Raw genomic sequence first — 113672 nt, 5'->3', positions numbered from 1 at the left:
AAAGTTCAGCTTGACAGACATATTAGTTTAATTGATTCCTAATGGCATTTTTATTGACCACTGTAGGCCAGGCTTTTTCCCCACTACTTCACTGCACTTTGTTCATTTATAATACAAGAACAGATAAAGAGGCAATCAGCAGCGCTGCTAGGAAACTAATGAGAGCAACAACCAGCAGCGACGGGAATTTTAGATGAAATCGTAACATTTTTATATGAAAGTACCTGCAATCCCCGGCAAAAGTAACCTACCACTTTGAACTTTCAAATGTGGTGTTGTGGTGACGTTTTTATGTGAAAACCAGGGTTTCCCCCCAGTGTATGATAAGCCTGGCGGGCCACCAGATTTTACTTGCTCCCCCCAACAGGCCTGCCTGTGCAGCACCAAATTTTTGTAACTTGTACAGTTTAACAGAGAAACACATGTGGAGTGCCTTGAGCTTCTACCACCAGGCTTAGCAGGTTTTCTGGGGGGAAACTCAAACGATGAATGGCGTGAAAAATGACGTTTCTACTAGGGGTGGGCATTTATTGCAAGAATTTAATTTATTCTTTTATTAAGACAATTTTTTGTTGTCTTGATACATTTCAATTAATGGTGTTAAAAAAAATAGCAAAAAAGTGACAGTATTATCTGAAATTTTATTTTTACCATTTTCTCTGCTCATGGTTCCACAAGAGCATCAATAAATATGAGTAAATTTGAAAATGTGGTTAAATACAGTTACTACATGCAGTTTAATTCACACTGCGTCTTAAGGAAAACTAACTAAAATGGGAATGTTTTTCTAAGAACAGTGGTGCTGAGTGCTGCTGTACCATGCAGTCCCACCCATAAAGTTAACTAAAAAAGTGGTAATATATGGAGTGTTGTGGTGGCGCAGGCGCTAAACACGACCCACATATGGAGGCGTTAGTCCTCGTGGTGCTAATTGCAGGTTCAATTCCCGGCCTGGTGACATTTTCCACGTCTTCCCCCTCTTCCCTGAAAAGTTTGTTATGCATTACTGTCCAGGAACCTTTACTTTGGCCTCCTTAAATAAAATTCTGTACAACTGACTGCTTTTAGAAGTAACCTAATTAGTAAATGGAGTACAGCTGTGTGTCATTTAATCTCAGTATGAATCCAGCTGTTCCGTGAAGGCCTCAGTGGTTTGCCAGAGAACGTTAGGAAACAAACGAGGAACACAGAAAACCAGTCAGGGATAATGGATGGAGACGTTTAAAAGCATCATTAGTTTATGGAACAGTTTCCCAAGCTTTGAAAAGTTTTCTAATTAAACGCGCAACTGCATCCAAGGTATTTACGTCCATAAAAGATATTAACACCTCCAGGTGTTAAATTGCTTATTTTGCTATAAATGAAAGCTAAATTTTTTAATTATTTACAGTTTTCAAAATGGGTGCCAAATTGCTTTACAGTTTATTGATCTTACTGGTTTTACCTTACCAAGACAGCGAACATATTTTCTTTTTAAATGAATGCTAAAAGAACCCTATGCTTTCAAAGAAAGTCCAGACATATTGAATATGTTCCTTAGTATCAGATTCGAATTTGAAACTTTAGTATGGTGACAAACAGCTTGGACAAGTATTAGTCATGCTCTTGTCATATTAGTCATTTCATGCTACATTAGAAACGCAATTAAAAAGAGGTGGAAATGAGAAAATTGTTTTAGACATAAAACCAAAATTAGTCAGCCCTTCTTGGTTTTTGTTTCTTGTTACCACAAGAAACAAAAACCACAAGGAGAAATGAGACCAAAACGGAATGTTTTTGCCAACATGCACAACACTGTGTGTGGAAGGAAACCAACACTGCTAATCATCATTCCTGCATCAAGGCATGATGGTGCCAGTGTCATGCAGCAGGGAAGCCGGTAAGAGTTGACGGGACGATGGATGGAGCAAAATACAGGGCAATTGAAGATGACCTGCTCAAGGATGCCAAAGACTTGAACAGGTCTTTGGCATCCAGGGTATTTACGCTATTTATGCTTGCCTTAAGCTGTTCGAAAGGCAAGATAAGCATTTCAAACAGCTTACCTTAGGACAAAGACCCTAAACATACAGAAATGGCCACAATGGAATGGCTTAATCATTTGTTACAATATCCTAGTTAAAGTCTAGCTTTAAATCCAGTGGACAAAGTGTGCAGAACATGTTGTTTACGGATACTCTATGATTCAGTGACTGGCTGGTAGAGACCAACACTAAATGACTTGAAGCTGTAAATACAGTGAAAAGTGGGACTTAAGACTCCCACATACTTGGGTGTACTTCACTCTGCGGGGTTCTGCGCGTACTCAATGCGGACGTCCGCGCAAAGGTCAAGTTTTACAACTGTGTGAGCATACAGGGTGTTGCACAGTAAACTGAAACAGCGTTCAAACCATTTTTGTATGAAACGCCGAGCCAACACCCATCAGTACGGCACAGAGAGTAGCAGTCAGGTCGCGCATCACAGCGACTGGTTGGTCGAAGCGGAGTGTCGCTGCCAGCTATCACCTGGGAACATTAAGTGTATCACAAATAACCTTGGAAGAGAGACCTGGACAAATTAATTAATATTTTTGGTCTAATTTGTATTGATGCCAGTTTTAGGGTAGGCAGTGGTAGGGGAACTTCTTAATCCTGGTCTGATTTAATGACCAGGGATTACAAAATCCCTGGTCATTAAAATGCAGTTAGAGTATATGGAGAGTATGCCCGAAAATGTGGTTGATCACGTGCAAGCCAGAAAGAAAGTTACCATTTTCATTCTACTTCACAATTATTCACAACTTTGTCAATAATAGTTGTTGTAAACTCGTCTTAATGGGACAATAACTGCAAAGGTTCAGCATTCCCAATACTGTATTTTTTTTGTGTTTTTTACAAACATGTTTTGTAGCATACAATTGGTATAAATAGCACATTTGGTAACATTTTGGTTACAATAAATTGCTTTCTCAGTGCTGTTTCCTGATGAGACGTCTCTTAGTACTCACTATCAGTCTAATCTGAATTAAGATGGCTGTATTATATGGTGAGCACAAAAATATCACAGCGTGAAAAAAATAAAAAGACATTGTTTCAAAAGAAAGTTGACAAAAAGTTCAAGTAGGGCATGTGGAACTTTCTCAAACTAATATAAAGTAAAGTGCTGGATGAGTCCTCGACACGGTACAATGTAATGACGCCGCTTCATCATCTAGAGCTGCCGTCTACTCCTCAGCATGAGACAATAGAAAAACTTCCATCTGCAGGTTTCTATGGAAACTCCACGCAGGAGCTATTTTCCCCTATTTTTGGGTCTCTTGACAGTGAAGTGAATCTTACAAAGGAGACTCTTGAACATCTCATTGGTGTCTCAGTATGGAATTGTAAGGATGACGTTACCGGGTTATTGGATCAGGAAAACTACCTCGTTTTTCAGAGAAATTTGTGCAGCGTGAAAACATTTAGATCAGCTAAAAGTCTCTGTTGTGTCGCTGTGACAAAAATCAGAATGCAAGACTTGAGAGACTGAAAAACCAGCCACGTGAAACATAAAATGAAATCCTAGGGTTGAACAATAAAAGAGAGAAATTGAAACTTTTTGTGAATGATTGCCTAATTCAGCTTCAGACAGGCGGAGAGCAGAAGAGATTAAAGAGTGAAACATCTCAGCGAGCAACAGCAGCATTTGTACATCAGATTCCTGGATCGGCTACAACAAAAATGTTTAAATGTCTGGCATAAAAACGTGGGGAAAACGGCCTTTACTCAAGCAATACGGTGTCAAACGTTGTGGGGATGTTTACCGACTTTATTTACATCCAAGATGTCGAGGAGGCAATAAAACATTCAGGCCTAACTAAACTAAACCTTTATGTGACAAAACTCCATGCTTGTTTGTTTCCCCTCGCTACATACCAAATGAGGTCCCACACATTAGTCCACAGACATGAAAACACTCAGTGCAGTCTGGACGCCAGATGGAGGCTTGGATCGCATGTGCGAAGGAACAGGAAGCTTTCAAAAGTCTTGGAAACTCTCCCCGTGTTCATCGATGTTGCTCGAGCCGCGAAGGCATCTGTCAGTTAGCCTGACACTTATTTAACGCGAAGGGGGAAAATATGCAGTCTACTCCTGTAAATGCAAGAGGTAAAGCACATCTTCAGAGTACCCACGCTATGACCCCAGCAGTCTGTTTTACTGCTGGTTCTTGACTCTTCAGCTGTCCCCCCGGGGGGTGAGTGTAAATCTGGATGCTTAGACAAGAATAGGAGGTCTGAAAAATCAGGAGCTCCATGAACCGACGGTGGCGAGGTTTTATGAAAACATTCGACACATGGACATACAATCAGGACGTTTTACAGCACTTTGTTAGCTGCAGAGGGAAAGCGTTTTAAGAGGAAGGGAAAAGGATTTATGGGAGAGCATGTGCACACATTGTAGAGGTGTCACGCATGTGGTTTTCATGAAGCTCTAGTGCGTCTGGCCATCAGTGTGGGTTCTACTGTGAAAATGCAATTAGACAAAACCACTCGCACGTGAACTGGCCCATTTTTTGCGTAACCTTTCGGTTTATGGGCCTGCTTTTCGTCCGCGGGCTGGCCTTCCAACGCGGGGGTAAACGCTGGCTCTGGGTGGCCTCAAAATCACCTGGTCGGTTGGTCTGACTCGAAATCCGAAAGGACAGAACCCTTTAACTCGGTGCCAGTTCATACGCTGGGCTCACCGGTTTCTCTCACAGGAACCCACTCACATTTCACGGCAGATGGAGCGTGTGAGGAGGCAAAACACGGAAAGCCAGAAAGACATGAGCGGAGAAACAGTCGGAGATCAAAGGGGGAAAAGAACATGAGGCAGAGAGAGGAAGCTGGGCTTGAGTTTCTGAACCTTTCAAACAGCGGAGAGGCAAACACAATTGGTCAGAAGGCCTGACTAATTTGGTACAGGCAAAAAGACTTTGACTAGAAAGAACAGAGAGATGTGAATTAGAAAGTAGAAACGCATTGGGAAATCGGCTGGAGACTGGCACTGAATGATTTAATGCTTGACCGACTGATCTAAGAAGGAAACTAAAAATGGGATCTCTTTTGATGAGTGAACACATAAGTAAAGCGCTACCAAGTTGGGTATTTCAACACTGTTCAGTGTGGAAGCCGTTCCTCAATAAAGAAGCAATTGGAGGAATCACAAAGTTGCCAGAAGCTTCAAGAAAAAGGCATTTTCTATGAGGATATAGTGGCTGTTAATAAAAAAATTTAACATTTCTGGGATTTGTTTGTATTTCTTGGGGACAGATTTGTGCTTCTCACACTCCATATGTGAGAAGCACAAATATGGCTCACATATGTATGCACAAGGCCCTCTATAGCCTTAACCCCTGTAGTGCAGAGCTTTTATGCACATAATGTGCATAAAATTGTATGGGTTGGCAACAGAAGTGAGCCAGACGCAAAGAAAAACATTGTCCTGGCAATTGACAACACATTTGCACTTACCCATGATAGTTGTAAAAAAAGCTAGTTAGCTAGCTAGAATGTATTACCAGCTTGTTACTGGTAGCTTCAAACACCTCAAGTCACAAAACATAATTAAAATGTCTGTGGGCGACTCAAACTGTTGCCTGGGAGAAAAGTACCACAAAAAAAAGAAAAAAATCTACATAGAATATGAGATTAAATAGTCCGGACATGACAAAATTTAACACCTGTGGTTAAAGTAATTAAGAACAAATTACATGTTTTAATGAATCTAAGACATTGTAAGGTCTTAACTTTATATACATTAATCTTAATACTTTTTAAGGATACACAGACACCCCGGACAAAGAAATGCCATTAGCTAACATTTTTGTAATGTACTAAAAACACATAATTTCTCATGCTTTTAATTACAAATTGTTAGATACTTCCATCAAATCACAGATTTTTTGTTTATATGTTTTCAATCTTGTATAAAATGTTCCAGATACTGACACATCTTGGTCCTTGAGGTGGCACCAGGTTATTTCTGATTCTAGGTGGACAGGAGACAACACAAAGCCTTACCCAAAGTTGACGTTGCGCTGCAGTCTGGACGCCGCTCAGAGCAGCCCCACTGTGCCACGAAGCAATAATCTCTACATTATACATAATAATTCAATCTGTAATGAGACGGTAAACCCAGAGAGGCCTTCAGTAATAACCAGGATTAGGACTGTGAAAGGAGTCTCACGTAGGAAGCTAACTTGTATCCAAGCTACGGAGGGATTAGTTCACAAATGTCACAGTATCTGTGTATTGAGTACTAGTCAATATGAGCTGAATACTAAGCATTTCCTCACATTACTCTCCACTGTGCTTGTGAAAGCTCACAGTGTCTGTAGGCTTTTGTCCCTCTCAGTCATTCAGCCTGAGCCACCTGCTCTGCTTGGCTGACGCTGATTTACACACGCTGCAAATTAAGGGAAAAACTGATGAAGTGGACAACTAGCTTGTAAGAAATTTTATATTAGCCGTGGTTTGTACAGACAGAACATCACATTGCACGCACGGGTCCTAAGATACTTCTAAAGTAAGCAAACAAGGGAAGGAAATCGACTTGGTCCTGGCAGAGATCCAAGAGACAAACACTGCATCTTTTCACCGACTCAAGAGGCAGCATTATTTTTTCCACTCTCTCAAGAAACTGTTTGTCCATTTCACTCTTGACTCAGTGCAGATGTAACATGTAACTGCAAGTTTCACCCATTTCTCTGCTGTAGAGACTGAGCATGTGAGGCACCGTGCGAAAAAGCCCTCAGTCGTTCCGTATATATTGCAGGAGGACAAAATGACCTCGTTCTTGCAAATGTTTGCTTCGGGAAAGAAAAAGTGGTGAAAGGGATTGGACAGTTTCTGCTGCAGTAAGAATTGAGTGACTTGTGCCAACTTACAAAGGCCTGGTTTCATTCGTCGCTTGAACCAAGATATTAAATTTTAAGTGTTGAGAACTGAGCAAGGGCTGCAAAATCCAAACAGCAGTTTGGATTTTGCATGTCACCAGTCCTTTAAACATCCTCTCTCTGTCATGGAAATATGCTATTTTATTAACTTTTTATTGCATTTATAGAAAACGCAGTTTGGTGGATTACAAAGAAGTGAATCACCAAAACCACTGTGTAATCCAGGCAGCAGTAACAATACCAACCAGGTTTTCTTCAAGTTTCACTCTAATTTAATGACCTTTTAAGACCATTATGAATTACATTTCAGACCTGTATCTCCACAGAAATACTAACATACTATTGCTAAATACTAACATACTCTTACTGGCATTTTAAGTTGTTGTCTGAATATGTTGCAACTCCCCACTTGTATCTTTTTTTTGTGGTTGTACATAGTTTAATGGGTTCTTGCAAACATAAAGCCAGTCTGAGTCATTTAAACAAACATAACCCTCATTAAGTGAGGCCAAAGTAATGGGGGATAAGGTGTGTGCATATGTGAGAAACAAGCAGGTTGCAGCTGAATGTGTTGCCAGAAGTTATGATGAGATACTGGCGTACATGTAAGCCTCTGGCCGGCGCTTGTGCCAAGACGTGAGCACACTGACAAAATCCATCCTGCTCTTTTTCAAGTTCCTGTTAATAATTAATCACGGGTTGTCAGTAGGAAAGACCCCACAAGTGAGAAGTAACAGAGAACCAAGGCTTCTGGTAGAAATGTACATTTCCTGAGTGACAAAAATGAAAACTGATTAAAACCAAAAACTTACGTTTTACGAAGACTAACCTACATCAGTCTTCCTATAAGTGATTTATAAATGAGTAAAAACTACAAAACTGTAAACAATGCGTACAAAATGCCCGTTTGCTGACAACAGTGTTTGCTGCTACTTTCTCAGACTAGCTTAAAACAAAAAAGTCAGAGAAAGCACAAAAGAAGTAGTTAAAAAGAAAGCCATATTTTTTCGGTCAGGTTAGCTTCTTCATCATCTCGTACTTATTAACTTCCTACTGTTTTGCACCCAATCATCTTTGGGTACATAAAGGAGTCGTCTGCACCGTTCTGTAGCCACCTTGGAGACAATTCTTAGAATAAAAATTGACTTTGGTTCTTAACAGGAAAAGCTGAATGAAGCACGGTAAAGTTGACCCGTTTTATTTTTTTCAAGCTTTTAACCTTTTTCTCATCACAGAAGCAGCTGGAGTTGGAAAGACTGGCAGCATTTTAGAAACTTTAGCATCTTAGCAAGCTGTGCTAATTACTAATATGCTAAGTTTAAAATGTCAACTCTGCTCTCAAAAAAAAAGTTTGACATCGTCTCTGCTCTTAAAACAAATAAGTGCTTGCAGAATGTAAGATGCAGAAATGTTTTTTGAATGCTATAAATTAGATTGTTCAGAATTAGAAGCTTGAAGCTGCTAAAATTTATCACCAGGTCAAAAAATGAACAAAAGGCCAAAAATCAATGAGAACCTTAGTCCACGAAACCCTAACCACTCTGGGTTGAAAAACAGAAAGTGCTCCTTACGGCCAGTTGGCTGCGACTGAAACAATGTGGGACCACATATTATTTGAATGAAAGTTGGACTCTTCATAGAGCGAACCAGACTAGCAACTCACACTTTGTCTCAAGTCTGCATCAACTGTGCACAAATTTTGAACAAAATTAATCAATTTATAATCTCTGAAAGGGAGGTAAGGATCAAACACCAAGGTGAGCCAGAGGGTAAAGATGCATCAAGAGGAGTAATAGCTACAGGGTCAGAGGTCAAGCAACTAAAACGAAACTCGCAGCAAAACATGATTACGCCTTAGGGATCAGAAATGAACACTTAAGATGCCAGCAGTCAAACGGTCCATGGATGACCAGTTCAGGCTAACCAATCACTGTGAGGGGTGAGAGGTCAAACTACTCAGTTAAGTCCAGAGTGGCGGAAAAGCTACCTCGGGAGTAATGAATGAGGGTCACCATGTGACACACGCTGGAAAACAGCTAGCAAAACGTTTTACCAATAAACCGACATTTGGAAAACATTTTGGTGCCAACAGACTGGACCACACATACACACCACACTGGCTCCAAAGAAAGGCTTTATCAGCCCACACAGGTGTGACGGGGCTGTGGATAAGAAGGTCATGGATGTTTCTTTCACTGCTCTACGCTGAGAGATGCGACATGAATGGACACAGCACAGGAGGGTGAGGGGGGGCGGCGTTAGCAAATGTGGCATTTTGGTTTGGGGACCACCTAGAGAGCAGAGCTAAAAACAAACAAGTAAACTCAAGACATCTTTGTTCACAGGTTTATTGACACAGAGCAAGGCCGACTTTCCATAAAAACACAGCCAGGTGGCCGGCACTTGGTACAGCAGTACCTTAAAACAGGATGAAAAAGCTGCAGCCAAGTTGGCCCGGAGGCTTTCAGGTGCAGAGGAACATCACAGCTTGGATTACTATAAACAAAACTTGCAAGACCCTTATTCATCTACTTGACAAACCAAAAATCAAAGACCTAACCTGTGGTCAGGGAAGCAGATTAAAACATCTAAGAAGGTACACACCCAGCGTCTGCTAAGAGGGGAAGGTGAGTGTTAGCCGGCGGGCTGGACGAGACCTGACAGGCCCGCTGTTTGGAAAAGAAACAGTGACCTGCAACTGTTCACGGCATTCCTCCAAGACACTAACACAAAACATCCCCCTCCGTCTGGGGGAAAAAAAAAAAAAAACCTCACAGAACAAAAGTGTTTCCTCCATATGTCTGGCCTGGAAAATCTTAAAGAGTCTGAAAAGACAAAGACAGGCACAGAACTCTCATCAGAGGAGCAGCAAAACCCAACAAAGAGACGACCATGACGGCCCATTAATCACAACTGGGCTTTTTGAACTTCTCTTCCTTGGAGATTTGGTAAACATGTACTGTATTTGGAGGGACCGTTATCTCCCAGAGTATAAGTAACCCTGTTCCTGTTCACTGTATCCGTTCCGAGACGTGTCCAAATGGTGACGCATTTAAAAGCTTTGATTGTTATTATGCCGCTAAGTTTTCCCATGACACCAGCAAGGCGACAGACCGGGAATGTATCCAGGTACATGTTTTTAATTTTAGTACAAGTCACAGTTCGGCCAACTGGGAACTTGGACAACATAATGAAAATAAAGTGACAGCTTACATGCATTGAGGATGGATGATGTGGTAAATACGAATAACAATTTACTTTTGAATAAAATCAAGTATTTTCCCAACAATTTCCCCAAGTTTCAATCGTCGTTGCGACTTCCAACAGTTGATATTCAATTCAATACTTAGTTTTTGAGTTTACCATTTCTGTCTCAGTATTTGTTTAAGTATTCAATAAAGTATTTTATTTAATATCTATGCATACATATAGTTTAAAGTTTTTCATAGTCTTAAAATTTGTTATTTTGAAGGAAAAAAACTAATACAGCAGCATTAGTTTTATAAGAAAAAAAATCTTTCTGTAAAAACTATTGAATTTTAAGCTTAAACAATTTAGCTAAGTAGGTGAGTTTATCATTTATTTTTTAAAAATTCAGCCCATAGGACCAAAAATAAAAAAAATGTTCAGTAAACGGACATCTCACTTCCACTAAGGATCTCTGTAGAGGGGTGGAGTTTGCTAGGTTAAAGTTAGAATGCACCCTCTTTGTTTTGATAAAACTTTTTGATTTAAAGTTAAACTCAAAGAGATGTTTCCCTGTTTCACAAGCTAAATGCTTTACTTTATGTTCTTGGCTCTAAATGAGTAATGCTTCAGCAGCGGTCTGACACAGAGCCAGGCTGATAACATATCAGAAACGGATGCTGTAACTCTTATTACTCCACTTTGACACTGCACATCAGCATAAAAGGTAAAAAAAAAAACAATTGGAAACATCAACAAATCCTGCAATGATCAAAGTTTTACACAAGAGGTAAACCACTGGACCCTACTTACAAGGCAGCATTGCAAAAGTATCTTCATCATTCATGATCTAATATGATTACATTGACAACCCTGAGTTAACGCTGAGATTTTCCAGAACAAATCATGTTCTATTTCCTTCTTGGAAGGCTCAAAATACTTTAACAATCATCTTTGTGTCCCAGATATGCATCTGAAAATACAGAAATGTAAGCAGAGATGGAGACGCCCGGTTTGCTGCGCCACACAGCGAGTGTTTTGTTTCCTCTAAATGAAAAGTAAGGAGTAAGAGGAGAACAGGGAGCAGCACTGACTCTGTATCTAATAAACTCTAATCCTGATTAGACCCTTAACGAGCTCCAGTCTGGATTTAGATGGTGAGGAGAGAAGGTGGAAGGCAGAAAATTACAGGAAAAGCAGAGTTCGCGTCAGCGTAGGATATGCGTTCAAAGCCGGTAATATTTTTTTAAAATATAATTTTAAATCGCTTTCTATGCTTTAAAGTTGTTACAGAGTACAAGAGTTGTCTCCAGCTGTATGAAGCGTAGAGAAATTAGTGATGATTTATCCTCAATGTGTTGCTGCTCATTGCCAGACAGCTGGCTGAAAGACGGCAATTGTTTTCCTTTATGACAAAAATAAATCTATCAGTTAAAAAAATATTCCTGGAGGCAAAAAGCATATAGTCAATAAAGAAATAAATATGTAAAATTACTTACCACGAGAATAAAGTAAGTGAAGCTTTTCTGTATAAAATTAAACCAACTTGAATATTTTGCTATTTTACATTTTTTGGGTATTTTTATTTCCCGGGATTGCACTATTAAAAACGGCATATTAGCTCTCCAAGACCACAGTGTTCTTGGAGGGAACATTTAGGTCACTCCGAGATGTCTTGCATTCACTGTCCAGAAGGTCGTTGCCGCTTCGTAAACCTCTGTGGGAAATAGAGGAAGCAAGAGGAAGGCGTGAACATGCTGAGAAGAGTGGGAACGAACAGAATGAAGCACTGTAAAAAAAAAAAAAAAGAAAAATAAAAGAAAATTCCCAGTGGAAAAGCAGTGAGCATGTTTGCCAGCTTGCGGGCAGTGTGAGGGTGTAATGACGGGGTTCTGTCATGCAGGCTGAGGTCAGGCGACCAGGCAGAAGTTAAGACTTCGACAACAATATGATGTAATCAAAGAGAGCGAGCATTACTCATCGACCTCAGACACAGGAGGTGCTCAGGAATTTTATTGTGAGCACTTCACACAGGGAGGCACGCAAAAGCTTTTTTTTTTCCTTCCCTCTCGCTCCCTTTCTCTCTCATAATATAAACGCAGAGAGAACCCTCTGTGATGTTCATCCAAGAATAACCAGAGGACCAAGAAACATCTGTAGCGTCTTACAAAACAACAGAACTTCCTTTTAATCAGTAGGAAGTTGCACCAAATTATAGCGCTGGATTTAGAGAAAACATGCCAGGAAGAAGTCTTTAAATAGTAAGAGGTAAAGCTACACAAATCACAAATCAGTGCTTGGACGTGATATCTGGTGGGCTGCGATTGCTGAAGTACCATCCAGTAGGGATGAAAAACTATAGTACTGTAAAATGATTTACCATGATAAACAAACTCAAGGGAATTTGGTTATCACTGTTTAGTGGTTCAATTGGACTCCTGAATGTAACTGATAGTTACACTTTGATCTGATAATGGCTAAGTTGTGTTTTTCAAAGCAGCATTTGGGACTCTGTATGCAGCGACATACTGTGAGTGTGTTTTCACACCTGTCCGGTAGACTCTGTACCATTGAGAACCAAAATTGCAACATTTATTACATTTCCAGCTGGCGTGGTTCACTTTCACACTGCACGGTGTCAAACAAACCAAACCCGCTTCCCCCCTTCGCCTGTGGTGTCGCTGCACCAAGAACCACCAAAGGAAACAACACAAAAACCTCTGGAGACGACGAGCGCAACTTCATCCTGTGTGAAATGTAAACAAAAACAGAGCAGCGTCAGATTTTAGCGGTTGCAGGATTCCTCTTATGCTTTTGGCAAATGTCCATGAGCCATTTCTCCTGCTTGTTCTAGACTCGTTTGTTTTGGTTATATTTACCCAGAATGACCGGTGCTATAGTCCTACTTTTGCAGTGATCTCCCATCCGCTTAGCATTCACATCTGTGTTAGAGTTCACGTCAACCAAGGCAGACCAGAGTTCGCTTTTTTTTATCCACATCGGAGTTCAATTGCGCGTTCACACCTCCCCAAATGAACCAGACTTTCTAGGCAAACAAACTGGAGTTGGATTAAAGTGAACTACGCAGGGCAGGAGTGAATGCACCCTTAGTCACCTTGCCACTTTTACGCTTATCAAAACAAATATGACAAAATATGATGATAAAACCTCAATTCCATATAACCCACTCCCTAGCATGACAACAATATATTCAGCTGGTTAAACAGACTTTTACTGTCCTTAATGCCAAAACCTGATGTAAACATTAGTGACCAACATGCTAAGACTCACTAGACAATGCAATAATGGAAAAAAAATTAGTGAGGAAAATATTGAACCAATATATTTACCGTATTTTCCGCACTATAAGGCGCACCGGATTATAAGGCGCACCTTCAATGAATGGCCTATTTTAAAACTTTTTTCATTTATAAGGCGCACAGAATAGACGCTACAGTTAGAGTTGCCACCCGTCCCGTACAAATGTGTATGTGTAATAATAAAGAAGTGGTCCATGAGTACTTTATATAGTAGGCTGCCCCAGTCACTGTTTCACTCACGGTGTTGGTGTTGAGATATTGTGCCCAACTGCTTTCTGGGTAACACAGACCAACCGACACGCTGCCGCCGCAGTCTCTGTCTCTCTTCCCCGCCTCCCATCCCTCCTCAGTCAGCGAGGAGAGCCTTCCGCGACTGGGCCGGGGCGTGGCCGGACGATGGTCACCCTTCTCCGTTCGCGCACAGCATGTTCGTGGAGAACGTGGTGCTAAATRAYCTGCAGACGACCTGATTATCAGGTAGATAGGTCAGTCAAACTTTATTAACAAACCAGCGTTTTGACAACTATCCCAGCATGCACCGCACGCTTCTTCTTCTACGGGCAAAATGAAATCGGCGGCTGCTTACCGTAGTTGCTAGACCTGTTGTGGCTCAGTACTGGTCCATATGTAAGGCGCACCGGATTATAAGGCGCACTGTCGGCTTTTGAGGAAATTGAAGGTTTTTAGGTGCGCCTTATAGTGCGGAAAATATGGTAGTTCAATACTCCAAATAAATATCCTGGCAGCAACTTTTCCTATCTTTGTACCGCCCTAGAAAGAGTCAAATTGAAAAGAGAGACAATGACCTGAATACATCGAAGGAAGGTTAGAGAGAAGCCAGCGTCTCATTACTTATCAGCTAAGCATGAGCTGACAGACATGAAACAAAAGTTCTGAACCTAAACTTCAAACTCCAAACTGTGGCTGACTGAGAGCATCATTAAAAATTAACACAAAAGACTCATGAAAAACCCCAGAAATGCTATTTTGGTGCAAAGGATTATGAGTTCAACTCTCTGGGGAGCCACAATGAAACTGAAGACATCCACTTGGATCTCAAATTCCCTTCCCATTTCCCCAGTTGCCGATGACCCTTGTCAACCGTGACTCGCGAACTCCGACCTTTTGACTCCCCAACGGCTCAAAAGGCCTCCCTCACTCTTGCGGAGAAATACCACCAAGTGTGTGCTTCCAATCTCTGCCCAAACAAATCCTGTGTTTTATGAGTCAACACGAGGCCGAGGGAAGACAAAACATCCCCGTAACGGAGCTCCACTGGAGGCGAGTCACACACGCAGACACTCTGCTACAGTGAGGACGAGCCTTTTGATGTCTCTCGTGAAGCAAATGCCACGGCGCTGCGTCAAAGACAAGCCGCAGCCTTGGAGATAAAGAGAGGTTGCTCTCTGAACATTTGTCCCTTTTGGTCCCGACGCGTTCGCTTAACACCATTACCGGTGGCCTTCCACACACATAAAAATCACTCTGTGGGCCACTCTACGCGTGTCGGCCGGTCAGGAGGATCAGAGGGAACCCAGAACAAAACCCTGTTGTGCATCTGTCAGCCAGTCCCCACCGTTCTGCCCTCCAAGCCATTATTTAGTCACATAAGAATCGGAGGTGGAGCCCTGCTTTAACAGAAGAACAGTACCAGAGGAGCAGCCTCAAGCTTTAAAAGACGACCCCTCCCACCCCCACCAAACCTCCTTCCCCCAAAACCTCCAACCCTTCCCGAAAGGGACAGATGACGAACAAGAAAGAAATGGGACTGAGGGTGTCACCCGGGAGCAATGAAGCGTTCAATGCCCATGGAGTGCTGGCCAGAGATCAGACTGGACGATGTGTAGGAGCTTTGATCTCCGTCTTTTATGTTCCCAAAATGATACACCTGCACGGCCGCATCTTTTCTTGATTCTTTGGAGTTGACAGAATGCATTCAGTCAGTAGGACAGACTCAGAAGATGCAGACAGCGGCTCAACAGACAACAAAAACGTTAAATAACGCGTGGAGATAGTTTGATCTCTTTGAAAGACTTACCTGTACATTATATGAATAAAGGTATGAATCTTGTATGTCTATTAAACTTTGCCGCTTTTATTACGGTACAACTAAGTCTGTCACAATAACAAATTTTGCTGTAATATTATTGTTTATTGCAATAAACAATGATGTTGTTTTGAGATCGTTTTCATGTTGATAATGGCACCCTCTTAAAGACCTAGAAGTTTGAATTTTGTAAAGACCACCACATAGGACATGGAGAGTTTTAAAATATCCAAAATAAAACACAACTGAAAACAAGACATAAAATGGAAAGAAAACAGCAAAACTGTGAAAAAAGTGGATTATGTTTGTGTAAAAAATATTAGCTAGTGCTATAACCACTTCTTGTATTCAAGTGTTGTATCTTCTATGTAACTTTATTACATTTTTTTTCCCATAAAAACATTTTCTTATATTTTTTTTTACAGTTTTGCCTTGGTTATTGATCTGAATATATTAAGCAAATATATATTATATATAGCAAATGAACATTTTTTTGAGTCTGTATGTGCCAGTTAGCAATTAATCAATTACTAAATTAGTTTACTTTTATTTTAATAAATCAATTCATGATCATTAATCCGATAAATAGCTTCAGCCCTACAATGAGAATGAAATTTACCAAGCTAATTTTTATTCATCAGTAAGAAATTAACTCCTTAATTGCTTACTGAGAAGAGCTTAAGTACAGCATCACACTTTGATGGATTTCATCTGGATTTTATGAGACAGACCAACACAAAGTAACAGAGAAGAGTTTAAGGGAAATAATTGGATAGTTTCAAATGACGCCTGCTCAATTTCCAACAATCGGCCTCCTTAGTATCTGCAGGGGGGAGATTCCAAAAGGCACAAACAGCTTTGAAAAAGAGAACAAATCTTCTGAAGTGATACTTTGGCGAATGAGGCAGGTCCCCCAGTAGCAATTCACAGAAGGTTCTCTGATCTTCATACCTGCATGGCTGGGCAGATACATTATCTGACATTCCAGTGATTCTACACAGAACCTTGACATCTTTTCATCTACCCAATCCTCCCTTCGTGGGGACCAGCGCAGTCCAAAGAGGGGCCCACAGGTAATTTTCCTGCACATGTCAGGAGGTACCTGAGAAGAATTACAGCCCAAAATTTTGAAGAAATCTGATAGAGTCAAACTAGTTTGTGTAAATTTTAAAAAGTAAGGGACTTGAGGTCTGATGATTGTGTTTCATACAAAACAGTCTGGACAAGTACGTTAAAATAGCATTTCCTAACAAGATTTCTTTTGAATTTTTGACCTTTTGCACAGTGCTGATATAAAGTTTCATGTCATATCACTTAAAGACCATTCAGTTATTCTTCTTTCTACATGAAAAAGGAAATTCAATACCTTATAAATTTCTAATGTACAGTGCACTCAGATTTTATTTACAGATACACTAGTTAAACTTTTGTGGCCAATTTCCTGTTTTTACAAAGCTTCTGATCTGCTAACCTAACAATTTTAAATAATTTATACTAATAATAATAACTTTATAAATGCTTTCAAAGTGTTGAACAATTACCAGGAGGTAAAAACAACAAAAACACAATAAAAATGGGAAGTCAAGGCGTCGTCGCACTGTAAAACAGGTCTATCATTTCAAACCAACTACTACAAACTAATTTACCATCTTGTACTAGCAGTTAGCATGTGAGGTGCAGCTAGCATAACAAAAACTATTTCATTTTGCGTTCCTTAGACAATTTATGTCCTTAAAACAACTCCATGATTTCCAGAAGGTTGCAAATATTTCCAACATCAGCATGTTCAGCAACAGACAGGTAGACAGCCTCAAAAGATAAAACCGAACTTTGCTGTTCTCCGTTTAGCCTTCCTGTCTGCTGAAAGTATTAATGAACTCAAAACATCTCATGTTGCTGAATATAATTGAAAAAGCTTATGACTTTATTCTAAATATTTCACCAAACCATACAAACAGCTACTTTGGGTCTTTCTCACTCATTTGCAGCTTCCACCCCAGAAAATGTTTTTAACCTGAAAGCACTTATGTATTGTGCATCCGCTGATTGAAATATATAGGACTTTTGTCAACTGGCCGGTCATAATCCAGGGCAAACAGGTCGAAAATCGATCAATAGAAGATATGAGGCAATTGCTCTGAGCATCTCTAGTTTTAACCCAATCATCCGTCTATTCGTACCGGCAAATCTGTAGACCTACCTGTTAATGTTCTGTAATTTGTATGCGTGAATTTTATTTGTCCTGGAATAGGACACTAAAACCGGCTACAGACGGTATTCTTCTAATTCCGGTCTTGACTAAAAGGACACTAATGACTGAATCCACAAAAAAAATCTGTGTGCCATCAACAGGGTAAGTGGAATTATTAGCGGCTAAACTACTGACTGCTCTAAATCTCTGCCTGTGGTGGTGATGGGCTGCTGGTCAACTGGCTGGCTTAAAGATCCCCCATGATAACCAGTAATCCGGACCACAGATTAGAGACCCAACATGCTGCTGTTAATCCACGCAGATTTTCCCTGTTTTGTCTCAATTTGGCTCCAACAATGGGAAGGACAAGCTCACTTAAGGCATGTCCGGTCAGGTGGCGTACTCACCCGGACGGCAGTGCTCTTCGCCTGGGTGCGTTGGGGCTGCACACCAGGAGCGCCCGGGTCCCTGGTTCCGCACCCGTGCGCCCGCGCCACGGCTCCGGACGTGCCGTTGGCGCAGACGCCTCCGGCGGACGCAGAGGCCCGAGGTCTCTGCTTGATGCCATCCAAAAGGCGCACGAGGAGGATGTTGCTCGGCAGTTCGTCCACAGCACACTCCACCAGCGTCCGGCACTCGGGGCAGCGCAGCTCCCCGCGCGAGCCCAGGATGCCCTGGAGACATCGACGGCAGAAGGTGTGCTGACAGGGAAGGACTTTCGCCGAGGCATCCAGGCGCTCCAGACACACGGGGCACTCGAGCAGATCCAGTAAAATGGACTCATCCATACTCTGTGCGATGCGCCTTCACTTCAGAAGGACATGATAGCTAATGAGGTTTCTGTTCGGAAGCAGCTCAGGGGCCGTCACGTCACTGCCATGCCTCGGCTGTGGCCATGGCATTCACATCAGCTGTGACCAAAAAAAAAAAAAAGGTCAAATGAATTGGCTGTGCAGCCAAGAAATAGGTCATAGCATCTATATAACAGACAGGACATATGGCTGTGTGTTGTGCCATCAGCTGAGAAGTGGAACAATGTCAGGCGCAAACAGGCAACTTTTACAGTCTGTGGGTGAAAATTTAACAGATACAAAATCTTTACCGATCTGTAGTCTGGTCACCATATGAAAATACTTAGTAGTACACCTGTTAGCGTTTGCAAGGTGCATTTGTCGCATTTTGATTTATTCTTGCCCCACTAAATTACAAAAAAAAATTTTTATAAACGACAGAATTATCAGAGATGTTACTTTTATTTTCTCAATTTCAAATGTTGAAATGTTTAAGAACAGTATTTGTGTTACCATACAGTCACAGTCATACAGTTACCTGTAAAAGTAGTAATAGTTTTTTATCGTCATTTTTACCGTTATCTCAGTACCACAATATATCGCGGTAAAATTGAAAGTCCGTATCGCCCACGTCTAAATACATTTGATAGTTTTTGTCTTAGATCCTTTCACATCACAATATTGTGTTATGTCAATATTCAATATAATTCCAGATATACAATATCCCGCCGGGTGAATGGTTGATAAAATATTTAGCCAACAACACAGGAAATAAAGACTGGAAATACATTTGTAATGCGTATCCACAGTTGAAAAATACATAAAACGCTTAAAAACCAAAACTCTGACTGTGAACACTGCATCATAAAAAAGGAGCGCAGGAGTGAAACACTGTGATTTATCATTCAGGAGGACAAACATCAGACTATCAAGCATGCGATCAACACACTCCGTCTGGTAAATGATTTAAAAGAGCGCAAATAACTCACTCATCTAACAATAAGTAGATTTCTGCCAGAAAAATAATCTCTCAAGCTGCTACAGAAATATTCTTGCAATAATCGTGAAGAACACCAATATTACGCAACAACCTTACGAGTTAAAGCTGTCAAGTTTTAAAGAGATACTCAAATATACGAGAAAAGAGGAGAAATTAAAGCGGAAATGCTGGGATATATTACATGTGACGTTAATATTGCCACGTTATAAATACATTATACTTTTACGAGTTTTTCTACCAATTCGCACTTTGAAATAACAGTTTCAACAACTTACGGGACGGAAGTCAAATTACATAAAACACTTTAAAACAGTTGAGGGGGGGGAAGTAAATGCGGCTCACCTCTTCCAGAACAGGACTCCTCCTCGGTTTGTTCCGTTTTTCCCAGTTTCTGCCTCCTTGCTAGCGGTAAGTTAGCAGCCGAGCCCCGGAATATTTTTACCCACTTAGAGTGTTACGCCGACAAACACGGTCGTCTAAATAACATGTGTTTTGAGTCACGGGGGCGCAGCGGGAGGAATAAACAAACCTCTGTTAGATACTAAAGTAAAACCAAGCGAGAGAGAAAAGGCGGAGAAGACAACGGAACTCCAGCCGCACAGAGCGCCATGCTAGTAGTTGAGCTGCTCGGCTGGAGTGTTGCTGCTGGAGCAGCAGGAGGAGAGGACAGGAGCGGAGAGGGGGAGGGCGGAGGAGGACCGCTTCAAGGATGCCTGGGAAATTAGAGAACTGAAGCGAACTGTTCTTTCACATCACTCAAAGATAGGACACCGTGTCAGTTTTTTTTTAAATTATTTGTCATGATTTTTTTTTCCCAAATTGCTACTTTTCTATAAACTGTACTCTGTAAAAGCAACATTCCACATTTCGCAGTGGCAAAAGGATCAGAGAACAGTATATAGTTCTTTTGATAACTTCCAGTTGTATTTTTCTAAATTCTCTTTATTTACTGACCCTGACTCTTTCTAAAATCAGGGTTGTTCAGACTAGGATTCTTAACAATTCTCACACAAAACTCAGGTCTCACTCCAAGGCCTTGCTACCAATATGCTCTACTCCCACTCAACTGTACAATAATCTCTTCTTGTCTGTATTCTTCTATTTTTGCACTCAAATTTCCTTTGCACAGTTGAAATCTTTGCACTCTGCTCTTCTTTTAGCTTTTAGAGAAGCGCCAAAAAGAAAACCCCAATCAGGATCTAAGAAGGAATGGGAAAAAAAAATAGATCCTGAAACATTAAATATGAGCACAGAAGCAATCTTTTCAGAGAAGGCAGAGCATTTTCAACATTGAGAAAGAGTTACTTCTTTCTTTTTTGGAATGTGTTTTGAGCAAGAGCAGTGCAATCTCTAAAAGTGAAAGAATGCTCTTAAACTGAAGATGTACTCTCTTTGATTTTTAAAAGAAAAACATTCCACATAGGGTTTGATTGAAATAGGGTTTGAATAAAGAGTGAAACCAAAGCATGAAAAGCACAGATGAAGGCACTTCAGGCTTTATGCCTTAAATGAAGATTGTCACAAGAGAGAAAGACATGGACCTATTGAAGGTCATCTGCAGAGTCATCACCTTTATTCTAGTCATCAATAGAAATAAGAAGTGAGATCCAATAGATTATACTCAAGTTGTTTGGGTAAGATAAAGCAATTTTCATTCACTCCTTGGCAAATGAAAATAACCCAGATGCTTCATAATTTCTGTCAAAAGACACTCATCTGGCATAAAAAAGAACAAAATGCGTTATAAGTTACTATCAACAGATACACAATTAGAAGAAAAGCTACTAAAAACGGCTAACAGGCCAAAAAAGTGATGAAACACAACCTGAATCCGCAAAATACATGAGCACGAAATGCAAAACAAGGAAACTTTGATGAAACTATAATTTCCTAGGTGCACCTGAAGGCGTTATATAGTGTTGTAAAAAGGGCGTAAACTACGCTGTCAAAGAACGACGTCCCCTTCCAGACACAATGGAAAATTCCTTGTTTTTCATTTTTTAAATTAAAATCTGTACATGTTCCCATCTGTCAACCTGTTAAATATGCGATGTGCTCATCTGTTTTTTCATTCAGTTCGCTTAATGTCTCTATCGTAAATATATCCGACTTTAATTCTGTGACCAAACATTCTGTTAACCCGATGTGTCGTCTTTCGTTTCTCAAGACATTGGCTCGTCTCATTTAAATAATTTAGATCTGTTCGATATTTTGTACCCCTCTTTTATTGTATTTGTCACAAAAAGCAAAATTTAGCCTGAGCTGTAAAAGTAAAACGATTATTATTTAGGGTCTTTTCTTTTGTGTGTATGAAGCGTTTGAAATGTTTCATTTCCAGTCAGAGTTTACGTGCAGAAACCAGTGAAAATGTTATCTGCTTTAAATGCTATCTGGTAAAACTGGGACAACAGAATCAGATTACAGCTTTTCGTAAATTATTCATGTAAATATAACGTAGCATTAAAATCTATACCCGAAGCACATGCAGATTCCCTTTTGTGTCTTTTTTTGTCTCATTTAAATGTTTCTGATCATTAAAAAAAAAAAAAACGTAAAACATTTAATTAGGCTAAGTAAATACAAAATGCAGCTTTCAAATTCTGATTTTGTTTATTAAGGACAATGAATTTCTACACAGTCGTGACTCGTGAAGGAATCTGACCTGCTCTTCACTGCTTAACGGTTTTTAATTTTGCCGCACTGCAGCGGTTTTAAACATGAATTGACACTTGTAGGTCACAGAATCTCGTATTTAAGTCCAGACTTTGACTAGGCCACTCCCAAAACCTTCATTTTTCTCTCTCTCTTTTGCAGTTGAAGCTGAGCTCGGGATTTTCTGAACTCCAAAAAGTTGCAACAAAAATTGTCCTAAAGCATCAAAACAGCCCCACATCATCACGCTACCACTACCGTGCCAGACAGTTGATATAATAGTCTTCTTCTTTTTCTTCTTCTGACATGCAGCGTTTGAAAAGCAAAAACAGGAGGAAAAAAAATATGCGAGTACTTTTTCCACAAAGGCGTCATTTACAATGGAGTGAAATATCTTGTATTATTTGACGTGAAAATAACTATCCAGTGAGAGACGGAGGACATGTTGCTGCCAGTGCCTGCAGGCGAGCAGAGAGGTGAAGAGGGACATCTGGTGGTCACATACTCAGCGGGACTACGGACATTTCTGCACGTTTCACACGTTGTTTTTTGCGACTTTCTCTTTTGCCGAATATGAATCATCCGCCGTACAGTCAGTCACCACTTCAAGTCTTTGACTTGTCTCTGGATTTGGAAAAAAAAATTAAATAAAAATAGACCAAAGTCCATCAGGAGGCTTAAAAAAATACTTTATTTTATTATTATTAAATACAAATTTGTAATAAAACTTAACTCCCAAGTAACCTTCGCAGCAGAGGCAAAAGCTGCTATAAAAAAAGACAGAAGATCCGATGAGACAGAGCCAGACAGTAAACGTGATTTATTTTTGATCCCGTCCAGAGGACGGCGCGTATTGAGCAAGAGGGAGAGAGGAGGAAGAGAGCAATAAAGAGGGAGATTTATTTTTGGGGGGGCGGCTCTCCTCTGCCTCCTGCGGTCCCGGTGGGTTCCAGCAGAAGAGCCCTCCCCCCCCCCCAAATTATTTTTTAACCAGGAAGGAGGCAGCGCCCCACCTTCCTCCTCCACCTTCACTTTCACACATACTCCAGGCCTTCTGGAAAGGCTTGACCACCCCAACACTCATGAGGAACAAAATAATAATAATAAAAAAAAGGCCCTGGCAGACATTATTTCTGATGTTATTGTAAAAGGCAACAGGAATGATTTGTTCACTCTGAAAGCCAGTAATCCTCATAAGAACTGCACCTGAGGGTGTAAAGAAAAGATCACGGGGAACACACACACACACACACACACACACACACACACACACACACACACACACACACACACACACACACACACANACACACACACACACACACACACACACACACACACACACACACACACACACACACACACACACACACACACACACACACACACACACACACACATAGAGAGATGATGATGGAAGTGACAGCTGTGCCTCCACATGAGGCCCGGGAAGACCTGACGAGACGTACGCCCTCGTTTCCACTAAAGGATAAATCCTGACAAAAATATGTATAAATATACATAGCCTATATATTACACTCTCTTCCGCTTCATAGATATTCAACATGCACAGACTGAATGCTAATAAGTGCAGATATCCACAAGTCGACGTTTGGCGAGTTAAAGCGGTGCAAAATCTTTGGCTTTTACGCAATCCATACATCAGGATCCTGACATCACCCCCCTCCCTGACTGATCCTCTCTTTGATAAGGCTTTCAGACTCACTCACTCAGCCTCAAGGCTTTTTCTTTTCTTTTTTTCTTTCTCTTTTTTCTTCTTCTTCGCTTTCGAATTAGATTAGGAAGTAGAACTGAACTCTAAATAACGCCGTCTGATTGTATTTTTCTATGCGGGCCATTTTGCACTCGCTTCCACTGGCGGACGACCAAGTCGGAATAGAAGCAGGTTGAGGGAAATCCCAAACAAAGTTACATTTATTAGTCGTCAAGCGGAGATACGATCGCCAGGGTCTGCGAGAGACTGAAATGCGTCTTTGTTTCAGTTGCAGACGGGCCTCGTTGGGATGTTTGATTCTTTTATAGGCGATGACCCGATGAGATCGGTTTAATACGGTTGATAGAGGGGGAATCCCAGCCAACACTGACGTGACTTCCGACTGTACCGAGTGCATGTTCTCAACCAACAATGTCGCCGTTGTTCCGTCATGGCGCTCTCTTAGCTGATATCATTTTTATCGTTAAGGGAAGACAGACCTCCAGGCAGCCATGTTTACCACACACACAGGACCAAACTGGTCTGGAGCAAATACTTCAAAAGAGTGAGAGCCTCCTGCGAGAAAAGACAAAACAACCAAAGTGTTCAGCCTGTAAAGTTCTGTTCATTTTAAAGGTGATTTATTTCCCAGAGCAGACATCCTGTCGTACTTAGTGGCGTCTAATAGGAACATAAATTCAATACCTTACACAAGTGATCGCACCACTTGGGCTTGCCCATGTTTTGCCATGCTACAATAACAAACGTCAGGGTGATTTATTAGGATTTCGTGTGAAAGTTGTGCAGAATTGTAAAGTATTAATATTTTTCTTTTCCCCTAAAATGTCTTGCAAATGAAAGTTTAAAGGGGCAGTACTGCACGTTTTCCACATAGTACTGCCCCTTTATATAGATAAAATCACAATCACTTGATTGTGATTTAATAGCACAATCGAGTAACTATATTGACTAAAGTTGAAAAGAATGCTATACCAAATACGACAAAAGAAATTTCACATTGTGATTTAATACCTTGAAATTGGGCCTCTGTCTCTTTGAAAACTCCTGCTCTTTCTGAAACTTCAATGAAGGCTCCCCTATTAACAGGATTTTCTTTCTTTTTAATCGCTTAATTTTTTTTTTAACATTTCACTGAGAAGTAGCTCCTATAATGACCTCAGCAGATACACAGGTCCACCAGGTGTTTGCTAATTGCTACTGGCTAGTCTGAAGGAGCTGAGTGGGGGAGCCTCAAAGGCGGAGCTAGGTCCACATGCGTTTTGCACAGCTGAATGGTTGCCATGGAGATTAAAGGATTTCTCAAACATGCATGAAAGAAACAAAGCAACACTCAAACTCAAAACTCCATATGTTGTTGAGGGGAAAACATTTTAACATGACAAAGCTCATAAAAGTTGATTTTACACGACACTGCCCCTTTAAAAATATGGCACACATTTGTCTTCACTCTGATACCCCTAAATAAACTGCAAATAGGCTCCAGAAGATTAATCAGACTGATTATCACTGAACTACTTTGGGCTCTAAATACAGGAAGTGCAGGCTCAGTATGAACTCTGAACTACCAGAAGAGGAATAAACATTTTATAACTGCTGCTATTAAATTATCGTTTAGTTCCTAATTAAATGCATCAAAATAAAAAATATATAAAAACTCCCACTATTTCCAGTCTACAAGTGCATCAGTTAACATGTCATTTTATCTGATTAAAGCTTAGAGACAAACGTGTCGTTGCCTAGATGGGAACGATCTTATGAGTCCTTGTTTTTCTGCAGACATCAGAGCTACTGCTGCACTCAAAGAACCTGCAGCACATCTTTTATTTCCTTTTTTTTTTATTGTCCTCAGGGAAATCAGTTGAAGCTGGAATCGGCAGGTCAGACCTCTGAGAAAACTGCAAATCAATTCGGACACGGAGAAGCTTCAACCATGAATTTGATGTTGCACACAGAACGGGGCTGCACATTGTGTGTTCTTCAATGTGTGTGTTTGTGTGTGTGCTAAATTATTAGTATGTTGGAAAATTGAAGGGCCGGAGTGCACGGTCCATATCGGACATGATCACTCCTCAACATTTTATTGTTGTCACTTTTAAAATAGCATCGACAGCAAATTTTTTCCCCTACATCTAGGAATATAATTCATATAAGGAATAGAAACGACAGACAGCTGTAAACATTTTTTTATCAAGGCCAGAATTGCTCTCATTTCAGTGGATTCACCTTCTGAAAAATCCTCATGACAACCAAAATGCAAATTACAAAGCTGGAACTAACACCCATGCATAATGCAAGGAACACAAGAAGGCTTCAAACAGATGAACAAGACGAGACACGGATCAAACAAATAAGTCTGTCCTGCATCGGATATGTTTAATGAGGGCTTGTGACGGGAGTAAGAGCTCTCGCTTCCAACGCTCCCACAACCCACTCAAATACCTGGAATAAATTGCAGTTTTATTCCTTGTTCAAGTTGTACTCGAAACTGGGAAATTACAACTTGGAATTTGGGGGAAAAAAATTTAATAAAATCTACTGGAATGCCGCCCAAAGTTGAATTAACCATTGGGAAACTGGGAGCAACTCTGACTTGTAAGGCCGACTTTGTGTTTCAATATGGCCGCTCCTCGCATCAGCAGTTATAAAATGAGGTGAAAGCTAAACATGTTAACGTTACAAGACAAGTGTAGGACATTCTTAAAGAGACAGTCCGATTTCAACTACAATGCTAGTCAAACGAATTTCAAGTTATTTTCAGTGTATACACCATTTTCAATGCAACAGTTGATTGTGCTATAAAATGGCACTATGTGCCTGGAAAGTACATAAAACCAACCTGTTTACATAAAAGGAAGCTCATGAAGTAAAATTAAAGGAGCAGTGTTATGTTTTCCAGACACAAAGTGTCATTTTACAGCACAATCAAATAACTATGTTAACTTCAGTTGTTATAAAAATGGTGGATATTAAATATGACCTTGTAATTTAACAGCTTGAAATTGGGCGTGTCTCTTTAAAAAAATCGTTTGTTGCAACATCCATCATGTCAGTATGCAAGTCTGACGCAGAAAGTAATACAGATTCAGGTTATTAGAAAGTTTATTAAATAAAAAAAAAAAAAACAGATTTACAATATTTAATCGAAAATGAATTATCTTCACAAGTTACATCTTGAAGACAACAGTCGCTTAATCTTACCAAGCAAGTCTCGCAAGCCAGTGCTGCTACAGTACCTTGGTGGCAACGCTTTGCTTTGATCTGCATTAAACCAGATAGTAAAAATAATACGGAAAATTAAGTCAGCGTTTGTAACTTGGTATATGGTAGAAATTCTGTTAAGAAAGGGAGGTATAACTGGTCTTTTGAGTACATTATATAGTCCTTTATGTTGACGATAACCTGGTTTATAAATTGAAGTTGAATGTGGCAAAGAAAGACAGCACCTGAGAGAAACAGATCTAAAGCCCCCCTAACATGTACCGCCTCCAGAGGTCAAGAAAACTAAATACGTACATGTGTCGTTCATCTGAGGATGCAGGCAGCAATAAATATTTACAGAATTGTGAAATGAACTTTGATTACCAAAAAACAAAACAAAAAAAACCAACAGATTTAACAATGCACTTCTGAAAAAACACTGGTTAGAAAAAGGGAATGTCTGATGCTGACGAGTGCTCTATTTAGAACATCATGCAAGTGAGTCACTAACATGTGAGGGGCAGCCAGATGTCATGCATAGATCCTTCTGTCAGTAGAGGGAAGACGGTCAGACAGCCGCCAGCAGCTCCACTGCTCTGAACGTTACTCATCGTTGTCTAAACGAGACAGAAAATGAAAACTGATTAGAATGAGGTGTGATGGGGTGCTGTGGTGGCGCAGGGGCAAGACACAATCCACATATGGACCTTTGCCACATGTCTTCCTCCCTCTCTCATTACCCACTTTTCTGTCAATTCACTATCAATTAAAGGCCACTAGAGCCAATAAAACCTTTAAAAAAAATAACATCAGGTGTGACCCAGGGGCCATCTGTGGTCCTGTGAGGGATTTTGTGTGGCTACTGGGGAAATGATGGGGAATCGAACAAAGTTTGGTAGGTTGTTTAGTTTATGCAGACACTTTCTGCAAAAAAAGGGGGAAAAAAAGTCTTTCACTAAGGCACCTTTCAATAAAAATTTTTTAGAAAAAAGAAGGAAAGGTTTTTGTCCTCAAGAAGAAAAAAAACAGTGTTTGTATATTTCAGATCTGAAATAGTTTGCACACTTTATTTTTTCAGAATTCAAACTTAAGAAAAGATATTGTACATTTAGTTCATTGAGCAGAGGAAATGTAAAAATGTTTTAAGTGTAGCATTGGTGGCCACAGTTTTAGTCCACACAGCAAAAATGTATGGACATTTATAATGAGGAAAGCAAAGACTTGCAGTGTAAATGCAAAAAAAGGGGGGGGGGAGGGAGGATCTTAAAAGTTATTGTTTTAATAGTATAAAAATCTGCTCATGAGTTAATTGACTTGAATTTCTAACCTAAAGCAACGCAGACTGGATGCCACGTGTCTGTCGAGAAAAACGTCAGCGATAATGACGTGTGAACATCGGCGACCACTCTGGAAAAACGCCAAATGACTGTCATTCATCATGACCCATCACAGTTTAAACAAAAATCAGTTGTTTTAAGTCTGGCTAATGTTAGCATTAAGCTAAAGCTCTTCTGTATAGTTCTGTAATGGAACAAGCTGATAATCGGTTCATATTCTGACTGAGGCGAACTCTCTATCCCGTTGTTAGAATTTAACGTTCTTTATTTGGAAACCAAAAAAACAGAAAAAAAAGTTCAAATTGATTTTATGGTTTTAGACAAAATTCATTTCATAAGAGCCAGGTTTAAAATGTCGAGGTTAGAGATCCCCAACCTAGACCAACATTCTCCTAAATCTGGGTGTGAATAATAATAATAATTAGGGCAACAGACTACAGTTCATTAACACAGAACGCTCTCAGAGAACTGCTCCACACATCTTTTCAGAGATACAGCCCCTGCTCTTTGCGTGGAGGTGATAAAACATCTGCCAACGATCCCGAGACGAGTCCTCAGGGAAAATATCCGACATGTGCAGCTTCTCCTTCAACGCAGTAAAAATAGAAATCAAAGAGTTGTCAAACAGAGATGAAAAAAAAAAAAACATATCTGAAGACTATTTGGATCCTGAGGGGAAACCTTTAAAGCCTCTCCACCCTCCAACATCTATTTCTGGTGTGGCCACAGTGTGACATCAGATCAGGCATAGAGAATGACAAATCAGGGAAAGCAAAGGGAGCAAAGGGAGCAAAGAGAGCAAAGGGAGCGTTTCTCCATCAATCAATCAATCAATCAAATTTTATTTGTATAGCACATTTCAGCAGCAAGGCATTTCAAAGTGCTTTACATAATTAAAATAAAAACAGAAATAAACAGTGAGAAAGAGAGAAATTTTAAAAAATAAAAATAAAAAAAACAAACTCCCGTTGTCCTTTGCGGAATTTAACTAACTATAGAGGACTCCGCCGTCCTTTGCGGAATTTAACTATTTCATAGAGGACTCCGCCGTCCTTTAGCAGGGGACGCCGCCGTCCCACACAGAATTTAACTAACTTAGAGTTAGGGGAGTCTGCCCTCCCGCGGACTTTAACTGCTTTTATTGTACCTGACAGTGCCTAGGATTCTCAGGGTTTAACTTCTTACCAGAGGACGCCGCCGTCCCACAACTGGTTTTCCTTTGCGGCCTTTGCGGAATTTAACTAACTATAGAGGACTCCGCCGTCCTTTGCGGAATTTAACTATTTCATAGAGGACTCCGCCGTCCTTTAGCAGGGGACGCCGCCGTCCCACACAGAATTTAACTAACTTAGAGTTAGGGGAGTCTGCCCTCCCGCGGACTTTAACTGCTCAGTCCCTTGACATCTACTCAGTCCCTTGACAAGTTGGTGCAGTGACACTTGAGAAGTTGGTATGTTGGAGACTTAAATCTGGAAATAATGAAGAAAGGTGATCCAGATGCAGTCTGTATAAACCACTGAATATTCACAGGGAAATAGAGGTGCTGAAAACATTAAAATACACAAACCTTTCATGGTGGTTGGATTAAACAACCAGGAACTTGTTGTTTAATTCACCATTCCTGGAAATATCATAGCCTTCCTAGGAAATTTCCACACTTGTTTTTCGCCAAATTTAGAAAACAAATTTTTTTTTTCTAGATTTGGGGGGAAGGAAGAAAAGTACAAAAACTAAAAAAAAAAGAAAGAAAAAAAAAGTATCAACTTTTTCCAAGTTGAATTTGCTGATTTGTAGTTTTATTTCCTGAAAATCATGAATCATCAGGGTTCATTCTGGCTTCTGATTCAGAAGTGACGTCAAGGGCAAGTTAAAAATTACCATAACGGATCATAATTGTTATAATAATAAAATCTGTGTGGCATAGGGGAAAAGAAAGGTTAAGCACCTCGAGTTCAGTTTTAAAAACACAAAAAACTAGAGGCCAAGATAAACAGTGTAGTTTCCCTTTAAAATGAAAAAAAAAAAGGTGTTTTTATTGGTTTTTAAGTGGACAACCACAATGATCACAGAATGGGACAAATCTAAAAGGTGTATTTTTATTACAAAAAAAAAAACTATAATAATAATCCAGTGTAAAACCTACTTATTTTCCCAGCAGAGTCAACTTTTAAGTCCGGAAAGAAAAAACATTTTCCACACAGTTTTAATCTTTTTATGTTTGTCCAGACGTGGAAACTGAGAAAAACTCTTTAAAACCCCCCCCCAAAAAACCTACTTTATAAAACAAAACCCACCAACCTTCTTGGTAGGCTCCGTCAGCCATCACTAGATGAAGGATGTTTGGGTACAGATGCTGGTGCTCAGTTCCCAGAATGTTTGACACCAAACTGGAACCCAGTTCAATATTCTCATCTTCATCTTCATGTATAGCCTTCGGGGGGGGGGGAGAAAAAAAAAGGGTATTTATTGCGAGGTCAGAAGAATGAATGGGCTGATTTTAGAGACGGCTAATGACTAAATCTGTACCTTTATCTTGTTATAAGCTTCGATGAACTTCTCGAATCCCATCTGCTGCTCCAGGTTGAAGCGCAGCTCCTCCAGGCGACTGAAGATGCTGTCGTGATGGTCAGCCTCCACGCACTGATCGTCTCCACTGCCATCTATGATGGAGAAGAATAAGGCATTTGTCTTCTTAGGATGGTTTGGTGTTCATGAAAATGTCTCCAACTATCGTAGAAAAGGCTAAACGGGTAGAGACGGGTGCTGCGGCTGGGCGATGTGGCTTCAAAATAAAACCTCCGATTTTAATAGATTTTTTTCCCCTTGCTACGAATATGTTTAATTATGAGTAATAATATATAATTAATAGCAATAGTAGTAATAATATTGGAATCAAGACAATTTTACCGGAAGACAGTCTTAAAATTACAAGAAAAATTTTGTTTTAGTGAGAAAAAAAAAGTTTCAAGAGTTACTGATATCTGAGGTGAACAGTCTGTGTCAGACTCAGTCGTTTTCTCGATCGTTTCAAAGTCCTGCTCTTGATAATAATTTGATGCTGATGTGTTAAAAAAAATGAAGAAATTTCTTTACCCATAACACCAATACTAAACAAGACGCTCAGTAGCGCTCAGTTTAAGTTTATTTTTCATGTTTGAGTTTTCATGAAATTATTACTTAGTCGTGTTAATATTACGACTTTATTATGGTAATGACGCTTCTTGTAATACACTGACTTTGTCCTACTACTCTGTTATTTTATTTTGACTGTATTCTTGCAATATTGTGACTTTATCCTTGTAATAAATAATAATAATAAAAGTTGACCTGAATTCAAATTCCAAACAAATGGACGCTGCAGAACACGCTTCTCAAAAAAGAGAAATAAAATTTTAGGCGTGCTGATATCAATGGAAACACAAAGTACTTTATTATTTTTATTCTCCCCCCCAATTTTACAAAAATTACATCTTCACAAACCAAAAATGTAATTAAATCGACCACGTGTGGCGCTCCCTCCCTCCTACCTGACTGCCATTCTTCGTTGAGCTGCTTGCCGTCACTTTGCCGCTCCTCTCCGTCTCCATTAGCCAGCAGCTCCCTGGCCTCGTCGTCTGCCGGACTCCCGTTAGAGCACTCCTCGTCCTCATCCTCGTCTTCCTCTTCGTCCTCATCCTCCTCGTCGTCCTCTTCATCGTCGTCCACAGCCATCTGGTTGTTGTCCTGATCAAGCTCGGCTATTGTGTTGAACAGCTCGCTGTCGCCCTCCGGTGGAGGGTTCCCGTTAAAATCTCCGGCTCCGTTAACATCTACAGGGTTTCTGTCGCCTTCTTCCTGCAGCAGTCTCTCCATCGAGGCCCGGATGTCCCGCAGATCTTCGTCTTCGTACGCACTAAGAAACAGAGCAGAGTCTCACAGTTTGCACTTACCCTGCAGTAATAATTCTCCATCTTGGTTCTTAAATTTAATTCTTAAACATTTTACAATACAAATATTTTGTTTGCAGGAAATCCTGAACACAAAGCTTTAACTCGAAGTATTCACATGCCTTAAGCCTTCCACATTGTCATTTCATTTATGACAGATCAGCATGAAGTAGTGCATAATTGTGACGTTACAAGAAAAAAAAAAAAGACGTGGTTTTACAAGTTTACAAACCAAAGTCTGAGAAGTGTGGAGTGCTAGCCCTGTCCCGATAACACATTTTTCTGGATGATAAATTGTCCCAGAAATGATTTCCATAAATGATAATATTTTGAGGCCATTTTCAAATAGTATATCAATAACGGCGTAATAATGCAAATTCACCCTCTCAAAGACCGATAAACTTTAACTTTGTACAGAACACTTAGCAGAGGACCTGGAATATATTTTAAATATCCACAATAAAAGCACAACATTTGGATGACGAATGATAGAAAATATTTTCAAAAACTGACTTATTTCAGTTATTTACTTTTTTTTAAAGAAAGTGATGAAAAAATTTAATCCAGAAACTGAATTTGGTGTGGGGAAAATTTTTTTTATCAAAGTACAACTTAAATCCCATCTGAGCAGAGCTCCTTCTTCCATGGGTTTGCTGTGATTTTAGAAACGGTTCAATTTGTGGGACTGAATACAAATGCACGCCACACTTTCCAGATTTTTATTTGTGAAAAGTTTGAAAAACCATGCTTCATGTTCCTGCTACTTCACAACTGAGCACGACTGGTGGAGGTCATGAAAAAAATCTCAGGAAAAATCGATTGAGGTTTGTGTTTCTAACAAGACAAAACGTGGAAAAGCTCAAGGACATTACTTTTAGCACGGCGTAGAGTAAAACGAGTTGGAATGACTTACTCCTCAGCATCTGATTGGTCGTCATCTTTAACAGCCTCCTCCAGATCCTCAATTTCCAGGTCTTTGTCCGGGGAAACGTTAGCCTTGCTAGCTTCTGTGGAGTCCTGCTGAGGGCTGAACAGTCGACTGAGGTCGGGTAAAGAACACGTCCGCAGCATCTAACGGAGCAATTGGAGCAGAAAGGCCTGTGAAGAAACTCCATAAAACATATTTATTAGAAAATTCATGGAGTAAAATATCGGATTTAGCACTGAATGCCCCTAAACAACTAATCTCTTTGAGAGCCCAACTGTTTGATGCTTCCAGTCCAACTCCAGAGAAGAACAGAAGGATGTCCGTCACCTTTGGGTTGTTGGCATCAAACATGCCAGCAGAGAGACCGATGAGAAGGGCGTCCTGGTTCTTGGTGCGCAAAGGTGAGACGGATCGTGAGCGGGAGGCCAGAGAAGAGGATGACTCGTCCATGGAGGAATTGGCGGACATCACTGAGAGGGCGGCGGCTCGGCGGTGGGCCGGTGAGCATTTCAGAAACAGCGGCTCTTCGTTCTGAGCCGAGCCTGGTGAGAGCCGAACAGGCGAGGGTGGATTTAATCAGAGTCATGATCACAGGGGAAACCGGCGGCCATGACAGCGGGGACGTTCGCCTTACATGAGGAGTCGGTCGGTTTCTCTGAACTCTTCTCAATATCCTGAGGGCCTGCTGGTCCTGAAGTGCCCCCATGTGGCCTGTAAGAAGAAGACACACACACGCAGTAATGAAATATGACGGAATTATTAGGGTGAGATTAAGATTTTTTTCAATTAGGAGAATAAAGATACAATATTAGCCAAAGAAAGTTGTAAAAGAAAAAAAAAAAAATCACTAGAAAAAAAAAAGTTGTTTTAATGAGAACAACGCTGCAGTGATCAAGATCTGACGTGACCAGATCTTCTGTCCATATGGCACTTTCTTCTAAATAGTCTTTTGAACACAACAGCATAATCAAATTTACTACTTTTTGTAAGGAGTTGTCATAATATTACTACTTCATTTTCCTAATATGACGACTTTATTCTCATATCATTTCGACTTTGCGAAAATGAGAGAACACAGTAATACGACAACTTCATTTCCACACCATAACGACTTTTGTCTCGTATTATGAATTTTGTCTTCACCCTCATATTATTATGACTTTATTCTTGTAATGTTAAGGCTTTTTTCTTAGCCTGGCCCTTACACTGTAAATTAGTGAAAAGTTATTACAAATGAAAAACCATTTTAGAGTTTCGCTGTAGCTGTATGGCAAATCTACATGTAGTTTGTTTATTTATTTATTTTTTTATTTATTTTGCCATTTGCATTAAAATGACCTCTAAATGTGAATTTATTGCAACATTTACAATCCAACACATATCAGTGCTCACATTTGCTTCTGGGCTTCTTGTTCCCAAGCTTGTTGCACACTAGCTGGTGGATTGGACTCTTGTTTAGGACTCTCCTCCAAAATCACTGACTCCAGGTCGGCTGGATCTAGAGGAATTTAACCAAAACAAGATTTTGCTTTGCTGAAAATGAATAAAAGTCTTGATTGGTAATAATCAATAGTGATTATTAATATTAATATCAAGCTAAGAGATAACTTACCCTCAATATCAGTAAGGCCAGGCAGCAGCGATGTGTTTACCACAGACGTTTTCTGACCTGAATCCTGGTTTCCATCAGTCGGTCTCTGACCCACTGCAGAGGTCAAAGGTTCACTGGGGATTTTCACACCATCAGCTGCAGCAGAAAACACACCATTAATATTAGACAATTAATGCACCGAGGGTATTCTTGTGCTTTCATTTGTGACCCTCTTGCTCTCTCAAAAATAATAATAAAAAAAAATTTTAATTTAGAAATCTGTAATTTCCAGATCATAAAGGGAAATCAGAATAAGCCAGAAATTATTCCAATAGTCCGATTCCAGAAAAGTCCGTACGCGTTGTGGAAACCTCTGGCTGTTGAGCGAGCGGCCGAAGCGCCTCCGGCCCCTCACACACCGGGTTCGCCTCACACACCGGGTTCGCCTCACACACCGGGTTCGCCTCCCACGCCTTCCTGGGAGTGTCTTCCTGAAGCTCGCCCATCCGTATGACTTCCCCCAGCGTTTGATCTGTGACAGAAACGCAGGACAACAACAAAATAGATCGTTTTCTTACGCACGCGCTTCCCATGCCCTCCCTCGGAGTCGACGGTCATTACCGGTAGTTGTGATGCACGTCTCTCCGAGCGTCTGCTGGGCAACGACGAGGACGAGAGGAACCGCTGCCTCCCACTTCTTCCTGTCTCCACCAGAGCATGGCCTTTCCTCTGAAGATGCTAAAGTGGCTAGCAAAACAATTAGAAAGAAAAAAAAAAAAAGATAAAAATTGATGCACCAGATTGATTTTTTTTTTTGCCTGGAAGACTGAACTCACTGCTCGATGTGGAACAAGTTTCTCCAAAGGTTTGCTGAGGCACAGGAAGCGCAGGCAGCTCGGTCACTTCCCACTTTTTACGATCTACGTCCGAAGGGCGGCGTTTCTCAGCGTCCGGCTGTTGGGGCGGAGCAGGAGTCGGTTCTGATGGTGCCGGTGGCGGTGAAGGAGTCTCCTCCGTCTCGTCCACCGGGCTCTGGGCTTTCAGGTTCTGGTTCAGTCTGCGCAGAATCTGCTTCTTCTCACTCTGCTGCACAGGAGACATCGGTGAACGTCGACTCTTGGAAATTTATTCACACAAAAGTCACCCGACACTTTAACAGACCTGAGTCACTGCTGTTGCCTCAGTTTCGTTCAAGTTCTCCTTTGGAGGAGTAATCTGTGAATGAGTGAAAACGGTCTCAATTTACAAGTAGCGATACAACTACAACTAGCCGTATGTGCGGATTGTTTATTGTAAGTATCAATTAATTGATTATTCCAACGATTAATCGGATTAAACACATGGTCACATGCTGCAGATCTTTCAGTTGAGCCATTTTTTTAATCTTAGAAATACATTAAAAAATACAAAACAATTTAATTCCCTTACTGAAATAGGAAAGCTGATATTTTATGGATTAAAATGCAACATGGCATTCCTTAGTGAACCCCGGATAATTCTGACTGATATTTTAATAGAGTCTTTATTGGTTACTGCTCTGGTCATTTTGAAGTACTTTGATATTTATATGTAAAGTGTACTATAAAATATTATTGTTAGGATAATTTACAGCAAAGGATGCATCTGTAGTGAAAAGAAATACTAACAACACTTTTATTCTCAACCCTTTCTGACTTATCAATACTTAGTTGGGCTGATGTGTTGATTATTTTTTGGATTACAGATTAATAACTGGGTTGCAAAAAGTGCTTAATAGGAGATTTTTCAGAAATAATTTGAACCAGCTGAAACTAAAGCTATCCCACTTGAGTTTTGAGTAGGGCATTTTTACAGAGTGTTTTTTTTATTTATCTTAAATGCAAAATTTATATAATTTTTTGCACAATTAATTATTGTTGTGAGTGAGATGTCCTTTCAGGATTTTTTTTGGAGTATGTAAACTCCTGTTAACTATTTGATTAACAAATTAACTGACAATCTGATTAAGCCGTAGTGTAAACTGACCGCTCCGACGTTCTCCAGCGCAGCGGTCATGGAGATGAGGGGGGTGGAGGCTTTGGATGAGGGCTGGGCCAAAGCTTTAGCGTCTGGGTCGGGCTGCGGCGGCGCGGCCTGTGGAGGAGGACAGTCAGAGGAAGACGACGCAGCTCCTGCCGCACTTCCAGGTGCAAAGCCGCACTTGGCAGCTCGAGCTGCAGCGAGCTTTAAACAACAGAACATAGCCAGCATTGGACTTTATCCGTTCTAGACGTGCGTGCAGAAAGGCGGCGTGAACCCTACGTGGTCCTCCCAGACTTTCTTCTCCCTCTCGTACGCTTCCCTCCTCTTCTTCTCCAGCTGCTCCTTCAGTACAGCAACACGGGCGTTTGCCTGAGCCTGAGGAAGGTTAGACGGACACAGATGTGAATATACACGCACTGCAAAACTAAATCTTACCAAGTAACTTTTCAGCAATATTAAGGAGCTTGTTTTGAATCTATAATTTCCCAATATATAGTTTAAAAGAAAAAATAATCTATAACTCGGGAAAATGTCTTGTTATAGGTGAAATAATAACCATCCTCTGGTTTCTTTATTGTTCATCAGCAGCCAAATGGTTGAAATGTTGACAAAAACCTCCAAATGTTTTGCAATGAATAAAACAGGCTAACATTAAAGTACTGGAACGCCACCTGCCCTGAAATCTGTTGAAAGTTTATGGCCAGGGCTTACAAGCTGGATTGTAGCTCAGACAAACTACTTCCTATTGTCCGGCCAGAGAGTTATACCAGGAACTCTGTGATGGTTATAAAAAAGAAACATATTTCTGCAATTTGTTATGTGTCATTTACCTAAATATTAGTCATGGTGTGTATTTAGCTTAACCTGCTGAGACAGACAAAAGTCCAGAAGGAGATCAAGTTCGTATTTTTGAAAAACATTGAAGTTTTTTGATTTATAATAACATTAATGACAAAGAAAATTGATGAAACAAAATAAAACAAATACCAGCTGATTTTTTTCTAAAGCCTAAACAACTCATAGAAACACCTCTGACCTTTTTAAAGAGCAATTCCAGAAGTTATAAATCCGAGAATAAAAATGTCAGTGGCTTTGAGCTTCTTGCAGACTCACTTTTAAACCCTCTATCTTTTTCCTCCTGAGCTCTGCCTCCTCACTCGACTCCTGGCTATCAGAGCCGTCACTGTCATACTGAAACACACACACACACACACACACACACACACACACAGAGACAGAAATATCAGAGAAAATGACAAGTCTCATTGCAGCCGCTTTGACGATTCCGACGGTGTGTGTAGGTGTGTACCTTCTCTCCTCGCAGCCGGGCTTTGATCTGTTGACGCTCATTGAAGTTTTGCAGGCGGATCTGCCGGAGTCTTGCCAAGTACTCCTGGGAACAGATCAATCCTTCATGAACGGTGAGAAAAACTTACTGTCTACATCTTGTTTAGTCATCATAAACACTAAACACCCACGCATGCTTAGCAGTAGAGCTGGGAAATATGGCTCAAAAATAAAATGCCAGATTTTTTTCAGACCAGAACCAACTTTTTTCTTGCTTTTTCTAAAAAGTTATGAATGACAAAATATTTTCAATAAGGCTTTTATGTCAATCATGCCCTTCTGATTTGTATGACGAAGTATTAGGGCCAGGTTACAAGAATGTTTAATTATGGAGGATATGGTCATAATATTAGCAGAATAAAGACAGTTTCACCAGAAATATATCTTAAAATTACAAGGGAAAAAAAAAAATTGGATAATTTTTTTTATTATTTTTGGTGTTGGAGTTTTCATAAAATTACAACTTCATTCTCTTAATATTAGAACTTTATTCTGGTAATATTACTACTTTATTCTCATATTAGTACAACAGTATTCCTAAAAAAACAAACAAACAAAAAAAAAACAACAACTTTACCTTTATATTTTGTGATAGTCTGAATTCAAATCCGAATAAGTTGTAAAATACTAAAAAGAAGATTTTCCAAAAATGTAATCTTCAAAAACTGATCATTTCAACTCAGACCACGCATAAGGTGAGCATCTCATTAGAACAGCAAATAATAGACAAAATTAATAAAATAAAATTTTGCAAACTTCATGCCATGAAGAACAACGCCATGCATCAGTAAAATGCAAACATGATTTTTAAAAATAAATAAATAAATGAAATGCCTAAAACAATGGCTGTTGTTGGGGAAACACAATGAGGAAACCAAACACAAGGAGGGAGCTCGTTGTTGAACTGCTGGGTGGAGTTAATGCTGCGCCAAAGGGGGATGGAGACAAGCCAGGCGTGCTGTGATTCAGATGGAGCGTCAGGTTGGGGCGTTCGGCTCTGGGCCCCTACCTCCTCCTCTTTGTTGACTTTAGGTCGCCGGAACCGAGCCGAACCGGCCCGACTTCCATAGATTGCAGCCAGGTTTTGTCTGGTTCCCTGTTCAGCATTCAAGTCAGCCACACTTTAGACGGATACAAAGCCTCAACGTCTGACTACAACAACATTTAAGTTGGGAATGTGAAGTTAAAGCGGCACTGATCAATGTTTAGCTTTAAGGGAAAAAAAATAAAATAAAATGTTGAAATTCTGCCACTGCACCATTAAATCTATTTAATGGCTGCATGACAGCAACCTTGGAAGCACGCAAGCATAAAAATAATCAAATTGGAACTTTAAGAAAACCTAGTGATTAAGTTGTATAGTGTATTTCTGCCACTAGGGGGCAGCAGGGCTCTTAAATGAGATCTTCTGTCTGATGAACTTGTGGGTTTCCAATGACCATTTTCATAAACTTTCCACAAAACCTTTCAAGCTACTAATAACCAATTTAACACATACAGAGTACCTGCAGGTAACAGCCAATCACATTTAAAACCTTTTTAATGCCACCTTGACTAAAATTGTAAGAGCAAAAACAGTAACTATAGGGGATGTTTGGGGGATACAGCACCCAACAAATTTATCAACTGGTGATAAATTTGAACTTACTCCATGACAGATGCACAAAGCTAGCTAGCAGTGGTGCATTAGCAGTTACTTAGCAATAGCCACAAACCATCTTGAGTCACAGAGTGCAATGAAGAAGTCTGCGCATGACTCAAACGTTTGCTTAACCCAACTGTCCCGCAAGAAAAACACTACACAAAGATGATTAAATAGTCCTGCCACAACAAAATGTAAGACCTGATTAATATCTACAAGGTCAAATATGTTTTTAAGAGATAGATGCATGAATTTAAGACTTTTTAAGACTTATACAGATCGTGAAGACTCCCTGATACAGCCGTCAATATGCAACGGTTTCATGCATTACGTACCAGCTGCCCCTCAGCTTTCACTTTGTTGAGCATTGCTTCTCTCTTGCGCTGTAGGAACTCCTCGACCTGAAAGGCTCTCTCGGCTGGTATCTGACCGCGCTGCCTACAGACAAAACACGCCAACAAATATTCAGGTCGCCTTCTCAGCACAGAGACCATCTGGTGGTGCTCGTTCAACTGCGACTGACCGGCTAATCTGGGCTTGTTTTGAAACGTGGTGCAACCTCTGAAGTTCTCTCTTGATGACGTCAAGTTGACGGGCCGGTCTGTTGGGCAGCACTGGGCCGGCAGCAGCTGGCACACCTCTGGAAAAACCCCCGGAAAGAAATACATTTAACTCTTTCCTCCTTGCTCAAAAAAATTAGACAATAATAATAATAAAACAGAAATAATTACATAATTTAATTATATTTTAAAATCCCGAGATGATTCGGCTGATAACATGATTCTAATTGGAATCAATCCTAATGTATTAGGCCACATTTTACACTCTTAAAGCAATTTTGATCTGCTGCTTTGATGGTTCAAAAACTCAGCTCTGTGTGCAAAACAGTGTTTCTTATTTCATGAGAGTAGCTTAGGTCTACTTGAAAACTCCAGTTATTACAGCTACGCGTGAAAGTGTGTGAATACGTTTGCAGGGTCCTGGATACGTTTAATAAAAACAGAAGATTTAATTACCTGATGGGACTGCCAGGTCCTGCTGAGGGTCTCTCCCTGCTGGGGTCTTTGGGTTGGGGTTTAGCTACTTGGTCCACAGCGGCGTAGTGGTGTTCATACGGGCTCAAAACAGAAGCTTGGACCCCCGCAGCCCTTTTACCACCCACAAAACACTGAAAACACAAGATTAGCATCCAGAGTTGAAGCATAAGAGGGAAAAAAGTGGGTCATTTTACTTAAAAGTAATACAAAAAATAAAGTCACTACCTTCCTCTCTGGGCTGCTACCTCCACTTGAACTCAAGACATGCTTCCAACCTTGTTCTCTGGCTTGGTTTATTCGACTAATCTGTAAGACATTATTGATCCACAATTTCATTCATGTTTGAGTCACAATTTAATAATAGCTTTCAGCTTATGATGAAGGAGAAATTGTATGACTTCTTTAAAACAGCAGCATAGCTCAAATCAATTAGAAAGTGTCACTGAACATTAGTTTTCAATTTCTATCAAAGATTTCCAATACTTTGATAGAAATTGTCTCTTTAAGAAGCTCCTACTCTTTCTAACACTCCGCCTTCAGAACTTCATCACAACAAAGCTGCTCCTTTAAGTAGCTTGCAAATATTCTTAGGAGTGTTGGACTTAGAAGTAGTTCCTATGATAAGGTTCTGTTAATTTATCACATAAAATCCTAATAAATGACTTTTGCAGGACAGTACGGCTCACCTTTTCTTTCTCATATCTCTTAATTTGCTCGCCTTTCAACAGGAACATCTGACAGGCACAGAGAATGACAAAAAGGACAAATCACACATATTTAGACATTAAAACAGACTGAACGACATGCTTACCTGTTCTCTCCGTTTCCTTTCCTTCTCTATCAGCTCCATCCTTTTCTTCCTGATGCCATCCTGCAGAAGAGACAGAAGCGCCACAAACTCAAAAAACATCTTAAAGAGCTCCCCCTAGAGGTGAGAGGATGCAGAACTGCTCTGCCACAGGGCAGGCAGGCGAAGAGGGAAAAACGACTGGTCAGGCAGAAGGCTCAGAGTAGAAAACCAGGTGAAGGCAGGGACCAAGTGTAATGGGAAGGAGGAAAAAAAAAAAAAATCAAGAAAACTGAAAAATTAACCCACGTGTGTGGGTGAACGAATGGAGGAGAGGAAAGGCAACGCTAACAGAGAACACAAGTTAAACGGGGGCGCTCAGCTGTACCTCGTGCTTTTTCCTTTCTTCCTCCACTTGACTGATCCTTCTGTGAGGCGCTGCTGGGAGAACGGCCTGAGCAACATATAACATGTGGCTTCAGAGTTTGCCGACATTTTCAACACACGGGCACACCCACTAACATTTAGACAGCGTTCAAGCAAAACAACAATAATCAGTACGAGAGACTAACCGGTTTGTGTTTCACTGCAGCTTTCCTCTCCGAAGGCTTCTTTGCTCCGTCGCCAGCTTTCTTCACAGCTAAAGGCACTCCATATTTACATGCTGGTTTTGTAATCTTCTGGGCTGAGGTGAAAAGATATACGAGAAAAAACAAACTGAAATTAATCTTATTGTACAAATAAGAAGTTCAGAAATATGAGAATGGAGAAAGACAGGAAATGTTGCTACGACAACTACTGAAGCTACCAATTATAATAAGCTATTTGTTTAACAATTTCATGGGAAACAGCCGTCATTACAGTGAGTTTAATGACTGGACACAACTTTGGTTACCCATCTGAAACCTAGGCTCTTATTTTGAAGGCATGTTTTCCCCTGTGCTCCTTCCTGACGTAACTTGATTTAGCATTAGCTTGGTATGGCTGGCAACCATCAGGTCGATGTAGAGTGACTGCGTCACTTTTCTATTCCTACAGTGAATGACAGTTTGAATGATTTCTGCTATGGCTTCTTTTTTTTTGTACTGAGCATCCAAAATGGTAGATAATACTTTTTCAGGCAGACTTTAATTTGGCACAAAATATTTTCTTTTAATTGTGGGATCCCACTATATTTGGACTGTACTTTGAAATATAATGGAGGACTAAAGCTCAATTAGGGCTGAAATGATTAATTGGCTATTGAAATAATTGTCAACTAATTAAGTAATCAATTAATTGTTAATTGGAGTATACAGACTCAAGAAAAGGTCATTTGATTAAAAAAAAGCAATAATTGAGCCAAAGCTGTAAAAAAAAAAAAACAAAACACATTTTACATTTGACATATATATATATATATATATATATATATATATATATAATCTTCATTTGTAAATATGTTCTACCAAAATCTCCTTGAACAACCTAGTTTTAGCTTCACCAGGTGAAACTACTAAGTGTATTTTGCTATTGGATTACCGTAATACAAAAATAATAATAAAAAAATAAAATCCTTAATTTAGAAAAATAACTGAATAATTGAGGGGGCTGGTCAGCAGCCTTTAATTAATTTCTAATAGTATAAAACTTAAGTGGTTAAATGAGAAATCTGCGTAATGTACCAATTTTTTCAATGTTTGTTAATCAGAGTAATTGATTAATAAAATAATCGTTAGTTGCAGCGATAGGCTGAATTGTTTGACGCATTTTTAATCATTTTGCCCAAAACCAGCAGTAGAAAGTTGGGACTCACTGCAGCAGACATGCATGAGGGCTCCTTACCTGGCGGCACCTGTGCCACGCCCATTTTAGGCTGCTTGTGTAGAAAAGTATGGCGGAATTCCTGAGCGATGATCTGAAAGGAGAAAATAAACCAGTTTCCTCTCCATCACGGAATCTGATGGATGAAAAATAACGACAGAGGAATGGCGGCACCTTACCTGTGGTGTGAGAAACTTCTCTATCCTACAAGAGAGGAAAGGTTTGTCCAGAATGCTGCCGATCGAAGGCCTCTCCCGGGGGTTGCGTTTAAAAAGCTGCGCTAAGAGAGAGCGTAGCTCTTGGGAATAGTGAACAGACACAGGAGGGTAAGAGCCTCGGATTATCTTCAGAACCAGGTTCTTCATGTTGCCAGCTTCAAACTACAAAAAAAAAAAAAAAAAGTCATGATTGTTACCTAGAAAACACTGAAGTTATCATGGGTAAAAATGGCAATCGTGATTACAACTAGGCTCAAAAAAAAAAAAAACCATGCTCACTGAAGTGCTGCAAAGGATGCATTAAAACACACATTAATATGTAAACAGCTAGCACACATCGAATACTTACTGCATGCTTAAGAGTGCACATTTCATAGAGTACACACCCTAGGGCCCAAATATCACTGCAGAGGGAAGGAAAGTAGGAAACATAAGACAACGACAAAGAGACAGACAGGCAGGGATAAGTTTACCAATCAGTATGCATTCATTTAGTTGGGCAATTGTGAGATATAAATACATTTTAGCCCTTTATTAAACTTAAAGAGCTTCCAAAACATGACTTCACTGACTACAACTAAATTGGATCGTATGACATGGAAACCTAAAAACAGAGCAGGAAATCAATATTGGCTTCCTGTTGTGGATGTAAACAAGAAGCTGACATGCTATCCTGGTTTTATCTAGAAACCACCTGCTAATACTGGAAGGAACAAATCAGGTGAAGATATATGGACTGTGCAGCAAACGTTACAAGAGAAATGGAACAAACCCCCCCGAACGATTCACTTCAACTGAAGATCAGGTACCTTTTATTGTTGTACGGCTTGTTTTCACAGATCTCTGGTGATAAGTAATATGGAGTCCCTATGCATGTTCTCGCCAGTTCAACAGNATGTTATTGAGTCTGTTCCAAGTCCAAGTTTTATCTTTACAGACAACTGCCAAACATACCTGTTCAGGACCCTCGCGATCCCAAAGTCCCCAAGTTGAACCGTCCCTTCTTTTGTCAAAAATATATTCTGCAGAGGAATTTTTAATCAAAGAACAAATAAACGATTGGGAACACAAGATTTGTCAAGATCTGGCCACGCAAAAGGAACCATACCTGAGATTTAATGTCCCTGTGGAGAATTTTCCGCCCGTGTACGTGCTTCAGGGCCAGGCAAATCTGCACAAACCAATCTAGGATCTGAAAAAAAAAAAAAAAAAAAAAAAAACAATCTCAATATGAACAATGAACATTTATTTGGCAGCATTACAGGAAGCACAAAGCTGTCGGAAGCTTCTAGAAAGGGAGTTTCTAGAAGCTTCCCCATCAGCTGTTCTTTCAGGTAGCAACTTTTAAATGGTGAATAAACAGGAAGCTGGAAGCATTACAGAAGAGTTGCTTTGTTTATCCTTCAAGTGTTTAGCTTCAACAAATGTTGCCTTTGTGGTCTAATGGAAGTGAAATCCGGTTAAACTGCAGAGCTGTGCAACGTCCACTGCTCTCGCATCCACTCTGGTCTTAATGTAAATAATTAATGGTCCTGACAGAAAAGCTTCTTAAGGGGCAACGTACTGTATCCTCTTGGATACATTTGGAAGTGTTACATGTACAGTGCAAAAACAAAGGGTTTATGAGCTGATTTGTTAACAACATATGTTGAAATAATTTTTTTATTGGATTAATGTCTAACATGGAGCTTTTTATGGCGTTTTAAAATGTTCAGTAATTTTGAGAGAAATCATTGTTTTGCAGAAAAAACAAACATGATGAGAAATGCTGAATTGTTAGGACAGTTAAATTATCCTACTTATTAGTCAAGTATCGCCTGGTGTTTATAACTCATAAAGAGAAGTCAGAACTTGTCAAAAACGTTCAGAACGTCATTAAGTTAATGATAAGGAATCAGCCACGAAATATCTGGATGGTGAATCTCTAGTTGAAATAATTGATAAAGTTCCAACTTCTCAAAAACTATCATTTAGAACTGGCAAAGTGTTACAGGCTTACTTGCTCCTCAGGAAACAGCACTCCTTTCTGAGAATTGATCTTTTTGAAAAGGTCCCCTCCCTCACAGTAGTCCATGACAATGTAAAGACATCCCCCTTCTAAGGAAAACATAAGAAATACAAAATGACATTATTAAAATACTTCTGAGACTCTTCACAGAAACACAAATGTGCAAATACCTTCAAAAGACTCCTTATACTGCACAATGTTGGGATGACTCATGTTGGCAAGAACAGCAACCTCTCTCCTGGACTCCTGCCTCTCTTTACTTGACATCTGTGGAGAGAAATGAAAGGATAATTTGTTATAATCGTGATGAAGAGGTAAATTGGGCTCGTACTGCCACATAATAATACATAAGAGCTTACTCCAGATATGCCAATCTCCTTGATGACATACTGGCGTCCATCATCTTTGGATTTCACCAGGATGGCTTTTCCAAATGAGCCCTCCCCAATTTGTTTCACCTTTTCGTACTTTTCCATGCTACTGGAGAGACTGGCTCCGCATAGTGGATCTGAAAATAAATATAGACAGCATGGGAAGACTGAAAGCTTTGATAAATGGCTTAGAAACAGTGAAGCCCCGATTTTATTCTCTGATCAGAATCCCGAACGTTCGCGTTATGATGCATAAATGTTGAATCAATATGTCAAACATTAATTATTCACTCTAAAGGGGTTGAGATGCTGAGAAATTACATACAGCTGCCAGATGGCTAATGTTACCGTGGAGGTGTAGCTAGACGACGATGTGAAAAACCAAATTCCTGCTGTAGACTACGACTGTCCCGTAAACGCTCAAAGCTCAGGGATAAAACGCGAAGGCTCATTTAGCAACAGTGTGTAAATGCTAATAGGAGGCTAATTGTGTATTACCATTAGTTCTTCGCTTCGCTGCTTCTCGCAGAAATTCTGCTTCTTGCTACTGTCTTCTCACTCACTCTAACTACAGTCGCTCTTTCTACATTTTTATTGGTCAGCGTCTCTTTTCTCGACCAATGATTGGTTAAACTAACTGCCCATCACGTCTTATGCCCACCCCAACCAACGGCTCTGTTGCTGTGGACATTTCCCTTAGCAACCAAAAGGCACGCCGTGTCTACAATGGTTGGTGAGTTTAACCTTTTCACAGCGTCCAAGAACTAGTTTAACTTACAAACTATATTAGTTAACAAAAAACAAAGAGTTCTACGTCGTGACACTGCCATTAACGTGGTGGGAACCACTAAGGTTCAGTAACTCAGCTCAAAGTCAGCCAAAGGCATTTTCAAACTAGGCTGACATGAGGTTCACCAAAAGCGTAAGATTTCAAGCAGAATAACGTGTAGATCTTTAAACGTTATATTTGTGGTTACTTTTATCAATTAACATATCGCTTTTTCAATTTGGTTTAAAGGTTTCCGATCAACTTTAAATTTTAAATCTGGAAGTATTTAGAATCGAAAAGAACTGATAAATAATACTAATCACAGGAAAATCTTAATCAAAAACTTTGATTCAATAATTTCTTCACAATTTATGTACTGCTGTTTATTTAATAAACAATGTAAAAAAAATAATGCCATAGAATCAGAATAAACTTTAATGGCCAAGAGTGTGTGCACAAACATGAGATTTGCCATTGTTAAGATTTCATTGTTGACTATGAAAACATGAATGAGTAAGCCATGGCATTTGTTGAATGTCAATATCGCTCACAAAACAATATAAGTGGTGCTGATGACAGTAGTGTTAGCACTAACTCGCATTTAAAATTCTGCTGAAAAGCAAATGAACTTTTACTAGCTCTGATCCAAACCAAAATAAACAAAAAATAAGCAAAAAAAGTCACAATCTAAGATTTGAGATCTAATACCACAAGGTTTATGTTGCTATCTGAATTGTTAAAGTTTTTTTTCTAAATTGTTAATCTTTTTGAAGAAAGCAGCTTTTGTTCCTTTTTTACTCATATTAAATTAAATACACACACACACACACACACACACACACACACACACACACACACACACACACACACACACACACACACACGCACACACACACACACGGATAGAAACATTAAAAATTTATTTATTCAGTGTATGTATTTTTAAATTGTGCTTAAATAATCGCTGGAATAGCAATTTAATCGATATGTTCTTCCATTATGTTTAACATTAGTTGAATGTTAGCACCAGATTGAAAACCGCCCTCGTTAATAAGTTGTAGTCACGTGGGTGGCTCGCGCAAGCTCTGCCGCACACCTCCTGGTTTGATTATATCGCAGATGACGCAGTAAGGTCCAGTGAAGATGGCTCCCTTTCCGGACGAGGTGGATGTTTTTACTGGCCCACACTGGCGAATGAAGCAGCTGGTGGGTCTGTACTGTGATAAGGTACGTATACACAGCTGTAGCTCGCCTCCAGTCAGTTTCTGAAAACAACAAGCAAACGGTCTGCGGATCAAAGAGGAGTGTTCGCCAGCTAGCACGCTAGCTAGCTGCTGTTAGCGGGTTTGTTTGGCAGTGAGTGTTGAGACGGAGTAGATGAAATGCTCCCGGGTTGTCTCGGGACTGCTTCTTCGTTGTTCGGTTGATACGTTGTTGGACTAACATCTAACCTTCTATTACTTTAAAGTCTGTGTTACGTTACTCATAATAAATTGCTTGCGCATTTAGTACAACTGAAAAGCAGCTTCGTATTTGGTTAGCCTACGTGCAGTATGTTTTATTATGCAACATGTTCTAAGTGTGACACGCACGCCTTAGTGTTTCATCAGGCAGGGTACTCATAATAATGGGATTTGAAAGAGGCTTCCTGTCACAGCCTACAATAGGCGTCAGATAAGCTCAATTAGGACACTAGCTAATGCACTGCTAACCTCAACAACCGTGGTTACAAAACACTGCACAGCTGTCATGTTACACATGTTTTGCAAAGCATCTGTTACCATAATATGACTCTAGCAATAGGAATTTGAGATGATGCCAGTTACAGTGTAATTATAAACAGCTTTTTTTTTAAAAAACCCCAAAAAAACATTTTTATTATTGACTCAGGCATGTCTCTTCTCCACAGCTGTCCAAGACAAACTTCTCCAACAACAATGACTTCCGCTCCTTTCTTCAGTCCCTGTGCGCCACCTTCAAGGAGTTCAAGATGCACGAGCAAATTGAAAACGAGTACATCATCGGTCTGCTGCAGCAGCGCTGCTGCACAGTCTACAACGTGCATTCAGACAACAAACTGTCAGAGATGCTGTCTCTCTTTGAGAAAGGACTGCAAAGCGTTAAGGTGAATCTGCTTTCAAAACCACCAAAACCAGCTCAATGTCGTCATGGCCTGGCCGTAATTTGCACCTGCTGTGCTTTTTAACAATGGGCCAGCAGATAAACACCAGGGTTATACCGTAGAGGGAGACCATAAAGTGCATGTGCTTCTCCACTGATGGCCGGTTAGCGTGTCATTAAATTAACTGTTTACCGCAAAACTGTTTTTTTTACATGTACGTGCAATTTATGAATATGTGTACTGTTTCTACTCAAAGTACTGCTTAGTTTACATTATGGGAATTTTAGCATCTGCTATAATCAAAAGTCAAAACTATTTCATTGCATTTCTAATAAAATAACTGGACTTAAAGAGAAAAACAGTTTTTGTCTCAGGATTAAAAAAGAAAACAATCAAAAAAGACATTCTGAATAAATGTTTTGTAAATCTGACCTTCCGCTTTGCCAACAGCTTAAACAAAAACCTAATTTTGGGTCAGATTGAGATCTGGCTTCCTTTCTAAAATATGTTTTCATGAGAGATAAACAATACTGCTCTGATATATTTGAAATGTGTTCAATTTCCCTCTGTTTGAAAACAGAAAGTTTGGAACATTGGGTCACAGGAGGTGAAACCCTGTGCCTCTCAAACCTAAGAATAGCAACAGTGTAACAAAAATATTGCTACGTCTGGGCTAAAACTTCTTGTGAAAATATCAAGTCTGCCACTTGCCTTTTGTCAGTTCTGATTCGAAACGTAAACTGTTGTGGTCTTTTATAAAAAAAAAATAAATTAAAAAAAGCCCATTACATGTGGACTAAGTAAGTTTTGTTGAGGATTAAAAACCCCAAATTACCGATTTGATTTTTCTGATTGTAGAGTGAATATGAACAGCTCAACTACGCCCAGCAGCTGAAGGAACGACTGGAAGCTTTCACGCAAGATTTTCTGCCACACATGAAGGAAGAAGAGGAGGTATAAAACATTCAGATTTATCTCAGCGATAATCTGTTGCAAGTCGTTTTTAAACTAGAAGTGTGTTGCAGGTGTTCCAGCCTATGCTCATGCAGTACTTCACGTACGAGGAGCTGAAGGACATTAAGAAGCAGGTGATAGAGCAGCACTGCAACCAGCAGCAGCCGGACTGCGCTGCCGAGGTGCTGAAGGGCTTCAGCTTGTGGACCCAGGCTGAGGAGCTGCAAAAGGCTTTTAAATATGCTGATCACGAGAAGACGGATTATGGTAAGTGTATTCTTTTAAAAATGTTTCACGTTTTCTTTACGAGCTCACTCTTAAGTTTTTTTCGTTGTTGTTATTTGTCCAGATCTGGAACAAAGGAGGAGTTCTTCAACCCACGTCTCCCAGCTTCCTGCAGAAATCATGCTGAGGCTTTTCCATTACTTGGGCCCCGTGGATCTGTGCCGCTGCAGTCAAGTGTGCAGCTCGTGGTCAGACTTGGTCAAAACCGGCTCGTTGTGGAGGCACCTGTATCCTGTCCGCTGGGCCAGAGGTGGGCTTTAGTTTTAAAGTAAACCAAATTTACTTCCTTAACTTAAGGAAGCGGTGAGTATGCCGAGCTTCTAAAATATTTATTAAAAGGATTAACTATTATGCACCACGAGGCAGTTCAGTTTTACCGTATTTATTTATTGCAGACAAAACAAATTTTATTGCCAGTTACTGAAACTATAGTTTGGTTAAGAAAGGTCAGTACAGATTCCTCTTACTCAAAGTCTTCTCATGACTGTACAGCAGGGGTCTGCAACCTGCTACTCTTTGGACCTTCTACAATAGCTAAAAATGATAGAGAAAACAATTGTTCTTTATCATTTATCAGGATGGATGTAAAACAAATCTAAGTCAGTTTTTATGGAACAATTGCATTAAATTTCCACAACAAAATGACACAGATCTATTTTTCTTGTCATTATTTTTGGCAACTATGCCATATTTCATTATAACTTTACCTATCCTCTTTTTGGAAGTGTTTATTTTAAGATAACAAAAAAACTGAAATAAATTTAGGGTTCTTTTAAAATCACACTTACGTATGGTAGATATTTTTCAAAAAACATTTTTTTCTTCATGTAACTTTTGTGGCTCTAAACGACTTAGTTGGCTTGACTCGGAGTAAAAATTGTGTTTTTTGGATTGTAAAAGTTGCAGACCCCTGATCTGAAGCTAAAATGCAGCACCACTCATACAAACACTGAGTAATGTAATATTCAGATGAACCATAAACTAATAATCCCTCATTGTTTTTATGGTTTTTGTCTCTTATGTCGGCTTCTTTAACTTGGGTTTCATTGTTAGTCAGTCAGTCTTAAAGCTTATAGATGTTAACGTTGAGAGAGATATTGCTTTGATGATTTTTTTTTTCTACAGTGTTAGTCATTTGTTACATAATCTCTAAGCAGAGCTTTGAACAACGAACGCTGTCTGTGATCAAACCAACAGCAGTGATTAAACAGCCGGTTTCTGTTTTCTTTAAGAAAAAAAAAAAAGAAGAAACGGTTTCATCTCTGTGATGTGCACCTGCGTCTTTTTCTTCAGGTGATTATTACAGCGGCCCTCCTGAGGATCTCGACCAGGAGCCAGACGACGACTGGGTGAAGAGCCGGCAGAACGAGGGCCGCGCTTACCAGGAATGGGATGAGGACGCTGATGTTGATGAGTCAGGTGAGGTTTGGTTTTCAGCTGGTTTTCATCACTGTGGGGAAGAGTAAACGGTATCACCAGATGTGTGGCATCTATAGCTCAAGCTGAACTGACTCGTAGGGTTGGAAATGTTTGGTTTGAATCATTACCTGCATCTTCCGTGTCTTCCCAGATGCTTCCGGTCACACTGAAGGCTCCCTTGCTATCAGCACGGCTCAGAGGGAGAAACGGCTCCTAAATGGGATCATCCAGCACCTTCTTCCCACTGTGGGTTCTTCTGTCAAGTCCATGATTCTTGCCTATAGTTCTACAGTTTCAAGCAAAATGGTATGTTGCACAAGACTGTTTTTTTATTTTTATTTTCTTTTAATTATGGCACTTAACTCTGTTTCTAACTAAACATCCTCTGAAAGTTCTGCTCTGTTTTATTCGCAGGTTCGTCAAATTCTCAGCCTTTGCCCCAACATCACTCATCTGAACCTGACCCAGACTGATGTCACCGATTTTGCTTTTGACAGGTAAAACGTCAAACTGAGTGCTCTTTTCAAAAACATATTCTGAATAATAGAAGAAGAAAATGACATACCCTCTCCTTTAAGGATCCACAAGAGTTAATCTGAAGTTGACTGATCTTATCGATCAACTAACAATTTATTGATGGGAGCTGCCTTTTTTTAAAACCTGAGGGCCAACTGTCTTTCTATAACATAAAAAGCTACATTCTTATATGTAATATGTCGAATTAAAAAAATAACAGTATCATTTTAGCATTATATTGTGTCAGCTACTATTAAGTTGCTGACAAAATGTACATGTGTTTTTCCTGTTAACACATGTTAACAAGAAAAACACATTTGGTTAATCTCTTAAAAGATGTAGTTTTATAAAAAAAAATTCCATGGGTTGATGGTGTAAATGCCTTACATTCCTGTGACTCCATTACACAATTTTTTACTGAATTATAGTCTTTGAACTAAATTATGACAATTATTTATTAAGAGAATTATAACATTGTACAGGTAATATTATAACAAATAGTATCTTAATAAATATAAAATGTTACTTTGTTGATGTACATTTTAAGAAAAATTCAGCGAATGCTCAAATGCGACAACGGTATGGATCGCGCAGTCATAAACCGTTTATCGTATGGACACCGCCATCTTTATTCCTGTATCAACTGGCTCCTCTTAAGGATGACCAACTGGCACCTCTTCTGGATGGAGGCCAGACTACAATAAGATGTTATTAATTGATAGGAACTACTTTCAATCTAAAACCATTAATCACAAATTAATGTTTTGCATCTGTTGTCTGCTTGGTGAGATTGTTGCTAAAATGATCCAGGAACTCAATACTCACAGTGCTGTTTCCTGTCTATCCTCTATCAGCTGGTCCTTTCTTGGAGCTTGCCGTTCTCTGGAGCACCTGGATTTGTCGGGGTGCGAGAAGATCACCGATCAAACCCTGAAGAGACTGTCTGTGGGTCTGGGTGACCCCGTGTCCTCCATCGGTTCGGACAAATACTCAGAGCGACGAGCTAAGCTGCTTAAGAGCTGCCCTGTGCCCATTACACTAGTGGAGGAGAGAAGCCTGCATGCGGTTGGGCGAAGGCAGCAGGCCATCATTTTCAAGCACGGCACCGGTCGCTGGGGCTCTGCCTGCATCCCCACTCACGTCTGGGTCCTGGACACTTCCAGCCTCGCTGACATCGAAGACACCGCAGAGTGGAGTCATCGCGGCGGGATGCCTTTCTCTGAAAGCTTGGCGGAGACGACGCAACTCGTGGGAGGCTCTTGCTGCTGCAAGAGGAGGAGGAGGCACAGGACCGGCTCAGATTCATCCTATCTGCATCAGCAGTACGCCATATCTGGGGAAATGTTTTGCGGTCACTCCACCTGCTGCTCAAACGAGAAGGCCCTCAGAACTTTTACTGGGCCCCAAAGCGAGTTGGGCACCACCAGAACCACCACTGCAGAATTACGGACTAAATGCTCCCCATCAGGGGGGCAGCAGTGTCTGGAGCCGGAGAACAGGACTGACTGCTCAAAGGCAAAACGATCACTCAAGTTTCTCAGCCTCTCTGGATGCTACCAGGTCACTGACCTGGGCTTAAGGTAATGATCACACTTTGATTCAAACTGATAAATATTTACTTAGACTTCATTCTACCAGGATAAAATCCCTTTGAGATTAAAAAGCTTTTTCAATAGACTCGAAGTGAAATATGTCTCGCTTGAAAAGTAATTATTTCCTGCTCAAATTTACTTTCTATAAGAAGATTGAAATGTTAAATTAAAGAGCTGCAGTGATATTCTTAATTCTTTAATCTTTTCATAGCACAGATGAGGTTTTAAAACATTCAGCAATACTTTTGCAGTGATTCAAAAGAAAAGATATTGAAATAACCTATGCCTATGAGTAAACTTTTCTATACAAATATACAACTTGGATCCAATCCTCAAGTTTCTTGCAGTGAAATTTACACTTGTTTATATAATTTGTTTAAAAATAATTTATTTACTAATATTATGTCGTTTATTTATTAATTATTGTTTTATCATTTATTTTTCAGGTCTAGATGAGTCTGGAAAATGGATAACGTTTTTTTTTTTTTTTTAAATGTGATTTTCCAAACATTTTTTTATTATCCTTTAAAGGATAAACCTCAACTAATGCCTAACAAATGCAACGTTCCTAATGTTAAGAACAAATTTAGCCCTTTTTTTAAATTGTTAAATGACATATTGAATTGAAAGTTTTACTTGTATGTATTTTTCACTTACTGCACCGTCATTAGGAATTCAGAAAACTGCAGTTTTGTTGCAAACCACTTAATTAATAGAAATCCTTACTTTTCAGGTTGAAGTGGACTAGTTTGCAAACTGGGTCTGAAATGCCAAAGAAAGTAGTACTGGAGCATTTATAAGACTTTTTTTGCTAAACAAAATGAAGGCAACATTTGTTGTGAAATCTTTAAGGCAGGTTTCAGAAACTTTGCTTTAAAGAGTCAATTCCTTATTTGTCAAGACCAAAATTTGTAGATTAAAACGGCTAATGAACCAAATCCAGTGTGAAAATTTGACAATAATATTATTGTGGAACCTAAAGAAGTAGGTCAAGCATTGTTAATAGTTATATTGTATTGACATGTAAGTAATAATAATAAAAAAAAACCTAAGATGAATGTGTAAGAACCCTGACTCATCAGTCCTAAATAATAAATTTGCTAATGAAATATTGTTAATCAGTGGCAATAATGAGCAGCGCAGCTCCTATTGGTGTAAGTCTGGATTATCCATGTCCATGTATTTGCCTGAGCTCTGAGTCTGCATTATTCTTTACCTTCAACAAGGTGGCATCCCCCTCTTGTATTTCAGGGCATTATCTCAGCGTGGAGGGCTTCCTGTCCTGGAACATCTCAACTTGTCTGGCTGCCTCTTCATCACTGAGGTGGGGCTGCAGGAGCTGGTGTCAGCCTGTCCTTCCCTCAATGATGAACACTTCTATTACTGCGACAACATTAACGGTAACACAAGCCAACGTGACAGAGGTTGTTTTACACTTCTGCCTCCCACAAAATTCTTCATGTTTGTATGATCTAGGAAGTGCCTTGATGAAGACCTTTGTCTGTGTTATAGTGTAGTATTTTTTATGATGACTGTAAATGATTTGCCAGTAGACCTATAAAGGTATGCAGTAGCTCTTACAGACAAGTAAGTATGAATTATGCTAGTGTCAGCCACACAGGCCTCCTGTCATGAGATGAGATGTTACAAGTTCAAAGTGTATAAATATTAGTGATGCAAGTCATCCATTAATGACTTGATCTAAAGCTGATTGATCTAATCAATAGACCAACAATTAATTGATATGTAGCTATTTTCTTAAAAACCTGAGTTTTCCCTTGTCAAGAAGGTTGATCGTCTTTCCATAACATCATAAAGGGCTAGGTTTTTCATAATATACCAAATTACCCCCCTCCCCTCAAAAAAGTCAATTAAATGTAACAGAACAGGCACAACAGCGTATTGGTGTCATTGTAGATGGGAAAAAATAGTAAATTTACACCCAAAAGTCTTGACATTTTGAGATTAATCCCAGACATTTTCTAGGAAAAAAAAAAACTTGGAAATTTCTGACTTTCAAAAGTTGACATTTTTCAACTAACTTTTAAAACTCAGAATTTTTCAAGTTTGTCTGTAAAATTTTCGAGATTTTCTTTCCCATTCTGGTATGCTACCGCCTTCTTTGGTTCTGTATCAACTGATTCCACTTAAGGGTGACCAGTGGTGCCCTCTTCTGGACTGCTGCCAAACGACACTAAAAAAGGTCTTAAGTGGGCGCTATTAATCAATTGGAATTGATTTTAATCTAATAAACCATTAATCATTAATTAATTGTAAGTCGATTGCTTGCGTCCCTAATAATTTTTTTTTTTGTAGCACAGTATTTGTTTATTCTTGTCCTGATGTGTTTATCAGTAAGTAATCGACATGTGACTGTTCTCTGCAGGTCCTCATGCAGACACAGCCAGCGGTTGCCAGAACCTGCAGTGTGGTTTCCGAGCCTGCTGCCGCTCCGGAGAGTGATTCCCGCCTGCCAACGCTCCCCTAAAAATGTCACGTCTCCCTATTGTTGCACTTTATCCTGGGAAATACCATTTGCTGTATTTTGTCACTTAAAAAGTGTTTCTTGATGAAACTGTAATTTTTGCTCCCGCTGTTTCCCTACTTATTTAGTGGAGATAACCGTTTAGAAAGAATAAATAACGGGGCGAAAGAGTACTTGTTGGTTCCTTTGGCTTTGGAAAAGTGAGACAGAACATTTTTACACAATTGTTTTTTTTGTAGATAGAAGCTGACTGTTCCCTAATATTTGTGCATACAACTTTTACCAACCACCACCCTTCATCCATCCCTTTGCAGTTGATGCTGGTGCAGAACATGTTTACGTTACTGAGGGCCTGAGTTCTGATATTTTTCAGAATCGGGCACCTTCTGAATTGATCTACAGGATAAACACAAAAAGTATGATTTTGGATCCAGGCAGCAAAGACATAGGAACAGGCACATGATGTTGCCATATGTTTTGGTTATGGTTATGATCTTTTCCATTCTGCCCTTTCAGCTTTCCTGTAAAGGCTTTTGCTCTTTTTCCCCGTTTCTTTATGCACTCCAGTGGCTAAAAAAGAACAAATGTTAATATGAGATGATCACCGCCATGTTGGAGGGCTCTGTTGTGTACATAACTGCTTTACCATTCTGCAGCAGGATTTACTTTCTGGTTCTACAGTCTTGCATGAGATCTGTTGAAATTGTCAACTGGTAATAAAAGTTTAGGCACTGCAGTCTATGTGTGTTCAAAAAAACATTTTATTTTCAAATGCGTTTTCCTACTGTATTATCTGTAGTGCTCCTTTTTACTGCTATTCCAATTCAAGGCATATAAATATTTCTTAAGCACTGTACACCAGATATTTATACCATGTTGACAGATGCACAATAATTAGGTAAAAAGTCATACATTTTCTAAAAAAAAAAAAAAAAAAGCAACAGTGAAACAAGTGCATTGTTCAGTTTTTGTCATGTGCGGACAAGCGAGGCGAGGTACACCCACACAGACGGCACGTTGTTGGGATAAGGTTGTATGTACACGGCCAGCGCAAACTCCACATTGGATGAGTGAATATTGTGAACCCCAGTGCTGTGAACTGCCTCTATGATGGGTCCGACCTCAGAAAACGGCAGATGGAGCGGGAATCCTGAGATCTGAAAACATGGGGATCCGCAGTCAGTTTTAGATAACTTTCTCCAAATAAAGTGACATCTGCTGCCAGTTTCCACAGAACATTGAAGATATGACTCAAAAATTAGGAAGCAATGTTAACTGCAAATTATTGCACACTGTCCTTTTATTGAAATTTTTCCAACTCACCCTGTAGTCTCCGAGGAGGTTCTGCAGCTCGACACGGTGGCCCTCCGCTACATCCTGACCACGACTCTGCTCAAGTTTGGGCAGAAACTGTTTCAGGGTGGTGGTGCAGTACCGGTTCCAGCGAGTTGGGTGACGAGGGCGCCACTCCATAATCTTCTCCTTTAGTATCTTCTCAACTCTATCCAGAATTAAATGTTAAAGTGTAATAAAAAAAAAAAGTGTTTATAGTTGATCACTCTGGATCGGTACAGCGATAACTTAGAGCTGCATTTATTCCTGTAACTCACCTGTCCTGAAGCTCAGCTGCAGCTGCTTTGTCTGTTTGGCGGTACGCTAACTCCTCCGGCTGTGAGAGGAAAAACAGTGAGAACAAAGTATCTGCAGGTTTTAGCAAATCACACTTTAAGACCATTTTAATATCAGCTTGGATGAAATTTAAGACCAAAGAAGCTAAACACATGGAATGACTGGGGAATGATGCTGGCAGCAGAAGTGAGCCAGCGGCAAAAATAAAGATTGTCTATCCAACTGTTTGTACATTTGCGCTAAGCCAGGATAGCTAACTAGCTAACAAGGGTATTTTAGCAGCTAACTACCAACCACCTTTAATCAGAATGTACTGAAGATGCTTGTGCAAGACTTTAAGGTTTTGCTTGACAGAAAAGTCCTGCAAGTCAAAAAACAACTACCTGAATCGTTTTGCTAGAACAAAATTTAACACTTGTAATTAATGTGTTTGAGGTCAACTTACTATTTTCTAAATGAATTTAAAACATTTTAGGGATGCATGGGCACTCTAGAGAAAATGAAAATATAGATGTATATAGATAAGGTTTTACATTCACCTGTACGCTAGACAGCCCCGGGTGGGAGAAGGAGCGGGAGAAAAACGGTTTCCACATTTTGACCTTGGTGATGTCAAAGTTAGTGTGTAGTGGCGAAGGATTTTCCTGAATGTTGAACCAAACCTAAACAGCAAGCACCCCCAAGAATCTTGTTATAGAGGAAGGAGACATCAAATATGACTGTATCATGTCACACATAACTGCTCATTTTTCACTCACGTTGTCAGAATTAACCAAGCAGCCAACGGTTTGCAGAGGACAGAAAGTGTCACCCTTCTCATAGAACTGCCCGCTGCTGGGGTTCCAGATGAAGTAGCCACTCTGCTCATGGGTCAGAACATAAGCTGTTGGTCCCTGTGAAAAAGCCACACGGCTGAAAGGTGCTCCCAAACAGTTCTCTCTGCTCTTGGAGGTTTTGAAATGGCTCATTTTCCAGAAACCAAAAAAAAAACGTGTGTTTTCTTTTTTAAGCACTTGAGCTGTTTTTAGAAACAGTTGAGACCCAAATGGAATGGAAGAATGAAAAAATTAGTTTTGAATAATAGATTCACCTTCATATTTTATATTTGATCAACTTTAAACTTGGCACAAAAAAAACAAGAAAACATGGCACTTGTGGCTACTTCTCCAATTAATTTATCATTTCCGGTGGGTGACCATGTCTTGGAAGGTTTGCAGTTATTCCATACTCTTTCCATTTTAACTAAAGCCCAATAAAATACATTGAAGTTGTATTTGTAGCAAAATGCACAACGGTTCAAGGTTTGTTTATGAGGCACTGCCACTACGATAGGTTCAGGTTTAACAAGTAACGCTCACCTACCTCTGGTATGGCTGTGCCAATTATGAGCCACGCTTTCTTTCCCAAAAAAAGAAAGTAGTTGCACAACAACACAGCGTGTTCCTGCTCATCTCCTGCCAGTAGAGTCAGGAATTGCTGAGAACAAAAAGAAGATACATGTGTAAGTACAGCGTTCATACCGTTTCCACATCTTACAGAGGTTTCACTCACGTCACATGTGCTCAATAAGTCGCAGGTTGCAGAGAAGGAAACCTGATCTGGCAAAGAAGGGATCAGGGAGACATATCGGGCAACGAGGCTCTGCGAGGGGACAGAAAGGGTATCAGGTCAGCCGGTCCACTAAAAGTGAAACCTGGCATCGCTCAGCGTTCAGCATGATCGCACCGACCGTGGCTTCCTGAGGGTTGTTAGGAAACGCATCCAGGAACTCCTGCGGGGGGTTGAGCGGTCGGATGTAACGAGTGATGAAGATCGTCTTTCCGCTGAGGTCGATGACCGTGGTGATGCAGGGTCGGTCCGGATAGCCTCCGGCTGCGTGTTTCTCAAACTTCTCTGAAGCCTGCAGTAAGCGCTCATCCTCCTGACTGTTGAACTAAAGTCACTTCAGATTAACACCGAGTGTTTTTCTAGAAACATTTTTACCTGATGCACAAGTCTGCACAAATGAGGATAAAATAGGGTAAAAGAAAACAATAGAATGGTACCTCTGCTTCCTTTATCTACCGCACAAAGAAGAGCAAAACATAAAAGAAGATAAGGACAAATTACTGAAGTGATATGACACCACCTACTTTTAACTAAACAGTCTGAAACTAGAAGAAAAAGGAATAAAAATACTAATAAATACATAAAAAGGAAAGATAATATATACATATATATAAAATGTAAAGATATAGTGAAAGGTTTTTATAACCTTGAAACTTTTCAAACTGACATTACAACCACACTGTAACTGTGTTGTATTTTAACCAACACAAAGTAGAATATAAATGTGAGGTGGAAAGAAAATATATGATATATATTTTAAAGTGTAGCCTGCATTTACATTCAGTCAAATTTACTGTTACCCTTAAATTAAAAAAAAGCACAACTGAGTAGGGGCGGGTGGTCAGATATGGACCTGAAGTTTAATCGCGATATTTTGTCTTTAATACTGTGACAACAACAAACTGAACTATTTATTATTTATCTTTTATGGCAGTGATGACATAACACAGCCATATATTTATATTTATTTATATCAATGAAACAGCATTATGGCATCACAAGCACAATTTGTAATACACTCAGTCATATTTTCAAATTAATATTTATCGATACTATCACTGTACAAGCAGTGAAGAAAATAGTAAAACTAACAACTCTGAAGATATGGACAGTTTCAGGGGACTTTAAATGTTAATTGTAATTCATTGTGACAAAGATGAATCAGAATCCTTATCATATAAATATTTTGCAAATTAGTCTAAACTTGAACCAAAAGAAGTCGAAAACAGCGATGCGGACACGGACACTAAAAAACTAAAAAAAAAACTAAAAAAAACCCCCGGAAGCAATGAATGTGAGACTGGGTTACCTTCTCTCTGACGGACTCTCCAGGAACCAGCTGAGGTTCTACAGTGATGAAGAGCCGTACGAACGTCCCGCCCTGCGTGCTCCGCCACTGATCATAAACACTGGTGTTGCCGTGCTCCCTGCTGTATCCCAACAGCACGGCCGGCGTGTTCACTTTGAACGCACCGTCAATCTGCCGGGCAAAGCGAGAAATGGAACGTTCGTTTGGGGAAATGTCTGCTTGTACAAACAACGCAGTAGAGCCTTTACCTTTGACTGAGAGTAAATGGTGCTGAAGGGGATCTTGACGGAGCCCAGCCAGTGCTTCTCTATCTGCGTGTGTATGGACGTCGCCCTCGATTTGTCGTCCTGCGCGGCAAAGTCACAGTTGTTACAACTTGAAACGGCTGTTTCGGACATAAAGTGTGATTTCAATCGTAGACGGATCTTTACCGGTCCAGTTTCATAGAGCACTTCATCAAAAATGTTGATAAAGACTTCATCTTTGACAGACTGCAAACTCCCAGTGCTGTAGTCTCCATTCGGAGCACTGAGGAGAAGACGTTTGAAACGGTACACCCATTTACTGACTGACTGACTAGTTAGAGGTCCAGGAATGTCTCAGAATTCAGGAAATAATAATGTAAACACAAAATGAATTTTAATATATGCAGTTGAACATTCCTATAAAATACATTGAAGGTTATGGGAACAAGACAAAAATCTGTCACAGCTGAGTCAAACTGGACGGCTGTATTCGAGATCTATGTTTTAACTTAATAAAATAAAACCTTATAACAAATCATGAGAGGCAAAAAGTCTGCAGTCAGTTACTTAAATGGCAGCTGCAGCTCCTCATTCCAGCTTGGATTTGGTCCATCGGCTGTGGTTGTTTGGAGCACAGTGCGCTGGAAGGACACTTCCACAAACGGCCTTACTTGTACCTGTATTACACAGAGTGTACATACTTAATTTTGATGCTATAGGTCACAGTGTTCGGGTTGGGGTGTCCTGTACCTGGCTGAGGTACCAATCACTGCCCTGGACGGCACTCTGAGACGACTGTCCCGGTTTACTGGAAAGCAAAAAATGGGACGTTGTCAGGCATCAAAAACTCCACAATCCAAATACAAGTTCGACATAACGTCTTCTTGATTATTAAAAAAAAAAAAAGATGCTGGCACTCACCTGCTCTGGGGTTTGCGGATTGGGATGTTGTGGGCCCGGATGACGTTAATGAGCAGCTTGATGTCCCCGTCTGACAGATTCTGAGCTGTGACTTTTTTCCTTTCTATCCTTTGAGGTTTCAGTGGCCGTTTGGATTCAGCCAGCTTGAACAGGTTAATTCCCAGAATGCTGTTGGCAGCAAGAGACAAGACGTATGAAAACCAGACGTTTAAACTATCTTATGGAAGAGAATAAAAATGGATGGCTGGGATTGTTGGCTGCTAACAGAACCCAGTGCACCAAGGAGACAGGCAGAGACTCCTGAGGTGAAGGTTCTCTATTGGTTAAAGCTTAAATTGTACCTTTACTAGAGTGTGGCGTAACATATCCTGGATTTTAATTGTTGACATTTTAAGCAACAACTTTAAAATAAACATTTTGCTGCAGATATAAATGACTTCAAAAAGGGTTCATGTGTTAGTCACCTCATTATGTTAGCAGTAATAGGATACAACTGTTATGACTTATGAATTTATTTTGGCTTGTATAAAATATTAGAAAGGAGCAACATCACACATAAGCAATAAGATGATGTATGCCAATGTTTCAGCGCCAATTGTTTCATTTTTGCACCATTCATTTAACTGAGGTCATTCTACATTATCTTTTTCCAAAACCGTTGGAAAAATCTGAAAGTTTACAAAAGGACTGAACACTGCCAGTGGTCTACAGGCACTAGAGCTTTGGTACCTGCGTTTGCAGCTAAAAAGCACACAAAGACAGGGCATGGGGGGGAAAGCGAAAAGAAAAGCATTCCAAACATACCCTGAACCTGCACCACTGTAAAAATGAAGTGCAAACGAATAGCATAAACATAGAAAACACATTTTAAACATCCAGTCACAGATATGAAAAGAACAGCAAACATATCACTGATGCACTATTCTGCGTACATGTTATATATTGTACAAAGCAATTTTGTTGGGAAATGTGTAAAAAGTCATGAAGTAAAGTAATCTTTTTTTTTTTTTGCAGTAGTAGAGCAGGAAAAAAAAACCAAAAAAAACAATGTGAGGAAATATTTAAAAAATTTGGACAAAATCAATGGTGGCACAAAAAATGGTAAACTAAAATATGAGGAAACTTTATGTTTTGAAATATCTCTCTTACACACACCCTAAACACCTGACTGATCAGAAAAAGTAAAAAAAATAAAATAAAAATATGTAAAAATATGTTGCAATGTTTTCTGACATTTTTGATCATTCTACAACTACCAGAGAAGTTTGGTTTGAATTAATGTCCGATAGTGAGAAAAAAAAGATTTATTTTTATTATCTTCAAATATCTGGTTTCAGCTATTAATGATGCTTTCCAAATTTAGGCTTACAATCAAGGGATTACACTTTATTACCAAACTGTGCAGTTTGAATATCAAGCACTTTGAAGGGCTTTATAGAGAAGTCATCCACTTCCCAAACCTTGAAAACGCCTCATTGATATTCAAACATCTTCAAGGTTTTCAAGCACCCATACAAACCCTGTAAAAAAGAATGTAGCCCCCGTGTATTTTATTTATTCCCTATGAGCCAAATGTCAGGGATTACTAGTTAAGCTCTTCTAGAAAAAGAGAAATGTATGAGTGAAAAAAAGCTTCAGTTACATTAATTTTAAAGGGAATATCAATTGTGTCAATACCTGAGTTTGCAAAAAAACATTTCTCAATTCACCCTATAAATTAAAGGTTTTCTAGATTTTTTTTAGAGCAACTGGAATGAAAAATGAACTTATTTTGGGGACTTTTTATGCATACTTAGTTATAAAGTTTTGTATAAATCTGATCATAACACATTTCTAAGACCGTCAAACTAATTGTTTGTATTGGTATTTTGTGGTAGCAACAAATTAATCTCACTTCTTAGAACATTCTTAGAATAAACAGTAAAAAAGAGAGTGAACTTTGCAAGAGGAGAGGAAAATTGTCTGGTTTTATATTCACCCAATGCTTGGTATCTCTTCTTCGATCACCAGGTCGGACAGCTGGTAGTGATGCTTGGTGAGAATAAATCTGTTGATGACCGATTCTCGTATCTGTGAGGCAACGGCAGCAGCAACACGGCTCGTTCAACGGCACAGAAAACAAAGATAGATCTGTTTCCACATTTAAAAAAAAGCACTTAGACACCTGCTGAAGGTATTTGGCCACAACGGCTCTGTGAGGATTCAGATGTTGCCTGGTGTCAATCGTCTCCCCGTCTTTCAATCTTTTTTCATAATCCTAAACTCATTCAAACCAAAGGGAAAGAAGAACAGCTATTACAGCTCACAAACTTTTCACAATATTCCTTGACGGAGTACGGCATCGGAAGGCTGACCTGGAAAACCTTGTCAGAGACCTCCCTTTCCAGAAGAGGAACGAATTTGTAATTGCGAAACTCGGGCGCCTCCTGGTTCCTCAGCCTGAGCAGGCGGAACCTCTTGGAACTCTCCATCTCCTCATCGCTTACGAAGTTGAACTCCTCCTGCAGGTGTTCAAGGCGAAAGTAGTCGGGAGCGGTCACTTCGCCGCTGCTCGCCACCTGTGAAGACACGGCGGCTGCTCTTATCCGGAGTTTTGACTTTATTTTGGGGAAATCCAGGAAGACAATATTCTGTGTTACGCACTTTCAGCAGGTGCATGATGGAGGTGTTCTTGGGATCGTTGGGGTCCAGCCGCGACTGTACAGCCCACTCACCGATCTTTTTCATGTCATACAATCCAGACGCCCCGATGTACGAGACGGCATCCAGATGGCCTAGCCCTCTAAGAGGCAGAAATACACAATTGTTGATGTATGGGAAAAAGTCTAGGGGTGAGATTTTTTCTGTCTAGGAGTGAGATGTGAGGTGTGATTATGGAATTTCACTAGTTTTGTTTGCAGGCTGTATGGTTTCTTGCCATCTTGTTTGTACCCTAACACCTCCCAACTCAACATCTGAATTTTTTATTTTTTTTTGTGCTGTTTCAACAAATTTTGAAACGGCACAACATTAAAGGTGGTTTTGGATTAGGCTGTGTGGTAAAAGAATATTTCACAAGTTTGCTGGCATCAGGACCAACAAAATCCGATTTTTTTAGAGATCAGTAATACAGACTTATTAAATCAGAGATGGATTATCCTTTACTAAATGCAGAGTGATGATGCTTTGGAAGATTAACTGGTAGCACAAGCAGTGGCACTCCAAACGGGGGGCAAAGAGAGGCTATGGCCCCCTCTTGCCATGTTCATGTAATAGAAAGGCTTACAGGGCCATTGTCTTCAGTGAAGATGTACACGTAAAGTCCAATAAATAAATACAATTATATGTGTGGTTTTTTTAAATTATTTTTTAGTTGTACTCACCTAAAAATTTTTCTGGCCTTTCCTGGCCACCCCTATAAAACATTTTCTGAGGGTGCCACAGGTCCAGTTTAAAACCGTGACCATAGAGGATCTATAAACGCTGTAGTTCTTCCCTCAGTTTTCTACACATTTAACATGTTTACAGAACTTTATGAGCAGTTTCTCTGCAAAAATAATTCAACTAGATTTTACAAATATTCTGGAAGCATTTGCTACACGTACAAATACGAGCAAATGTATTTGTCCTTGCTTTTAGCAGACACGTTTTCATTATCTGTGTAGTAGGAATTTAACCTTACACCATCTGAGCCGCTCTTAGATCTGCAGTGTTGGTTTCATGGGCGCCAGGTCGGGAGCCGCTTTGCTTACAATGCAAATCGTCCCGCTGTGACAGTGAGTACCTGTGTGTGCCACCAGGATGCTGAGAAAGAGGCGGTGCGAGCGGGACGCCTTCTTCCCCGATGCCCCATGACACGCAGCAAGACAGCTTCCCGGACGTCAGCAGTGTCAGCTTGTTGCTGCCATCGGACTCAAAGGAGAGCGGCACATCTGAGGACACGGACAAAGAAAGAGGGTCAGTGAGGATGCGCCGGCACTCCTTCATGCCTTTGAAGTTTTGCTCCTGATGAATCAAGAATTTCTTTGCATTCTTTTTAAACAGCCAAGTTTTATTTTTATTTTAACTAACTTTTATTTCTACTTTCGCATCTTATTATCACTACATTAGTGTTTGTTTACAGCTGTGGTTGACACAGAACTTTACAAGATTAACAGAAAAGTAAATCACAAAAACACATTTTTCATATCTCGTTTCGAGCAGAGAAGTCTAAATTTCAGGATTCGTATACTTTCGAACTTCTACAGCACCACACTTGAGCTAAAGAATGAACTACAGAAGACAGCTTCTAATCACCGTTTTATATCATTTATTAATGTTATTAATAATATTGTGGATTAGTATTCTTATTTTTATGTTTTGAAATGTCTTGCTTGCACACATGCTACACGTGTGACTGATCTGAAATAGTTACAAAAAAATCTCTAAAAAAGAGTTTTCTGGCATTTAGCAAATAGGAATCATTTTTGGAAATTCTAACTGACCTATTTTTGGAAATTCTAACTGACCTAAAGCAAGAGAAATTTGGTCTAATCTAATTTTAGAGGGTGAGGAAAAACATGTACCTGTGTGTTTTAGTGTCTTTACATATCTTGTTTCAACTGTAAACAATGTTTTAACAAAACTGTGCAGTTTGAATATCAAGCACTTTCCAAACCTTGAAAACATTTAATTGCAAGCATTTTCAAGGATTTCAAGCATTCGTACGAATCATGATATTTGGGGCAGAAAAAAAGAGAAATTAGGAGTGACTTGAGTTGAGACTTTTGCAGAGTACTGTTTGCTTTCCGGGTATTTTTAGTCGAAGGTAGAGTGATCTGGAAAAAAAAAACAAAAACAAGTACCACTTCCAACTCCCTCGTGATCAAACATCACGTGCTGGTTGCTGCTGAACTCGATTTCCTCTATAGGGGCTCTGCCTGTAACGACTGAAGGGTCGGGTACAGGAACAAACACCTGAGCCAGCAGGGAGTATGATGACCCAATCTCCTCAAACACCTGCTCAGACACAGTACACAAACACAACCGGGTAGGACAGAAACACTACAGCGAGTAAGTGAACCGAAATATGCAGGAACGGGCAGAAGAGTTTTACTGTACCTGCAGATTAATGCTTTGTGGACAGTTGAGCACCTTCAAATTGAAAATTTGTCCAAAGTGAACCCGGAAGTCGGTGCTCAGGGAGCAACTGTCTGTTCTGGAAACTTCCTTGTAGTTGTAAAGGATCTTGATGAAAAGAGAGCGCCTCGAAACATCTTCCCTGCGAGCTACTTCAGCCCTGAAAGACGATGCAAAACCTTTCAGCGTGGCGAACAATAACAGGGTTGATGAAGGTTTCGCCAACTCAAATTTAAGACATTTTAAGACCATTTCTAAACATAGGGCTCCCTCTGGTATTTAGAAAAAAAATCCATGACTTCTCCATGACCTTCAATATAATTTTCCATGACCCATGCACAACAGGTTCAGAAAGAAAAGTGTATAACTGAAAGAGTAACTCCACCAGGCTGAACTACAGCAAACATGTAAAAGTACAGTGCACTTTTACAGAAAGGGAGGAAATATAAATGACGCTGTTACCGTGTTCACAGCGTAACAGCGGCAACTGTTGCTAAGACGGTTGTGTATATTCGCTGTGTAGTAGCGATGCTTCTTCTAATTGAGTTATTTTGTGTTGCAGGTAAGCTGGTGATGTTAATAATATATTCTATGGTATGTTATTGGGTTCTGTTAAGTATCAATTATCACACTGAGTTCCGTATTAGTATTGCTTCCGTTGTAAGTTATTTTTACTTTGTGAACCACAATTTTTTTGAAGAATCTAAGACATTTAAAGGCCTTTGTTTTAGATGCATGAATTTAAGACTTTTTAAGGACAAGTGGACACCCAAAATACACCATTTAGCAAATATTCTGGCATCAGGAGGATTTGTTAGCTGCTACTTGAAGGTACCTACCTGGGACAGAGATCGCTGGCCGTGACGCCTCCTGATGTACACAGCTCCGGGACCAGAATAGCCTCTCCTGGTTTCCTACGAATCCTGGAGGCTTTTTCTCTCACCCACCGCTCCAGTGAGTCAATGTCCGGCCTTTCTGGAACCTCCGGTTTCACGGGGTCTTCCTCAAATTGATCCTCTGACTCAGTCTGATCCTGTTCTTCTTCTTCTTCTTGTTCTTCTTCTGTGTCGTCCTGTGTTTGGCTTTTCTTTTTCTTCTTTTTTTGCTTGGCTTTCTGCAAACAGTGAATATGAGAACAGGTGCTTGAATATGAATGTGAGGCTGACGAAGTAAACAGACTGCGCTATGACTGGTAGGCACCTGCTTCTTCCTCCAGAGTTTCCAATCTTCCAGTTGCTTGTTGTACTCTGCTAGCTTCTTTTGGTACTGCTCTTCACTTTCTGCTTCCAGCTCCAAAACTTCTTTCAGGATTTCGCCTTCATACTCCCACTCGTCCAAAGCCCGATCAACGTTCTCCCTGAAGCAGTGACATAAAAAAAGGAAATGTGATACAAATGAAAACAAAGCTCTGATAAGAAGCAGATAAGTACAAGTAGTTGTATTTGCATTTGCTCATGTTAAGATCACAAACTGTAATTAATTTTACTCGGATCTTAATAGAACAATGCAAAGTAAAATGAAAATGATGCATAAGATTAGAAAACAACAAAAAAATCTGAAAAGTGAATTTTTTTACTAATAAAAAAAATTCACTTTTTTTATTAGTAAAATAAGGTGGAATCTGAAGGTAACTTGTTACAATGGGTTGTATTTTGAGCCATATCTTTTTAATTTTAAAATTAGGGTGTCTGCGCATTCTTAAAAAGTCTTAAATGCATCTAAAATTATAGTACCTAAAATTAGTTTAAAGGTATTATTATTTTTGGTTGCTTTTTCCTTATGGGACTGTCATGCGGATATCTTGAATTTTGTGACTTGAGGTTGTTGAAGCTAGCGATAACTAGTTGCTAACATACCCTTGCTATCTAGCTAGCTAGCTTTTCTGTGTCTATCATGGGTAATTGCAACGTTTTGGCCAGTTAGCAGGACGGCAATCATTATTGCCACATCTAGCGAGGCCAAATGCACTCTCTGAAAAAATAAACAAAAAACTTTTAAGCTTGGCAGTACACAGGTCAAGGCTGTAGAAATCCATATGCAGTCTAATACGCCGGGATCCCCAATATATTAATAGTTTTTTCAAGTCTTAAATTTCATTCAAGTTGGCATTAAAAATGTCTTAAAAACCTTAAAATTCTACTTCCTGAAACCTCCAGAAACCCTGAAAATGTTGAAAACCACGTGTCATTTCCCTTCCAACTCACTGTTATCCTGCACTTTGTGTTGGTCCTTCATATGAAATCCATGAGGTTTGCGGTTATAATGAGGAAATTATTGAAGGAGTGGGATCATTTTCACAGTGAAGCAACATCAGGGAGAAATTTAAAGATTAACTAGTGATGTTTCTGTTGAGAAGTCTATGAATTAAGTAGGTACCTTCTGAGAAAGAGCTTAAAAGGTGTATTGGTATATTTCTGAAACTCTCTCAGGGACTTGATCTCCTTCCACACTTTAATGATGCTCCTCAGCAGAGTCCTGTCTTTCTCCTGCTCCAAGTCGCGCAGCTGCCGAGTGTTCCTGTTGTGGACGCATAGGAAAACTGGTTTGTTACGTAGCCAGCACTGTTGTGCCTGCTACCGAACAGAGACCTCACCTCACTTCTAGACTGTACTCAGAAATCCTGTGCTGCAAGGCCTCGGAGGAGCCCTGCTCACCATGGATCCTCATCATGTTCCGCAGAGCTTTCCTCAGGCCGTTCAACTACAGCAGAACCAACACAAAAAGATACCAGACTATATGAATACTGCAACAAAGCATATTGAAACAATAGAAGCAAAATCGGGTTGGTGCGAGGACTGCTTTAATCCACTAGAGTTTACCTTCTCTGTAAGGTGCCCTGTGAGATTATTCTGTTGCCTGCTGAGGTACTGATCGTACAGCTGAGCCAGCCGCGATGCCAGGACGTGTTCGCGGCTAAAGAGAGGATGATGGGAGAAGATCAGCCCGGAGACGTCAACGTCAAGCTGGTAGTCTCCCTCAGGGTCTGTGGCACCAGCAATGTACAGATTTGCATACTGGGACTTCATAGCCTAGGACATAAATAAAAGACACAATTACCCATCATCCACTGTCCTGAAGGATGTGTGTTTGGTTTCTACACAATCGTTTTGAGAAAATTTCATAGATTGATAGATTTAAGTTGTTTCAGAACATCTTTTGTGCAATTTATGAGCACAGATGTCAATATCACATCCTTCGGATCCTGCTGGTTTACAACTTGCAGCCTTCACTAGCAGAGGGATTTCTCCTGGATAATTTCCCCCAGCGATAACGTCTGTGTTGCAGTGCTCATGTATGTGTCCAAATGCATTCAGTTGAATTTGGTTAAGGCAAAAATACAGCATAGGAAAATTCTATACTTTGACTAGAACTTTTTGAAAAAGTTGCCACAAAATGAGCAATAACAGGCCACAACAGTCACAAAAAAAACATCCCAACATCCTGGAAAAACTATAAAAATGCTAGAAAAGTCGCTCCCCATGCTCAGCATTACTATCAACATCAGATTCTGCTGATCAACATATTTCTTGGATGGATGGATTGGCTGTGAAGGAGTGTCTGACCTTCCTGTATACAGTTTGCAGAGCAGGATCCAGCTCTTCATCCATGTGGAAAAGAGGCGGCCTTGTGGACGATTCCTTTATGGGGTCAGGCAGAGCAAGAATCTTCCCATCGTCTCCAAACCATTTGCTTCCCTTCAAAGAAAGTAAAAAAAAAAAAAAAAGACAAGCATTAATCTAAACTTGAATACAGTTCTTTATATGAACAGTTTAGTAGATTAGCTGATGATACCTCAGCCATTTTCAAAATTCGATTCTCTGAAATGTTTTTGTTGGTCAAAGATACGGCAGGCCGTTGTCCCACGTAGAGGCCCTCGTCCTCCAGAAAGCGGGGCATCGTGTTTTCAGGCAGCTTGACGGAGGTTGGGACTGTAAAGATTTTTGCACAATTCCAGTCAGACCAACACTTGTGAGTCGAAGGGGTAACTGCTAAAACGTGCGCTACCTGCTCGAAAGCTCGGAGTAAACAGGAGTTCACAGTCTCGTTGGACGCGCTTTTTGAAACCAACGTACTCCGCTTTCCTCACTTCCACAAAGTCTTGAGGCAAATGGTCAATGACGAATAAGTTGTCTTCATTTCGCACCAGAGGAGCTTCTTCACTCTTGGGCAAGGTGTAAAACAAGAGTCAGTCACTCACTAGTTTCCAGCGTAATACAGTGCTTTGATATTTCCTAAAAGTTTCCACAGTTTTCTATGCTACATTCACAAAACAAATTTTTTTTGGGGGTGTTGCCATTTTGTATTTCTGTTCATAATAGGCCTGTCACAACAACAAATATTACTGGATGGTAGATTATCCCTGTATTTATTTTGATAATTACAGGGATGATTATTGAAAATGGTTGCATTTTGAGATCATTTTCAAGTAATATATTGATAATGGCATCTCAAAGACTAATGGACTTAAAAACGAACAAAACAACCAAAAACAATAAATGAAAACAAAATAATAAAAAAAAACACACACAAACCCAAACCATAAATAGATTATGAAGTCTGTGTGAACAAAATTGCCCATCAAAAAAATATTTAAAGCTCATTTAAATTCATCATTTAATTCATCAATTGATTAATTTCTTACTGCGACAGACTTAGTTGCACAGTTATGAATAAAAAGAAAAACAGTCGGCTCCCATCTGTCGCCCCGTCCCAGTCTCTGTTTTTCACTGGCTGCCAGAAACATGTGTTAAAAGTAGAGGCGGTTGTCAGTTCAGCCTGCATCCAGATCGGCCCTTACAAAACTCAAACATGTTGGTTTGAGTCTGACCCGTCCGGTCCCCTCACACACTTACAGAATCCAGTCTTCACCCCATCTCACACCAAATGTTACCTGGAACTCATTTTGGTCTTGATTATCTTCCTCTGCTTCATCCTCCTCTTCCACCTCAGCTTCCTCTTGTCCGTTTTCATCTCTGTCGTCCTCCTCAACTCCGTCTCTCTGTTTTTGTCTCATCTTGCTCTTACTCTCTGGCTTACTTGGCTGGTCGGGCTCATAGTTAAATGTAAAGAAATTGTATGCTTCTTCAGTAGTTGGGAAGTCTTTTTCTACCTTGATTTGGAAAGGTACCAAAAAAAAAAGCAGCATGTGAACAGCAATATTAGTTTTAAGAGAAATATTAACGTCAGTATGCAGCTTACTCTTCTAGCCTGCTCTTGAAACTTGACTCTGGAGCGAAGGGTCAGGGGGTCGTCATGTCTTCCTGAACTCACTGGATCAGCCTAGTAAACACTGGAAAGTTACTTCTACTGCTGTACTTTATTACACGTGCTCAGTCAGATGTCTTTCAAATCACCTCTCTATCGAATCTTGTTATGGTGTCTCTGTCTTTGAGCCGCTGGAGTCGACTGACCGGCTCACTAGAATCCTTTGAGGTTTCCTGCTGCTGAAGGCTCTCTCCTTTAGACTGCAACGCAGCGTACATACAGTGGCACTCAGACTGACAGGCATATGAGTGGTGATAGTCTTACTCATGTAAAATGGAAAAAGAGAAACTGAAATTTACCCTCGCTGCTCTCAACTTCTCTTGCAAATGGCGCGTCACAAAGGTGTCTAAATGCAGAGAGCTGGAGGGCTGCTCAGATTTTACAGAGACGCCTACAAGAAACAGGAGTCAGGACAATGTGACACTATAAATAAAGTAAGCGATAGATTGTAAATGCATTGTTCAAATTAACATTAGACTGTATAGAAAGTCTTGCCTTCCTTAACTATTTCAACTTTTGTCACATTATATCCACAATCAATTTATTATTATTTTTTATTTTTTATTTTATGGAATAGGCTAACTCAAAGTTATGTATAACTGTGAAGTTAAGAAAAATGCATAAATGATTTTCAAACTTTTTTCTTTTTCAAGAAAAATAAATATCAGGGAAACTCTGGTATGCATTTGTGTTCATCTGTTTTCTCCCCCCATCCTATAAAAAGTAGCTACGCTCTGTCGGACTGAATTTACAGATTTTCAGATGACGGTTTAGGCAATGGTAGGGGATTTTTATATTTACAAATGGCTAAAAATCAACATATTGGCTGCTGGTGTAATTTCTGTTGTCATTGTTCCCCTGTTTAATTTGCTGAGAAGCATACTCAACTCACAGGGTCAAATGTTCACACTTGCCTTTTGAGTCAAAGGCTGAGAGGTTTGGAAGCTACAGATCCATACAGCTCTGGTTGTGTTCTTCCCTATAATGGAAGTTGCAAATATTGCTTTTTGTCTGGCACACAAAAGTTTTCTAGCCTTCCTGCTATCTGTATAGTTTAGGACTCATTTTAAAAATTGTTGTTCTTTAAGTTTTTCTTTCCTATTTTAATTTTTTTTTATTTTGTTGTTATTTTATTAATATAGGGTTGCTTTATTGATTTTCTTTTGGTCATATCAACTTTATTATTGGCTTGTTATTGCATTATATGACTGCTGTTTCCTTTATTCTGTGTACAGCATTTGGTCCTGTGGGAGTTTAAAGAGCTCCATAAATAAAGCCAGCGTGGAATGGCACTTCACAGTTAGATACCACTTTGTGTTTGTCTGTTACAGTAGATACAAATAAAAATGCATAAAAATGAGAGGTTGTTATGTGACAAAAACGGAAAAGGTTCAAAGGGGTAGACACAAACCTCTCTGAGAACCAGTTGGAGGTCTTGTAGAAACCACAGAATCATCTACCCTACTAGATGGTCCCTCATTTGGACTGTTGTACTGAGTGGGGGAAACTTCCCCAACATCCTCATCTTGGACGAAAGGCTGTTCCAGCAGCAACTAATCAACAAGAGCCACCAGTGATATTAGGCATAATGGGAGTAAAACTGAGCCAACATTTTTAAAAATTTCCAGACAACTGGGTTGCACCTTTGTCTTCCTCTTCTCTCTCTGGGCTCTCAGTGTGCGTCTCAGACTCTCTCCTGGGTCCTCATCGCTGCCCTCAGCTTCCTAGTGGAAGACAACCACGCAGTTTTAGAGCAGGCGGAAATACAGAGCCCACATCCACGCTGCTATTAGCCACTAAAGCTGCGGGAAGGCTTAGGATGAAGGGAAGTTGGTGTTTAAGAACCAGCAGCACACACAGGAGAGCAGCAACAGCCTAAAAGCTAAGCTACAACACACAAACCAACCTTCATTGCAGTCGGTTGGTTGTCCACATTGAACTTGGCAGACGGAACCAGAGCCTATCGAGTACAGTTAGTTTTATCAGAGCGTTAGCAGCTCCTGTTTCTGTGCTGTAACATCTCCTTCTTTCCTTCCTTCCTTCCTTTCTTCCCTCGGGTCATGTTCAGGCTTGTTAAAAGTGACGCTTCATATTGGACTGACAGAATTAAGTATGCATGCACGAGCTAAAATATTAAATACTCTGGTACGACGTTTAGGCTTCATTTAACCTTAGAAGTTCAATTACTTTACCTGAATGTCATCTTCGTTTTTGTTTTTTACCAAAGTATCTTGTAAGGCCCGCCGTTTCATTCGTAGTTTCTCCCGAATGTCACTAAAAATTGGTTTCAACACAGGAAATTATGTTTTATTAGTTACCAAGCGTTATAAAAGGTAATTCACAGATTTACTTGTTACCCGAGCAGTTAAATGTTTACCTTGACGCAGCCATTTTTTTTCCATCAACATTCACCAACTTGTCGTGAAAATGTTACATTTATAACAGTGTAACTATGCGGATAGATGAAGCGTTCTTTTAGACGAAGATGGTTTTCTGCTAATGTCTGGAGCTCCGTTAACGCTGCCTAGTAACGACGTAAACTACTTCTCAACCTACCACGAGGGACGTCGTGAATGCAACCTAATTGTCCACAGAGAAGGATTTCTAATGGTCGGATTAACTGCCAATCAAGATTCTCACTTTAAAGCAACCCGCCCACTACGTGGCGCGAGGAGGGACAAACGTGCAAGTTTTTATTTTTACGGAACTCGTTGCTTGTGGAGTAGTTTTTCCCCCCCTGCATCTACACTTTTGTAATAAGGACCAAATCTGACAAAACTGGGTAGAAATCTGCCCAGATTTTCAGATTTAACAAGACTCGACAACAGCTTTGGTATTAAGTCTAGACTTTATGGATGAATCCTGAACTAAAGTTGCAGCTTCAGTTTCAGGATGGCAAATATTTTCTAACTGCCTGCATATCCTCTGCATTTTATCCCAGTCATTTTCTCACCTTGCAGTATATTCTGCTAAATTTAAAAACTCACAACACACAACAGGGGATCTTGTGTTTTTATTTACAAATTATTTAAATCCAGCAGAACAATGCTGAATATCAGTGTTTTACAGAGTTTGCATTCCAATCCGTAATCCAAATAATTAAAGGGAGTAATGCTGACATCAAAACCTTGTTCAAAGCAATCTTAACTGGTAGCAGCGTTTATGTTCCGGGACACAGATTAAAACCACCCCAACTGACCAGGATTAGGATTTACAGATTTGAAATTTGAATGGAGCAGACATGCAGCTTCAGCAGCTGTCTGTACATGGTGTTCAGTGTGCTTTTTTTTTTAACCATCCCAAAGCAAAGGCTTTAATCCACTGGAGATCACAGAGGACGCACGACGGGACTAACTCAAAGAATATGAATGAGTATCACAAATTTAGATTGTACCACACCACAGAGGGTTGATCAATCGTGAATGAATGAGTGGCTTTCTGCTGCTTAACCAGCAGGTCAGCATCAGGTGTGAGTGAAGCAGTCTGCCTCAGATCACCTGCTGGTGGAACAAACCTGGCAGTAAAAGGAAAATAAGCCAGTACATGCAAAACCAAATTTTTGAGAGTGGCCTAGTCAAAGTAAAACCTGTTAGTAGGGTAGAGGTGTGATTTCTTTTTCACATAAGCCTAGGCAGGTTTGGATAGCTCATTTCCCTAAATACAAAAAAAAAATAAAAAAATAAAAAATAATAATAATAATAATAATTGAAACAACTTTTGTATTAATTTATGTTATCTGTCTGATATTTAAATTTGTTTGATGATTTGATGAAACATTTTTGGGTGACAAAACGGCAAAAACAGAAGAAATCTAAATGGAGGGCAAATAAATGTTCACATGGAGGAGTCATGTTATGCTCACTTTGCAGGACTTACTTACCAAAGAGAAATTAAATGTTGTAACTCATATTAATTCAATAAGGACTATAATATGGATGGTTAAGGCTGTTTTTCCGGAAAGATCTCCTGTAGCAGGATGTATTACAGCACTCTGTCTTGTGAAGAGGATGATCAGGGTTGTCGATATTTATTTGAAACTATAGGATTTCATTAATTTAATTTAGAAAATATGTAAAATAAAAAAAATGGTTTAAAAAAACAGCTTCATGAATATAGGAGAATCTTAGCCAAAATCAGAGTAAAAAATGTCTCCCAAACTGAAGGTTAGAATGTTTTTTTTTTCTAAACAAATTCGCACCTTAATTATTTGGAATTTTTATTTAAATCAATTTTTCACCAGAATCAAATAAATCACCTTAAGCTTCATCAGATTTCTGCAATGTTAAATGAATACTTCGCTAATCCCATAGTAGTACAAACATGTAAATAAAACAATATACATAGTTTGTTCACACCAAAAGTGCTCTGATTGAGTGATAATAGCAGTAGCAAACAGTTTGTGGTTCTGCCTTGTTCTCCGGGTTTTCTACCCGTAGTCGGCTGCCAGTGTATCAAAGTAGTTTGTGTCTGCGTAGAGCAGGAACCCAGAGAACAGGCTGTCAGCCCAGCTGGGGTCCGTGAATAAACCGTTCTGATCACTGTAGAAGATCTCCATCCACACCTCGTCTTCAGGGTTCAGGAACATGACGGTGGAACCAGACGCCACGTCGTGGTTTCCTGTGTTGGCGTCGAAGGTCTTAATGCGGTACTGACCGTTCTGCACCAGACTGATGGCCAGGTGTTTGTTGGCCAGTGTAATATCATAGGAGAAATAATAGACGCCTGGGTATGCACAGATGAATTTCCCCGTCTGGGGGTTGTAGTGTCCGCCTTCATTGAAGAGGACCTTGTTGAACTTGATGGGGGTCTTCTCTGTGGGGTAGCTGTTGGTGATTCCCACCGAGAAGGCAGATTTGGGTAGCAGGCTGCCACATTTGCACGTTCCTGCAGTTCCACGGGGTCCCTGCTCGCCCTTATCGCCTTTATCTCCTTCGTGACCTGCAGGGCCAGGAGGCCCTGCATCTCCGTTGTCTCCCGCGGGGCCTCGTTTTCCCGCGGGGCCGCGTTCACCTCGCTCTCCAATTTTCCCCGTCAGGCCAACTCTGCCCTTCACCCCTAAAACAGAAACGCCACAGTTAAATGTCAGTTTTGCAGGTTGTGACTTTACAACTGAAGGGTGTTCTATCGGGACACTATGAAACATATTTTGTCTGAAATTTCCTACCGTACCTTTGTTTTTCCAACCCATTTGACCCAATTTCTTGCAAGATCCACTCCCAGCTCCCTGCTGGAGGGAAAAAAGCTGCCGGCTGACAATGACTACCTTAACCTTAAATGTACGCATGATATATAAAAGACAAAGGAATGCTAATTGTCAACACTATGACAACTAGATAACAAGGTCAGGAAAAAGTTTTAGTTAAAAAAAAAATACAACAAGGGAGAGGGAAGTAGGTCGGTGATGCTAGCTTGACTTTGACAACTTTAACATGTAGAAGTGCTGTGGAATTTGGTTCAGTAAAACCGGCGACCCATACACCATTCTGATGGGTAGAACAGGTCTTTAAATTAGTTTGTTTTCTTAAAATATTGCAAGTTGAACTTTTTAAACATATGGCCTCAGAGTAGTTCAGCTTGTGAAAATATTGATAAATGTACATCATTTCAGAATTATGCACTTCTCTGTGTTGGTCTACCCTACGAAATCTTGATGAAATGTTCTACAGTTGGTGGTTGCTATGTAACACGTGAGAGGTCCATGGGTCACGAAGACTTTTTCACCTATGTACTGATTCCTTATTTTGTTGTTCTTCCATTAGTTGAATCAGTTTCAGCACCACACCTACCCCTTACATTAGGTCACAGCTGGAATGCAGCCAACCTGATATTAGAACAACAACATAGTTTGGAGGCCGCATTCCTCCGAACTATCTTATACCCGATCGCCTCCACCCAGAGTAAATAGCCCAAAGCAACGACGTAGTTTATGTTTGAGCATGCTCCGTAGACCCGAGAGGGTTATACAGGAATCCATGTCGTCAGACAATCTAAAACATAAACTTTTTTTCTTTTTACTTTTTTATTGCTGACAGATTTATTGTGTTATGGAGTTCTAAGGTGTTGATGGATTGGTACTTTATTTTGGCGAGACCAACACGATCTAGGCTTCACAGCTAAATTGGATCCTTAGTGGAAGGGTTACATTTGGAGAAATCTTAAAGAAAATTTTTTTTTGGCAAAATAAATAAACGCTCATCCAAACAGCCCAATTTTTATGAATGAATCTATTTTAACTCCTGACACCTTACAAAATCACACCCATCCGCCTATTTTTCACTCTCTGCACGTTGTCGCTTTAAACAGTTCAGTGCAGAAGTACAAGGATGCAATTGTTAGGCTTAGCGTTGCTGGTACATGCCTACAAATTACACCGCGTGTTTTAGCAACTACCACTAACTCCAGCTCTCTATCAGCAAACTGAACAGTCAGTGCAGTAATGTTGAACGGAAACTCAGCCAAGACAAAACAGCTGTGTTTGAAAATCTCCCATTCTGAGTTGAAAACCAGCAGACCAAATACTGAAGTCAACTGGCAGGTATGATCCCCTCCCCGTGAGGTTTTTGCAAGGTTTTCGCTCACATCTCGAGTTATTTATAAAAAAGACTTGGAAAAAGTGGTTTAAAAAAATTAAAATCACTTCATGTCAGACTCTATACGCCTAGGTTGGTATAATAAATGTTGAAGCTGATGACATTTACAAAATGACAGAACAAGTCTGACTTGATGGGAAGGATTGCTAGGCAGGAAAAGTATGTTGCTTTTGATAAAAAAAAAATGTGTTTGATGTTTTTTTTTTCTTCAAAGTACATATGCCCAAAATAAAGAGTCCATATTATACCTATATCGCCCTTTTCTCCCTTTTCCCCCTTTCGGCCGTCTCTGCCGTCTCTTCCTGGAATTCCGACATTCCCATCGGCTCCCTGCGGCCCGCTGGGACCCGGTTTGCCGGGCGGGCCAGGCGACCCTGGGACGCTGCAGATCAGTCGAGGCGCTCCTTTCAGCTTGGACTCAAGCAGCTGCCCGGTGACGCAGTGACACAGATAGATCGCTCCCATTAATGCCCACATCTTCAGATCTGCAGAAGCAAATTATTTAGTGAAGGACAGTTAGTTTTCCGTGCGCAAAACAATTTCTACCCCTGAACTTTTTCTGATTTTGTCATTTTGCAACAAACCTTAAGGAGTTTTATTCGTATTTTTGGACCAACACGAAGCAGTGATTGGTTTAAAACTGGAAGGAACGTCACACATGAATAGCAATTTTTTTCTTTTAAATAGAAGTGTCAATACTAGTCAATTGTACTATGTGGAAACACTTTGCACTGTATTTACTCATGTGTTTTGGAGTGTATCTTCTGCTATTTCTTTTTTCCCATGTAGGTTTTCCCATTCTGAGAGAATGAAATTTGATGAGGACTTTGTACAACATTAGGCCGACCCTTAATACCAATGATTGGAACAACTTACAAAAAAGCAAAGTTAGCTCAGTATGCTAACCCTAATATCAACCTTTATCAACTCAGTAAAAACCAAACACCATGATCAATATAGCTGTTTTTAAAAACTATTGATGTAACATGAGATTATATTTAGTCAGTCTGAATATGGTTGCACTTTTAATTAAAGGTTTTGTTGGCTCTAGTGGCCTCTATTTGAAAGTAGTTCAACAGGAAAGAGGGGGAAAAATGTCACCAGGCCGGGAATTGAACCTACGACCACCGCCATGAGGACCAAGGCCTTAATACATGGGTTGTGCTTTTCCCCTGCGCCACCACAGCACCTGCACTTTTACTTTTTTAATGATATTTTATTTTCTGCGATACGACATTCCATCGTATGATTTAAAGTTTTCTGAACAAGTCGTTGTTAAAAATAAGATTTTGTTCTTAATCAAGCTACCTCGTCAAATGAAGGTTAAATGAAATAAAAATAATAATAACTTCCCATTATACTTTTCAAATATTACCAAGTTCAGTAAGATTGGAAGAGGAGCATCTGTGAACGTCACCCGTCTAGTCTTGCTTCTTATTTTTGATCGGATTCAGGTCCGGACTTTGACTGGAATATTTTAAAACATAAACATGTTCTACACCAAACCATTGCATTCATAATGCTGGTTGTATGTTAAAGCTCCTGCTCCTGTTTTAAGGTACACTAGATAGATTAAATCACATAGTATATAGGTTACTTCTGAAGAGCATAGGGTTTTATTTATGGGCTTCAGAGTAAAAGGGACTTAAGATTAAAAAAACAGGCGTCAGAATGTCATTAATAAAGAAATTTGAAAACTATTCCTCCCTTTCTTTCCACTCCCCAACTGTGCACTACTTCGGGTTGGTCTGTTTGTTACATTGAAGATACGTTCAAGTCTGCAATTGTAATGTGGCAACGTGTGAAAAAGTGTGTGTGTGTTGGGGGTGTGTGTGTGTATGTAGGGGGGAATACTCTTGCAAAACCAAAGAAGGTTTTGTTCTTACAGATAATTAGGTGACGAATGAAACAACAGCTCCGTTTGAACCCTCACTCGGGGTTGTTGTCATGGGGGCAGCAGGCAGTGTGGAGAAAGCCTTTCGTCCGGCGCTGTTCTGTCTTTACTGAACGCAGCATGAGGCCAGATGTGATTTTGTAATCAGGAACAGCTAATATCTGATCCACAGACTTCTCAACCAGCCGCAGGATTACATGAGAGAGAGAGAGAGAGAGAGATGTCAAAACAAAAATCTTTAGCTCTCTTCCAATGCAAGTCTTCTTCTGCCAAGACATTCTCCAGCTGTGACGTAACACGCAAGCGCGACTTCTGTCTCCTAAACACGAAGCAATGGCACTTCATTGGACCCCGCACAATCTAGCTTCCCCAAAGAAGAAGACTGAAGAACATCCCATAAGGAAAGGCATCCCAATGCAGGCAAATCAGCTCTCATCCTGGAAACCCTAACCCATCGTCTTCCATTCCTTACTTCTTACTCCATATGGATGTATACTGACAAATAATCCTGTCCTGTGAGAAGTCTTTAAACAGTTTGGCAGAGGGGGATTTGCGGAGACGATGGATGCACATGACCTTTTCTTGGCAGATTTGCCAACGTGGGTGTGAGAACGCGAGCAGTGCATCTGCTGTTTGTCTCTGGACAGTGGAACATTCGGGTCAGGCCTACAGAGAAACATCGTTCCCTCCGCAGTCCTCAAACAGAGAGAGAACTGTTTCTTCTTCCCATTACTCATGCATTTACTTTGTCTATCCTATAGTCACCCCCAACCCGCCTGCAGGAATGTTCTGAACAGCCCCTCTGGTCATCGGTGTGCATTATATCCGATATCAGGGCTAATCAGTGGCCAGTCTCCTGGGGGTTATGTAATAACTACTCAACTTTAAAAACAAAACGATTAAATGAAGTTCCTGTTTATAGCAGCAGGATATGTTCTTTTATGTCCTCTGCAGGTGGAAGTGCATGTTTGTCTCAAGAGATCGATGTCAGCACTTTGGTGGTCTTTCTAATCAGCTATTCCAAATGGAGGAAAAAGTTAAGAAGTGAAAACAGACAAGAACATTGTCTCACTCGTTCATCGGACATGTTTTTCATGCACTTATTATTCGCTCTAATGACAGAAAAAGGAGAATAATGGTCTAGAACATCATCTTCTCTTCTCATCCCTCCGAGTGAAACACTCTTAAATGTCCTTACCCCTCACTCTACAGCTGTGCGTCTTCACGGCTGATCAAGATTCCCCCACTTTGGAGCGTCTCCGTCCCTTTATGTGCTCATGTTCCAGCCTTTTCCTTCGCAGAACATGTTCCTCTGGCAGGTTTGACACAGGACTCCGCCGCTCTGCTGCCGACAGCGTCTCACAGTGCATCCAACTTCCTTCCCTCCTCCTCCTCCTCCTTCTCCTCCTGCTCTTCCTCCAGATCCACTCCCTTTTCTCTGCTCCATAAACTTCCCTGTGATCTTGTCAAACCCAGTGACCACATGTTGCAGTCTGGATCCGTGGAGTCACGGAAGAAGGCGCGGGTGTGAATCACGCGAGAATAGTAGAGCTTAGATGGATTGATGTTGTAGAATTAAAGTGGGAAACCAGAAATGAGAACAATGGTTTGGAACGTGGTAACCTGTGTGGCTTTAATTTGCATTTATAACGTTTACCTCAAGATGGCGCCATGACTTGATATACTGATCATTTTAACTAATATGTCACATGTTACCTGTCACCTGTAACATGTGACAGGTAGAAACGTACCTGTCACATGTTACGTTTCTAAAATAATAGCCTGAGTCTTCTTCTTTTTTGTGGGGGGGGGGGGACAAAGGTGATTTTGACAAATAAATAAATATATCACCATACCACCCCCTTTTTTGCCAAGATGATTTAGACAGAAAAAAAAATATTTTTAGCAAAAGAAAAAAAAAACGCCATTGTTTTAGAAAGGATATGACGAAATATTAACCTTACACTGGCCTTTTGGATATTAATTTTTTAAAAATGAATAAACCCCCAAAACATTTTTTGCAGTTATTGCATACTTAAGTGTAATAACTCTGAAGGACTAAATTAAATGTTTGAGACTCACAGTGAAAATAAAAATCGTGATTTCAAATAGTGTCATTCAAGAAAAACAAACACTTCCCTGAGAGTATCGACCAAAAACTGGGACTGCGACAGTAAAAAAGAAAAATGATATAAGTGACAACAATAGTCGTTCTCCGTTTATTTTCCTTTTATCGTGGAAAGCGCTCTTAGCCAAACGTGTTAGCTATGTCTCTTTCTTGGAGAAATGTACTGAGAGCACTATTGGCGCCATTTACTCGATTCGCTCATTTCTCACATTTAAAGTTGCAGTAAGCAGCTTTTACAAAAATATGTTTCTAGCAAATTTGTTAAAAACGGTTACAAAATGGTGAGACAAATTACCTGTGAAAAAAGAAGCTCCTCCATCTTTTACCAGTGTTTTCCAATGCCTTCTAAAGAAAAATGCACCACCACTAATAGCAGAGAGACAACTTACCATTCAAGGAAAACCGTTTACGTGGCGGCTATGCTGACTAGCCTGAGCATCCATGGTAGGTTCTGTTGTAGTGAACCAACCAGCTGTAGTGGTGTGAGCAGTACACAAGATGATTGACAGCGCTAAGACCCTCCTCCTGGCTCTGATTGGTTGTTTCTGACAGCAGTGTATTTTGTGCAGATGACAGAGAAACTCAATGAGCTCGATTTTTTTCACCAATTATATCTTATACTGATCATTTTAACTAATATGTAAAAAAAAAAAAAAAATCTTAAAAGTTACATAGTGCGCCTTGTATTACTGCACAGGTTTGACTGTGTGTGTTTTTTCTGTGTCTTTTTTGAACCATGAACTGGTCTTTTCAGATTTCTGTTCATGCTCAGCCTAATACTGCTGGAGGTCTCTTCCTGTTAAACAGGGAGTACTTCCTTTCCACTGTCTCCACATGCTTGATCAGGATGAGAGATGACAACAAAATTAACCACTGAAGGCGTCCCAGATCACTTTTTTTTGTTGCTAATTAACACTGTGATTCATTGGGTGTATTGTATTGCAATTTGGTCTGAATATGAAATTGAATCTGACTGACTATGAACTAAGTTAAATCTGAGACAAATGCAGAATCTTTAAAAGAGGAGGATGGCATGGAGGTCATTATGTAGCGACAAATATTTAGGTACAACATTGCTTTGTGAGAATTTGCTAAATTTTGTATATTACATCAGTGAGCTTGCATGTTACTTGAGGTTTAGAAAATACGGAAAACTGAGCCAAGGACAAACTGATCTTGTGTTAGACAACGTTTTGGCTGAAAACTATTGCTGGTGAACATAATCCTGTCTGAGAAACGGTCGACAAACTAAACAGAGCCCTCATTTGAGTGTGAGATCTAATTTGAAGACCAACAAAGAACTCAGGGATTTGAAAAAAAAAAAAAAAAAAGACCAAAAAAGTTATTTGGAGCATTTGTTTTAATGAAGAAGGTGGATTATTCAGACAAGACACAGCAGAACTTGGCTTGCTGTGACAGAAACACCTGGTCTGTGACTGGTCTTGTACTTCAAAACTTGACATGCACAGGGGCTTTTGCAATAAAACAATAAAACGAAATATGTTTTAAATTAGATTTTATGAGTGAAAGAGATCCAACACAATCCCAAAAAACAATTTTTTTTCTGTGGGTTGGAAGTAGACCTGTGGTGCTATACTAGATGATTGCACAAAATAACATGTCATTCAACTGAGGGTGAAGAGGATAGTTAAGGCCTCACTCATCAGAACAGAAAATGTGCTTCTAAAGCAGCACTAATTATTCACTTTACTTATTGACAAATGGTGTTGAAACGTAGCTTATTCGCTTTTGTGCAAATTATTTTAAATTCCACAAGAAATTGCACTTTTAGATACTTTTTCTCAATGTTAGCATATGAAGAAAACAAAAAAAGTTGATCTAAAAGTTTTATATAAAAATGTTTAAAACAGAAAATAGACTAGAGCATAACATCAAAAATTTTAACTCTACAAGACATGATAGTCTGTAGTAGACCTGAGGGCTCTTTGTAAATATGAGTCAATAAAAATGCAGCCAACAGGAAGTCAGCGCAGTAAGCACTTTAACATGCTCACTCTTTCCCACTATTGCTAAAAGACGAGCAGTGGATATTGTTGCTATGTACAATAAAGGCGGAACTGATCTAAATGTAGTTATGACTTGTGTTTTAAAACTGGAAGGCAGGACTCTGTTTTTGTTAAAAGTGTCAACTGTAGTGTCTGATTTGAGCTAAAAGGGCGACTTGACTCGCCACTGTGAGCGCCATTCCATCTGGGGGTGGCACAAGAACTCAAAGACAAAAAAAGTGATTTGTCAGGTGAACCCCAGACATTTTTTTTATTGGTATCTAATAAACAATTTTTGATTCGATGCTGGCCTAAAAGTCTGTTTTTATTTTTGAATCTGATCAAATTTGATAACTTTTGTTCACCATTTAACATACAAAGCTAAACTCTAAAGTATGCTATTTGTGAAAAGGTGTATGAAAACTGCAATATACTGTCAAGTAGAGAGAAACAGTCTAAAATATTCTGCACTGACTACTTCTCATTGAATTTTATGGATTTATTAGCCTTTGCTTTGCTTCTGAAGACAAAGAAAATCATTTATTAAAAAAAACAAACTTCTCTAATCCTTTTTATGAGCCGATTTTCATGAAGGGTCTCAAGAGAAATGCGTCTTTAACAGGGAAAAACACACTAGGTCAAATTGTGTCCAAACAGAATGGGTCTTTATTCAGGAAGTGAAAGAAAATAATATTGTAATCAACACCCCATTTAAATACAAAACCAACAAAAATAAAAATAACCATGATATTCATCTTGCATATCAAAGAACCATTCAGTAATAATCGCAATCCAAACACCTTATAGACCGCTTTGTGAATCTATACACGAACTTTGATTTAGAAATTAGTCACTTTACCAATAAAATTACAAATATTTAGCTTTAAAAATAATCAAAAACTCAAAAATATCTCAGCAGTTAGCATCTCAAATATATTATGTGTGTCCACATAAAAATACAAATAAACCTCCACAAAAACAATAACATTTAAATATGACGAATTATTCCTAAAAAAAAGAAAGAAAAAAAATCTGCTACTGTTAAATGAAAAATAAAAACGCAGGACAAAACAAGATGAAAGGAAATAGAAATACGCATGAAAAAGTCTCTCCTTTTGTTAGCAAAACACTATTCAAAATAACTACAATCATTTACATCAGTACAAAGATATCTGGATTTAAAAATACTCGCAATGAAAAAACGGGGTTCGTTTTTCTGACGGTAAAAAATGACACTGTGGATCAGAAATCTGCAAAATATGCAATGAAAAAAATAAATCTGCATTTTAAAAAGGTCTACACTGTAGTTCTTACTTTTATACAAACATTAGAAACAGTATTGCACATCACAACACAGAGTCGAGGTTAGTCGGCCTTTCAAAATGTGTTATATTCAAGTTTCAGAGCATCTACGAGGACAGGCAGCCGGGGCCTCGATGCAACGGGGGTGGGGGAGGAAGGAAGTAGGGGTTCGGAGGGGGGCGAGAATGTCAAGTGTCTTCCCAGATTTAAAGAAAACCTTCATGTTTCCTTCCTTCAAACAACATGTGCCTCGCGTATCAAAATAAGAATCACCTGTGTATCAAAAACGTCTGATGGCGTTGCTAATGAAATGATTCCTCTGAACCTTTGGGGCATAATTCACTGGTTGGGGGCGGTGGGGGTGTGGAGTGGGGGAAATAAATTGTCATATTAGTCCTATTTAAATAGAAAAATACAATCAAAATCAAAAAATCTTTTTTCTCGTCTACAAAAATAGTGAAATAAATATGCTTTTACAAAAACAAAAGAATAAAACGAGGACACGTACAGAACAAACAAACAGTGTTTCAACATAGAAAGAAAAAAAAAGAAAAAAGAACCGCACGAAAACAGTTACGAGTCAAGTGTTACAGGTGACGATATTCACACATCATCGGGGTAACTAAAGGAAGGGAGACGGGTCCAGGTCCTTTCCGTCGCTTCTCACTTTGTTTTTTTTTTGTTTTTTCCTTTTCGGACTCCCGCTCCTCTCAACAACCAAATTACACTCAAATATATTAGGAAAAAATCTGGGATTCTGGCTCTAATCACAGAGAACATAGATAACTTAAGACCATTGCATCACGCTACATCTTAAATAAGTAATAGTGGGGGAAAAAAAAAAAAAAAAATTAATAAATCATCTTTACAGTTGTAATAAATAGATGGAGTCCACATTTGCACTAAAATCATTAGGTGGGGGGAGTGAATAGAAAAGTAGTGCATAATAATAATAATATATATTATCAAAAAACATCTCAAAGAGCCAGTGAAGGGTAAGTAGTCGTCGACACAAACAGTTTAAATTATACGAACCAGCTATAATAAGAATATATACGCTTTGAGTTTCCGTCTCGTTAAGGTTTCGTAACAGCACACACTTGACTAACACTGAAGACCACACTTTGGGGGGTGGGGACGGGTTCAGGTTGGGACAGGGTGGACACCGAAATCACGACGACACAGGAGCGACACACGTGTACGGTAACTGAGTGGGCGGCTGGGGCGGGGCGGCCGTCCAAACAGAAAAGATTGTCCCTAAACGGTTTAGTCGAAACGTCTTTCGAAGGGTCGAGGCGGAAACCGACAGAAACGAGTAGAAACCAACGATTCGCTTTTTAATTTTTTTTTTACTAAAGTCATCATCCTCGCTGTAAGAGCGCAGGGCGGGAGACGATTCGTCGTCAGGTTTCCGTAAAACTGCGGCGCTTCGGTCGCATGGCGTGGAGCTGTGACTGTTACATTACAAAATATACGGAGCTTTGCAAACATATTCACACCCTTACATATACTTAGATTTTTTTTTTTATTTCATTCATGTTACAACCACACACTTCCATGTATCTGTTTGGGATTTTATGTGACAGACCAACACAAAGCAGAGCATAACTGTAGAGTAGGAGGACAACGCTACACGGTTTGCAATTTTGGGAAAAGAAGGTCACCTGAAATCAGTGGACTTCAGATGACGTTCACATGTGCTCTCCATCTCAACAGAACGGCCTTCTTCTTTATTTCTCCAAAGAAATGTCAGACTGCACGCGTAATTTTCCTCCGTTTCAGAAACCTGCAATAAACCAGGTTTTTTTAGCCATTGGCCTATAACACATGGATGGTGGTTGTAGTGAGAAAAATGTCAGAGGGGTATGAGTACTTTTGCAAAACGCCGCATGCGGGCCGATGTAGGATGCTTAATAATGTCACTCTTGTGTTTGCATCTGTTTCTGCCAAAGAGCTGCAGTCTCAGATCACTTGGGGACCGTTCAGAGGTCCGACCGTAGGAAAAGCGAAGGCATGTTGCTGAATTTATCTCTACGTAATCTGTTGATAACTAGACTAGAGCTATCACACTAAGAACAATCACACAGCACATGGACAACACAAACCACTGAACACCACTCTGCTTTTGAGATTTTTTTTTTCGTCTATACAAGCCGCCATGTCACCAAAGGATGGCGTCTACTAAGTCTACATTAGAACCGATATCACTTGTTTTTGTATTGATAGTATGTAAACAGATCAAACAACAGAGAAACATCGATGCATGCAAGTTTATGTATGTTTTTTTTCTTCTTCTTACCTAACTTCATCTGACTTTTTTTTTCTTTGTCATTTAGGAATCTGCAGTTGATGATCATGCTACCCAGTACAGAATTTCAGTTTTGAAGCCTTTTTAAAATAGGATTTCAGTGATCAGCTGTTTTGGTTTATTATATCTTTCTCACATCTATCCTGCATGCTACTTCTGCAGCTACAAGCCTATTGTGGTTTGCATGCACTCTTAACTCTTTCTGTGGCGCCGTTAAGTGGTTGAGTGCATACTGCATTTCATTTTACATGATTCGGGTTTAAATATAACACCAACATATCTATTCATATATAATTATATATAGCAGCAAAGCTTCTAAAATAGCTTTTTTTTCTTCTTAAGTATAAATGTTAGCAGAAAACCGGATTTTGTGTTTTGAGGTATCACTCTACAGGTTAGAATGAGCACAAAAAAATAACCTTTTCTTCTTCTGGGTTTTTTTTCTCCTTTCAATAAACCTTCTAAAAAAGTAAAAACAAAACAAAACAAAAAACAAAAACAACAAGAGAGCCCGTGGCGGCATTAGAAAGGAACGCTTGTTTCCGCGTCAGACGGCGTGTCAGTTTTGAGCCTCCTATCGTTTTTTGCTACCTTTGGTTAAATCACCTGCGGCACGTGTCGACGTTAGAGAATCGAGTTTTTCTTTTTTCTTTCCCCGGAAACAAGTGTGCACTGAACGCACTGTGTGGTTGCTAGCAGCAGACAGACAGACAGACGAGCTGCCCCCATGCAAAAAACATTCCTGTTTCTACTTTAAATCTCACATACAAAAATAATAATAGTAATCACAATAATAATCATAATAATAATAATGATGATAATAATAATAAAAAAAGCTACAAAAATCAATCTCTTTTTTTTTCTTTTAAATCTCCTCTTAGAAAAAGATGAAAGTACCACAAAAGAGTTGTAGAGTTGTCAGAGCCTGAGATGTGAGGGGGGTTTTGGTGAAAAACTGAGGCTTGCGGTGTTTGGCTGCTACAAAAGATATATAGCTATATATAGTATATATTGTATAGTGTTGCGCACTTGATTATACTGATAGCTTAGTTTAGCAGGAGAGGCAGAGCCAGGCTCTTTTTCCCATTAGCCGGTGTTTCCCTTAACTCTGACCGTCACCGCTGGATGTGGAGCCCCCCGGCCCCCTGTTAGTTCCAGCGGAAGTGAATCTGGCGCGGGCGGTCGGCGCCCTCCTTCACCAGGGGCTTGTGAAACTCTCGCCCTGCGCGGGAGTGGATGTTGGCCCAGCAGAACTCACAGTAGTACTGGAGACAAGTGACGTTAGCGCAGAAGAAGGGAGCAAATTTCCCGCCGCAGCGAGCGCCCTGGCACTCGTCACACAGCTGGTCGTCTAGGACGTAGGGCTTCACCTCCACCTGCATTTTCAATGAGAAATTGTGGGTCACATCTTAAATGCCTCAGTGTGTGGGAATTGTTAATAAAACAAACTGTACCCGCTTATCAATATCTCCATGTTGTAGCTGGACGAATCTTGCACTGATGGCAGCAATGTAACTCTGCTGATTGGAGAAGGCCACCCGCCCCGCCCCCTTGGGGTACTTGAGCTCTGGATCTGTGTCGATTCCTGCGTAGCACACTCCACCGTAGAGGCGGTCCATAATCATGGCCAGCTCAACTAAACAAAGGCAGAGAATATTAAAAAAGGAAAGTTAACATGACATAATAGCAGCTGTGGGCACAGCTAGCTAAAAAGTTAATTTCGCTAACCCTAAAACACTAGTTATAAACAATAGTTACACAAATGCTAAAGCGCTACGCCAACACAGTATTTAGTATAAGCTAATGCTAAAGCATTACGCCAACATGGTATTTAGCACAAGCTAATGCTAAAGTGCTAACTTCAATTGAAATTATATGATGTCAGCCCTGGAAATGCTACAAAGGCAGACATATAAGTTCAGTTGAGGAAATTAGAACTGAGGAAATAGAACTACAGCATGAACAGTCTTCACACACTTAAAAATAAGAGCATGAACGATTAGCTTGAAGATTTCATCTTAACAGTAGATAAATCATCACAGATGTCAAACTTTATTCAACTGAAAGCTTACAAAACAGCCAAGAGAATCAGTACGTTATCATTCACCAGAAAAAAAATTTATTCAGGGAAGGGTAAGCTTGCTAAACGTTTTCAATGTTAGCAAAAATGCTAAAGTTCTAAACCAAGAAATAGCTTCACTATTAGCACATTACGAGAAGAGAGACCACAATCGGATAACAGGCTGTCCCACCATGGTTGCAGTCAGGATAGTTTTGTTGTCACTAAAACACAGTCAGGGGTACGTACTTGCTCTCAGAGGACGAGGGACGCCTCCCACAAAGATGGTTTTACGGGGATCGAGAGGCTGTGATCCGTCCATCACAAAATCACTGTCGCTCAGGTTCCACGGTCGGATTTGCACCTGCAGTCAAACACGACACAAGTTTGACTCTCGTCTCTTGATAAGACGGGAAACATGTTCACGACGACTCCATTATGTTCCTGCCAGACAGATGCTGGGCGTTGAACTCACTGGTTTGTCCTTGATGGTGGGGCTGGAAACACACAGGTAGAGCTTCCCATCCTCCTCCATGCACGCGTCAATCAGGGCCTGCACCGAGCTCTCCTCCTGGAACAGCAGGAAGGCGTATCCTTGGACAAATACACACATACACAAGGTCTTAATGTGGATTCAGTTCAAAAACATCACTTTGCACAACCTACTAGGGCCAATGGGAAAGCATTTAATCTTCTCCCTTAACATTTCACCAGAGTGGGTCATACAGAAAGGGATATGTGAGCCTTCCTCTTTGAGAAATCTGCAACTGATGAGCCACTTCTGTGTTCAGTATATTTTGGGTTGTTATCTTGTTGGAAGACCCAGTGGGTTTGGTCCAGTTTTTTCTGTCTGTTCTTAAAATGATCCAGGATTAGTTGAACATGTTGGCCAAAATACGTTGTAATTTTCCTATTAACAAAAAAAATGCTGTTTGTGATTCACCAAAACTTATAATTATGTCAAAAATGTACGTCTTTTGTTTTATTTCTCACCGGTCGAAGTTGGGAATGTTAGGGCTACTAACTGCTTTCCATTGGATATTTCCTGATTTATGAAAATCTCTACAATATTTGAATGCAGAGCTCCTCCATTATGACTAATATTACAATCATGATTATTTTGGTCAGCAGTGACTTTAATGAGTTTCAAAAAACAGCACATTTATCACACTTGAATAACAATGAATGGCCCTGAAACACATCATTTGCCCTGATGTCTTCTTCTTGAATTAAAGAATTCAAAAACAAGACTTGAATGGGAGGCATAAGCCTCCCATAAAATAACAAGTATTTATCCATATCCAGGCTAATAAATGTAGAAAATATATATCTATTGCATAAACTCCAGCCTCCTTTTGCACGTTTCTCCTAAATCACTTCATGTTTCAATGTTGGCCGGCTAATCAGATTTGTCGTGTTGACATGTGGTGCAGAAAACCTGGAGTAGAAAATCCTGCACATCAAGCATCTCTCTGCCATGTTTGATTGAGCTACATTTTCAAAATAAATGAGTCCAGCTTCCAGAACAAGACAATGACATCATCTACTATTTTTTTTCCAATTTTGGATTAATGACTCGGGGTAATGGGTTTCTGTGTGATCATATTTACACCCCGAAGGGGAAACTCAGCGTCATGGATTATTTACCAGAAATTGAAAATGACTGCTGGATGCGGGGCGAAGCAGGGCGGATGATGGATGTTAGCGGGTGCTAATAATTGTGACACCAGTAATTCTCCTAAATCATTTCTTAATTTGGGATTTTCTCCCACTAAATAAAGATTTTACTTTAAGGATTTTTTTTTCTTTTTCAGGATGAAAACATTTATAGAAAATGTTTATGATATATCAGACTTGTTTGTGTGTTTTGTCGATACCTTTAGGTGGAAAGTAGGATTTGCTCTCAGCTTTGTGTGGCCAGTCGACCACCAGGTGACCGAAGCGACGGAAGCTTGAGGTGATTTCATCTGAATCGACGTTTAGAAAAAAACAAACAAACAAAACAAACAGATGTAAAAAGTGAAAGACAGAGCAGAAAAAAACCCCAGTCGTGGAGCCGGTCTGGTCATCCTCACCTTCGTCTATATCAGGAGGCAAGCCCCCCACAAACACCTTACGAGAGAAGCGCTCGATGCGCTCCCCGTTTTGGTGGGGGTAGCAGTTGGGGGAGCCGAGGACTCCAGGGACACCTTGGTTGCCGTGGCCGTCGTCGAGGAGATTGTCGTCGATCGGGAAGAGAGAGGAGCGGCCTGGCAGAGATCAACAGGAAGGTGAGACAAGCGGGAATTTGCAGAAAGCGCCCCGGCAGTGCGGCCTCTTTAAGGGAGCATCATTTCTCCTCTTTACAGAGGGACAGATTAGAGAGTAAAGCGCCCTATAAAATAACCTGTCCACTTTCATCGCACTGCAACGCAGAGACAAAACAGCAGCTTAAAGCGAGGATTATGTGCAGTTTCATTTTTGGCAGATCTGTGACTGTGACACGCAATAATCTGCCCTCCGCGTTGAGCTGCATGGCTGATGAGGCAGGGCTGAAAAGCTGGGAACAAAATCATGTGACCTCCAAAGTGTTCAGTTTATTATCTGTCGTAATAAAAATAATTAAACTGATAACAAATAAATCATGTTTTCTTCTAAAATTTAATTACCAGCATTGCCAAAGGCAAATATATTCAATTTAATCCTTTATAATTACGTTGAAACTATTTGTGGCCTGTTAGTCTAAAAAAATTAAAATAAAAACACTAAGTGGTCCGCCAACTGTGAATATACAAAAACACAAAAAAGTGTAATTAATTTAACAAGGTTGAATTACAAACTGAAGCAGCTTAGAGTTAGAAAATGTTCCGGATAAGCAAAGAATATATGAAGCTCTCAAAAATTTGAAGAGTAATTTGATTTGGATTAAAAAAATAAAATAAAATACTGAACCAAACCTCAGGTGCCCCAAAAAGTATTCACACCCCTTACACTTTTCCCATTTCATCCAGAAACCTGAATGTACCTCACTGGCATTTTATGTGACTGACACAAGAAGAGCATATTTACATTATTCAACCCCATTTACTTTGATGCCTCTAAATAATATCCAGCAGGCCTGGATGTAATTTAACCACAGTATGAATTCAGGTGATTTTAAAACATGGTCAGGATCAAAGGGCTTGAATACTTTAAGTCACAAAGCTGGTCCTGTAAACGCAGAAGGTGTTGAAACCTGCAGCACCTGCCTGTCAACGACCGACTCACGTTCAGCTGCACGTGGCCAAAATGTTAGACACACATATGTCAGGGCTGCACTGTGGAACAGAACAATCTGAATGTAATCCACATTGTGCAGAACCGGGCCTGGTAGATGACCTTTTACAGAGAGGGAAGAGGAAAGTTCACATTTTAAGGCTGTTTTCATGTTTTGAAAATCCAATCAGTAATCTAAAATGCCTGAAAAGAGATTTTTAATCAACCAGACATTCCATGTCTACGTCACTCACATCCGAAGAACTCAATAGTTACCGAGCAGTTTCAACTGAAGACCATTTTCCTCCTAGTTTAATGCACAGGAGCTAATGCGTGTTTATATAAAAAGCTAAGCTGATTGGTAATTGATCTACAGTATGTAAAAACACCTAAACAACATTAACTAGACATTTGAGATCAAATATTTACAACTAATGGAAAGAGAATAACAGTCTGGAAACCACTGTTATCATTCTTACTTGGTAAGTAAAATAATTGTGTTTTTTATGTACAGCAAAGGGGGAAAAGGAAGTTTCTTCCTAAAAACAAATAAAAAACCCCAACATGTTCTAAAACCTAAAATCCAAAATACAGCGAGTTCTCGCTCCAGACTGAAAGCCCATTTACAGTAAGCAGGAAAACATGCCACAGGAGAAGACAGACACATCGCAGTATTTACCTCGACGTCTCCCATAGCTTCTGGCTGCATGTAGAAAAGTACAAGAGGGCAAAGTTCAGCCGTGCAAACATTTTAAACTTTAATCTGCAATTATCTCATAACTTTATCCAACTACAAATCAACTGACTTCAGTAATTAATTAACAGGATGGAATGGCCTGCCTAAAAGTGAACCATTTACAGTGTCTCAAGAACATTCAGACTGAAGAGGAGCAAAAGAGAGCAAAACGTCGTCCGCTGTGAAATATGCTGAGTATGTTGGCAGCATTTTAGAAATCTCAGAGTTGAGTAAAGGAGCTTAATTTGCTAGATCAGTGGTGTCCAACTCATTGTCGTTTTGGGCCAAATCAAGATCATGAATGCTCTTAAAGGGCCGGTTGTGCCAGGATGTATCAATAAAACCTGATCACAAACTGTTAAAATATCAACAAATTCTTAAAATTAAATAACATTATTAAATATCTTTTCAGTCCTTCCAGGATTTTGTGATTTTTTATTTTTTTTTTGCAATAAAAATCAAAGTGTTTGTGGTGTTAATTTGGAATTTCTTTTAGCAAAATCTACAATAAACTCCCAATTATTTGTGTTCACGCTAAAAAGTGTGGGGATTTGTTGATTTTTGCGAGAATTTCCACAATAATTCTCAAGAAACTGGAGGGACTGATATAATTTGACAGTAAACATATAAAAAAATTACATTAACTTGACCGATGACATAAAATGTGAGCACATTTGGTGTTTAGTCTAGAACCCAGAGGGCCACACAAGAAGCTACGGCGGGCCGGATTTGGCCCACAGGCCTCTAGTTTGACACATGCCTTCTATACGATCCAAACGAGCTTGTGACCAGAAATCAACCACAAAAAATTACCGTAGCTTCTGCTAAGTTGAGAATTTAAATTGAACCGATTTAGATTTTTTTCTTATACTTAGAACAAATGAAAACAAAAACATTTTTATTTTATTTTATTTTTTTATTATTAAAAGGCATGTATGTGAGTCTGTCCCCACAGCTAGACATAACAATGTAGATCAGGTTCTGAGAGTATCAATACTAAGGCATCTACAGTATGTTGCCCTTAAAAGTGTGACAGCATTTTAAAATAGAAAGCCTTGAAGAGTTACACGAGGAGCCCTGCAGGTGGTGAAGTGTGAGTCTAACGAGGTCAAAGAGTAACGGGGGATGCAGCGAGGGGAGTGGTACACAGAGGGCGACGACGCTTCCAGATAATTACCATTGAGCATGAGAAGGCCGTCGGCCCCGGGGTTAGGGCAGCCCACACGGCCTGACATGAGAAACACACATGTTACAAACTCAGACACACACCACAGAAATACAAATACAGATACCAATGAGGGGGAAAGCGGAGGGAGAGGGCAGGATGAGGCTGACACATTTACATGGCAACTGATGCAGAAACAACAAACAGGGAGAGCACAGCTGTGTGCTACAGGCAAAAACGATACAAATGTTCATTTAAAAAAAAGAGAGCATTTATGACATTTTTTTCACTAATTACATTGATTTTTATTCTTATTTCTTTTAGAACAGGTGAACCTTTGCTTTTTTTAAAAGCTGGCTTCATGCTGTAAATACTGGTATTCACTTAATGATCTGTCTTATTTATGGTTTTTGGTTGTGTGTGGTTTCTACTTCTTTTTGATTTATTGTTTTTGGTTTTGTGTTTTATTTTGGATATTTAAAATCTCTTCCTGTTCTAGTATGGAGTGTCCTGTACAAAAATAAAGTTTATGAGTCTTTGAGAGAGGGAACTTGCATTATTATGCTATTATCAACATATTACTTGGAAATGGTCTCAAAACGACAATATTATCGTTTACCGCAATCATTTTTGGGACAATTTATCGTTCAGCAAAACGTGTTATAGTGACAGGTAAATGGGATTTTTATGCAGTAACCAGCATACAGAGCAGGATGTTTTAGTATTATTTAATATTTCAATGGTATCTAGTTACTGTCAAAGCTCTGACGCATGCAGTGTCTTATTGTAATATCCTCTCACTGAGCATTTGTATTCAGCCTCCCTTCGTCAATACTTGGTTGAGTCACCTTTTCTCTACAGTCACATCTGCAGGTCTTTTGGGAGTTTGCAAAGCCACAGTTTGAAATTTTATACAGGTTCTTCTTGTATAGCGCATTGAGTGGTCAGTTTGTCTGAAACGGCGCTATATAAGTTAGTTTACTCTAGGAATTTTGAGAACAGCTGTATTTATGCTAAGTTACACACAGGATGTGTCTGAAGATAAATGGTTCAAGTGCATCAGAGTAAGGAGGGCTGGATAGAAATGCACAGATACTTTCCAGATTTTCATTTGTAAAAGACAAAAAAAGAAAACCATGTTTATCATTTGTATTCCTCTTAACGGTTTTGTTGTACTGCACCACATAAAATCCTACTAAAATCAGAGTTTCTGCAGGTTTCACCTACTCAAATTTAAGACTTTTTAAGACCTTTAAAACCATTTTCAATTAAATTTACGACCTGGTAAAGACTTGTAAGACTAATGTTTGAACTCCATGTTTAAAATCCACTGAACTTCCGATTTCAGAGTTTTTATGTCGCATTAGCAACAGTCACCGTTTTCTGGGGCGCTTCAGCCATGTACCTTCAAAACTGTGACATTTCTGGGGTCTGCCTTTTGAACAGAATGCACAAAAAATTAAGCTATGGAGTTAGCTAGCAAAGGTATTAGCAGCTAGTTAGCAGTAGCCTCAACCGCCTCAAGTCACAATGAAGATGATTAGATGACAATAAAGATTTTTGAGAAAAAAACAACATATACAAGGTAAAAATAGTCCTGCCATGACAAAACATAAAACCTGTGATTTTTATTGAATTTAATACAGTTTAAGGCCTTAATTTTAATACTTTTAAGAGTTTTTATGGCTGTGTGGATTCCCTGAGAATTCATAGAGATTTGTAGTTGTCATGTGACAATGCACAGTTGGTAGAGCTGTTGCCTTGCATCAAGAAGGTTCTGGGTTCGATTCCCGGCCCAGGTCTTTCTGCATGGAGATTGCATGTTCTCATGCGTGGGTTTTCTCCGGGTTCCTCCAAAAACATGACTGTCAGGTTAATTGGCCTCTCCCTAGGTGTGAGTGCGTGCGTGCATGGTTGTTTGTCCTGTCTCTCTCTGTGTTGCCCTGCGACAGACTGGCGACCTGTCCAGGGTGACCCCGCCTCTCGCCCGGAACATTAGCTGGAGATGGGCACCAGCACCCTCCCGACCCCTCTAAGGACAAGGGTGCAAAGAAAATGGATGGATGGATGTGACGAATGATGAAAAGACTCGCAGTTCCTATTGTGAGGAATTAGCACCAACCATGCCACTTTTTAAGTTACCTAGTCGTCGTTTTTAGGTTACCGTTAGTGCAGGTTCATCTGCATAACCATTTGCAAGGGAATTCTGAGAATTTGAAGAAGATGTGACTTCTGAATCCTCTTCTTCAGGTCGTCTGACCTGTACTGACCAGTTTCATGCCGTGAAACTGCATTTGCATGACAAGAATACAAGGCAGGACCCTTTGGCTTGGATTTGCCAAAGCTCCAGCACAGAAGCTGCAGTCTGCAGATGAGTCATGGTGGAGCAGATAATGGGCTCGTCTGCATTTTATTTTTGTTTATCTACCAAAACGGAAAAAAATCTGAAATGTTTCATTCGTAGCTGGAAAATATTAAATAAACCTCGAGAGCTTAAAAAGTTCTTAGCTACTTTATGCTAACAAGCTAATGAAACCTGATAATTTTACCATGTGCTCTTACGTTTAAAAGCTGCTAAGCATAATAAAGTGGTAATGCTGTAAATAGCCTGTCAGGGCCTTGTAAGCCGTCGTCCCTCTCATCTCCCCTCTTGGCTGTCATAAACAGTGTGTGGAAGGGTGATCTCATCTAAAATTAACCCGCCCCCCTCCCGTCTTCTTTTTTGCTCTGCACACTGGTTCATGTCCTGTCCATCTGTTCAAGCAGGAAATCCCCCTCCCCAACCCCAAAAAAAAAAATCTAGCTCCTGGAAGAAGAGCACAGGTGGATCTCTAATAAAACGGAAAGGAATGATGGCGCTTATTGCTTGTCCACAAACAAATCAGTAACCAAAGCAGACGTGCCTGTTTGTGCCACCCATGTTCTTCCTCTGTTCTTTCAATATTGTAAAGTGAGAGCGTATATAGCTCACACGGCTGTAAATGAGCCACTGGCAGGCGGTGGAGACGGCGACTGAGGAAGAGGAGGAGAAGGAAAAAGAGGCAGAGGAGGAGGAGGGTGCAGTCATCTGACACTGCTACTCTGATGTTCAGCAGCTGAGCGCGGGAGGCCAGGACAGTGTCGCACTCTCTGCCTGTCGCTGTCAAACCATTAGAAATAATTCAGAAGAAGCCCAGAGCTCATTCTGAATCTGTTGAATTTCCAAAGGCTGAACAGTCAGAAAACAGGTTTCTCTTCTTACTCTTACTGATGCACAAAAAAACACACAAAAAAACAGCAGGCCGGTTCTGCTGGCCAGGTTAAGCCAGCCACCAAATCAGAGCTTTAAGGGTCAGTTGAATGTGCAGCTGGTGGCACCGGCATTAAGCTCTCAGCGGGGAGGTAAATAAGCCCGCGTGTGGAAAAAAACAACACGGCTGTGGGAGAAACAGGCTCGTCGGCTCCTGGAGACAATTTCCCAAGCAAGATCGCCTTCCTCTGACCCCCCCCGCCCACGACGGGCGGAGACCGAAAGAGAAAAGGCCACATTACCTTTTATCGGGTCCTGCTCCACTCGCATGATGTTGATCAGGGAGCTCTCCAACGAGTGCATGTTCAGGCTGTCGTACATTCTGGAGCGGTCCTGGAAAAGTAAAAGAAAAAAATAAATAAAAGAGGCGCATGCTTGTTAGTTTGCCAGACATAAATGAAGCACAAACACCATGATGCATGTGTAAATCTATCACAGATTTGTGATTTTGGCTTGTGAGTATTAAAGCCTCAGAAATGTGGCTGTTGGGCTTAACATGCAGGGGACCGTAGATTCAGATTAACATTCTTTCCATATTTATTCAATTAGAGGGCCTGGAGGTGAGCCAGTGAGGGGCTGGACAACTATAAGGAGCTGAGTTGTACACAAATAGATGTCAGTGTACATATTCTTTTGTTGTTGTTTTTTTCTTTTGCATTTTGTCACGTAATAGCAGGCATGTGACGCAACACAAGAAAGTTGAAAACTGCTCAACTTTAGTCGACGTTGCTGTTCATTGTTTCAACTTTCACCTGTCGCCGTTGTTCGTCGTTGCATAAATGAAAGAAGCCCTGCTAAAGGCCATTAGTGAACATCTGCATCATGTGGATTAAAGGAACGCAGCAGACTAGCAGTATTAGGTTATAAAAAATAACCAATCAGCTGATAGGAATACTACCTGTCATGCCGTCTACAAAGAAAGCAAGAAAGGCCATAGATAGGAAAGATTGCAGCAGTGTGGGAATGGTTATGTTAAGCAGGGAAACTGCTGAGGTTTGATTGGAAGATGCACATACAGGACAATCCTGATGGAAAACCTGTTTGAATGGCTGAAAAAAGACTGAAAAAAGACATGATACTGGAGTGAAAGTTCATCTTCCAGTGGGATGACAACCCTAAACGTACAGGCCAGAGCTACAAAGGAATGGTTTAGATCATAGCATGTTGGCGTGTTTGAATGGCCTAGTCAAAGTCCAGCCTGAATTCAGTGAAGAATCTGTAAGAATGTATGTTCACCACAATCTCTGTTCAGTGTGACAGAATTTTGCCAAGAAAAATCTGGAAAAACTTCAGTCTTGGGATCTGCAGCAAAAGGTGTTTCAAGTACTGAATCAGAACACAAACGCACCACGGTATTTTTTTATATTTAATGGTAAAGAAATGTGAAAAGTGAAAACCTGGAATCCTTCTATATCCAGATTTTTTTTTTTGCGAGACTTTGCATCAAGGTTCTGTACGTGATACCCTTCACGATGCAAGGTTGAAATATAATTAGTTTGATCTCATTCAGTACAAATGAATGACTAAAACATCATTTTATGAAGCCGCGAGGTACAAAGTACAAGAATGAAAAAGCATCCATAGAAATTTCTCAGTGGTTTTCAGTCTTAAAACAGAGACGAATCCACCCTTTAGTCCTGCTAACGTGTCAGAAATGCAAGCAGAGACACCTAGCATGTTCAAACACGAAGATAAACCAATATCTTTATTGGAAGAAATACTTCAGAATTTGACTGAACCGATTTGTTTGTAGCAAAAGTTGATTCTGTTATTGAAGATTAATTTCAGCCCAAACTAAATTCGGTTGGGGAATTATTCTGACCTCTGACACCGAGAGCAGAGGTGACTCTCTCTCTCTCTTACCGTCGTCAGACTGAATCCCATGTGACTGTGGAAAGGTGATGCTGCATAGATGCGCTCTGTCAGCGACAGCCAAACGTTAAACAGAAAAGGAAGGAAGGAAAAGACTTGGAATCTGAAAAATTTCTGGGTCTGACACTGTTTATGGAAATTCATCCATGAAGTCAGGCCTGCTTCCTGGAATGGAAACGTTGTTCTTCTTGGCACCGATACGACTAAAAATACAAACTCATAGCAACAGTCGCACAACTTGGCGGCAACCTCATTCGGGCTGATATCATTAGTTTAATTTGAATGAGTCGTATATGACCCAGTTAACGAACGTAGAAAAAACTAACCGACTGACGAGGCCTCAGTAAGTGTAGATTATTAAATAAACCCTTTAGAAGAGACGAAATGTGACACTTTGTTTCAGTGTTCAGATGTAACTTTGTGATTTTCTCTCAGCAGTTTCTGCCCGAATGGCTTCATGGGAGAATTTAACAAGAAAAACATCAGGTCTTTAGCTAAAGGACAGCTTGAGAGAGTCTGGAGAATGTCTGGACAACTGCATCCCGATACTGTCCAGAGTTTGCCTCTGAGAACAGACGACTGCAGCCTTTTAATAACACAGCATGCAGAACAGACAATACTTCTTCCTCTAAGTTCCCTAATCAGTCGTCAGTCAAACCTGTCGTCATGCTGGCTTTGGTAGCCAAAAGGAAACACTAAGTTTGAATTTGTTCCTAAATGCTTCTCGACCAGGTGTTGATGAGTTGTCAATTTTAGCACTGCAGTGAATTTGAGAAAAAAAAGCTTAGAGTAGATGTTTCGATTTGGTTCATTTGAGTCGTTAGGCAATGTACGTGATGCAAAATAAGTGAAACGTAAGTGCTTTTCCTTTACTCAGGTGGATTTTACATCCAAAATGATAGTTTTGGAAAATAAAGTGTATTTATTGTAAGAAAAAAAATGCTAATATGAACAGGTGAATGGAAATAATTTATGTAGAAAGAGCTAACATGCAGAGACGGAAAAATTGTTCAGTCCATGATCAAATTTTCTCTAAATAGCTTCCGACCAATGATTGGGAAATAAATTTGATTCAAACTCCTACTGTTTTGTTCTGTAAGTGCATCTTCATTTGCTATCTTTAATTGTGAGAAACAATAAAGTTTACACACACAAAAACGGTATGTGTGTATGAAAATTAGGAAGTTAACAACAATGAGAAACTGGTCCTGCCTGTCACACTCTGAACCTCACAACTGAACAGTCTGTTTCAGCAAAAGATTTAATATACATGGGGTGTTAAATCAAACAAGTTTTGCAAATTGTGTCAGACTTGGCACGGAATAAGAGGACATGTTGGATCAGCAAATTTCAGTCCGAGCCAACGCAGTAAAACCCAACAATTGATTGCATCTTTCCAGGCATGACAGGATACGCCAAACATCCACAAAGAAAACAGACACTCCAAATAGAGTCAACTTTCCTCTGAAGGATGTCGACTTCAGTTGTTGCTTAAACTTTCCTTTCGGCTTTCATTTGATTTGAGTTCAAACTAAATTACAGTCATTATTGTTCCCAAAGGGACAGACTGGTTTACAATTGTGAATTGATCCTTTAATCAGAATTAATCATCGGATCAATTCACATTTTCCTAGTGAATGGAAACTCAGCTGTTGTTTCCTCCAATATCTAATTTTAGTAGCTGAGTTTCCCTTTAGAGGAACAACGTTGAGGTACCAGAAGAACAAATTCACAGAAATCTTTAGAAACAAAGACGTGAATTAGTGATTTAGTTCTTCAGAGTGCCTTGAAATGCTCTTCTCCCTTGAGCCTTTTCCATATTTTATTACATTAAAACCACAAACTTCAATGCATTTTGTTGGGGTTTTGTCTCGTAGATCAACACAAAGTAGTACATAGTGTGAGGCGGGAGGAAAATGACAAATGGTTTTCATAGTAACTTCCAAATGAAAATGTGAAAAGTTTGTGTTCAGCTCCCTTGAGTCAATGTCTGTCTGTATGTCACTTCAAACTCAATGCTGCTACCACCATGTTCCTCACTCTAACATTAAATTATAGATTTGTGAAAAACATGACTGACAGCTGTCAAAAAGAAAACATCCTCCAGAGTTACAGTGACCTCCTGGCTGCTTCTCTGATTGACGGTTTATTGTCGGTTTATGTCTTGGTAGGCTGACAGCTGTACTCTACTCTTTTCATTTTCAGATAAAGGACAGAACAGGGCTCTCTGTGACATGTTTAAACCTTCAGATGTTGTCGTAAAACCTAACCCTGCTTGTTATTTTCTGACATCTGCTGTGATCCTTGCTCTTCAAGATCCTATTTGTTCCCTCATGTCCTCCAATAAACCGCTGAGACCTTCACAAGAAACCTGGATTTATACCGACATTAAGATAGCATTCACACCAGCCACATTTAGTCCGCTTTAATCGGACTCCAGTTGGTTTATCTAGAAAGTCCAGTTCATTTGTGGAGGTGTGAATGTAAAATTAAATTCTGACGCTGACCAGAAAAGCAAACTCTGTTCCGAATAAAAACCTCTGTCTTGGTTTGATCGAAGTGAACTCTAGAGCAGTTTGCAAACATATGTGAACACAAGTGGACCTGAATCTGCTCTAAAAGCAGGAAGTGGACTATAGCGCAGGGCATTCTGGGTAAATGCAACAAAAACAAACACACTAATTTAGTGCTAGCAGGGAGAACTGCCTCATAGTTGTTTGCCAAACTGCTAAAACCTGATGCTACTCCATTTTTGTTTGCATTTTGCAAAGAAGGAAGTTGCTCTCAGCGTCGTCTTCAGAGGTTTTCATGTTGTTCCCTTCAATGGTTCTTGGTGAAGCGCCACCACAGGAAAGGAGGGGAATCATTTCACAGTGTGAAAGCAACTCGCACCAGCTGAACATGTAATAAATGTTTCAACTTTGGTTCCTAATCGAACCCAGTCTACTTGACTATCAGGTGTGAAAACATTCCTAAATTACAGGTTGTCCCTTTGTGCTTTTCTATGGCACAAAAACCTGGAAAATGTATTGACGTTTGTGACTATAAAGCGACAAAATGGGACATTTGAGAAGAGAACAGGAAAGACAAAAACTCAACATTATGATTGGGTTAATATGCGCATCGATGAGAGCATGAACTAATTCCGTTTAACATAAATGCTGAAATCATGTGAACAGCTGAGCTCATACCTGCAGGGGCAACATGGTGTTGCTGTTGCTGTCCGTGCGAAACATGTTCTCCTCCATCCAGGACTTCGGCCCCAGTGACCCTCCGGAGCGCGGGAACTTGGGCGGAGCGATGACGTTGCTGGAGAAGGGCTTCTTCAGGGGCGAGGCGTGACTGACGGAGCCGGGCACGCCCATGCTGCTGCCTCTGCGGTGGTCCCGGCCCCAAGACATGCCCCCGCCACTGCCGCCCCAGCCGTTCCCCTGGTGGCTCCCCCACGGGGACGCTTTCACCATGGGCTGCGCCGGCAACAAGCGGGAGGTTAGATCAAACGCATAAATATGCCTCAAATAAGCAGCAAGTTTAATGCTCGGTTTAATCCCATCCCTTATGTCCCCTCGTCAGCCACTGCCGAACTTTATCTGCTTCTGTAATGGGTGGGTAGATAAGAAGATTTAGAGCTTTAAGACTAATACTAAGTATCCCGTGCCCTGCGACACCACCACTGTAACTTGCACACTCTCTCCACCTGGACCTAGTGTCTTCTGCTTCAGCATCACCCTTCTTTTTTGGCAATGTCATGTGGAAATCCTATTCAGAGGCAATAGGCTTTGTTTGTGACGAAGAGAACCAAAAAGGTGAAATATAAGAGTGTATTTTGCTCAAAAATTCAAATAGGCGCGTCTGGTGTGCACTATTACTAGGAATGAGTGGAAGTGGCGTTACTGTTTTTAATCAGGTACAGGAGCAGAGCTGCAGCTAACAGTTATTTTAGTAATTGATTGTACTGACGATTAATTGGATTTAAAAATTAGCACATTATGCTGATTTTTTATTTTGTACAATATTGAAAATACATACAACATGTAAATAATTAAATTAATTTTCTTAAGAGAGAAAATACACATTTCATTGCCTTTAAATTCAAGAACACAGCATTACTTTAGTTGGTAGCTAAGGACGCATCTGGAGGTAAAAAAAATACATCTAACATCAACATGTGTAAAGCCCTTTCTGCTTGACTTAACATCAGCGCATTGCAGGGCTAATCTGTTGACAAATTTTTTGATTAACCACTTAATAATTGGACAGCAAAAGGTGCTTAATTAGAGATTTATTCTTAAATAATTTGAACCAGGTAAAAATAAAACTATGCCACTAAGTTTTTTTTAATCTTAATTGCACAATTTATGTATTTTTTGTACAATTGTGGCTTAATTACTGCTCTGAGGGTGTTGTTCTTTCAGCAAATTGCCTTTTTTTTTGTCTGTGTACTCCAGTTAACAATTAATCAATTACTAAATTAGTTGACAATTATTTGAACAATTAAAATAATTAATCAGAATTATTCAAATTAATTGTTTCAGCCCTATACAGGAGATAATGTTCCGAAGTCCACAGCGTTTCTCAAGGCGAGAAATATTTAGAAAAATATTTCTAAATATTTTTACAACAAAAAAACCCAAAATCTAATCAGATGCCAGTCACTTCGTGCTCACATCGTCCATATGAGCAGAATGGCAGAACCTGCAGGAGACGACAGAGACGACGTACCGAGGAACCGTCTGCTCTGGCTCTGGTCAGAGGGCAGAAACAGAAAGATCGGATCATTTTGCGATCAGCAAACCACAGCGTCCCCTAAGGGCTCCTGGGTCACGCTGGCGACAACAACAACGCTGCGATGGTTTGAGTTGTTACTGTGGGAAGGAGACCCAAAACTGGCTCTGTTCTGTTGACAGAGGTGTTTAAAAAGAAGTCTGAGGAAAGAAAACTATTTCCCATGGAGGCACGTCAGAAGTCCATGAAGGCAGACAACAGGAAACCAAACGTACTCTAGCAAAGTTTCCTCTATTTTATCCTTTTGAAGGATCAGAATCTGTCTGTCATGGAGCGTAATGTTACCTGACGCGTCCAGAACCTTTTCTGGACCAGAACGACATTTGCTGAGCTTTGAAAACCTCACAGTTAAGGAAAGCGTATGGACTCTCTATGCACACACGTTTGTTTAAAGATAATAGTGAAATTCTTTTTAACTGCTAAGCCGTGTAAAACCGACTGACCTATCTGTCACCCAGTGTGACGTCGTCTCCGGCTCTAATATAATTAATCATTATTGGACATAAAGGCAGCTTAAGGTTTCCATATAGATGAATGAATTAATTAATGAATTAATTAATGATCTAATAAATTAACACATCTGACAATAAATCTTGAGTTTTTCCTTCTTGAATATTAATTTCAAATCCACAATTTTTTTTTAAATGGAGCTTGGAGAGAAAATAGTATCTTGTTATCTGATGCACCTTTATAATTTTATGTGTGCTAAAAGAAAAAAATGTGGAATATATACCATCTTGTAAAGTAGTAAAGATGTAAAAATGGAGTCTTAGGGCCAATGTAGATAAAGAAAACAAACTGGCTGCAGAAAAGTAAACTTCTGTCAAAAAACTTTGAAATTTTGAGAATAATTTCAAACATTAGACAAATCTTGGATATTTTCTGATATTGAAAAGTCATAAATTTGCAAGAAAAATTTTTTTTCCAGGAGTGTATTCATAAATCTACGCCATAAAGTCAGATGTTTGTTTAAAAAAAAAAAAGTAACAGAAGTCCTCTAAGGTTTAAGTGGTAAATACAGAAGATGTACATCTATATGCTTTTCACAGTGGTTTCTTTTTCTGAACCAGAATGACATACAGGGTTCAGACTCATCCTGAGCGCCTGAAACAGGATCCAGAATACACACCTGAGCCAGTGAGGAAAAAGCTGCAACATGGCTGCATCGAGTCTAAACCTGGGAAATGTCTTTCTAATACCGGAGAACAGTCTAGATCCGCCACTTACACTCTGGAAAATATCCAGATACACATTTTCTAGATCTACTACACCAATTTTTGAGGACTTGTGGCATTTTTGATGCAAATGTCTAATTTTACAACATTAGTAAACTTCTGGGATTTTTCTTGCAAATTTCTGACTTCATAATGTCACGAATATTCAGTTTTTTAATATGAATTTATGCCTTTAAATATTGAAAATTGGATTTTCAATATTTAATTAAATTTATGACTTTTCAACACAACAGAACATTCAACTTTACTCCTGTATGGATGTGAAATTAGTCTAAAAATTGTGAAGATTTTGGGTGGTAATTTAGTCCTCTGTTTCTAATTATATATTGTTCTTTTATCTCCAATGACCCTCTGTTGTTTTATACTCTGTTGTATAAAAGAGGTATCGCAACATTCTCGTTATTGTTTTTTTTTTTTTTTACATAGATTCCTTTCGCATAACCAGGAGGATTTTACTTTACTAGTACTATAGACTGTCAGTCATGTGAAAGAGACACACCTGGTCCTGTTTTTGAAAAGATGGTTTTACTTTTCTGTTTTTGTTAGCATGTCATAACAGTCATGACTCTGTCACACAGCAACAGTCTTCAGTCAGGGGCCTCTTGTGATTCACTGGAAGACGGACTGCTACCAAAGACCCTTCCTGCCCAAAGCATCACCGCCCAAGAAAGTTGGATTATATGAGTTACTTACAACAGCACTTAATTTCTCTTTTGTTACTTTTAACTGAATTGAATTTAAGTTAAATTGGGAAAAATCACATTTTTAATTCCTCCAGATAGGTTGTTCAGTGTTTTATATAATACTTAAGAGTTAAATCGGAACTAACTTATTAAACTCTAAACTAGTTAAATAAAGCTAGTTCTTATACAAGTTCTTATTTTCTCTTTTAAGAAAATACAAGCTAGCTTAAACAAGCTAGTTCTTTAAGCTGGTTCTTAAAACTAGCTTATTTAAACTAGACATATCAAAGAACTAGCTTAGTTCTTATCTAGTTCAGGTCAGAGCTTTACAAAAATTGGAATAAACCCCCCCCACCCCCCCCGAAAACTCAGAAAATAAGAATATAGGATTAGAGCGTCATCACAGTTTGTCTCAGTTCAGAAGTAAGCTTCTTCTGTGTTTCAAGATCCTAACGACGTCACCGCATGGAGAGAAGTCGACTTTCTGCCTTTTCTCGCCTGCCGATACGTTTTTGGATGAGTATTTGATCAGGGCTGGGCGAGGGTGATTGCCTTTGTTGCTTTCATGCAAATATATTTACAATGGATTCAAAGAAGAGAAAAAAAATGTTAAAGGGCGAAGAAACAACAACACTGCAGAAGCACTTACAGGCACACCCAGTCAACACACACACACACACACACATGCACACACACACACACACGCACGCACAAACACGCACACGCACACACACACACACACACACACACACACACACACACACACACACACACACACACACACACACACATGAGAAACCTGAAGCTGAAGGCTACCCAGCTCGTAAAGCTTCCTGTTGCAGAGCGGGGAGGTTCGTGTGAGCCTCTGCTCAGGGTGTGCCACGCCACCACCCGCAACACTGACACACACACACACACACAGTCAGTGTGCAAATCACATGAGAAACCTGAAGCTGAAGGCTACCCAGCTCGTAAAGCTTCCTGTTGCAGAGCGGGGAGGTTCGTGTGAGCCTCTGCTCAGGGTGTGCCACGCCACCACCCGCAACACTGGATGTTTTCATTTCACCCAAAAATAAATAAATTAAAAAAAATAAAATAAATAAGCACCCATTTAGGATGCGGAAACAACCCTGTTCCCACCGAGCGAACCACAAGACAGGGATGGTCCGGCGCCATGTGACTGCATCCCACTGCCAGCTTCCAGGAGAGAACAACAGGAAGATTCAGCGATGCTCAGAGTTCCAGCATTCCCCCGCTCCTTCTTTATGCCTCAAGGGTAGAAACTCTAAGCCTTGCATAATGCATTATGAAAAGAAATATTTATCCCTCAAAGAGCCTGGCAGCAGACTGGGGACATTTTTTTTTCGAACACCTACATACTGTCACAAGGTGTTTCCCACAGGGATGAAACGATTAATCGGAATAATCGCGTTGAATCGATTATTGAGATAATTTTGATAATTCAGCTAATTTAGTGATCGATTAATCGTTGACTGGAGGACTCAAAGAGGCTGTTTTCTGAAAGAGCAACATACTCAGAGAAGTAATTAATCCATAACTGTACAAAAAATTATATAAAGTTTCTATAGACTGTCAAACAGAAACATGTTGATGATAGAAGTAATGTTTTAGCTGCATCCTTTGCTGCAAATGACCAAGCTTACTCTACAGGAATGCTATTTTATTGAAATTAAACAATAAAATGTTTATTTCTTTTATAAAAAAGGAACGGTATTATTTATTTGGATGTTTTAATGTATTTCTAATGAAACAATTAGCTGAATCTGGCAATTTTTCATCCGATTAAATCGTCAGAATAATAGATAGACTAACCATAACTAAAATAATCATTAGTCACAGCCCTGGATCCCCATAATCTATGACATTGCTTCCATTAAAAGACCCTCAATTTTGGCAATTTGAATACAATTAATTGAACTCCAGTGCGTTTTGAAGTACATTTTTCACCAATTCCTAGCTAATATCCTGCTACACAATGCACCGTCTTACTATGAGAGGATGCTGCCCAGATGCTCACCTGGTGTTGGTTGTAATTGTTCCTCTGCTGCAGGAAGGCGCCCTGCTGGGGGTGCATCTGGGGACTGACCGGGGACCTGCGGCTCTGCGGCTGCTGAGGAACATTCATCTGAGGCGAGAACGGACCGCCGAAGCCCTGCACGTTAATCCCGGCGCACGGATTAGCCGACACCGGCGAAAAGCTCTGGAAGAAGGCCGGGTTGATGGAGGACGGGATGCCCGGGTAGAAGCTGTTCTCGGAGTCCGTGCTGGGCATCTGGCTGATGGCGTTCGCGTGCATGGGGTTGATGGAGTTGGGCGCCGGTGGGGGCGAGGAGCTGGCCTGCACGGACCAAGGGGTGCCGAAACCGGGGAGGGAGGGCGAGGACGGGCCGCTCTGGATCTCCTGGGAGGAGGGCAGGTTGGGGAAAGCGGCGCTGAGTCCCCCGGACAGCATATTGCCGGTGCTGCTGCTGCTGCCATTGCCGTTATTCAAGTGGTGGGCGATGGGGGAGTCCATTTGGATCTCGTTCAGATTAATAGAGGGAGGCGATGGCGTCGCAGCATCGGCTTCGGCCGCCTCCACAGCAGAGCCGCGGGGGTCAGCGGCGCTGGAGAAGGGCTGCAGGTGACTGAAGCGCCCCTGAGGCGGGGGGGACTGCTCGGCCTGGGTGAACTCTAACTGCTGATGTATGCTTCGCTGAAGGTCACAGAGGGACTGCGTGTGGCAGAAATGCTCTGGGAAAGCGATCTTCTGGGTTAGGTGGCTGTAATCCGACGTGAAGGAGCTCAGCTGGCTCTCGGTCTGGATGGCTTGCTTCGCGGATTTGCTGACCGAGCCGCTGCTGCGGTCCTCCTCCTCGACTGATGGGGGTAACTGCGCGGCTGTCACCCCCACAGGCTCATCCTGCATGTTGTGCTGATGCGCAGTAGCTGACAGGAAAAGAGGGGACGCGGCGACGCTCGTGAAGGGCGAACCGAGGAATAAATTACTCTCGGGGAAACTGGCAGGGCGAGGCGCCGTATCCGTGCGGCGGCTAATTCTACGAATGCCAAATTCGACGTTTTAATTCAGCATAAAAGCGTTTTAAATAATGTTTATATTCGACCGCCCGTGTGTCTGCGTGTGGTCCTTTCAGCGGGGGAAATATGAGTGAATTGGCTGGAGGTGGAGGGGGTCAGGCCTAGGCAGAAATACTCGCCTGGTTCTCGTCGTAATCTTTCCTCGTCTCGGCGGTCTCACTATCTACCTAAACACCGAGCTGTTCGGCCTGGTTACGCGTATCCTAGCCGGCGCGGTCCATTCCCGTCCGAACCTTGCTGCCCCCCTCCTCCGGTGACCGGCTGGGCTGCTGCGGCAGAGGATTAAAGATCCCCGACTCAAACCACGTCACGGCCGCATCACGCCTCCGTGCGCCCGCCTCGAGCCTGGAGCCGCAAAGAGAGCCGCATTGTTTACGTCACTTTTTCATTATTCATAAAGTGCAGTAGGCCTACACACCCTCACTACACCCCCTAAAGTAGCCTACAGCTGGGCGAGGCACCATATATTACCGTATTGTTGATTAATGCTGCCTTATAGAAGTGTATTCAGTACATTGCCGAACGCCAAAAGTGCCACAAATATGAATGTAATAATTATTTTTAAATGTCAGTACAAAAATGCAAAAGAAATTGGAAGTATACAGTAAACACATAGCTACATTTAATTACATATGTCACTTGATTATGTCGAATGATTTAAGTTTAATTATATGGATTAAAAGTGTAAGTCAGACTAAAATGATTTATTATTTCTTATTTTATTACAGCAGTTTCATGGTTCCTGTTTTCCACTGTGCCATGCTCAGGGATGTGTGTAGAATGCTTTTACTTTGGTGCTCTAAAATGGCAATTTTTGTATGGCCCATCAATCATTTAATCACACAGTTAATTATTGATTTGTTTTTTTTGATTATAGTATTTTTGGCTCAGCATCAGTCAATGAGAGGGGATCACTCTAGAACTGTTAAGCGTGGTTTACCTGTAGTTAACCTGCTGTGCAGGTAAACCAATTAAGCATCACAGTCTACTAAAAGAGCCACCGTGGGATTTGAAACTATTTCATGGTACGCAGCAAAAAAGGACCATAACATTATTAAATAATACTATAATAACATGTAACTTTAATGTGTCTTACATTTTTATGTTATTGAATACAAAAATAATGGTTAACTTTTAGATTTCCATAACTAACACATTAAAAATAAATAGGCTCTTTGTACATATTTTTTATTTCATCCACTTTATTGAATTTCATATGTAATATGTACTTATTAAGCATATAAATACACATTTAACGACGTTCTTGTTTATTTGATTTTGACACTTTTGTTCTTCCATAATAACTGTTTGAACCATTGTAGAACATTGTGGAGTATTTCATTTCTTAAGCTATTGTTATTCTATATAGATGACATGTTCTATTCAGAATGAACTATTACGAAACCCAATTTCATTTTTTTAAATTTATTTTATTTAGCAATTAATCTTGAATTTGTCCAAAATTCCGTTTTGGTTCTCAGTTCCTCGCTGTAAGCCTAAATATCAAAAGGCTTCATTTTCCTGAGCTCCTGCCAATCAGTATTCAGTTCACAGCCACCGTGCGTACGTCTGCGGCAGCGTCGCGTTACGACGCCAGCTTCTAAATATAGTTTTCTATGTCAGCTCTTGATGTGGGGGGAGACAAATCTCCGTCGATGGACAAGCAACCCCACCATATGATCTGCCTCCCAAATGACCATCACCGGCAGCCCCGGGCCTGCATGGCTGCTGGGGAAGTCTATTTCTGTGCAGATGGAAGGATTAGATTGTGAATCCTATACCTGACTGAGGACGGGGGAAATAAAAGTCATTGGTTCAATAACATGAATTCAATTATTGCCCTTAATTTTTTTTCCTTGTTAGCTTTAGAGGTCAGGGATAATAATAATAATAATAATAATAATAATAATAATAATAATAATAATAATAATAATAATAATAATAATTTGTTTTGGGTTTTGGTGATGTTTTTTCAGCAAATGATTTTCAATTGTTTTGAGTAGTTTATCCAAGCATCTACATTAGAATGAAAATCAGAAAAAGTTTATTTGACAAATGAGAAATGTCCTAGGTTGTGATCTATAATGCATCCCGAGCTCAGACTCAAGCAGTGACAATAAATAGGTGCAAAACATATCTTTAGATTGTGACAATATTAATATACCTACAAATGTTTTCCTAACTCCTTTCTGTAAGAAGTTCAACTCTCTTGGTGTCCCAAGTACGTCAAAAGGATGTAATGAGTGGCCAATATTTGAAAGAGCTCAGAAATGCACATTTTAAAAAAAATTAAAAATAATATATATATAAAATGTTGCAACTCATTAAACCTAAACTATTCTGTCATATATTTGTATTAGTCAGGTTCACTGGGGAGCAACTGGTGTTGCCAGACAAAGTCAACCACAACCTTGGCCTCCTCCGGTGCTCTGTGTTTATTGTGTCCAGCGCCGTGTTTTGTTAACATGACATCGTGTTTGTTTGAGAACACCATGAGTCGTGGATCGTCACAAGACAGAGTCCGAGAACACATCCTTGTGGTACACCCGGTGTGTGAAAGTGATGTCAGTCTCCCATCTGGTCCCAGCTGTCGTACTTATAGCTTATTTAGCCACAAACTGCAACCAAAAGTTGCTTCCTGACAAAAAGCCACAAGTTTGCCATAATTGCATTTTGCTGTTTGTTGCAACACTGAGACAAGGTTTTCTGAAATAAATGCATCGCCATTGATCGTTATTCCGTTCTGGTTTGGGGATTGCTTCCCCCCACGGTGTGAACTCATCACCCTTCATCTCCAAACCCCTGACGTCTTACTTCACCTCCTCCCTCCTCTTCCTTCTCGCACCTTGAGCTGCTTTCCAGCTGTAAGTGAATACCCCAATAATCGGGGTCCCAGATGGGACGGTCCCACCAGTGGGAGAGCGGAGGCAGGTGTGGTGGTTGCTGTATAGCCGGTGAGCACCAGTGATTAGCCAGGCCCAGAAAAGTGCTGGAGGGAGTTCACAGAGTGCAGCCTTTCCAGCAGCTGGTGTCTGATGGTGAGGATGAGCTGGGGAAA

The 113672-nt window shown here is 40.1% G+C and overlaps 6 protein-coding genes across 15 annotated transcripts in view; 1 reads left to right on the top strand and 5 right to left on the bottom strand.

The window, feature by feature from the left end:
- sh3rf1 (SH3 domain containing ring finger 1) overlaps positions 1-20099 on the bottom strand; it is a 42485-nt gene extending 22386 nt beyond the window's left edge. The window contains exons 1-2 of the mRNA XM_008407514.2: positions 19775-20099; positions 18049-18552 (exon numbers count right to left, since the gene is read on the bottom strand). Of these exons, the coding sequence (XP_008405736.1) occupies positions 18049-18429 (381 nt within the window). The 5' untranslated portion in view covers positions 18430-18552; positions 19775-20099. The remainder of the gene's footprint in view (positions 1-18048; positions 18553-19774) is intronic.
- Positions 20100-26900: 6801 nt separating this feature from the next.
- nek1 (NIMA-related kinase 1) lies at positions 26901-46607 on the bottom strand. The gene is made up of 36 exons (XM_008407521.2): positions 46512-46607; positions 46002-46150; positions 45813-45909; positions 45634-45731; positions 44743-44826; positions 44589-44656; positions 44444-44530; positions 43984-44038; positions 43596-43796; positions 43438-43510; positions 42186-42298; positions 42002-42067; positions 41638-41697; positions 41513-41560; positions 41052-41132; positions 40806-40957; positions 40313-40429; positions 40125-40227; positions 39157-39243; positions 38110-38193; positions 37914-37991; positions 37080-37175; positions 36804-37001; positions 35961-36014; positions 35636-35885; positions 35421-35546; positions 35158-35331; positions 34821-34955; positions 34601-34706; positions 33843-33919; positions 33536-33750; positions 33194-33351; positions 31882-32246; positions 30881-31014; positions 30653-30785; positions 26901-27634 (listed from the first exon to the last, which is right to left on the bottom strand). Exons 2-36 carry the CDS (start codon positions 46116-46118, stop codon positions 27621-27623), a joined length of 4104 nt encoding a protein of 1367 aa, XP_008405743.1. The 5' UTR covers positions 46119-46150; positions 46512-46607; the 3' UTR covers positions 26901-27620.
- Positions 46608-46663: 56 nt separating this feature from the next.
- Positions 46664-56891, top strand: fbxl5 (F-box and leucine-rich repeat protein 5). Of its 2 annotated transcripts, XM_008407522.1 has the most exons (12): positions 46664-46746; positions 47902-48009; positions 48692-48907; positions 49763-49858; positions 49930-50125; positions 50208-50393; positions 51437-51562; positions 51714-51868; positions 51977-52059; positions 52933-53658; positions 54922-55070; positions 56057-56891. In XM_008407522.1, the coding sequence occupies exons 2-12, from the start codon at positions 47926-47928 to the stop codon at positions 56131-56133; spliced, it is 2094 nt and encodes a 697-aa protein (XP_008405744.1). In that variant the 5' UTR covers positions 46664-46746; positions 47902-47925; the 3' UTR covers positions 56134-56891. The 2 variants fall into 2 exon arrangements, with proteins under 2 accessions (XP_008405744.1, XP_008405745.1); XM_008407523.2 differs by lacking the exon at positions 47902-48009 and having other exon boundaries at positions 46683-46746.
- On the bottom strand, positions 56383-74793 carry cc2d2a (coiled-coil and C2 domain containing 2A). Of its 5 annotated transcripts, XM_017304421.1 has the most exons (40): positions 74607-74793; positions 74422-74503; positions 74136-74189; positions 73873-73953; positions 73641-73782; positions 72529-72620; positions 72319-72429; positions 72164-72244; positions 71856-72074; positions 70970-71126; positions 70757-70893; positions 70528-70659; positions 69784-69993; positions 69558-69664; positions 69341-69481; positions 68165-68321; positions 67804-68078; positions 66947-67124; positions 66691-66844; positions 65631-65778; positions 64511-64649; positions 64222-64425; positions 64032-64124; positions 63846-63937; positions 62672-62686; positions 61868-62035; positions 61697-61754; positions 61514-61623; positions 61133-61229; positions 60950-61048; positions 60702-60872; positions 59830-59844; positions 59514-59717; positions 59336-59425; positions 59147-59260; positions 58543-58677; positions 58324-58446; positions 57766-57824; positions 57479-57656; positions 56383-57312 (listed from the first exon to the last, which is right to left on the bottom strand). In XM_017304421.1, exons 1-40 carry the CDS (start codon positions 74618-74620, stop codon positions 57127-57129), a joined length of 5022 nt encoding a protein of 1673 aa, XP_017159910.1. In that variant the 5' UTR covers positions 74621-74793; the 3' UTR covers positions 56383-57126. The 5 variants fall into 5 exon arrangements, with proteins under 5 accessions (XP_017159910.1, XP_017159912.1, XP_017159911.1 ...); XM_017304423.1 differs by lacking the exon at positions 59830-59844; XM_017304422.1 differs by lacking the exon at positions 62672-62686.
- A 1639-nt stretch (positions 74794-76432) lies between these two features.
- c1qtnf7 (C1q and TNF related 7) lies at positions 76433-82106 on the bottom strand. 2 transcript variants are annotated; one of them, XM_008407526.2, is made up of 4 exons: positions 81912-82106; positions 80706-80886; positions 79068-79304; positions 76433-77284 (listed from the first exon to the last, which is right to left on the bottom strand). In XM_008407526.2, the coding sequence occupies exons 3-4, from the start codon at positions 79294-79296 to the stop codon at positions 76656-76658; spliced, it is 858 nt and encodes a 285-aa protein (XP_008405748.1). In that variant the 5' UTR covers positions 79297-79304; positions 80706-80886; positions 81912-82106; the 3' UTR covers positions 76433-76655. The 2 variants fall into 2 exon arrangements, with proteins under 2 accessions (XP_008405748.1, XP_008405749.1); XM_008407527.2 differs by lacking the exon at positions 80706-80886.
- Positions 82107-89275: 7169 nt separating this feature from the next.
- Positions 89276-111067, bottom strand: cpeb2 (cytoplasmic polyadenylation element binding protein 2). 4 transcript variants are annotated; one of them, XM_008407528.2, is made up of 11 exons: positions 109554-111067; positions 104004-104279; positions 99183-99273; positions 95664-95714; positions 94430-94453; positions 92592-92765; positions 92394-92483; positions 90992-91110; positions 90766-90880; positions 89912-90093; positions 89276-89833 (listed from the first exon to the last, which is right to left on the bottom strand). In XM_008407528.2, the coding sequence occupies exons 1-11, from the start codon at positions 110442-110444 to the stop codon at positions 89606-89608; spliced, it is 2241 nt and encodes a 746-aa protein (XP_008405750.1). In that variant the 5' UTR covers positions 110445-111067; the 3' UTR covers positions 89276-89605. The 4 variants fall into 4 exon arrangements, with proteins under 4 accessions (XP_008405750.1, XP_008405751.1, XP_008405752.1 ...); XM_008407529.2 differs by lacking the exon at positions 94430-94453; XM_008407530.2 differs by lacking the exon at positions 95664-95714 and having other exon boundaries at positions 109554-111066.
- Between the last annotated feature and the right edge of the window lie 2605 nt (positions 111068-113672).

Source organism: Poecilia reticulata, linkage group LG4, assembly GCF_000633615.1.
Source record: "Poecilia reticulata strain Guanapo linkage group LG4, Guppy_female_1.0+MT, whole genome shotgun sequence".
NCBI classification, from domain to species: domain Eukaryota; kingdom Metazoa; phylum Chordata; class Actinopteri; order Cyprinodontiformes; family Poeciliidae; genus Poecilia; species Poecilia reticulata.
The sequence above is the reverse complement of the archived record's forward strand: the minus strand, read 5'-3'. Positions and strand labels throughout refer to the sequence as shown.

Bases quoted from the DNA above. Each gene is read 5' to 3' on its own strand.
- fbxl5 (XM_008407522.1), top strand. From the start codon at position 47,926: ATGGCTCCCTTTCCGGACGAGGTGGATGTTTTTACTGGCCCACACTGG. The intron at 50,126-50,207 runs GTAAGTGTATTC...TTATTTGTCCAG, and splicing joins TCACGAGAAGACGGATTATG to ATCTGGAACAAAGGAGGAGT. The intron at 53,659-54,921 runs GTAATGATCACA...CTTGTATTTCAG, and splicing joins GTCACTGACCTGGGCTTAAG to GGCATTATCTCAGCGTGGAG.
- cpeb2 (XM_008407528.2), bottom strand. From the start codon at position 110,444: ATGCAGGATGAGCCTGTGGGGGTGACAGCCGCGCAGTTACCCCCATCA. The intron at 94,454-95,663 runs GTAATTATCTGG...TTCTACATGCAG, and splicing joins CGGCCTTCTCATGCTCAATG to CCAGAAGCTATGGGAGACGT. The intron at 90,094-90,765 runs GTACGTACCCCT...GCCTTTGTTTAG, and splicing joins CCCTCGTCCTCTGAGAGCAA to TTGAGCTGGCCATGATTATG.
- c1qtnf7 (XM_008407526.2), bottom strand. From the start codon at position 79,296: ATGTGGGCATTAATGGGAGCGATCTATCTGTGTCACTGCGTCACCGGG. The intron at 77,285-79,067 runs GTATAATATGGA...TTTCTGTTTTAG, and splicing joins GGGAGAAAAGGGCGATATAG to GGGTGAAGGGCAGAGTTGGC.
- cc2d2a (XM_017304421.1), bottom strand. The intron at 73,954-74,135 runs GTTGGTTTGTGT...GTCTTCCACTAG, and splicing joins ACCAACCGACTGCAATGAAG to GAAGCTGAGGGCAGCGATGA. The intron at 70,894-70,969 runs GTAGCGCACGTT...AAATCTTTACAG, and splicing joins TACTCCGAGCTTTCGAGCAG to TCCCAACCTCCGTCAAGCTG.